Source organism: Trichosurus vulpecula, chromosome 2 (assembly GCF_011100635.1).
Source record: "Trichosurus vulpecula isolate mTriVul1 chromosome 2, mTriVul1.pri, whole genome shotgun sequence".
Lineage (NCBI taxonomy): Eukaryota > Metazoa > Chordata > Mammalia > Diprotodontia > Phalangeridae > Trichosurus > Trichosurus vulpecula.
Window position 1 is genome coordinate 23,132,367 of NC_050574.1, and position 141,742 is coordinate 23,274,108.

At 45.9% G+C, this 141,742-nt stretch overlaps 4 protein-coding genes and 1 long non-coding RNA gene across 5 annotated transcripts in view; 3 read left to right on the forward strand and 2 right to left on the reverse strand.

The window, feature by feature from the left end:
- Nucleotides 1-8,585: 8,585 nt before the first annotated feature.
- On the forward strand, nt 8,586-82,925 carry DNAJC11 (DnaJ heat shock protein family (Hsp40) member C11). Its single transcript, XM_036744357.1, has 16 exons — nt 8,586-8,721; nt 29,642-29,771; nt 32,120-32,193; nt 40,047-40,148; nt 68,285-68,413; nt 70,550-70,672; nt 71,311-71,384; nt 72,801-72,990; nt 77,073-77,158; nt 77,471-77,587; nt 78,386-78,541; nt 79,139-79,208; nt 80,138-80,195; nt 80,311-80,453; nt 80,906-81,035; nt 81,314-82,925. Exons 1-16 carry the CDS (start codon nt 8,650-8,652, stop codon nt 81,337-81,339), a joined length of 1,680 nt encoding a protein of 559 aa, XP_036600252.1. The 5' UTR covers nt 8,586-8,649; the 3' UTR covers nt 81,340-82,925.
- On the reverse strand, nt 81,429-96,469 carry THAP3 (THAP domain containing 3). Its single transcript, XM_036744366.1, has 5 exons — nt 96,334-96,469; nt 88,388-88,580; nt 85,792-85,854; nt 84,610-84,714; nt 81,429-84,209 (listed from the first exon to the last, which is right to left on the reverse strand). The coding sequence occupies exons 1-5, from the start codon at nt 96,405-96,407 to the stop codon at nt 83,919-83,921; spliced, it is 726 nt and encodes a 241-aa protein (XP_036600261.1). The 5' UTR covers nt 96,408-96,469; the 3' UTR covers nt 81,429-83,918.
- A 6,041-nt stretch (nt 96,470-102,510) lies between these two features.
- On the reverse strand, nt 102,511-111,268 carry PHF13 (PHD finger protein 13). The gene is made up of 4 exons (XM_036744364.1): nt 110,878-111,268; nt 107,564-107,665; nt 105,916-106,450; nt 102,511-105,331 (listed from the first exon to the last, which is right to left on the reverse strand). The coding sequence occupies exons 1-4, from the start codon at nt 110,914-110,916 to the stop codon at nt 105,105-105,107; spliced, it is 903 nt and encodes a 300-aa protein (XP_036600259.1). The 5' UTR covers nt 110,917-111,268; the 3' UTR covers nt 102,511-105,104.
- Nucleotides 111,269-112,063: 795 nt separating this feature from the next.
- On the forward strand, nt 112,064-112,967 carry LOC118837471. The gene is made up of 2 exons (XR_005009561.1): nt 112,064-112,151; nt 112,741-112,967. It is a non-coding gene; the product is annotated as an uncharacterized LOC118837471 (long non-coding RNA).
- Nucleotides 112,968-122,400: 9,433 nt separating this feature from the next.
- Nucleotides 122,401-141,742, forward strand: part of KLHL21 (kelch like family member 21) — a 19,888-nt gene continuing 546 nt past the window's right edge. Inside the window, exons 1-4 of the mRNA XM_036744356.1 lie at nt 122,401-123,487; nt 127,945-128,350; nt 138,029-138,101; nt 139,060-141,742. The exon at nt 139,060-141,742 is cut by the window's right edge and continues 546 nt beyond it. Coding sequence (XP_036600251.1) covers nt 122,467-123,487; nt 127,945-128,350; nt 138,029-138,101; nt 139,060-139,365 — 1,806 coding nt within the window. The 5' untranslated portion in view covers nt 122,401-122,466 and the 3' untranslated portion in view covers nt 139,366-141,742. The remainder of the gene's footprint in view (nt 123,488-127,944; nt 128,351-138,028; nt 138,102-139,059) is intronic.

Genomic DNA, 141,742 nt, shown 5'->3' on the forward strand with positions numbered 1-141,742 from the left:
CGAGGGAAGTGAAGACCCAAGGTATTTTCAAATCACTCAAACTTTCATTAGCTGAGCATGCAGAAAGGAAGTAGAAAATTGATCATAGTGTCTTGCACATATGGCATTCTATAAATATTTGTTGAATTGGATGGAACTGAAGTTGGGGGACCATGTGTATACATATGAGTATAGGTATAACCACTGCCATCTGCTCCCCTCCCCCCACCAAAGCCTTCAGTATGGGCAGAACTCCATGGCAGACTATAGTTATAGTATTCTTTTAATTATAAAGTTTACATGCATTTTACGAACTGGCAAGCCTCTCATTTCCATGGAAACCTGCTGCGATGCCACAAGGAGAGAATTTTGACCCAGGTGAGGATGAAGTAGTCCAATGAATATGGAGCAGCGCTCTGACTTTCAGGTAAGCTTCTCTAGGGGTAGAGAAGGATGGGAAGAGACAGCAAAGAGAGCTAGCTTTCTCAGAGAGTTATTGCTAGATGGAGGGGTTCTTGGTGAGACCTATGAAAACTCTGGGCTTTATAAATCAAGTGAAGTGTGTACTGTTACATGCATGAAAAGAGACAACAGGGTCAGGAACCAACTATGAAGCAGCCGGAGTATAAGCCCTTGAGAAAGAAAGAATTAGTATCATAAGCATTTCATGGACAACCCTGTGGGTCCGTGGCTTTGGCCAACTTAAGAGGCATGGCATGACCGTTACTATCACTACAAGACCAGGCATAGTGGGGAATCTGGGGCGTTGCCATGGCGATTGCGAACCTTGAAACTTTCATTCTTTTGTATTTTTTGCAAAGAGCCAGTCGCTCTAATAACACAGGAGAAAAATGAGCGCAATAGGTGGGCTGATTTGGGAGAAAGAGGTTGCTCAGAAGTGAGACCATTCCGCTTCTTCTCCACTGAAGGAATGGAATAAATGTCATTCTTGGAGGTTTTCTCCAACTGCCTCTGCACTAGATACTGTAACTTCTGCTCTAGTGCCTTCCTGTTCAGGGCATGTGAAAGAAGTGGAAGAGGGAAGAATATTTGGAGGGGAAGGAATTCTCTACCATTCCCCTCTTTCTTCTTGTACCAACCCTGATCAAGTCTTTGGAGGGAGGGGGAAGGAACTTTCGTGATATTTTTATTAAAATTAATTTTCCCCCATTTACAACATTTCAGCTACACCGAACCAGATAGAAAGCTGGCCAACGTCTCTTTCTCTGGGTGACTAAATAAATGTAAAGGACTTTTTGCCTTTGTTTTCCTTTCCTAAGATCTCTGCATATGGAAGCTTGTGAAAGTGACAGTTTGTTGTTGTTTAATCTTTCATTCATATCTGATTCTTCGTGAACCCATTTGGGGTTTTCTTGGCAAAGATACTGGAGTGGTTTGCCATTTCCCTCTCCAGCTCATTTTACAGACAAGGAAATGGAGGCAAACAAGGTCAAGTGACTTGCCCAGGGTCATACAACTAGCAAGTGTCTGAAGCTGGATTCAAACTCAGGTCTTCTTGACCCCCAGACCCAGCATTCTGTCCAGTGTGCCACCTATAAATCAGAGTTTCAGCTTGGGACTAGATTTCACTTCGGATGAAAATTTAGTTGGTATTTTTCAATAGCTATGAAAATTTTCTCTCATTAATGAGATTCATTGGCATCTAGATTCAGTATCATGTCTCATGCAACACACTGAGTCTTTTCATTAGTGCCTGGGCATTTTATATGACTTTATAGTTGCTGCATTAAATGTTTATGTGACACCAAAAATCAATTTTAGAAAAAGGATTTAAAAGAACACTACTTTCCTATTGTATACTATGGCAGAGGCCTCCTTCCCCTGATATCACTTATAGATGAGAAGCAGCTTATGGGAAGTGGCATAGAAAAACCAAGCCCACTCAGCATACATATCCTTTCAACTCATGCTTTTTACGGAAGGAAACTATCATGCATGTTACCATACCTCAAATAAACAGTCCAACTAATTCTACCATCTGTAAGGAACCACCTATTGCTGAGTGACTGAGACAGGAACCATATTTATGAAGCTTTTACACCTGTGTATTCTATACCTTGAAGTTTTCTTTGTCCATTTCTCTGTTGGTTGGGACCACATGCCTGCCCTCTGCTGGCTAATGGACAATCTGAATACTGTGTTTGCTGTTTATGGGCCTCAAATATTGTGACCACTTAACCAGCTCACCCCTTCCCTGTGGATGAGGTACTTATCTGTTCTCTACCTCATCAAGATTGTTTCATGCCGTGAAAGCTTTTGGCCAGACAGTATAACATTTTAAGCTCCCACGGGCCCCTGAAATTACCTTTGTAAACCACACATCCGAAAGAAGAAGAAGCTAGGAATATCACACTCAGGTTGTTGGACTGAAAAACCATCATAGATGTAAGTCCAATATCCCAATATTACAAAGGCTCTGTTATCTCACCAATGGCAGTCCTCCTTCCGATGATTGTAAGCAGTCCTCCAATAGAGTAATAAAATAAATTGTTGGCTAACTCAAATGTTGCCATTTGTCATTGATTTATCTAATGCCTTCCATATGCATGGAAGGCACTGTACAAAGCTCTACAAGACCTAATTCCTCTTCTCAAGGAGCTTATAGTCTAAAAGAGGCTGGGCAAGATACATGTAAGATAATTTTATATATATATATATATATATATATGTATATAATATTATATACATATATATATGAGACTGGTAGTGCATGGCGAAAAACATTACTAGCCTGTGATATGGAAAGCAGATGATGGAGGTGGTCCAGTTTGGGGAAGTCAGTGGGAAAGCTCTGTGGCTAGTTGAGGAGTAGAAGAATTCTGGAGGGCCATAGGGTCAGTATTGAAATGACCAGGGAAGGCAAATGAAGGCAGAAGAGACCCTAGGGTCTTGAAAATTGGAGAAGGAACAAGGGATTCAGAGTCAGGAGGAGAGGAAAGTACAGTTTCAGTTGGCGTAGGGGAGAAAATTAGATGGGCAGGAGGTTGTGCTCAGAGAAAGTTCCCCCTAAAACTTGGAGGTGAAGGAGTCCCAAGTGACGAAAAGACTTAAGATGAACCTGTACTTGTGACTGGCTGAAACAAAACAGAGATGAAGGTCATAGGAGTTGAAGATGTTGAAGAACTTTGACTTGGAATTAGCAGACATAAGGAGGAAGCAGAAAGATACGATCAGGCTCGGTGGGATGAGGGATGGCGTTATTGTGGGTTAGTTGTTTCAGTCATGTCTGACTCTTTGTGACCCCATTTGTGATTTTGTTGGCAAAGATAATGGAGTGGTTTGCCATTTCCTTTTCCAGCTCATTTTACAGATGAGGAAACTGAGGCCAACAGGGTTAAGTGACTTGCCCGGGGTCGCATAACTAGTAAGTGACTGAGGCCAGATTTGAATTCAAGTGTTCCTGACTCCAGGCATGACATTCTATCCATACCTAGCTGCCCTGAGGGATGGGGAAGATATTTGGTTTGGGGGAATTTTTTTTTTATTTTGGTTTTTTTGATCCTCCACAAGTTTCAGCAGAGTTGGTTTATTCCCCATGTGACCTGGGGTGGAATAATCATTGCTATTGTTTGTGAATCAGCATCCCATAGCTAGGGAAGTATGGCTGCTCTTAAAAGAAATCCACCCTAGGCTAGGAGCCAATTATCATGGACAGATCCACATATGTCAAAAGCCACTTCTGAAGAGTAAGAGCCGCTTTAGCACTCTACCTGACCCCGAATTGAGTGGAAGTTCTCCATAAATGTGAGGTCACAGAGAATTGCCTCTTCCTCTGAAAAATGAAGCCTTGAGCACCAGTGAATCTTGAGAACTTCTGAAGAAGTCATCAAAAAAACCGAAGGTCTCCCCAAGGAAATCAAGAACAGAGGGAAAGGTCCCATGCTGTTCAAAGGATTTATAGCTCTGTGTGTGTGTGTGTGTGTGTGTGTGTGTGTGTGTGTGTGTGTGTGTGTGCTTGGAAGACGCAGGAAACAGATGTACATTCATTGGGGAATTCCAGAAAAAGCTGTAGTGAATGAGTGTGATGAATTGTTGGGCTACCATGTCCCAGCTGCCTCCTCACTGTGGGCCCATTTTCCCCAGAGCCTCCATTTTGGGGAAGGACCCAGACTAGGGGTGGGGAACTTTCTGCCTTGAGGCCACATGTGACCCTCTAGGTCCTCAAGTGCAGCCCTTTGACTGAATCCAAACTTCACAGAACAAATCCCCTTAATAAAAGGATTTGTTCTGTAAAGCTTGGACTCAATCAAAAGGCCAAGGACCTAGAAGACCACATGTGGCCTCGAGGCTGCAGGTTCCCCACCCCTGGCCCAGACCAACCAGATTTAGCCACTATGCCCCCTAGTAAGTACTTCCTCCCTTTCAGCTCACCCTTTTTGTGTTTTCTTCCCCTATTAGAATATAAGCTCATTGAGGGCAAGGAATGTCTTTCTTTTTCACTTGTGTTTGTATCTCCAGTGCTTTACCCAGTGCCTAAGGAGGTGCTCAGAACCAAGAGAACAGTATGTTTGAGGATCACAATTATATCAAGGAAAATAATGGTAGAAGGCATTAGGTCTCAGAACGATACAATGACCCATTTTGACTTTTGACAGCTGATGGTGAATCTGATCCTTCCCCTCCTGGTGGAGAGACGGTGGACCATGGGGGTGGAATGAAGGATCTGCTGTCAGACGTGATCTGGCTCTCAGTCTGTTTTGCCTGACTCTATTTCTTTGTTACAAGAGAGGGTTCAATCTGTGGAGGCGGGGGTGGGGGTGGGGGGGTATTAGGAAGTGACAGTGATGTAGATAAAAGCATCAATAAAACATTAAAAAAACCACTACAGTCTGAGAAATGCATGGCTGTTTATAAACCACATATATCCTCTGGCTTATTTTCAGTCTGAATCAGCCTTAGATAATGCTGTTGTCATTTGGGTTAAACTTGCTAAAGATATGAAGCAAAAAGCCAAGAGCAACCCAGAAATGCTAAAGGTTCAGATAACTTCAGACAGAATTTAACACCAGGGTACCTATAGCTAAGGATTTCTTTTTCCCCTGAACCTTTCTTTAAAGGGTTATCACAGCTCGCGAGGAGATGGAAGGAGACTAGGCAGTGAATGGCAAGTGTGCACTAAAACCCATTCTGGACAAGAGAATAATAAAGAGATTATAGGTAATTTCTCCTCCTGAATTATAGAGGAAGTGCATGGATTCAGTACTGACATAGAAGGCGCCTGGACAAGCTGCTCACCTCTTCTCTCTGTATTGCTGCTATCACTCAGAAGAGGGGATGAAGTGAACGACCTCCAGTGGACTCACTGAGGGCACCAGAGCTGGGCTGAGCTGTCATTAACTTCTGGCAGCGTCCTGAGCCACTGAACACAGTGGCTGTCCTGGGAGACCAAATGTTTGGGGGTCATTTTGAATATGAACAGTGGAGATAAATTTTGTTATGTATACCATTTAAAGATAAGCAAATTCCATAATAGATTTTTTTTTTAGATTTAGCTTTACTGCTAGGATACAAATGACTTTTGTGACTTCAACCAATGGGAAGACAGAAAATCCTCAAGGCAGGAAGTTAAAATATACTGCTGAGTTCTGTCAGCAACTCTGCTATGAGAGGTTTGTTGGTTGTGTATCTGCGTATGTGCGTGTGTTTAACTTATGTATTGTATTTCTTTTTTATTTTCATTATTTCTCCCAATATAGAATAAAATTCTTAGGAACATAGAACCAAAGAGCAAAGTGCAATAAGAAATATATTTTCAGGACTGTGATGTGTCTGTCATGCTTTCCATTCGTCACAACCAAATTCCAAGTAGCCATGATACAAATCATCATAGGCTCCAAGAGAGGACAAATGTAGAAAACCCTTGAGCTTCTATATACTTTATTCCAGTGATGATAAAAAACAGCCATTCTCAATCACAGAAATTTAGTCCTGGGCTTACTGAAACAGGTTGTTTTATTTAGGCAGTAATACCTTACGTTTGCACGGCACTTTAGTTGAGAAAGTATTTTCACACACATTATTTCATTTGATTCACCCAACCTTCCAATGAGGGAAATGTTATCGCTTCCACTTTACTGATGAATAAACCAAGGTTGTAATTTGACCAAGGTCACAAAGTATAGGTGAGACTAGAATCCAGTCTTTCTGACTCCGTTCAGCAATTCCCAGAGTCAGCTTGGCGAAAATAGAGAAAAGGATCGCAAAGTAGTCCCTTATATGAGCAGGTTGTTGAGTTGTGGCTGAATCTTTACAATCACATGGACCATAGCATACCAATACTGTCCATGGGGTTTCCTCGACAAAGATATTGGAGGAGTTTACCATTTCCTTCTCCAATGGATTGAGGCAAAGAGAGGTTAAGTGACTTGCCCAAGGTCACACAACTAGTAAATATCTAAGGTCACATTTGAACTCAGGTCTTCCTTATTCCAGGCCCAGCGCTTGCTCTACTGAGCCACCTAAGCTCCCTTTATCTGAACATGTACTACAGCCTGATCGATATTCTTAAATCCAAGGAAAAAAAGGAATCCATTTCGAAAATTGTGGATTTTTTGGTATAAATTTTTTTTCACTATATGAGTCACAAAAAAGTAGAAAATTCCTTCATGTAGTTCAGCCCTTGAATCTAATATTGTTTTGAGGAGGAGAAAAGAGAAAAATCTCTGTAAGTTACTGGATAGCTGATGGTAGTTATAAAGGCTAATGGGGAATGTTGAGGGAGGGGTGCTCTTTTATCTAAAGAAACTAGCACTTAATTCATTAGACTAGAATGGTGGTCTGTTCAGAATTGACTTAATACTCCTAGACACCCTATCCCAAATGTACTCAAATGTCTCATGCTAAAGGATCCTAAGAGGGCTGGATTACTGGAAGGGATGTCACATAGGCCCATATGGTGCACATCTGGACAAAAATTAGGAAGTGAAAGAAATCAACTTCTCAAATCTGTAGGCAGGTGGTTGAAGCTTCCCAGGAGGCCTACTTGTGAAGGGCAACCAGGATGGTTGGGAAGTGTTGGTTAGTTAGGAACAACAAACATTCTTGCAAAATGATAAAGGTGCTGGAACAGGTCAGTATGTACCAAATGGGCAGGGCAGCAAGACCTGCCCACCTTTCTCTTGATAACCGGGTAATTTCTAAGATACTTGAATAATTCAGATTATTGTAACCAAGACATTTTTAATAATTCACCAAAACGACAGGCACCAGGTTTAAATTAATTAGGCTCCACAAGCCAAATTATGAGGTAGAAATTTACATGAAAATGACTCTTTGGAATACAAGGCTGTAGGTAGGGAAAGGCTGCCAGGGACAGTTATGCCGGGGAACCAAATGGGCACTACCTCAGCATGCAGGCGGCAAGATAATGACAAAGTGTTCATAAAATCTATGGCAGCAATAAAAAACCAAGGCGACGAGGTCCTTCCTGCCCATCCATGGAGGAAAAGCCTAGATTAAGGAGCCAAGAGACCTAGAGGAAAGGAGAAGCCCGAGTGGCAGGCTGGGGTCAAAGCCTGGAGCATCTCTGGAGCTGTTCAGCAGAGCAGTCAGATGAAAGCAGCAGCCCAGGGAAGTCAGCAGGTAGGGACCACAGAAGCCTCTCGTCGGGGGTGGGGGATAATTTGGGGCTTTGGATGAGTTCCACAAAAGGTGGGGGCGGCTCTGCCTGTTTTGGAAGATCTCCCTGCCTCAGAGGTAAAGGAGACAAGGGGTTCATTTCTCCCCTTGGCTGGTGTATGAATCAGCCAGCTCTGCCCTGGGGGCAAAGCAGGACGGAAAAAGGGAGGCTGGCGAGAGCATTTGCGAGGGTCCATTCTCCAGGAGGGTGCTGGAGAGTTAAAAGCCAGAGCATTGGGTTCAAATGCTGACTCTGTCCCCTATTCCCCGCGGAACCCTGGGCCAGTCCTCTCTAGACCTCGATTTCCTCCTCTGTGAAAGGAAGGGAGTGGGCTGACCTTGGAAGCCCCTTCAGGCTCTAGAGCTGGGGCCATGTGACTTCCCTGGTCTTCACTTTCCCTTCTGTAAAATGGGAGGGGGGGATGACTTTTGAGCTCCCTTCCTTCTCTAGATCTGAGCCTCAGTGTCCTCCACTGTAAAATGGGGAGGGGGCACTGCAGGACCGGGTCAGCTCCAGACCATCCGGGACGCTCGGACTCTGCCCCGGACATCTCGGTCCCTGGGCTGGTGAAAGGCACGTCCAGTCCCAGGTTTGGGGGTTTTGTTTATTAAGTTCCAGGGTGGGGGTGGGGGTGGGGGTAACAGATGATGGCTTAAGAAAGCAGTGACAGCGAGGACTACCAGGCCCCCAAAGCGGGTGGTCGATCAGGCCATGGGTCGCAGGTCACCAGCCAGCCCTCATGCACGCGGCTCCTCCTCCCTTGCCCGGCTTCCAGGCGCGAAGGCAATGACGCATGCGCGCCTCTGGGTTTGGGTTGGCATGTGGGGCGGGGTTTGGAAGGGGAGGCCGAGAAGTCCTCGCGCCTGCGCCTGCGCCGCGGCTCCGAGCCGCCAGGGGCCGCTGTGGCAAGTCTTGTACGGTCCCTCCGAGTAGCCCGGGCCCCTCAGGTTCCGGAGCGGAAGGAAGAGGAGGTGTCACACCTCCCTCTGGTGAGCGGACCTTCCCGTCCGCCGGGGTGAAAGGTCGGGAAGATGGCGACGGCCTTGATAGAGGAGGAGCTGGACAACGAAGATTATTACTCGCTGCTGAACGTGCGCCGGGAGGTGAGGCCCGCGGGCCGCCGAGCCCTCCAGGGGGGCGAGCAGGGGGCGCCGCCCCGGCCGAGGGCTCCGCCGCCGCCTCCGGGCCCCCGGGAGCGGCCAGGACGGGGAGGCCGCGTGCAGGGCCCCCCCCACCCCACGCCGGCCCTGCCCTGAGACTCCGCGCAGGCTGCGGGTGGTCATGCGCCCCTGGCCCGGCCGCCCGAGGAGAGCCTGGGGGAGGGGCCTGAGAGCCCCGAATGTCACACCTGGGGAGCGACCTGAGGGCGTTGAATGTCTCACCTGGGGAGGGGACTGAGAACCTTGAATGTCACACCTGAGGCATTGAATGTCTCACCTGGGGAGTGGCATGAAAGACGTTAATGTCTCACCTGGAGAGGTACCTGAGAGTATTGAATGTCACATGTGGGGAAGGACTTGAAAACCATGAATGTCACACCTGGAGAGCGACCTGAGAGCATTATAAATGTCAGACCTGGAAGGGATCTTAGAACCTGGGATTCCAGAGTCGATAAGAGCCTGAGAATCCAGAACTATCGGAGATGAAGGGGCCTTAGAGACCCTCTAGTCTAACATTGTCATTTTTACAGAGGAGGACACAAAGCCCATAGAGGGAAAGTGATTTGCACAGGATCACACTAATAATGGTAGTAAGTGCCAGAGCCAAGATGAGGCATGAAGCACAAATGTGAAAATCTCTATTTTCCAAATGAGAAAACTGATGTGCTCAAAAATTCCTTACCCAAGGTCACATAAGGAATAAATGTTGGAGGAGGGAAATTGAACCTTGGTCTTATGACATTAAGATCAATTTTTTTTTTTATCTTTCCCCTCTAAAGGCTATTAATAAACATTTCTAAAAAGGATTGGATTGGCAGTCAGAGGACCTTTGTTTGAATCTGGTTGGCTCTCCCATTTGCTTTACCACCTGTTTGACCTTGGACAAGTCACTTCTCTAGGCCTCAGTTTCCTAATCTCAGTCCTAGGGTCTGGACAAGTCTAGATCCAGAAGGGACCTCAAAGGCCATCTAGTCTGACCCCCTTATTTTTCAGATGAGGAAGCTGAGACCCAGGGAGATGAGTCAAGGTCACTCAGATAGTAAGCATCAGGAGAGGACTCTTCATCCAGGTCTGTTGACTCTGGAGCCAGTGTGCTTTCCTCTTTCCTCTGACACTTTGTATAGTCCTCTCAGATCTGCCTCCACAATCCTGTCAATCTTGGTACACTAGGTATCCTTTTGTACTGATTGAGGAAAAACATCCTTGGCTGAGGGTCATGAAGGGGAACAAAAGTCCCGTGACTTCTTGTTCTCACTTTGTCATGCATGGCCTAGCCTTGCTCCTCTGCAGTCATCTTCATTCTGTATCCCGTGTTTTCTGGCAGTGAAACGAAATGTTGCCAATGTTGGGCAGTATGCACATTGTCCCTTAAAGGCACATCTGGGTAGTATTACCCTACCAAACCACAGACTGAAGCCTGTTGCTTCTACATCCTGGTTCTGACATTCAAGCTCTGACCCTGGGCAAGTAATTTTCCATATTTGTAAAAGGAGAACGCTGGACCAGGCTCTAGTCTTTAAGTCGATAGTGTTGATAGTCTGTAGACTCTAAGGCTCTTTCAACTCTGACACTCTGATTCTCATTTATATCAGTACTAAAAATGTCCTCGCCACCAAAACATTTTCTCAGTCACTCTTTCTTTTTGGTAAGCACCTAATTGGTAAAATAAGTAAATTCAGCATCAATTACTCCTCACTGGAGAAAAATCTGTCCTTGTTCAGGACAAGTAGCTAGCTATTCGTAAGGCTGATGGTGGCAAAAACAAGTACCTAAATAATCATGGTTAAACAGTTTACAAATGTTAGGTGCATCAGTTTAGAGTCTAAAGAAACCTTAGGGATCGTCTGGTCCAAATCCACCATGGTACAGTTGAGGAAACTGAGGCCTGAAGAGGTGCATTCAGACCCAGGCCCTCTGGCTACAAATCCATCACTGTACCTGAACAGAACTATTGGCATTTGCTTAAACTCCCATTATCAGGCAAGAAAACGAGAATCACAGTTTCCCTCTTTTTCCATCTTCCTTGGCATCAGTCATTTCTGTATCACACATGTGGTTATAGATGAAATCATCTTCAAGGAGATATCCTGGTTCCAAAGACAGCATCTTTGCAGGGTATCCCCAATGTATTTAAATCCACACAGACTTTTGAGACGCCCCCCCTCTATTTTTCGTTTAACTGAGCTTGTCTTGACGTAGGAGAGAAGTTGGGAAGCCAATGCTTAGATTTTGGGGATCAAGATCTTTTCTAGAGGTCATTTCTGAGGTCAGTCAGTAAACATTTATTAAGCACCTACAATGTAGCAGGTACTGTGCCAAGCACTGGACGTGTTGGTGAGGATCCAGAGCTGACACTGGTTAGGTTTAGTCATTTGGTTGTGATCAGGTTTAGTTTGGAAACCTGGTTTAGTTGACAGAAAAGTGGTATTGACATCTCTGGCTCTCTGGACTGTTGAGTCTTGTGTTCCCCACTTTGGTACTTGGATAGAACTGTGGGAGAAGGGTTTTCTTCACTTCAATGCTGTGCAGTTGTGTAGTTTCAGAGTTCCAGAGCTGTGTTCACCAGCTCGTTTTGAGACATCTCGTGTGGAAGCAGTTTGAGAGATGAAATGTATAGAATCACATTTCATTTTAAGCCACTTTTCACATTTAAGGTGTTCTCTCAAGTTTGTAGTCTGGTGAATGAAGCAGGAGACTCAGACAATCAACCAAATTGTATTTTGAAGATTAGGTGCTTATGCTATAGTCTATAATGAACCTTGGTTTCTTTACCTCTCAGATGAGACTAAGGCCCATAGCCTCTGCCCCGTAGAGTTGTTGTGAGACTCACATGAGAAAATGTGTGGAAAACACTTTGCAAATTCTAAAGCATGACAAGCTTGTCAGTTATTATTAATGACTCACCTTCCCTGTGTATCTTAGACTTCCCCTTTTTGGAGTGGAGCCCTCATCAGCCCATCTTCCATTGGGAACGTGATTTATGACTCCCTGGGCGTTTCTCATTGAGCATATCAGATGCTTAGTGAGAGGTGCTCAAGATCTGAGTGATTCTGTGCCTGTACCTTGGTGAAAGAATTCCTTTATAGTGAATCACTGTTGTTGATCTATATAGTTTTATAGAAATTAAAATAGATTTCAGTCCTAATTCTTTGCTTCTATAAAAATTCCCTAGTATTCTCAATGTCTGAAAATCACTTAGCATAAACTGCAAAGAACAAACTGAATTTCTTGTTTTATGTCATACATCTGTATTACAGATGCTAAATTTTTAAAAAGAAAGTTCAGTAAATCTTAGTTTGGATTTGCCATTAGTTTATCATAGCTTTATTCAATGTAATTCTTTTCTTCTGGGCAAAAAGAAGTTGCCAATAAAAATGAAGGGTGTGATTTTATTTTTCCAAATTAGTATAAGAAGAGAGTATATATTAATAACTACAATATAAGAGGAAGAATGAATGGACAAAGAATCACGATGAAGATTTAGAGTGATATGCATGTAGATGATGGCCCTGTTTAGTACTGGAAGGAGCCTCAGGCCAGCAGTCCAACCCCCGAGTAAATTCAAGCACAAAGAAGGGAAGGAGCTTGCTCTGGGTCATTCAGCTAATAAGTATCCTGAAGCAGGATTAAAAAAACTAGGGTCTTCTGAGCTCCAGTCCAGCATACTATCCACTGTGCCATCAGGCTGCCGCTTGTTAAGACATTTCATGGTGGTTGTTGTGGTTTGCTCATTCAGTCATGTCTCACTTTTCATGACCCATGGATCATAGCATGCATGCCAAGCCCTTCTGTCCTCCACTATCTGCCAATCTGTCCAGGCTCGTGTTCATTACTTCCATGACACTGTCCTGCAATACTCAGTTTTCTTTATAGTCCAACTCTTCAAACCCGTACATTGCTAGTGGAAAAACCATAGCTTTGACTATATGGACCTTTGTTGGCATGGTGATTTCTCTGTTTTTGGTATACTGCCCATATTTGCCAGAACTTTCCTTCCAAGGAATAAGCATCTTCTAATTTCATGGCTTCAGTCAGCATCTGCAATGATCTTTGAGCCCATGAATATATAAAATCTGACACTGCTTCCATTTTTTCTCCCTCTTTTCACCAGGAAGTGATGGGATGGGTTGCCAAAGCCAAACTTGCCTGTTATTTCCAGTTGTGGTGAATGTGACATCTTTTTTGGTGCTATTTCTGGAAGATGTTGTAGGTCTTCATAGAACTGATCAACTTTGGCCTCTTCATTATCTGTGTTTGAAGGATAGACTTGTATTACTGTGGTGTTGAACAGTTTGCTTTGGATTCAAACAGATATTCAGTCATTTTTGAGATTATGCCCCAGGACTGCTTTTCTCCCCCTTTAATTTACTATGAGGGCTACTCCATTTCTTCCAAGGGATTCTTGCCCATTTAAACATTCTTTGGCATTGCCCTTCTTCAGGATTGAATTAAATCCACCCATTCCTATCCATTTAAGTTCACTGACATCCAAGATGCTGATGTTTAATCTTTCCATCTCCTGTTTGACCATGTCTGGCTTGCCTTGGTTCATAGATCTTACATTCCAGGCCCCTATGCAATATTGATCTTTACAGCGTTGGGCTTTCTTTTCATCATCACCAGACACATCCACAGCTGAGCTTCCTTTAGACATTGGCCCAGCCGCTTCATTAATACTAAAGCTGTCCTCTGCTCTTCTCCAGTAGTGTGTTGGACACCTTTTGGCCTGATGGCCCATCTTCTGGTGTCATTTCTTTTGTCATTTTAATACTCCTCATGGGGTTTTCTTGGAAAAGATCTCTGGAGTGGCTTGCCATTTCCTTCTCCCATGGATCACCTTTTGTCAGAACTCTCTATTATGATCTCTATGTCTTGGGTAAACCTACATGGCACAGTTCAGAGTTTCATCGAGCTACACAAGCCCCTCTTCCACGACAAGGCAGTGATCCAAGGGGGGAATTTTAAACAGTTGCAAAGTAAGCTTAATTGTGTTGATGTTCAGTACTATTTATAAGTCATTAAGGGGAAAAAAAGGACAGGAAAAGAATCACCCCTCAGTAAGCCAGAATTTAGAGAAGTCCAGATTACTTTATTCCCTGGGTCATAGGTCTCTGCTCTTTTATTTAAATAGCATATTATTTAAAAAGCTATTTCTGTCAAATTATTAAAATTTAACCTCTGCATTCCCCATATTAGAAAGCTCTTAGAGGGTTCTGTCTTCTATAATTCTCATAGGTGCCCATAAACATCAGTAGGATTTCCCCTCTTGCTGCCCATTTATATAAAAGCTAATTTGTATAATTGTTTTATTTTTCTAGCTTTTGTAATAGTTGATGTGGATAGAGCTCTGGGCCTGGAGTCAGGAAGCCTCAGACACTTCCTAGCTCTGGGACCCTGGGCAAGTCACTTAATCTTTTTTGCCTCAGTTTCTTCACCTGTAAAATGAGTGAGAGAAGGAAATGTCAAACCATTTCAGCGTCTCTGCCAAGAAAACCCCCTGGGGATCACAGAGAGTTGGACACAACCGAAACAACTGAACAACAAAAGAGTGGATTAGTTTGTTCCTGTTTCTCAGACAAGGACAATGCTTAGTCTCTGTGCACTTGGAGAGTTCACAGCTTGGAACAGGATCTCTTCTTTTGTTGATATACCTTGTGTTTTGTTTTCTCTGATGTTCTCCCCCCATTTAACTCTCCCTTGTAACAAAGGAAAATCTTTCAGTGAAAGTGACCAGGCGTCTGACAGTGCGTGACCATTCTGCCTCTGTCATCCTCCACTTCTCCTTAGAGGGACAAGTGTTGGTTCACCATCTGTTCTTGGGGCTGGAACCGGCCGTTGCAGTTCATCTGAGTTCAGCTGAGAAGGATCTTTTCTGATATGACAATATCATTTCTGTGGCTCTTGCTTGACTCATTTGCTGAGTCAAGAAAATTTTTGCATATGAACAGTACACAATGAAATCTCTTTGAAGTTCGGAGCATTTCATTAAGTAATGAGATTCCAGGTCAAACAGGGTTATGTTGTAAGAAGGTCAAGAGAGTAACATAAGATTTGATATGACCAAGGTACCTCTCCCCTTTCCAGTGTGCCCCCTGAACCCCCAGCCTGTTGTTAATAACTTGCCCTTTCTATTAGCCTTTGTCCTCTCGTGCACTGTTTTCTTACAGTTATAAAAACCTGGCTTCCCCCAGAAGACCCTATATCCCTCTCCATCCTCTCCAGTACTGAATATACCTTCCCCCAATCCTCCCTCTCCCACACTGGGCCGGGAGGAGGGGTAGGCCTTGCTTCTTGCTTCTCACTGCCACTTCTGGACTCTCTCCCCACCATTCTTACTCATCAGCTTCTCTTTTGAAATTCACTCCCTCCAAATATGTTACCCTATTTATATCCCAATGTTGTACTCTCTCAACTCCCTGTATAAAGCTTGTTTCTGCATAGTTATTTGTGTGTTATCTCCCCCCTTAGATTGTGCAGTTCTATTTTTTGCCTTTCTTTGTATCCCAGTGTTTAGCTCATAATAGGCTCTTAATAAATGTTTATTGACTGACTGACTGACCTCCCTGGGTCATTCCTTCTCCTTTAGTTCTCACAGAGTTCGCTGAGAGATCACAGTCTTATTTTCTACTCCAATCTTTTCCTTTTCCTCAGGGACTCCAATTTGTATGTTAATGTCCCCTCAGATTCTCTTAATTCTCAGTTCTTCAGCCTCCTTGGCTCCCTCGATCTGTACCTTCCCTCCACCACACCCACACATTGTTGTTGTTCAGTTGCAACTGTTCATGGCTCCATGTCAGGCCCTTCAGTCCTCCACTATCTCTTGAAGTCTGGCCAAGCTCATGTTCATTGCTTCCATGACACTATTTATCCATCTCATCCTCTGCTGTCCCCTTTTCCTTTTCCTTTCAGTCTTTTCCAGCATCAGGGTCTCTTCCAGTGAATCCCAACTTCTCATTATGTGGCCAAAATATTTAAGCTTCAGCTTCAGTATTTGACCTTCCAGTTAATAATATGAAGTAATTTAAGTATTGAATGATTTGATCTCTGTCTGAGGGACTCTCAAAAGTTTTCTCCAGCACCGCAGTTTGAAAGCACTGATTCTGCGATGCTTAGTTTTCCTTAGAGTCTGCCTCTCACCACCATACGTTTCTACTGGAAAAATGGTAGCTTTGACTATATGGACCTTTGTTGGCAAGGTGATGTCTCCGCTTTTTAGCATGCTGGCCAAATTTGCCAGAACTTCCTTCTGAAGAGCAAGCATTGTCTAATTTCATGGCTGCAATCACCATCTGCAGTGACCTCTGAGCCCAAGAATATGAAATCTGACACTGCTTCCGTTTCTTCTCCCTCTATTTACCAGGAAGTGGTGGCACCAGTTGCCAAGATGTTATGTTTTTGGATGTTAAGCTTCAAGCCAGCTTTTGCAGTCTCCTCTTTCACCGTTATCAAGAGGCTTCTTAATTCTTCTTCACTTTCTGCCATCAGAGGCATCCTCCACACAGAGGGATGGTCGTATCTATGATAGCCTCATCATCACCCACAAGTGTCCCACATCCCCTCTGAAATTCCTTTGTCTGACCACATATAACCTGTCCTTCCTTCTTTGCTTCACCTCACACCTCTGAAACAATTCTCTAGCCTTACTGTAACCTCCAGGTAGACAGCCCTCCCTTAGGTTCTCGCCTCTACTTTCCTTTCATTTTCTTCCCTTCAAAATCTTGATCCTGTAGTTAATGCTTTATACTGCCTTCTACTCTTGAATCCCATTGTCTCGTCACCACTTACCCCTCCGCAAACCCAAATCCTGGATTCTTGGTGTCTGTCACTAGAGAAAGTCACAGGACCATATTGGCTGGGTTCTTCTACATTTATGCTGTCTAATCTCAATTAGGCTTACCCTGCTGCACTGCTACCCTTTCTTCTTCCCTGATTAGCTCTATCACATTTCCACAACAGCTATTCCATACTCTCTCCCTCTCAGAAGATGACTTTAACAAATATTTTACTCAAAAAATGTGAAGCCATTTGTCCAGGCTTCCATTTGCTTCCAAAGTCCGCACTTCGGATGGCCTCCGTATCATGCTCCATTATATCTTCTTTTGCTACAGTCTCGAAGATGAAGTGTCCCTTCTCACCAAGACCAGCCCCTCTCCTTGTGCCCTTGATCCTATAGAGTTCATTCCTTCAAGCCCCATTCTCTCTCTAATTTTCAGCTTTTCCTTCCCCAGGCATCTTTCCTTCTGCCCACAAATGTTCCATGCTCTTCATCCTTCCTTAGCTTTCACTTGATGCTTCCATCCCACACAGCCTTCAGACCAACCATAAAGCATAGATCTGGCTACTTCCCTCTCCTGAGGCTACAAGAACTCTCCCTCTGGGCTTTCAAAGCCCCACACAATCCAGCCCTACAGAACCCGTCTTTCCAGTATGCTTATATGTTATTCCATCTCTGGCACTCTGAATTCTAGCCCCACTGGCCTACTCCCTGTCCTTGCACATGATATTCCATCTCCTACCTCCCTGCAAGGGCCCCATGCTTGGAATGTTCTCCTTCCTCTCTGTCTCTTTGAAACCCTAACTCCTTTTAAGGCTAAATGGTTGTCGCCTCCCGGAGTCCTTTCCTATTTATGCCAGTTGTTAGTGCCCTCACCACCACCACCAAAAACAACTTTGTGTTTGCTTTGTATATGTCTCTATTTACTTTCTTGTGAACATGTTGTATCCACCCAACAGAATGTAATTTATTGAGGGGGTTAGATGAGATGGCCCTGAGGTACCTTCCAACTCTACATCGTTGATCCAGTGGCCCAGCATAGAAATTCCAAGTTCTTGTAGGCTTGTTCAGGAAAACATTGGCGTAATGTGCTGAAAATCAAAAGGAAGGGTATTGGAACCAAAAGAGAAAGAGTTCTCATCCTCCTATCTCTAGCCTTGGTTTGTTGTCATGGAAAGATAAAATGTAGCATCCAGGGTCCACCCCCCGTTGGCACCTCTGGCTCAGTAGATACCAAAGGAAAGTGCTTGGGCAGGAAGATAATGATCAGCCTTAAAATTGAGGTACAGCCCAGCTTCTTCAAGTAGTCACCTATAGTCAACCTCTTTGGAGGCCATTTATATATTTTTCCTATACTAAGATCATTGGATTTAGAGGTGGAATGGGATCTCTGGTGCAACCAGAGCCAGATTAAAGTGTAATTGGGCTGTAGTTAACAAAATAAATAAAAATACAGCAGAACATAGATAATGTTAATATGTGATTTTCTGTGGTAATTTCTCTTTGAGTTTGACACTACTGATCTAGTCCAACTCTCATTTGACATATGAGGAAATTGAGACTGAGAGAGTTGAAATGACTTGCCTACCTCTTGAAGGAAATAAAGAGTTTAACAAGTTTTGTTTGTCCAAAGTTTACTGTGCTCCAGCTTTAAAGGATGCCTTTTTGTGTTAGCATTTTGAGATTCTGTTGATTTAGAGCTGGTTTCATCTAGCACACCTCCTCCCCTTTCCTTTTCTAATAAGGAAACTGACCCAGAAAATATAGGACTTGCCAAGGCCACACAGTGACAGAGCCAAGAATCAAACTTAGGTCTCCTGGTTCAAATCCAGTTGTGTGTATTTGTATGACTCTTCAGCTTTCATCTTTCCTGACAGAAGAGTCTTTTAAAAAAAAAAATCTGTCCTTATTCAACAGTCCCTGTTTTCTTCCCCGGGCGGTGTGAACATTGAATTTCTCACCAAATCACAGAACACTTGAACCATGGGGACATCTGATGAAGCAGATTGTTTTAGGAGAAATACTGTAAAAGGAAATATTTCTTACAGTGGATAATGCATTTATTGAAGTTGTTCCCTCGTGTGGTGGTAGAAGACAAAAATACAAATAGAGGTCTGTTCCTCCAAAGTTCAACCCTTACCCTTTTGTTCTCTCTTCATGCCCCTTCCAGTCTCATGGTTTATAGAGTCCTAGAGTTTGAAGGGACTGGGCTATCTAGACAATCTCTCTCCAGTTCTTTCTATTATAGTTCTTGTTTCTTTTCCATTTTTTTCCTCTAGTACTCTCAATTCATTTGTAAAAGCATTTTAAACTCTTGTTCATATCTTCTGGGAATTCTAGATGAATTTGTGCCCATGCTTTATTTTTCTTTGAGATTTTGCTTGAAGCTGTTTTGGAATCATTCTCTTCTGAGTTTGTTTCAAATGTCCTTGCCACCATGATAGCTTTTTATAGTGGGATTCTTTTTGTTTGCTCATTTTTCCAGCCTACTTCCTGACTTTGGATTTGATGTTAGGGTTGGGCTCTGTGCATTTGTGGAGGGAAGGTCTGGTTAGTCCTCTTGCTGCTTTCTTGTAGTATTGAATGTTATATTATTCCTGGCTCTTAGGGGCAGTTTGGGGACCTGCAAGTTTTCAGTGCTTCCAAAGTGATCCGATACAAGGTAAAGTTTGATTGTTGCACCTCTGGTCTGAGCTCTGAAAATTCAGGACCTGCATTTGGGTCTAAACAGGGAAAAGGAAGGAAAAAAACATTTACATAATGCCTACTATGTGCCAGACACTATGCTAAGTGCTTTTTACAATTATTATCTCATTTGATCCTCACAACCCTGAGAGATCAGTGCAGTTATCATCCCTAATTTACAGGTGAGCAGTAGCTGATTGCTGCTGGACTTGACCATTGTCATCTAGCTGGGAAGCACTTTTGGTTCAGAGTGACAAAACTGCAGGCTTCACATTGGTCTTCGATTCCTGCTCTGCTTATCCCTCTGTAGGCTTCAAATTAGGCTAGAAGCTGAAACTTATATTCTCTTCTGTTCTTGGGGGTCCAAGTTACTAGCTGCTGCTGGCTTCTGAACTTGCCCCTTTTCTCATTATACCACCTAGGGTGTGTGACTGCTCCTTATCCTGGAATAACACCCTCTCGAGATAGGTCATCTCCTTAGTTATCGCTAGATCTGTGACCTGAAACTAGGTAGTGAGTGACTGCCAGTTGACACTTGTCCCTGTCACCCATATGAGGTCACAGTGCCCTGGTATGGATCAGAGACTTCATCTTGCTGAGTACATATTCCTCTCAGGGTTAGCACTCCATTGCACTCCTGGCCAAACCCCAGTATCTGCTGACCTCTCTATCTGTTTTCCTGTACTGACCTGGCCAGAAAAATGACTCACTGACTTAGTCTTGGATTTCTCCATCTGGATCTAGTCTGGCACATTTTCAGATCTTTTTGGAGGAGTTTAGGTTGAGGGGAACTCTTCCTGCTATTCTGCCATCTTGGTTCTGCCCTCTATATAGACAGTTTCATTCACAAATTTCTCCAGACCTTTTAAAAATCCATTTGTATTTCCTATTCACACCACCTCTTTGGGTTATGTGTTTGATATATTTCATTTGTCCTATGCTTATGTCAGTCAAATCTCAAAAGTTTATCTTCCTAGTATTTTACCCAATATATGAATGAATTCCTTTTTTAACATCCTTCTCTTTGGCAGGTATAAGATTTGGAACAAGACCAAAGTAGCTTCTTGTCAGGGAAAGATTGGCTCCCCCGAAGTAATTAATGAAAGGACTCCATCCAGTGGGCCTTTTGGTGTATGCAACCACATCAAAATCTAGAAAAATATAGGAATGGTAAAACTTTTTAAAAATAGCTTTCCATATTAGTATGTATTAAGAAATAGTGATTATAAAATAGAAACATGAGAAGCTTTGTATGAACTGATGCAGAAGTAGCCGGTATCCAAAGAACAATTTACAGAGTAACAAACTACAACAATATGAATAAAATACTATTAAAAGAAGGCAAATTCTGAGTAATCCACCAGTACTGTGAGAGAATATGCCCCCAAAATGACAGCAGAAAGGTAGAGGAGTATGTTATATTCCTTGTCAGGAAGGGTCACTATATTGGACTTGGGGTTTTGTTTGGGTTTTTGTTTACTTTTTTTTCCTTTGTTCTAAGGGAGAGTTCAGTATGGAAACGGAATTCCCAGAAATGACTGTGATGTAGAGCTAAAAGCATTCGGTAAAATGTATTTGTAGATATGTAATATTTTACATTTGCAATATAAAGATATTTTATTTGTATCTAAATAAAATAGGGGGGAAATAGTTTTCCGTCAGTGAACCTAGTGTTAGACTTTTGTCTCTTGTCCTGAGATCCAAGCTAGCTAGAAAAAGTTTGTCACCAAGTTGGCCCCAGCTACTCTTGACACCCCTTAGAGAGGGTTGTGCTCTGCACTGGTGGAAAGAGTACCACACCAATGAAATTATGGATCCTTAAAACATTGAAGTTCCCATAAATCAGCAAGACGATAGCCTACAGAAGTATTGGTCATTGAAAATTATAGAGGTCAAATGTTATCTCTCAAATCTGAGCATTAATAGCGATGCAGCTATGTAAATGAACTTGGAGCAGTATCTCCAGTCCCTGTATCTTAGCCCTAGGCCTGCATTTCTAGCAGTCCACTGGACATCTACCTGGATCTGTCATTCTTATTTCATAGCCAACTTACTGGAGACTGAATCTATCACTTACCTCTCAAATCTGACTCTCTCTTCCAGTTTACTTTTCTGTTAGTGGATGTCACTCTTCTCTCTATTATTGAGGCTTGAAAACTTGGAGACATCTTTGATTCATCCTGCAGCAATCAGTATATTAAGTATCTACTGTGTGACTAGCACTGTAGCAAGTGTTGTCTCACATATCCAGTCAGTCACTAAATCCTGTGGTGCCTTCTTTCGAAATATCTCTCATACCTACCTCTTAACATTTCCATTGCTGTTCCTTAGAGCAGGTCCTCACAGAATCATAGGATTTTAGAGTTGGGAGGTATCTCAAAGGCCATCTAGTCCAACCCATGCCCAAAAAGAATAAATACCTCCTACAGTGTAGCCTGCTAGTGGTCACCCAGCCACTGCTTGAAGCCTCCAGATGCCTACCATCTAACACTTGGATTACCTGCCTAGCTTCTTTATTAGTCTTTCTAATAAAAAGGCTCCTCTTTCTCTACATCACTTCACTCAGTCATCCTAAACAAGATATTCCTATCAAGAACCCCTTTAACTTAAAATTTCTAATGGTTTCTCATGGCTTATGATATAAAGTTCAGACCTCTTGGCTTAATTTTCAAGGCCCTCTCTATTCTGTCCTTATCCTGCCCATCTATTCCTATTAGCCACTACTTATCACTTCACCTGATCTGGTTCCTCTGGTCACTAAACAACCATGCTTGTAGCTGCTTTTGTGCTTCCTCTGTTCATGCTGTCACACCCCACCTCACCCCATCCCAGCCCCATCTTCAGTGAAGACTTCTTTTTCTCCCATTATTCAAGTCCTATCCCATCCTTCCAGAGCCAGCTTAAGGCTCAGCCTCTTCCATGAAGCCTTCTCAGACTCTTCTAGGTGCTGGCATTATCACCTGCTGTCATGTTGTTAATTCACTGTTTCATATTCCCGTATATTCCTGTTTCTTCAACAAGATTATACATTTCTCAGTGGCAACTCTCTCATCTTGTATTTATGGAATTTAATGTTTTAATCCAAGTATAAGACTTTGCATTTATCCCTGCTTTTTACTAAGGGATATTAAAGATCATCCTTTTGTAAAACAATTGTAATCATTCCCTCATTTATTTGTTGTATAAATCCAGCTCTTCATAGCCATCTTGGGACCCCAAGATAAATGGACAGTCTTTGTATAGGCTTGACCCAAAGTTCCATTTTCCTTGCTAAAAGGTGAAAAGGGTAGCCTTCGTTTCCTAACTTTGTCCTTATTTCTGTTTGGCAGACATTGATTATCTACCCTGATGTGTTGTTAATTCAAAGTAAGAAGACTTTACTTTCTTGAGTGCTCATACCAGTGGTGGTGTTGGCAGGAATGAATCCATTTTTGTTGTATGAGCCACGGGATCATGATACCTTGGGTAGCTTTCCTGTATATATTTTTAAAATGAAATACAGCCAGATTTTTATCTTTTAAATATAGGCCAACACTTTTTTGAGGCATTTCTGACTCGTCCTTGCCAGAGCAGGTATGACCATCAAATCCTCTGTTAGACCCATCACTGCAGCTTCCTCAGCTCACCTCTACGCCATTGTACTGGTCTGCTGGAAAGTTGGAGACTCTCAGTGCGTCCTGGTGCTTCTTACTATTTGGAGATGAGCTGTTTGTGTAGAGGCTTCGCAAAAGCTGTTCCAGATGATCATGAGAAAAAAACTAGGTTGTGTGTCAACAAGGAAAAAATAGAACTGAAGTAATGAAGGAACCTTGGTACTCTGATGGTGATTGCTGAAGACTTTTAGTCTGCTATGAGATTGGCCCCTCTACAGGAAGGGTGTTACAACTGCTGTATTTCCAGTCCCCCCAAATGACCGAGTGTTTTAGTAGGATCTGTCTCCACAACTGTGTCAAACCATGTAATGATCTTTCCTCATCAGAAATCAGTCCGTACTCAACATGAAAAGCAGCAGTGTTGTGTGGATGTTAACTAGCTATAAAGTCTGCTCCTTTTTCATTACACGTATGAGCCCTGAGCATCACCAAAAAAAAGGGGGGGGAAGATTTTTATTAGCTGATGCAGTTTTTAAAATCAGATTAGCGTCGAGCATATGGGCAGTGATGAATCTGCAATGGCAGTCATTAGGCAAACTTCCCAATATTCAGTAGAATGTGGTTTGCTGGAGCTTGGTTGCTAAAGTACAATAATGGAGATACAGCGTAAGAGTTTGAGTTTGAAATTACATGCCTTAAACACATAAAAGAGGAGGCTGTACTGTGCCTATTAGGAACTCAAGTGTTGAATGTTACGATGATATGGTGTACCGTATCATATGCTATTGAGTCTCGATCGTTCTGAACCAGAGATCGCATGGCTCTGACATGGAGATGCTTGCCACAATAACTTTGTATAACAGTTAATGAAGAGAGAAGCCTAGTGGGACTGTCCACATGTAGGCTTCTCCCTCTCACATTAATTGTAGAGCGAGGCTGTTTCCTCAGCAGATTAAGGGAATCTTAGAATCTTAGAGCTGGAAGAGACCTCAGCATTTGTCTAGTCCAATCCATTCCCATTACCATCTACCTGACCAATGGCCATCCAGCCAGAAGCCTGATGAAGACCTCCAGAAGGGGAAATCCCTTCCTCCTCCTGAGGCAGCTCATTCCACTTTGGATCAGCTCTTTTTGTTAGGAAGTTTTGCCTTAAGTCAGGCAGAAACATGCCTCTGCAGTATACTCCCATTGTTGCTGGTTCTTCTCTCTCATCCCTCTTTCAAGAGATGACCCTTCGAATACTTGAAGGCAGTTGTCACGTTCCGCCTTCCTTCTTCAGGCAGCCAATCCTCATGGCACAGAAACTTAAGGGCCTTCACTTGTTTGGCTGCTTGTCTCTAGAGGCCATCCGGTCTGTCAGTCCCCTTCAGCCATAGTTTTACGTAAAACTAAGTGAAAAGGCAGCAGCTCTGTTGGTGGGTTATTTTCTTTGGGGAAGCAAATGGAACAAAACCACCTTAGGGACCAAACGCAAGATTATCCATGTCTTTAAACTGTATCTTGACCACATTTATGTACTGCTGGAGCCAATACCAGGGACCATGCTTTCCAGATTTCTGCAATGGAAGTGTCTTTTAGCCTTCTGTAGTACCTAACCTAAAAGTTATAGTAGGTTACTAAACTTTACAATCGTGTCACAAAGGACTCATTCTCTGGCAATTTTATAGTGTATAAAGGTTTAATTTATAATAGTTTTATTTTCTAGGGAAAAATGTAACAGAGTGATTGAAGGTGATGGTGAAACTTTTCAATTCTTAAATAGAGAATGATGTACCTCTTAATTTTGTTCCAGAGTTTTAAAAAAATATATAACTTAAAACATCATTATTAGTGACTTATGTATCTCATTACATTTTGAAATGTTGTCAGTATTTTTATGGTACTGAGAGAGGTTATCACTTATGAAATATTGAACCAATGACCTTAGCTATTCAGTTGTGATGAAAGGTTCAATCTAACATTTTATTGAACACGATACTTATGAAAAATGAAACTTCTCATTTCCATTGCTTAATCAATAGCGCATTAAGCCATTTATTAATTTGATTAAAGAAGGTCATTGCAGAACTGAGCATCCCACTCCCTTCTTATCTAGTTTAATTTTAATAACCAAGAAATGGCAGGGTACTCTTGCACTCACTCCATGAAGCTCTGCAGTCCAGCTAATCTTTTGTATGCTGCCTCCATGTGAGAAAGTAAAGAAAAATCACAGTCTGGGAAACAGCAAACCATTTTGAAGAGTTTTTAAGATAGGTTCTTTTTTTGGTTATCAAATTAGTTAGCTGGTGAAGACAACTTGATCGATAATTCACATTTGAAACATTGATTCACAAGAACAAGCAGAATTTACCTGAATTTCAGTAAACCTGTCAATAAGTATATAGTAAACAATTTACAAATTATTACTTAAACCAGTAATTCAAGTTTATGTTAGGAAAATATGGACCCAAGATTAAGAAGGAAAACAGGATGGTTTGAATTTTAGAGAGAAGACTTTTATAACTCACCACCCTAGCAGCACATACGGTATACAGGAATACCCTGGAGATATTGTGGGTTTGGTTCCAGACTACCATAATAAGGCAAGTCACAAATTTCGGGTTTCCCAGTGCATATAAAATTTATGTTTACACTATACTGTAGACTACTAAATGTGCAATAGTATTATGTCTAAAAAATGTATATACCTTAATTAAAAATTACTTCATTGCTAAAAATAGATGCTAACCATCATCTGAGTCTTCAGCAAGTTGTAATCTTTTTGCTGGTGGAGGGTCTTGCCTAGAAGTCAGGGCTTCTTAAATTGTGGGAAAAGTTTAAGATCTAGATGTTGATGGCTACTGACTGATCAGGTGGGGGTGGGGGAGCACCTGTGCACCTGTGGCAGTTTCTTAAAATAAGACAACAATGAAGTTCGCCATATTGACTCTTCCTTTCACTTGAACGCTTAAAGGCCGTTGTAGGGTTTTTAATTGGCCTAATTTCAATATTGTTGTGTCTCAGGGAATAGGGAGGCCCTTGAAGAGGGAGAGAGACAGGGGAAGGTTGGTCAGTGGAGCAGTCAGAACACACACAGCATTAAGTTTGCATTCTTATATGGGCAGTTTGTGGCACCCCAAAACAGTCACAGTAGTAACGTCAAAGATCACTGATCACAGATCACCGTCAGAGATATAATAATAATGAAAGTTTGAAATACTGGGAGTATTACCAAAATGTGAAACAGACACGATGTGAGTACATGCTGTTGGAAAAATGGCACCGATAGACTTACTTGACACAGGAATGCCACAAGCCTTCAGTTTGTAAAAAAAAAACAGCAACAAAAACCAAAACCACAATATCTGTAAAGTACATAATAAAGTGAAACTCAGTAAAACAAGGTATGCCTGCATAGATGGCTGAATGGCAAAAAAGAAATGCACAAGAAGTTAATGACCAAAGGCATCAAAGAATAAATAACATATAGAAGATTGACCCAGAATAGATGATTCCTAAATCTATATCCTATATTCCATACTTTAGGGCATCAGAGAAGTGGAATGGTGCAATAAATGGAGTCAGGAAGATCTGGGTTCAAATCCAATCTGTGACAGACTGGTTTTGTGATCTTGGCTAAGTCATATAACTTTCAGCTGCCCCCAAATGACTTTCTAAAACTAAGTTATTAAGAAGTTGCTTGCCTGTATTTGTGGAAGATGGAAAGTGCTTCTACACCAAGAGTTCCCCACACTGATCAAATAGCAGCTTGACCCCACCACCAGAAAAAAAAAAAGTTCAGACCAGGATGAAGATAGAGGGGAAAATTATGAAATGAGTACATACAGAATCTGGACTAATTCTTGAAGTTAGGAAGACGATCACCCATGACATTTAATGCTTTTGTTTACTGTACAGGGAAAGATCCTTTGAAGATCATGGTTTAAAACAGGGCAAGGTGCAGTGAACATTTATGAAATACCCACTATGTGCTAGGCACTTTGCTATAGACCCTGGGAATGGGTGGGAAGGTACTGCTCTCAAGGAGCTTACATTCTGCTGTAATACAAGTCAACCAATAAGGTATCCCAAGGTACGAAGGGAAAGAAGATGGAATCACTTCTGCTCAAGCTGCACCCTAAATCTTATTGATAATTTCTGATTTAAGAAAGTGATTGACCCTGAAAGTGTCTCTACCCCCTGTCCTTCAGTGGCCTGCTTTGAGATTCTCTATCCAGGGTCCCCATAGACATCTCAAGATTCAGTAAGATTCCTATTTCTCTGGTGTTTAGATTTGCCCCTTTGAAAATATTTAAGAAGTTTCATCCTAGAAACTGTTCTTAGAACATACCAAAATTACTTTAAATTTTCATTTTTTTGGTGGAGGGCACAGGGATGAGGTGAGAAGTAAGGTGGTACCAGTGGAAAGAATGTGGGATTTGGAACAATAATAGTTGACGTTATATGGTCCTTTTAAGACTCACAAAACACTTTATCCAAGTTATCTCATTTCAGTCAACAAAAATGTACGAACTAAATTAAAAATGAATTTTTAAAAATCATCTGAATTGAAGGCCCTAGGTTCATCCTTGAGTTGCTGCTTACTGTCTGTGTCACATCTGAGAAGTCACCTTCTCTAGGCAAGGGTGGGACACGGAGCCTGGTAGACCTGGTTTCAGATTCTGCCTTGACTCTTGCCAGCTGTGTCACTTTGGGCCAGCCATCCTCTCTGGGTCTCAGTTTCTTGATCTGTACAAAGAGAGAATTGGGCTTGATGACTTCTCATCACTTCTAGCTCGAAACCTATAATCTTAAAATTGTTGTCGTTTGGTCGTCTTTCCAGTTATCCCTGACTTTTCATGGCCCCATTTGGGGTTTCTTGGCAAAGATGCTGGACTGGTTTGCCATTTCCTTCTCCAGCTCATTCTACAGATGAGGAAAATGGAGCCAAACAGGGTGAAGTGACTTGCCCAGGGTCACACAGCTAGGGAGTTGTCTGAGGTCAGATTTGAACTCAGGAAGATAAGTCTTCCTGACTCCAGGCCCAGTGCTCTATCCACTGCAGCACCTACCTGTCCACATAATCTTAAGTAGGAACGAAAAAATAGTTAGAAATTATGGCTAAATTCAGTTTTTAGATGGGGGAAGGATCAAGTACAAATTGTATTTTAACTTCCATTGAGAAGTTATTATGTTCACTTGTGTTTGACTCTTTGTGACTCCGTGGACTGAATTGTCCATGGGGTTTTCTTGGCAAAGATGCTGGAGTGGTTTGCTCTTTCCTTCTCCAGTGGATTAAGGCAAACAGCAAACAGAGATTAAGTGATTTGCCCAAGGTCACACAGCTAATGAATGTCTGAGATCACATTTGAACTCAGGTCTTCTGACTCCAGGCCCAGTGCTCTACCCACTGAGCCACCTAGCTGCCCCACGATTGAGAAGTATAGGTATTCAAATGTATAAGTAAGAGAAGAAAATAAAATGAAGAACACTCCACATGAATGAAAAGCCTCCTGGGGATTCTAAAGTGAATATTTCTGATAACCTTTCCTTACATTTATTATCCATCTCCTGAGTTTCGTTTTTTCTTTTGGATCCTTTCTGTAGGACCTACTGGCCTTAAGGTACAGGCTGTGCCCAGAATACTAACAGAATGCCAGGTCCCATCCCTTTGCCCAGACAGCTGACATTCTGTCTTCTCTGGCATGCTGTCAGTGACCCAGAAATCTGCTTCTGCTGTCACGATTGTCGAGCCGCAGTGTGGAGTGAGACTGCTTCTCACCATGAAAATGCCCTTTAAAAATACTGTTGTCAGGGCTCAGGCAGCATCACCTATGACAGGTCTGAATGGTCTCTAGGCTAATACTTAATCATAAGTATCATCACCAAAAGAGGACTGTAAGAAGCCCGATACTGCAGACTTCCCAGGGCCAAAGGTTAGATCATCCAGGTATGTTGCTTATAAGACTTCTTGAGACGGGAAAAGGAGAATTTTGCTTCTTACCTTTCCTCTCTTGCATGGTTTCAGACATTTGACATCCAGCTTGGCCTTTTGGTCAGTTAGACTTACTTGATAGTTTGTTCGATTTTTACCTTCGCTTGGGTGCATGTTATTTAAAATGTCCGCTGCTCCTGTGGAAGTGGGCCTTGGTGAGCAGGGATCTCTCTTTGCCCCAGGGTGGCCTTCAGCTTTCCCACTAGGACTGCTTCGTGCCGTGTATCACAGTGGGTACCTTAGCTTCTGTCTTCCAGCAGCCTTCGATCAGAAGGGGTCTTGTTTGTGGAGTAGAATGAAGGGGGAATCGTACCTGGTGAGTTCTCTTGAGGGGATACTTAGGAACGATGTTAGTTTTATAATTCCCTTCGTTGTAGATGTTTGGGGATTAAAATTCACAGAGGTTCTCAGTGCCAAAACCTTGGATTAAAGCATGGCATTTCTGCCTGAGGACAGACAGTTTTTAGTTTGGGGTTTTTTTTCCCTGCCAGTATAGGGACATAGTGGGGACATAGTGGCTCGCCTTCCTTCTCCGGTCTCTTTGCTGTTTTCCTTTCAGGCTCAGAGCAGATTGAACCAGTGCAGAGACAGGGACTTCTCTCCCTTCTCCCTGATAACCGTGTGTCCCATCAAGATGCAGGCCCCATTGATGTACATGATTGATTGCGTTATTAACCTGTGCAAAAAGCCTTATTACGGTAATCAAGCCCGACTTCATTCTGCGCTGTGTTTAGAAGAGCTAAATGCGCTGGGGAGAGGCCGACAGAGCTGATTCTGATGGTGATAATGTGGACATAGCATTGATCGCCTCTAATTGAATTCCTTTTCTTTCCATAGGCCTCTTCTGAAGAGCTAAAAGCTGCCTACCGGCGGCTGTGCATGCTTTACCATCCAGACAAGCACCGAGACCCAGAACTCAAATTGCAAGCTGAACAACTGTTTAACCTTGTCCACCAGGCTTATGAAGGTCAGTCAGGGTCCTGGTTTTGTGAAAGCTGCCCCAGTAGCAGATATTGGATTTTGATAATACTTGCATTGAAGAGTGTACAAGACAAGGGTCCTTGGTGGTGTTTGAAGATGGTGGTTAGCTTCATGCCTTCTACTGATTGACTGACTTTGAAAAAGCAATATTTTGCTTTGGAAATCAGTATGTGCCCAATAAGTGGAAAATGAATGCACAAGCTGAGCAAAAGGCCAGGTTTTGAATTGTAGGGAGAATCAGCTGCTTTTAAATTGTTTACTCCAGTTTTCTTCCAGAGGGAGACACTCCGATGCAGGGCCAGGAAGCTTTTCCATCTAGGCTGGCAAGTGTGGTGATTTGAGTTTGTCTTCATCTGAAAGAGAATCTAAAGCTGAACTCTGACCTCCTGGGTTCCATGGCCACTGGCGGGGGTGGGGAGTTGAGGAATGCCTCCCAGAACTTGGGGATGTGGGGAAAATTCAATCCTAAGAATGAGAATGGGCACAAGTAGAGGGGTTTTAATATATGATTTATGTCACAAAGTGTTTGTTGTGCTGAGTTTTCTGGATTTAGAATTTATCCCAAGCAAATTGGCAATAACTCATGCCAGGAATACATTTAGTGAATTGTGAGAGCCATTCTCCTGTAATTAGGCTAAAAATGAGAGGACATGTTAGTATATGAAATAAAGACTTCATTGTACAAATAAAAACATATCTTGTATCTCAGTTTATAATTTTGCCTAAAAATTAGATTTTAATGACCAGTGAAACTCAGGCAGTGGCAAGTGATGTATTTGCATAGTCAAGACAGTGTAATCTTATCAGACTTAACTCTCCAGTCAGAGGCAGATGTTTCAAATCCATTTATAGGAAGGGCTTGATTGAAACTGCCTTCCTCTGATTACATTCTGTTATCTGTGTGGCTGAATTAATTTTACAGTTGTCTGAATTATTGATATAGTTTGTGTGCAGCATTTTGGAATTTGGGAGGAGTGGCTGAAACATGAGAGAGTTAACAGCAAAGCCCGGCTGGCTCTTGTCAAACTGCTGCAGCAGCAAGCCTGGCACCCAGTGGTTTAGCCTAAAGGGAGACAAAAGCAAAATTGTGAATAAATGATTCCTTATTAAATCCCAGAGATTAGCTGAAGAAGTTTGGTGCCTTAGATTTTGAGTGGTCAGCATTTCTTTCCTCCATATTAGATTTAAACATGAGCAGAATCATTAGCATCTTCTTCCCTTTTTTTAATTAGGCCTTAAAAAAAAGAAGTCAAGGTCTTATGAAGAGATTGGCAAGGGTTAGAGCTGGGGCGTGGTGGGGAAGAAGGTCACAGGTGTTATGTGTCAGCAGCGAAGCTGGATCTCAATCTGGCTTTATGCAGCTGTGTTCTTCAGGGGCTGCTCACTTGTGGCTTATACGCCATTGGTAGGATCATAAATTTAGAACAAGGAAGGACTTGAGAGATCATCTCGGTCACTTCCCCTCGTTTCACAAATGAGGAAACTGAGGTCCACAAAGAAGTGACTGGCCCAAGTGCCTCTGGCAGTAAGTGGCCAGGGTGGGGTTTGGGCTCAGGCTTTGTGCCTCTGCATCCCTGGCTCACTGTGCTGACCTCCTGACCAGCTCGCATACTTCTGGAGAACAGCCTGTTTTCTCTTGTGTTATTTTCCATAACAGACACAACTGGCACTGTTGTGACAAGTGTTTTGCCTGACTGACAAAATTATTTACAAATAAGTGCCAATGCTACAGAAAGACGTGGGCTGTTTAGGATGCTCCACAGGGCTGTTCAAGGAGAGGATTACCCTAACAATTGCAGGCTGGCTCTAGTGCCTGGTCCCCCCTGGGCTGGGTCCCCTCATGGAGGGAGAGCCTGACACTTGGGAGCTTTGGGACCTGGGCCGGTTGCCTTGAACTCTCTTGCCTCAGCTTCCACATCTCCAAAAATGGTCATCATTAGAGCCGTAGGGCAGTCTCGCAGAGATGCTCTGGCTCTCCAGATTATCAGGGGCTTTGCAGAAGTTAAAGCTCTTTGGCAAGGCCAGCTATCAGCATTATAATTAGGTTTCTTTAGAAGCTGCATTAACTTTTTTTGTACTGTTGGTATAGGCTAAGCAGATATTTGAAAAAAGTAAAACCACTATGTCCTAGTGGTTTGAAAGAACCAATGCATCTTTCTCAGGGGACCTGCCACCCCCAGGAAGCTTCTTGAGCCTTGATAAGGCTGACTCTGTTAGTCCAGAATACCCACTGTCGACATGGGGAGACGACAGGAAGAAAGCTGTGGGATCCCTGGGAATTCACAGAATAACATAAATCTTGTACTTTGTAAACATATGCCTTTTAATTTGCAGTTCTCAGTGACCCCCAAACCAGGGCCATCTATGATATCTATGGGAAAAGAGGACTGGAAATGGAAGGATGGGAGGTAAGAAAAATTGTATGTGTCATATCGCTGCAAAAAAAAAAGAGAGAGAGAATGAATGAATAAAATATCCACACGAATACTATCTTAAGGTAGAATACATTTGAGTCAACAAAAATATGTCCAGCATCCTTCATTAAGTGGCTATCTGGTACCTTCTTTCAGTCATAAATGGAGTTTGGGGGTTTGGGAAAGCCTGAGTAAGAGTCATTGAAAAACAAAAAATATTCAAAAATATGCTGTTAGAGAAACACTTTTTCAACATCATGCAACATTTCACTTGATGGTGTTTTGTTATGTGTTTGCTTAATGTATTTTCCCCCCTCTTTTGGTCTTGGAGCCTAAGCAGCCGCATGTGCCCCATTCTCGGAGAGCATGAGAGCCGTCAGCATACATCCTGACTCTGACAAGGGGGGAGAAGGAGAGAGTAAAGTAAAATTGTCTCTTGTCTCCCTTTCTACCATTGCTTAATGGGAATTAGCAATGCTTTAGGCAGGATTACTTTAGTGCAGGTAGGAGTTAAGTCTTAGTCATTTTAACAGGAAATTTCAGCCACAAATGCTTCCCAAATCCGCACATCTCCTTCATCAGCTACTTGGGAGGAGGAAGAACATAATCGTGTCTTCATTAAATTCTTTATATCTAATATGCCACTACAAGTACAAGTACACATCATAGGTTGACTGCGTCTTTTCATAGCCCCCTTCAGGTCTCAGAGGAAGCCAAGGACCCTGCTTTGTATCTCTAGTTTCATTGTTAGGTTTTTAATTCCGAACAGCATTGCTCCAAACTTCCATTTAGAGTGATTGGGCTAAGGTTTTCCTGGCAAAATATTTCATGGCTTCCCTACTGCCAAAACAAAATGATCTCATTGTAACAAATGCACCCAGTAATGACTGTAAAAATATTGGAGAAGTCACAGGTGGTGAATGCACCTTTGAATAAGCCTTCAAATAAATATTTATTATGAAATCTCTTTAAGGACAAAGCAGAGAGAGCAAGTCAAGTTCTCATCTATCAGAGTTGGCTTGCTTTATGTTTCATATTGATACTATACCATGGGACAGTGCCTGCGTTGCAAGATAAAAATGCCTTCAGCAAAGAGTCCAGGAAGATCCCTCCCCAGGTATTAGCTTGGAGATGGATCAGAGCTTAACATACAATAGGTAAATTGAAGCCATTATTTATACTGTAAAGGAAAAGTCTCACTGAACTCCAGCTCATTTTATGGAGCTGGCATCAACATTCCTTCAAGGAATTCCTACAGCTGGATGAATTGTTTAATATGAGGACTGTCCCACTCCGGTAATAGCTTTCACTCCAGGGAGGCAGCTGCATTCCCTTCATGCTGTTGCCAGTATTTTGAGCACTATTAAACTTTTCCAATTGCTGAGGGGTATTCATTTACTGCATGTTTGTTAAGATAAACATATGGGCTCTGTTAACACCTTAAATGTCGAAATGCCTTTCATCTGAGGATCTCAAAGCACTTCATAGCTGTGATCTGGAAGTAGCTTTCAGCATCTCATAGATCCATAATATCACTTCCATATATTAAAAGTAAGCTATTCATATATGTAGTTTAAGCTTCTCAGGACTACACAACCCCCTGGTCCTTTGCTCCTCTTGGTAAATTCATGCTCTTTTCTTCTTCCAAGAGAATTCCTATTCTCTGGCAGATTGCCATAAGTCTGAAATGTTGCCATTCCCTATTTGTTAAAAACCCCTACTTCCATCTATCTTGTCATGTTGGATCTGAAATTTAATTAGTAGTGTCTTTGTGGGTGCCTTCTCAGAGAATGGAAGCGGTCCTTTTTCCTGAATGACTGAAAACCAGCTTTGAACTGCCAGAAGAATCAAGAGAGTGGTTTGAAAAGCTCAGGCCTCACCTCCAGCAAACATCGTGGTCAGACTGAAGATTAAATTAACATTACTATTTTTTTCCTTCTCTCAGCCCTTCTGCAATCTGACTTTCATCCTGAGGCCCTCCTCCCAGTCTCTGCCCTTTCCTGGTCTTCTTTCTCACAGTTATCAAAAGAATCTTCCTAGAGAAGGGATCCGAGCATGCTACTCCCCTCCTTAGGAACCTTTCTTGACTCTTGATTCCCCCTGAGATAACATACAAACTCCTCACTTTGGCATGTAAAGCCTTTAGTAGTCTGGCTCCATTGAACTTTCTAGACTTATTTCACATCATCCCTCCCATTTCAGCTAGATGGGCCTCCGTGCTGTTCCCCAGCATTCCTCTGCATACCCTGTCAGGCCTCCATGACTGTGTTGGCCCTTATGCCAGGGCCTACCTCCTCGTTTCTGCCTCTTGGAATCCCCAACCTTGGAATTCCTTCAAGGCTCAATCAGGTTACAGTTCCTTGTGGAAAGCCTTTCTTTATCCCCCTAGTTATTAGTCTTCTCTCCCTCTGGAAATTATCTTATGTTTACTAATCTGTTTATATGTTGTATGCCCCTGGTGAATGTAAGCCCCTTAAAATTAGGGCCTCTTTTTTCTTGGGGTGGGGGAGAGGATTGTCTTTGTATCCCCAGGGGTCTAGGAGAATGCTTTGCTTGTTAGATTAATTGAGTTCATCTTATTCATACTTTCTTGCCAGATCTTTGGAAGCAAATCTAACCCAATAGTGCTGAAGTAACTTGTATAAAAGATAGAATAATATGAGGACATATCCCTTCCCCCATTCCATCCATCCCTCCTATCCCCCTCTCTCCCATGGGCTTTCCTGGGGAGTTTATAACAGCAGTTATTGAGTTTGCATTTAGCTTTTCTGCAGCATTTACAATGACCAGTTGCTGTGTATTCGCCCTCAGTCTATCCCAGGCTATCTCCATGTATCTATTAGAATGCTATGTGGAGATTTAAAAGTGGTTCCTATGAAAAAGCCCATTGAGGTTTTCCCTTGAGTTGTGTGTTCTTTTAGAGGATGTAAACAGGCAGAGTCTCTGGATTTTGGGGCTTCCTAGGACCAGGTGGAGCATTCCGAGTGCTTTCACCTTGCAGTGAGCCCTGTATGAGGACTAGGTTTTTGTAGCTTGTGTTAAATAGGATGACCAGATTTGAAGAAACTGACATCTTGAAAACATTTTCCTTCTCAGCATGTCACAGAGTGTGTCAGAGGAAAAGTAACTTACAGCTATTCATTCAAGCCTGCAAAGGTTAAGCAGTTCCAGTACTTGTCAGCAAATCTTGCCCTTCTCTGGCTGCTTGGAGCCTGGCTCTTGCCAGACCCTGGGTTTTCTGACAGGATTCAGATAAGAAACTTTAACCTCCAAAGCCACTTTCAAATCTTCAAAGGTGTCTGTGCATACCTACGCCTGTGTTCCTGGCCTGTGCCGGAGCTGGGGCTGACTGGGAAGCTTTTTTCCCTCTGCATTTTTTCTAGCATTCTGTGGAGCAGGCAGTTGTTTTTTTTTTTTTTTTGCTAGGGAAAAATAGCCTGATAGCTGTAAACCTTACAGAGGATGGGTCCTCATTTGTAAAACAAAACAGTCAGCCTCCTGGGCCTCAAAGGGCCTCTGCAGATGTAGATCCTAAGATCCTAGGAAATGCATGTTCTCCATGCCTGGGGTTCTCTTACTCTCCTGCCTTTGACCAGGAATCCAGACCGGGTCATTGAGAGCAGTCCAGGTGAAGAGGGGCTGCCCTGATTCACCAGGCTAGGAGCTTTACAGGAAATTATTTGGGGTAGTTTTGTTTGCCTTTCAAGAAAACAAGCAGTTTAGTTTTTGTTTCAGCTTCCTTTTCATTTTATTTTTTCCTTTGAAGATCCTAGGATTATAAGGTCATTTAATCCATTCACCTCCTTTTGCCAAGCAGGAAACTATCAAGTCACAAGCTCATATTAAACATCTACTAAGTGCCAGGCCCCCTCCAGAGGTATAGAGAAAAGCAAAACCAATCCTTGTTTTCAGGGAACTCACGAGCTGATGGAGGAGACAGTAGTGCAAATAGCTGTGTGTGAGCCCCGTTCAGAGTAAATGGGAGATCATCTCTGAGGGAAGGCACTAGCGTGAGGGACAGTGGGGAAGGCTTCTGGCAGAATTGAGGATGAGCTATGACTTCCAGGAAGCCAAAGGAGCCAAGAAGGGGAGCCCAGGAGGGAGAGGATGCCAAGCACGGTGATCAGCCGGGGAGCATGCATGCAGTCTGCAGGAAGGTACCAGGCTAGGAGGGGCTTGAGAAGCTAATCAGAAGGTTGTGCTTTTGATCCTGGAGGTAATAGGGAGCCACGATAGGTGGGGGAGGGGAGGTTAGTGACCTGGTCAAACTTGCAGTTCAGGCAGATCAGTTTGACAGAGGAGTGGAGGGTGATGAGGAGAGACTTGTGGCAGGTAGACCCTCCAGCAGCTAGTGCACTAGTCCAGCCTGAGCTAATGAGGGTCTGCACTAGGTGGGGTGGCAATGTCAGAGGAGAGAAGAGAGAATGGAGATGTTATAAAGGTAAACAATAGCTCTTGAAATCTGATTGGATAGAAAGGGTGAGAGAGGTGAGTGACCTGCCCAAGGTCACACAGATAGCAAAGTGACAGAGTCAAGATTAGAACCCAGAGCCTCCGACTCCAAACCAGCACTTTTGCCCCTGCCCTACAGAGAGGAGGGAAATGGAGAGAAAAGGGATTGAGAAGACAATGGTCAGTCTCCAAGGTGGTGCCTGGTTCTCCTTCAGTCCAAGATCAGGCTACTCTGAGAAAGTGAAACAGCTATGAATAGGAACACATATCCTTGGTGTTCCAAAGCTGAGCAGGCTGCAGGATGAGGATTACTTGCGACATCATTTAAATATAATCTAAATAGTGTATTTTGTGAGGTCACAGGGCTGTCGAGACCATCACAGAGGTTCATTTTGCCGTTTTTAATTTGTTCTCTAGGTAACAATTGAACCAGCCCTGTCCTCTCTACCTACGTCCATCTGTCTTTCTGTTAGTGTAGATATGCTTCAGTACTTCAGTGAGGATTTGTGGTTTTTAAAATATATTTTCATTGATGTCTTTTTTTTTGCATTACCATAGTTTCCCCCAGTATCCCTCCTGCCTCCCCAGAAGACAGTCTATAAAATAGATAGTATTTTTTAAAGACAAAGGAAGAAAGAGGGAGAGGGATTAGCATAATTGATCAATACGTGGAAAAAGGCTGAAAATACGTGCTATGGGCACCACTGTGGGCCTCCACCTCTGCAAGGGAGGCTGGGGTCAAGGTGGGAGTGTCTTCACATCTCCTGTGAGCCATGCTTATTCTGGATCATTTTCAAAGAGCATCTGTTAACTCTCTGCTGTGTGTGTGGCACTGTGCTAGGCACTGGAGATACAGAAGGGGAAAATAACCGGTCCCTGCCTTTTGGGAGCTTACAGTCTGCTGTACACAAATGAGTAAATAAGAAGCCTGTACAAAGTGACTACAGCTGAGGGAGTTGGGAACACTAGAGCTGGGGGAGGGCCCTTTCTTTTTTGTGATTTGATCAAGTGCCCACCTTTGGGTACCTCTGACTTCTTTTTTTTTCCTTTTTTTTTTTTAACTTGTGTGACCATGGAGAAGTCATTTGATTTGTTTAACATTCTTTTTTATTTTTGAGTTCCAAATTCTCTTCCTCCCCCCAGTCCTTCTCCTACCCATTGAGAAGGCAAGCAATATGATACCCATTATCCATGTGAAGTCTCACTTCTTTTCCTGAAAAAAGTATTTAAGCTGAGTAGGCCAGAGGTAGTCCACAAGCCTTTGACCTCTTTTGGTTTTTATCCCGAACTGTATTTTCGAATGATTTTGCTGGCCTTGTCTATGACCACATTTGCACTGAAGCATCTGAGTACCAAAAAATAGGTTAATTTAATTTCACAGAAACACAGAATTTTAGAGTAGGAAAGCACCTCAGTGGCCATCCATGTCTGAAGAACAATCCTTCCCACAGTGGTCCTTTGGCCTCTGATGAATATCTCCATTGAGAGAGTCTGCTCTCACCTGAGGCAGCCCGAGATCTTACTAAGCTTCCTTTGTTGGGCTGCTGGGGCACAAGATTCCCTTGCCTCATGGCAGAGACTTGTCTTCCTTCTTGTCATTTTTAGTAGCTATAAGATATGCTTCATCTTAAAATACAAAGGAAACTTCGCCATTCCTCTATTGTGGGAACCTAACTTTAAATTTGCCTTACAGGTAGCCAGCACTACCTTTACCCAGAGCAAATGTCAACATACAGTGGGTCAGTTACAAATCAAGAGTGTCTTTCAGGATTTCCACAGAGCATTTTATGGTGGTGGTGGGTGGGATGGAGGTGAAAAGCTGCTAGAACCTCTGGGGTAGCCCAGTTAGTTTTTATATATTTCTTGTAAACCTGCTCAGTCTCTTTTGTACCCCTCTCAATAAAAGAAGAGGGTCAAATTTTGGTTTCCTAATCTGAGAAACAAACCAGATATTTGTGTGAAGAAGCCAGCCTGGATCTAAAAAGACCAGATCTGTTTTTAAAAGTTGTTAGCTGAGCTGTTGTTCCCACTTTCAGTAGAAATTCACCATCCAGTTGGGCTCAGCCTTTGTTTTTGTCACTTAGTATGAGAAATTTGCAAGCTACTCTGTCATATTTTTTTTTAAACTTGGACTCTGAAGACAGGCCTTTCTTATACCACTTGCCTTCATGATTCTTTTTAGAGATCTTTAGTATTCTGCTGAGCATGAGGACTCTCCACTGGGACTTTTTCATCTTTCCTCATGGCTTTGACGACCACTGATATCCATTTGACCACTTTTCTACCTCCCATTATATCTCTTTACCAGTCTCCTCTTTTCTTTCACTGTTTTTGAAATCTTCACTAAGAGATCTCTCTTTCAACTAGGAACACCTCATTCCACCCCAGGTTCACATCTCTCTTCAGTCACTTACTACTTATGCCTCTATGAGCAAGTGGCTTCATTGGACCCCATTGTAGTATAGACCTCCTAGACAGGGTTGTTCAGAGACTTAGGAAAAAATGTCAGACACTTAGCAAGTTTTACAGTACCATATTTGAGGGTCAGGTATTAGAGTTTTATGTCTATTTGAATGTAAACATCCATTTTTCCCCCAGGTTCTTCTCTGGTTATCCTGAGTTCTTAGATTAACCTAAAACTAATGGGACTTCCACAGAGGCACTCATCTTGCTGTGGGAAGAAGAGTCCATTGATTTGAGAATCCAACCTGGCACCAAAGTTCCCTTCAAAGCCCGAAGTAAAATTCACCTGTCAGTCTCATCGTTGCTCCTAGCATTCCAAGCCAGGCCTCAGCCTCCCTTCTGCGTGCATGTGCCAAGGCATTCTTGGCCTCACTTCAGATTTTTAATATTTGTTGTCTGGGGTTCATTAGGAAATTTTAAACATGATTAGATTTGCTTAAAACTCTTGTGATTTAAGGTGGAAGAGTCTCACAACATAAGAGAGAAGCTAATACAGTGGAACCAAGGAAATAAATCCATTCTGAACTCTCTAGAGGGAGAGGGGAAAATCATCATCTTGGGAATATTTGATGTCCCATGAAGTCGCAGCACAGTTGAGCGTATAGAACCCCAGACTGGAGGTTGGGACGCCCGAGTTCTTTTCCTGACTTCAGGCTTTCCCTTCGCCCAGCATAAGGCAGGCAGGTCACTGAATCTGAATTTGATTTCTGAACTCTAAAATGGTTGGGTTGGTCGATTTTTAACATCTGTTTCACTGAAACTTCCTTGGGATAGTGGTGAACAAGAAGATGCTATCCTTAGTAAGGGCAGGCCCACTCAGGCTTCTTGGAGAAGAGGCAGGCTGTTCCTGCTGCTACAGGGGTCATTATTAGGATGCAGGTGTCTTTAATATCTGCTCTTTAACAGCCTCCTTTCCTCCACTCTGCCCACAGATTGTGGAGAGGAGGCGAACACCTGCTGAAATCAGAGAAGAGTTTGAGCGGCTACAGAGAGAGCGAGAGGAGAGGAGGCTTCAGCAGCGAACCAACCCCAAGGTAAGCCATGCATCAACCGACCACAGACCAGCAGAATACAGGGAGGAACTTTGTTGTCAGAGGGTGGGTCTCCAGTGAGTGAGGGATGGGAATGATGTGCAGATGGGGTGGGACTGAGTCTAGCTTGTATTGTCTTTAAAGCACTCTGATATCTAGAAAGCCATCCCAGAACTGCTGCCATCAGACCTCTAAGGTGGACACGGAGATAAACATTCTTGAGGCACATGGAGCAAAAGCAGAGCCAACCTCTTGGCTTTCCCATCCCATACTAAAGCCCTGGTGGTTCCTGACCAGTTCCAGTCTTTTCTCCTGACCTCCACCAGCCACTTTGCTATGTCTCTGTTGTACTTTGGTCCCAGAGGCTTACCTTTCTATCCATCACCGCCGTGGGGTGGTTGCTTGGGGGTGGGGGGGGAGGGGCGGGGGCAGAATAAACCCTAGGATTCTTGAGCTTCTTTTTTTAATTTTTTTATTCTGAACTTAAACACAAGAAAGAGCATTTCCATACACAGCAGAACACAAAAGAAGATTTCTTTTAAAGCCATAAGTCTCCATTTCATGCCACTTGCTTTTTTAAAGAAGTATATGAATTCTGCATATTACTTTCAGAACTGGTCTGCTTGTCTGTGCTTCCTTTTGAACAGTTCTTCCTGCTGTTCAGTTCTGTCCATTTAAAAAAAAAAATTCAGTGATCCTCTATTTGAGGGGCAACTGTTGTAACTCCCTTCCCTTCTTCCTTCATCTCCTCTGCCTAATTAACTGAAAGGAAGGAAGAGAGGGAGGGAAGTGGGAGGAAGGAAAGGACCCTTGTGACAAATCAGTCTAGTCAGGCAGAACAGATCCACACAGTGTCTGTCAGTCCATCCATCCCGTCTGCCAGGAGGTGGGCAGCATGCTTCATCATCAGGCCTCTACTATGGACCAAGGTTGGTGTTTGCTTTGATCAGAGTTCTTAAATCTTTCAAGGTTGTTATGTTTACAGTGTTGTTGTCCTTGTATAAACTGATCTCCTGGTTCTGCTTGTTTCTGCTTGCCCATTGGCAACTTCCCTTTGAATCATCTTGGGTCCTTTCTCACAACACAGTAACATTCCAGGACATTTGTCTACCACAGCTGATTCAGTCATTCCCCAGTTGTCCAAGATGCCCCCTAAAACACCCCCTTTGATTTTTAGTTCTTTTCTTATTTTTTTTTTTTGGAGGGGAGAAGGGAAGGCAGTTGGGGTTAAGTGACTTGCCCAAAGTCACACAGCTAGTAAGTGTGTCAAGTGTCTGAAGTCATATTTGAACTGATTCCAGGGCCAGTGCTGTACTCACTGTGCCACCTAGCTGCCCCTGTTCTTTTCTTTCCCACCTGCCTGCCCCACCCCACCTTTTCAGTTCTCTCTTCAGGATCACAAAATTTGTTTTGCTTTATTCCTTCCCTTTTCTTATCTTCGCTCCTAACCCCTCTCCCGTAGCCTCACCCACCCCGCCATTGCCACTTGTTTCTCTGTTGGGTTTGATGTATTTCTACACCAAACTGTCCGTCTGTGAGTGTTCTACCCTCCTTTGTCCACTTCAGGTAAACATGAGGTTCAGCTGATTCTCATCCCCTTCCTCCTTGTTCCTATTCCCCATGCACCCCAAGTATGAGAAATATCAAGTTTCCCCCCTCCCTACTTGCTGCACTAATATTGCTCTCCTCCTGCTCTGTCTTTCTCTTCCCCATCTTAAAATGCTCAGAACAGAACCAGTCTACCCTCCTTAGTACACTAGTGTACTTAGATACTAACTCCCTTAGTATCCTTTGAAGACATGAGGGTTCTGAAAGCACGCTTGTTCCTTCTCTCCTTGCTAGAATCTTAGCCTTTCATCTCAGTCCAATCTCAGCCCCATCTAGTTGCACAGATAAGTCTCTATCTTTCTGGGTTTCTCTGGACTCTAATGTTTGTATTTCAAAGCATCCACTCAGCTCTGATCTTTTCAACAGAAATGCTCAAAAGTCTTCTGTTCCATTAAAACGCAATTTTTCCTTCTAGGATTTTCCCCCACTTTGCAGAATAAGTTATTTTTGGTTGTAAGCCTTTCTTCTTTGCCTTTTGGAATATTGCATTCCAAGATCTCATTTTTAGTTAAAGCAGCTGTGTCTTGTGTGAGCCGAACTGTGGGCTCCTTCATGCGTTTAAAAACTGCTTCTTTTTGGACTTGGGCAGTATTTTTTCTTTGATGTGGGAGCTTTGGATTTTGCCTGTGACATTCCTGGAAATTTTCGTTTTGGGGTGCCTTTCAAGAGGTCATCAGTGGATTTTCTGTCTTCACTTTGCCCTCTGGTTTTTAATAGATCTGGACTGTTTTCATTTATTATTTCTGTAGATAGAGTGCCCAGAGTTTAAAAAAAACAAAACACCATGATTTTTTTAGGCCAAAATTAGAGTCAGAGTCAGTAAACATTTATTAGCCACCTACCCTGTGCCAGCCACTGTGCTGAGTGCAGAAGAGACAGACAGGCATAATGGTTCTTCTGGTGGTTCTGAAATTCTCTCTTTGGCCTGTTTTCCAGTCAATTGTTTTTAATATCAGACAGCTTGCATTGCATTTTCTTCTATTATTTCAATCTTTTGATTTTACTGTCTTGTCCTCTCAAGGAATCAGTGGTTTCTTTCTGGTCTGTTCTAGTTTGCAAGGAACCTGTTACTTGGGTAAGATTTACCACTTTCTCTTCTAAACTGCTTATTCTGCTTCTAATTCTTCCCTCAAAAGCTTTTGCTTTTGCTTCATTTCTTGCTTCATTTCTTCTAGGTGTTCATGTAGCCCTTGTGGAAAATCCATTTTTTCCTTTGAGTCGCTCTTTGCAGTTGTTATGGAGTTAGATTTACAATGAATTTTGATACTCGTTGGTGTTTTCTTTGATTTACTCATCTCTCCAGCTTTGGTTCCTGAATTGGGGCTTTGTGCCAAGGCCAGCATCTGCTCCCTCCTGTATTCCTGGGTGGCGTGATTAACCCTGGGGCTCTTGCCCTGGGTCCCATGGGCTCTTGTGCTGATATTTGTTTCCCATTAAGGGTTTCTGAAGTCTCAAGACAGTGGCAGAGACCTCAGTGCCCCTAAGGATCTGAGTGTGCTGCTGCTTGCTGCTTCCTGAGGCTTCGCAAGGCCAGGGCTTTCTGACTACCTGGGCCTTTCACAGGAGAGCCCTCTGCTTTTGCTATCTCTGGACACAGTCTTGTCCCATCTCTAGTCACTCTGGTACTCACTTTTCTTGACGAGGGACCTCCTTTCCTGTTGCCTTTGGGCTTCTGGCTGACTTTTTGTGTAGCTCGGGGGTGGAAGATGCCATTTACTATGGTTTCTCATTGGATTTTGTGATTATCATTTGGTCTGGTATGAACTTAGGGGTTCTATTAGCCAGAATTGGGGGTGGGGGTGGGGTGCATGCTGGTGGGGGAGTAGACTGGGCAGCCTACTATTCAGGAAGTTGTCTTGGCAGGAAGACCAAAACTTCATTTCTATAGTCCATTTAAAGAAAGATTCCCATCTTTCTTGGGACAGCTGGCGTTAAGGGTGCAAATTCCAAAGTTTTTTCATTTGTCATCAACCAGAGCCCACTCCCTTCATTCATCCAAGTCACTAGTGAAGCATAAGTTATTTAAATGCAGTGAATATTACCAAGCAAGCTCAGGATTCTATTTTTTGACACTAAATTTGGTTTTAGTATTTCCCTTGCTGTTTTGGAAAGGATATATGAAGTTTCTTTTCCAACCTGATGATGAGCAATTCCCAATGTTTTGGGAGTGCCAGTAGTACTTAAAGGCTAATTCAAATTGCCCAATTCAGTATCCAGTTGTGGTCAGTAGGAAGGGCACTAGAAATAGCCAGCCAAGGCCTTATCACTGCTTCCAGGACTGCATGTCAGGTGACCCATATTGTTATATTGAGGAGACTTCACTGCCAGAGGCCGCTGTGGCATAATGGAGAGCGTGCTGGGCCTGGATTCAGGAGATCCTCAGACACTTAATAACTGTGTGACCCTGGGTCACTTAATAACCTCTGTTTGCCTCAGTTTCCTCAACTCTAAGATGGAGACAGTAATAGCATTTACCTCCCAGGGCTGTTGGAAGGACCAAATGAAATAATATTTACAAAAAGCACTTAGAATAGTACTTGGCACATAGTAGGTGCTTCCTCTCCTCTATTCTGTTCTCCTCCTTGGCTTTGGAACTCACCGAAGGCTGCCATGATCAGCATTGATTCAGCAATAGGAACTCCTTGAAGGAAACAATTGTGTCTTATCCAAAATTCAGGCAGGTCCTTGATTAATGTTTATTCATTTGATTTAGAAGGAAATAAGAGTTCTCATTAAATCCCACAAAGCAGAACAAAATGGTGCCTTTGATGATGGACAACATTAAAGTCTGATCTTTTGATCATATGACTTCTAGAAAACTGATTTTGTTTTATACCTTAAGGCTCCACAAAGCACCATCTATCAAGGTATCTCTTAGGAGTTCTCTTCTCGGTTTATAAAAGGCATTTCCTTGCATGTTTGTGACAGCAACACCTTATCTTATATCCTTCAGCTAACTTGACCAGTCAGTGTTTAGTTTAGATCCAAGTTTTCCTTTTGGTCAGGTGGAAGGAAAGTTTTAGCATTTGAGAGAAATTGATAGGGGTCTTTAGGGATTGATAGGAGACCTCTGGTCCAGTCGTAGACACCCCCCACCCCCACTGAGTAACTCAGGGTTTCACTCTGAATTCACTCCTGTGGTTTCCCCATCTTGTGTCCAGGGTCAGTGCATATGTAGGAAAACCAGTTGGAATGATCTCTGTTCAGATTGTGCTTATTGGACAGAGAGAGACAGAGACAGAAGCTAGGAAGAGGCCTGCTTTCTGGCTTTAGGATTTTTGCCATTTAGTCTGGAAGCTTTGCTTCTTCAGTTGGAGCAGTGAAAGGGAAAGAGCTGCATTGTAATCCTGAGCCTCTGTGTCCTGTGATAAAATTAGCCATCTGGGTGTTTACAGCAATTGCTTATTGGAATTCTATGGAAATGTGTCTCCAGGCCATGTTCCTGTGGAATGAGGGAGCACAGCTGTGATCATTTCATACAAGAACGCAAGTTATTTTAAAATTTCCAACATTTTACTACTTCCATAAACTGCTTCCAAATAAATAAAACATTTTCTAACCAGAAATGTTGAGTGATAACCAGATGTCGGCTATGAGGCACTTTTTTTTTGATCTGGATCTTTTATTCTGTTTTAGAGTTTTGTTTTGATTTTCAAGATGTGCTGAAACGTTTGGAAAGTTCTGGGCTTGTGGGGAAAGGAATTCACTTTACGTTAAGGGTGGGGGCCCCCAGCCTTTGTCTGCCATAGGGACCATGCCTGTGCAGCTGCCTGAACCTCAGCCTGTGCCTTAGCCCAGTAAGGAAGGCAGACGGAGACCTGGTTGCAGGTGCTGTTGAAAGTCGTGGCTCTGATGTGGTGGTCTTTGCCTCTCTCCCTCATCAGGAGCTCTTGGCATCAGTCAGCCAACAAGCATTTTTTAAGTACCTGTGATGTGCCAGACGTTGTACTAAGTGCTAGGAGTGCAAAGAAATGTCAGAGACAGTCCCTGCCCTCGAGGAGCTTGCAGTCCAATGGGGAGGCAACATGCAAACAAACTGCACATAGGCAAAAAAGATAGAGAAGGGATAAACGAGATAATCCACAGAGGGATGGCCATTGGTAAAGGCCTCACATAGAAGGTGAGACTTTAGCTGAGCCTTGCAGGAAGCCAGAGAGGCTGGGAGGTAGAGGTGAGGTCCAGGCATATGGGACAGCCAGTGAAAATGTCCAGAGTCAGGAGACTTCAAGGAAAAGGAAGGAAGCTAGTGTCACTGGATCACAGAGTGTGTGAAAGGGTGTGGAGGGGAGGGGGGAGTGAAAGGTGTAAAAAGCCTGGAAAAGTAGGAAAGGGCCCAGTTATGGAGGACTTTAAAAGCCAAACAGAATTTTCTGTTTGATTCTGGAGGCAATAGGAGCCACTGGAGTTAACTGGATGGGAGTGAGAATGACATGGTCAGACTTGTTCATTAAGATCAATTTGGCTGCTGAGTGGAGTGTGGACTGGACTGGAGAGACAGCTACTGGAGCCAAGGAGAGGAGGCAGCAGCGTGGGGGCAGTGTCAGACGAGACAAGGGGACATGGGTGAGAGACATCATGGGGGTAGAAGCAACAGGACTGGGCCACTCATTGACTATGAAGAATGAGAATGAGAAGTTGAGGATGACCTAGGTTGTGACCCTGCGGTACTTGGGAGGGTGGTGGTGCCCTCCGCAGTCATACAGAAGTTTGGGTGGGAAGATAAATTCATTTTTTGTACATGTTGAGTTTAAGATGTATATAAGACTTCCAGTTCGAAATGTACAATAACCAGTTTGTGATGTGACACTGGAGATAAGGAGAGAGGTTAGGGCTGGACCGATAGTCTGAGAGTCATCTGTAGAAATGCTAGTTGAATCCGTGGTTAGTTGAATGAGCTCTCCAAAGTGAAATAAATAGTGTGGAGGGAGAAGAAAAGGCCCACTGTTAATAGCTGTGCCCTGGAGAAAGATCCGGCAAAGGTGACTCAGAAGGAAAGGTCAGAGAGGTGAGAAGAGAGCCAACATGTAGAGAGAAGAGGGTGTGAGGGAGGGAGGCAGGAGATGAGAGGAGGAATCCTACAGGAGATACTAAAAGTGCTTTCACAAAGCTCAGAGCACACGTACCAATGTCAAGTCGCATTAGTATTAAATCAGGCCTGGACCATTAATCCCTCTTTGCTGGGGCTTGAGGAAAGGATCCCTCAGTACTTTCACCTGCTTCTTTTACCCCAGTAGGGACTGTCTAGGATCAGAATTTTAGCCTCCGTCCTTCACCTCTTCAGCATGTTCTTTTAGTTTGAACCTACAGCCAAATCCCAGCCCCTGCTAGTAACCCCATCAGCAGATATTTATCTGAGTGACCATCACACCAATCCTGTGTACCCAGCTCTTCAGCCGTCGCTGTGGGGTCAAGAAAAAAGGGCTGTGTTAGAGGAATGACAGCCAAAGAGCTGCAACAGAGACAACTAAATTTATTTAATAAAGATGACAAGAGAAGTCAATGACAGGTGACTGGAGGATGAAGGAAGATGACCTTTTCGGTTTAAAATGGAAGTTTTCCCATGGGATGGGTTCTCTCATCTAGCACCCACCTAATGTAATGGCTCTTTAGATGCTCACCACCTACTTAGTCATGACTGATAAGAGTTCTGTAAACATTCAGATGGATTTTGAAATTAACAAACACACACCCACACACCTTGGTTGGTATTGGGGACCATTAACCAAATGTTCCTGATGAACAGTGCCTTTGCGTCCGTAATTTAATCAACTCAGCTAAAAGTGCTTTCTTAATAAACTGGCAGGTACAGAAGAGCCTTGTTCTGCACCTCCCTTGGTTCTAAAATCACTGGCATCCAGGGGCCTCTTCTCCATCTCACTAAAGAAAGATGGAAGGCCAAAGGAAAGTCTTTTTTTTTTTTAAACTGGATTGAGGTTTGCCTAACACAGCTGTGTGAGGCAGGATGTAATTACTTTAATCTTCAGACATCAGGTTTCTAAACATTGATCCATTGATTGCTTCTGTTCTCTCTCTTTGTTGGGTCATGTGGGAATAAAACCCTAACCCTGAATTTCTTGCTAGAGGGAGCCTACAAGCTTCTGCAGGGTAAAAACAAAGAGTAAAAACAATGGGGTTGTCTTCTATTCTTTAGCTGGGGTTGAGGGGAGGAAATTTACAGCCAGATATGAAGTATGATTCATTGAGGTAGAGGGTACATAAGACTGTTGGTTCCAATTTGACAGGTATGACTATTCCTCTAGACCTCAGAATACAGAAATAAAATCTATATTTAATTTGCATAATCTATGAGCATTTCTTGCTCTTTGGAGATTAAGATCGTGCCACAGGGTTGTTTTGCAACATTTTCATTTCATATTGATTATTTTCACTCATTTCTTTTGTTAATACCCATAAATATCACGTCCCTAAGGATAATAGCCACTTAACAATTTCATAGAACATATTCAGACCCAAAGACAATCCCTGACTTTACTACTCCCTTATATAGAATAGAATATTCATGTCAGAGGATATCTGCTGTTTTATTTTGCTGACCCCATGATATGATGCCTTGTTCCTAGACATTGATTTCCTGGGTTATTTTTTTTCTGCTGCTCTCCAAATGTTTGTGCATAAATTGTATTCACCCCTCTGCTGCTTTCTCCTTTTAAAATGGGTACATTTCTAGTGTGTGTTCTGTGGTTTCCTTTTAAAAAATCCAATTTCTTTGAAATGCTTTTCAAAATAATATATCTAGGCACATGTTCCATATAAATGCTAAATAATCAAAAAAAGTTTACATAAGGATTTATAATTTTTTTTTATTCAACAATCTGAAGGATCGGGGCATTTGTATGGGGCAGGGTGGGGTGAATAGTTGTTTTGCTGTTGTGGCTAATTGGTGCACTTCTCAGAGGGAGCTCATGTTGATGACTTCAGTCTGGTTCTGTGGGAATGATTCTGAGGTCATAAAACTGCCTTTGTGAGTTGGCTGACAGGATAATTTTGCAAAAGAAGAAAAGCCGTTTAAGCCCATATGTTTGGCAGTTCTCAAAGGCAGCAAGGGGCAATTTACCGTATGCAGAAATGGAAGTCTATTGGAATTGGAGAAAGTAGAAAGTTTTCATATAAGTGAGAAGGGAAAAAAAAACGTGGTTAATCAAATGTCTGGGAAATTGCTACTACAGAGAGCCAATTCTGAGGAAAATGAAAAGAAGGGGACTCCTTTACTCATAAAACACAAAAGACCAAAAATAGAGAGTTAGTTTGCCCTTAAAGGGTTATTCATTGAAGACCTATCTCTGACTGCCATGTTAGCTTCATTGTACTAGATTTAAACACATGGGCCTCTTGACTCCCATGACCTGTCCTGTACCTCAGCCACCCATGAGAGTTGGGAGGAGGTCATACCTAAAATTTAATCATCACCCATTATTGTGATAACTCCATGACTCCAACCCTGAAATTCCCTCTGTGATCATAATCCCACTGTCTTATGTCTCTCCATCTAATTTCTCCTGAATCTTTATCCTCACTGAGACCTTTGGTCTCCTACCACCCCTGCTGTGGCCTTTCTCTCTTTACAGTTTTAACTCTGTGGTCAGTGAGTTCAGGTGTACCTGTCTCTGCCTGGAACCCTCTTCCCACCTTGTCTTACCACCATTCCAGTTCTACCAGTCCTTAATCTTGACTCACCCCTGTACCTTCACCTTCCTCTGCCCTATTCCCATGCTGCTGAATAAAGTCATGGTACTATGCAGCATTTTATTCTTCCTCGATTTTATTCGAACAGTTACACAGCTGTCCACAAATGAAATGGGTCATGTTAAAGTCGAGAGCTTTCCTGTCCTGAAAGTAGTCATGGGCAGGCTGGGTGACCCCCTGGTGGAAATAGGCATAGAGACTCTGACTTTCGGTGACAAGTGGAACAAAGTGAATTCCAAGTGCCTTCCCACCTTTAATATTTCTTTGGCCTTATTAATTTTTTGTTCATTTTCCAGAGTCCTTTAAGTAAACTACCATATTATCTGCAAATAGAAGTAATTTTGCCTTCTTCATCTCTGCTTATTCCTTAACTTCTTTTTTGTCTTATTGCTTGTTGAGGGGCGTCACGGCACAGTGGGTTGAGTGCCGGACCTGGAGTCAGGAAGACATCCAAGGCCAGCTTCCGATCTCGGTTAGCCCCGTGATCGTGGACAAGTCCCTTACCTTCTTAGCTCCTCAGACAGCTTCCCAGTACTTACCTTCGAGCCCTGGCTGAGTGAACAGAGTTCCCAAGGTCACGTCCGCTAGTGTTTCTAATAATAGCGGAGATAGCGGGCATCCTCACTTCACCCTCATCTTACTGGAGACTCATCCAGCCTTTCTCTGTTACATAGGATGCTGCTTTTAGTCATGTCCTTGTGATTTTTAGCATTTTTAACATAAATGACTTTTTTATGGAAGGCTCTTTCTGCATCTGTTGTTATACATGTTATTGATATGATTGTATGGTAGTTTTTATTGACGTGATTGTGTACATAATCATTCCTAATTTTGGACCATCCACACAGTGCTGGTATAAATCCAGCCTGGTCATAATGAATAGATTTTTAGTATATTTTTGCTGTAGTCACCTCTACTATAATACTTATTTCAAAAATGCAAATTCATTCCAATGAGAACATTTTGAGCATAACATGAATTTCAAGTTTGCTCCTGTATGATTTCTTCCTTGAGAAACAGTGGGAGAGCTCAGAAAACTGCCCCACTTCACAGTAATGCCCAAGCTGCCACCCTTCATGTCCACTGCCAAGAGCACACTTCAGGCTTTGGCCAAAGTGAAGTATGTTCACATCTTCTGGGGCAGAGAAGGGTTAGTCCTTGTCATCCCTGCCCCCTCCCCTCCCTTTCTCCATAGCCTTTGCCCCAAGACTCAGAGGGCAGTGCCTTACCCATTCAGAGGCAGCTACCGATTGTAAAGTGGTTCTTATTTCTTAACCACTTAATGCTAAAAAATAAACCTCTGCTATCACTGACAACTTTTGAGGGTTGTGTCCTTAGCCTCATTTTCTCCATAAGTTCCATGGCTTTTAATTGCATAATTTTGCAATGCTTTTGATAACACATCTGTCACATTATAGCAGAACTGACTATGTTTTATTTAATATTCTGCATCAGCGTGTTTGTGTTGAGGAGCAGAGTAGTTGGTGCCTAGAGCAGTGCTTCTTAAACTTTTCACCCTTGACCCCTTCACATGTTCTTGACATCAAATGGCCTGAGGGCATGCACAGTACAAAGTGCGCATGCTTTGTGTTCAGAAGCAAGGCTGCTGCGAAGTCAAAAGTGTTGTGAGCCTCAGATTCGTTACTCATTTGATTCTTAATTACTGGTCCCCACGAGTTCAGAAACCTTTTGTTGTTGCCAAATTTTTTGCTGCCCCATAAGGGGTTGTGACCTACAGTTTAAGAAGCTCTGTCCCAGAAGACCAGTCTTGGAATTAGGGAGACCTAAGTCCTGTATCTGTCACATGCTTGCCGTTTGACCAAGAACAAGTCACATAATTGTTCAGTGTCCCCAGGAACTCCTTAAATTACAGATGAGTTGAGGGAGTTTCTATGCCAGTAGTTGCCCATGCCAATAAAATCAGGGGTCCTGATCCACCCCACTCAAAAAAAATGTTAGTGTATTGGTCTGTAGTTTTATTCCTCTGTTTTAACTCTTCTTTTTGGGGTTAGCAAGATTACTTTTATTTCATAGAAAGACTTTTGTAAAATGCTCTCTTTCTCTATTTTAGCAAATAGTTTATGTAGCATAGGAATGATTTTTTCTTTAAGTGTTTGACATAGTTCACTTATAGATCCATTTGGATGAGGAATGGGGTTTTTTTCCTGCAGTTCAGTTAAAACTTTTCAACTAATCTTTCTGGGATTGGGTTGTTTATATTCTTTACTGCTTTGTAAATTTGAGTGTTTTACATTTTTGTGAAGTTTATCCATTTCTTTTAAATTGTCAATTTTGTTGACAAAAATGAATAAAGGCATTACCTTCAGTAAAGTGGAAGAATACAAAAATAGATCTATAAAAATCATTGGCTTTTTTAAAATATATATTACCAACAAGACTTATGAAGAAGAGAAAGGGAAAAGAATTCCATTTCAAATAAAATGGATAAATATCTGGGGCTTAACCTACCACGATACACTCAAGATTTACAAATGTAACCACAAAATATTTTTATAGGAAAAAAAAGGCTTAAATATTTTGAAAGATATTCAGTATTCATGACTGGGCCAGTGCCAGCACAGTAAAAAGGACACTGCTACCTAAATTTACTCTACAGAATTAGCAATCAGTAAGTATTTCTTAAGGACTTTCTGTGTTCCAGGAACCATGCCATATGCTGGGGATACAAAGACAAAATCAAAACAGTCCTTGCCCTCAAGAAACTTGCCATCCCAATGGAAGTGGAAACATGTCCACATATAAGTACAGACTAGACAAGCCCAAAGGAAACACCAGGTAGCTCTAAATGCAAAGGAACTAATAGGTGGGGCAGCCAGGAAAGGCCTCCTGAAGGAATATCAAAGGGATAATTTATGAAATTGGATAAAACAATAACAAAAGAAATAAAAGGACGCCATGGGAAGAGTTTGTCTAGGGGCTGGCACTATCAGATCTCACACCATGTTATAAAACTATTGGGTTAGTACTAGATAAAAAGTTAGGGAAGACCATCAGCGGGAAGAAACAGTAAGCAGGACTAAGAAACAAGCACACACAACAGCATTCCGTAATCAGTGACTTGATTCATTGACTGATGCCGCGATAAATTGCAAATGGATAAACCATATAGTTGCAAAAAGTCACAGCATTTTTTTTAATTAGAGGATGAAAGGTTATACCCTGCACAAATATGAATAGGAAAAAAAATTATAGCCGGACACTGAATGGAAAAGTTCAAAAGGGATTATCTTAATGACATAAAAATAAAAGCTTTTTCATAATCATAATAACTAATGTTTATGTAGCAATTTAAGGTTTGTGAAGTGATTTGCTCATACTATCTCATTTGATCTCAAATGAAAATCAAAGCATCTGTAACCAGAAGCAAAGATTTTGGGGAAAATCTTTTGATTATCTCTAATAAAAATCTGACATCCAAAGTCAGACTTGACAAAGTCAGAATTCACATAGCTCTCTGGACAGCCATTCTAGTGTTGTAGACAAGTGGTCATATGATAGCAACAGTTTTCAAGAGAAGAAATATAAAATCAATAACAACATGAAAATTTGTTTAAAATCACTAATAAACAGGGAAATACACATTGAAACAACCCAAAGGTATCTGCATCACCCACATCACAGCAAAGATGGTAAAAGATGACAAAACTCATTAACTGTACTAATTCACTGCTGCTAGAGCTGTGAACTCATTCACCCATTCTGGTAAATAGTTTGAAATTATGTAAGAAGAATTACTAAATTAACCCAGAGATTCCATTAATAGCACTATCTATTTAGCTCTGGTCTTTTTTCAAGAATGCATTAAATTCTCTACCCCCTGAATGTAGATTTTTTTTTTCCTTCATGGATCACACTCAGTTTTGCTGGGTAATCCTAGCTTGGTTGTAAATCCTAGCTCCTTTGCCCTCTGGAATATCATATTCCAAGTCCTCTGATCCCTTAATGTAGAAGCTGCTAAATCTTGTGTTATCCTGATTGTGGTTCTGCAATAGTTGAATTGTTTCTTTCTGGCTGCTTGCAATAGTTTCTCCTTGACCTGGGAACCCTGGAATATGGCTATAATATTCCTGGCAGTTTTCATTTTAGTATCTCTTTTAGGAGCTGATTGGTGGGGTCTTTCAATTTCTCTTTTCTCCGCAGATTCTAGAATATCAGGGTGGTTTTCCTTGATAACTTTTTGAAAGGTGATGTCCTTTTTTTTTTAATCATGGCTTTCTGGTAGTCCAATAATTTTTAAATTATCTCTCCTGGATCTATTTTCCAGGTCAGTTGTTTTTCCAATGAGATATTTCACATTGTCTTCTATTTTCTCATTCTTTTGGTTTTGCTTTATAATTTCGTGATTTCTCATGGAGTCATTAGCTTCCATTTGTTCCATTCTAATTTTTAAGGAATTATTTTCTTCAGTGAGCTTTTGGACCTCATTTTCCATTTGGCCAATCTGCTTCTTAAGGCTTTCTTCTCCTCATTGGCTTTTTGGACCTCTTTTGCCATTTGGTCTAGTCTCATTTTTAGGGTGTTATTTTCTTCAGTATTTTTTTAGGTCTGCTTTAACAAACTGTTGACTCATTTTTCATGATTTTCTTGCATCCCTCTCATTTCTCTTCCCAATTTTTCCTCTACTTCTCTTACTTGATTTTCAAAATTGTTTTTGGGCTCTTCCATGGCCTGAGACCAATTCATATTTTTCTTAGAGGCTTTGGATATAGGAGCTTTGACTTTCTTGTCTTCTTCTGAGTGTGTTTTGATCTCCCTTGTCACCAAAGTAAGTTTCTGTAGTCTGAGTTTTTTTCCCTTGTTTGCTCATTTTCCCAGCCTATTACTTGTCTTTTTAACTCTTTGTTAAGGTAGGGCTCTGCTTACAGTGTGGAGGGTATACACTGTCCCAAGCTTCAGGGGTTTTGTGCATCTGTTTTCAGAGATACTTCTAGGGACCTGTAAGTTTTCAGTTCTTCTGAGGTGGTATGATCCAAGGAGAGGTGTTTACTCCTCTCCTGGCCTGTGCTCTGGTCTATGTGTGACCACAAGCACAAAAGAGTGCCCTGGAACTGTGAGGAGGGTTCACTCTTCACTGCTGCCATAAGCTCTACCGTGCTCCTTCTCACCCCAGGACTGGGACCCAGATCCATGTGTGGGCAAAGCAACAGAATCCTGCCTCAGCACCGGCAAAGAGACCCCTACAGCCTCCTTGTGATCAGTTGTTGGATTCCCTTACCTACTCTGGGCTGAGAGCTCTGGAAGCAGCCACCGCTGCTGCTGCCACCACCACCATCACCACCACTGCTGTTTCAGTCACTCCCCCAAGGCCTGCTCCTGGTTTGCTGGGGCCCAGTCTCTGCTGTCATGGCCTGTGCTGGACTTTGCTCCTCTCTCAGCCTGGTACGACAGACCTTTTCTGTCAACTTTCCAGATTGTCTTGGGCTGGAAATTGTTTCAGTCTGTCTTTTTGTGCATTCTCCTGCTCTAGAATTTGTTTAGAGTCTTTTTTACAGGTATTTGGAGGGGTTTGGGGGAGAACTCAGGTGAGTCCCTGCCTTTACTCTGCTATCTTGGCTCCACTGGAACTCTCCAAGGAGATTATTGACAACAAGCAAAATGTACCTGATTTGGTGCAGAGTAGAGAAATTAGAGCAAAAAAAAAAAGTACACGTTTACAACAACATAAATAAAGTCAGCACCAAGAGGCAACAGAAATACAGTGGTTATTGTTAGTACTTACTATCAGAGTTAAAGGACCCATGCCCTCCTTGGGCCAGCCTGTGAACTGGGACTAGGTAGGCCTGTAGCTTCTCAGTGTTCTTCCCAGATTGTGGTGCCCTGAACTGAACGTAGAGTCGAGATGTAGCTCCGACAAGGTGGAGACAGCAGGCCTGTCACCTCTCCAGTCCAGGCCACTAGTCCTTTCTTAACGCAGCCTAAGATTGTGTTAAATTTTCTTGGCAGCCGTATCACAATGTTGACTCATTGAGCTTATAGTACACCAAAAGGCCTGGATCTTTTTCAAATGGACTACTGCCTAATTCCTCCTACCCATGTTGTTCTTGGGGAGTTGACTTTTTGAACCCAAGTATAGATATTTAAATTTTTCCTTATTTAATTACTTCTTCCCTGAAGCCCATTGTTCAAGCCTATTGGTCTTTTCTTGATTCCAGTCCTCTCCAGAGTGTTGCCTGTTCCTCTCCACTTCGGGTCATCTGCAGATTCGGTAGTTGTGCTTTCCGTGTCTTTATTCAAGTCTTTGATAAAAACACCAGTTCCTGTGGCTCTATATTAGAGACTTTCCAAGATAAATTCAGACTGATAAGTGGCAGCATTCTGAATCTACCTAATAGTGCTATTGTTTAACTCATATCTCTTTGTCTTTTCCACAAAAATAACATGATGGACTTGGTCAAATGGCTTTGCTAAGTTCTAGGTGAAATGTATCTTCAATATCCCCCAGTCCAGCAGTCTAGTAACTCTGTCCAATTATGTCTGACATGTTCAAAACAATTCATAATCTTTCTTCCCCTCTTTCAGATTTCCCTGTTATCTTTTCAGTCATCACCATTCCTCCAGTCACCCAGGACCACAACCTCAATGTCCTCCTCAGCTCCTCACTCTTATTCATCCTACACATCCAGCCTCCTGTCAGGTCTTGTCATTTCTACCTTTGGCATCTCTCAGATACATTCCCTTCTCTTCACTCGCCCACCAGCCTAGTGCAGGCTCTCATCAGCTCTCACCTGGACTACTGCAGTAGCCCTCTGCTTGATCTCCCTGCCTCAAGTCTCTCCCCACCCTAGACCATCCTCCTCTCAGCCATCAAAGTGGTCTTGCTAAAGGGCAGCCAAAGAAGATAATGTGATCCATCTTGAGCTGCATTTATACAAACAAGATGGCTGGAATGAGGAAGCTTACGGTCCTGCTGTCGTCTGCCTGCCTGCCTCAGTATATGGAATAATGTGTTCCATTCCCGGGTCCCACTTTGCCAAGTGCATCCAAAGGCAACTCACAGGATCCCAGGAACACTTGGGACCATCTAGTTCCACCTGTGGGACTTGTCATGACCAACATAATGAGAAGACTAGAGACTAACCTGTATGATAATCAGTTGAAGGAACTGGGGATGTTTAGCTGAGATACAAGGAGATTTAGGAGGAACATGGTCGCTTTATTCAAGTGTCCTAATGGCTCACAAATGGAAGATTTATTCTGTTTGGCCCCAGAGAGCAGAACTAGGGACAGTGGGTGGAAATTGCCAAGGCAGATTTCAGCTTAATATAAGGGTTCGGAAGAACCCTAATAGCTTTTCAAAACAGGAATGGGCAGCTTAGGGAGATCCTGGATTCTCTATAAGTGGAGATCTTCCAATGAAAGCTGAATAACCTCTTGTCAGGATTTTATAGAATGTATTACTCTTCAGGTACAAGGAGAGTTAGATAACTTCTGAGGTCCTTTAGCTGAAAAAATGAGATTTTTCATTCTTTCTCCTAGGTTTTTATTTTAGTGTATTTTGCAGTGTGCTCACTTTAAGGGTGGTGAGTTAATTGGTGGCTTCACCAGGTTACTTTGATTTTAAGCCTTGCCTTCTCCACTCACCAGAAAGTAGTCATGGGCTATACAACTCTGGACTCAAGAAATCAACATGAGAGGTCACCAAATAATAGAGGGTGACATGTTTTAAAACATAATTCGAATTCTTTGGATGCAGTCAGTATAGCTACATGCATTCATCCTTGTGGGACCTGAAGAAGGGACAAAGCCCTTATCTCTTGTTGTGACTTGGTAGAAAATGTGCCCCTACACCCCACTCTCATCACACTCTGCTTTATAGAAAGAGGTATTTTCTACGTCTTTGAGATTTTCACCAGTAGGGGGTGGAAGTATAATTCAACTGATTCCCACAGCTTGGATGAAATGGAAAGTCTCAAGTAGAGGACTCCTGCAGAGCCAATAGAAAAGCGAGTGCCTGGCAAGCCACCAGAGCTTCCAGGCTTTGGACTCCAGTTCTTTGAAGTAAAAAGTTTCTAGTACGTAGGAGGACCTGAGACTTCTGGCCAGGAGGGAGTTATCTTTCAGGGTCTGTAGGGGCTGGTTGTAGATTAATCTAGAGACCTTAAGTGATAACAGAAATATCCTATGTGAGACTTTCAGACAAAAAGGAGTCTATTAATTTTAAAAGCTTTTTTCAACCTTTAAATGAAATAGACCTTTTGAGGTGATTATGTGGCTGTAGTGGCTTAACTGGGAGCTCTTCTTGGTAGAGAAAATTATTTTGTGCTGATCTTGAAGGCTCATTATCTCCAAATGCACAGTGGAGAGCTTCCAGACTGCTCGATTAACAAGGAAATAATCAGCAGCAAATGGTATTCCTATTTCCCTGTGTTTTGTAAACCTGTTTCATAAAGATAACAGAATCTCAGAGTTTGGAAGGACCTCACAGAGATGCCCGAGTCATATATTTGTTAGACATGTGACCTTAAACAGGTCACTTCATATGTCTACACCTGAATTCCCTCACTTATAAAAATGGGAGAATAATGCTTATGCATCTTACAGGGTTGTTGTATGGGGAAAGTCCTTGGAAACCTTCAAGCCCTTTGTAAATGTGAGTTGGAGATGTTGCTATGTAGTCTTACCCATATCTGAATAGGAATGCTTTCTACAACATACCTGACAGTTGGTCATCTATTCTGATTGAAAAACCCCAGTAAGGGTGAACTTACTACTTTCTGAAGTATCTTCTTCCACTCTTGGCCAGCTCTGATTATAAAGAAGGTTTTCCTTATATCAAACCTAAATCAGCAGCTTTCCTCTTTGATCAAGAACTTTGTGTCTCAAAGTCCCCTCTGACCACAGTCCTCCCATTCCTCTGCCTTCCTCCTCCCCTTCTTCCTCTCTCTTTTTCTTCCTCCTCCCCCTCCTCCTCTTCTGTTCCTTCTACACTGGTGGCCTCAAGGCTGTAGCTTGACCTGCCTTCCAATTCCATCCCATTGCTCCTGCCCTCTTCTCTTCACAGTTTTCACTCTCTAGTTCACCACTTCAGCCATTACCCCTCCACCTTTGAATGTCTTTTATCTTGTTCTTCTGCCATTTATACCCTTTCAGTTCTCAACCCCAGATAGCCTCACCATCTGCCTTCTCATCTTCTGAGCTCCTGAACAATGCCGAGGGAAGCCAGGGTCCTGAGTAGACCGGCCTACTACATTCGTGTTTTCTAATCTCAACTGTGCCCTTACTGCTGCACCTCTGTACTTTTATTGATCTCATATTGATTCTCTATCACATGCACCACGGTGACCCTTCCAAACTTTCTCTTTTCTTGAAGCCCTGATGCCAACCCAACCCCACTGTCTCTCAGAGGATGACCTTGCCTCCTGTGCTTTACTGAGAAAATTAAGGCTATCTGTAGTGAGTTCCATCATCATCACCATCCTATCACACACACACACACACACACACACTCACACACACACACACTCATACACTCATACACTCTTATACTCTGTACCTCAAAACCTTGCTGTAGCCTCACCTCCAAAGAGCTGGTGGTTCCATAGCTGTTGAACATTGCAGATATTGTCAGATTTTCTTTTGTGTATTAGTCGGTTTTATTAATATTTTTTCCTTTTTCTTAAAAAAAATATTTGTTATATGGGATGGCCTTCTGGGAGGGTATCATTAAAAATATATTTTAAAAATATATGTATATTCCAGAATTTTTACGTGAATTAAAGTCAAGCTCACTGGCCTATAGCTTGCAGAGTGAAATGCTTCCTTTTTTGAAAATGAAGAGACATTTGCCTTTTTCCGGTCCTGTAGTAACTGTCCCATTTTCCAGATTTTTCAGAGATCAGAGGCTAAACGTACCACATAAGTAATCAGAAACACATCTATCTGCTCCTTCTTTTAGACCCTTAGATGTGTTCATCCGGGCCTGGTGATTTCTTACTGTCTCATCATTTATCTTGAGTACCTGCTCTTGCCCTTTCTAGTTCTAGCTCCAGGTCTGGAGACTGAAGTGGCTTTCCTGCTTGCCAGGACTAACCCCTGTTTTTGTCCTTGATCCCATTCCCACCTGTCTTCACCAGGAAACTTTCTCCTTCTTCAATCTATTCCTAGCTACTGGCTCTTTTCCCAGTGCCTGCAAACATCCAGGACTCTGCAGTCCTTAAAAAAATCGTTAAATCTGATGAACTTTTCCTTGGTCCTCATCCTTCTCGACTTTTCTTAAAGTTTTTGACACCGTTGACTGCTCTCTCCTCTCTTGCCTTCCATGACACTGTGTTTGCCTGGTTTTCTCCACCTACCCGAGTGCCTGGCAGAACGCCCTCTGCATTGCTGCCCACCATGCTCCCTTGCTTCCTTCCGGGCTCAGCTTAGGGGCCTCTTTATCCGGGTCTCCTTTGCCCCCATTACTCTCCATCTAATGTTAATCTTGTTGCCCCAATGCCTCTCTCTCTATAGTAGAATATAAACTCTAGGGCAAATACTATTGCCTTTTTTGTTACTGTAGTACCTTACATGCAGCATATACTTACTAAATGTTTGTTCTAGTTTAATTCAATTACTTGAAGACATCTATTATATCACTTCCTGATCCTTTTCTCCTTCAAGCTCAATCTTTTCTACTTCCTTCAGCTATTTTCCTGTAGCCTAATCTCTGGTCTTCTTGCCATTTAGGGTCCCCTTGCTCTCTACATTCCCCCATTTGTCAATGGGATGGTCCAAACAGGTGCCTCTTCCTTTAGGATGTTTTGCCTCTCAGGGCAACCTCAAGTTGCCTCAGCAGCTTTTATTTTTGGCTCCCAACTCACCCGTTGACTCATCAGGTTTTCAGGGCTCTGAGACTTTAAAGCTCTTCTTAGGAGCTGCTGTCTAGCCCATACCCCACCTCCCCATCCTGTACCTCCTCATCTGATTTTTTAAGCTGAGTATTGCGCTCGACATTAATCCCTACTCAGTTAAGACAACCCTGCTGTTCCCCACTCCTTTGCAGAAATGTGAAAGGTGCGTGTGTTTTTTTCTATTTGTCAGTTTTGCTAAATTCTTTTCTCTACTTCCTCTTTTTTTTCTTAATTCTTTGTTATAATTGTTATAAGGGAGAAATTTATGCAAATGAAGATAAAAGATATCAATAAAAATATTTTTTTAATTTTATCTGATTAGTTTTGATCCATCATTCCATCACTTCAGTATCTTTGGTTCATGACCATGTTATACATTAACTCTCCCTGCCCCACCCCACAACTACGTCACATCTACAGAGTCAGAAGCATCCCATCTGGATCTTGTCATTGATACATACAAGGACAGAGTCTTGGAGCCTCCCTGAGAGGACTCCCCCCCCACCCCCACATACACACTGACATCATTTCTGGTCACTACTTTTTGAACATAGTCATTCAGAATGGACCCTCCTTTATGTCAGGAACTGCTTTGTTTTTAATCTTTGTATCCCTAAGCACCTAGGAGGTGCTTAAGAAATGCTGATTCTTAGTGATCACCACTGAATTTCAGTTTCAAGTGCATCTGATCATTTAGGCCAGATTTTTCTGTCTCCCACAGAGATAGCATGAGGGCCTGTCAGATGCTTTACTGAAACTCAAGTATATTTTGGTTATGGAATTCCCCTGATATATCAGTCTAGTAATCCCATCAAGAAAAGGAAATGAGTTGGGTCTGCCATAACTTGTTTTTGGTGAAGTCATGTTAAATGTTGCTGTTGGTTATTTTTTGTTCACAACCTGGCTCCAGTCAACCTTTCAGGTACACATCACTCCTTACATGCTCTACAATTTGGCCAGATAGGCCTTCTTACCATTCCTCATATACATCCCATCTCCCATCTGCATGGCTTTGTGCTGGCTGTGCCTTGTTCCTTTGATGCCTGCCTTCTTCCCCTTTGCCTCTTAGAATCCTTAGTCTCCTTCACATTTCACCTTATGTGCCAGCTTCTACATGAAGCATATCCTGATCAGTACCCCCCCCCATTTTATTGCCTTCCCCTCCCCCACCCCATGTTAGCTCTCCTTGTTGTCAGGGACTGCTTTCTTATCTTTGTATCCTAGCGCCTAGCAAAGTGCCTGGCATATAGTAGGCCAAAGAGTGTATTGAAGGGACAGTCAATTGACGTTGGCTCTTAGTAGTCACCACTTCACTTTCTAAGAGCTCTCATGCCATCCCTTTAATAACATAGTGTAAGATTTTACCAGAAATTGAAGTTAGGATCAGTGAACCTTAGGTTTTTTCACTAAATCTTATTTTATTTTTAGATCTGCATTTTCTCTTTCCCACCCCCAGTTGAGAAAGCAAGAAAAACAAAACCCTTGTTATGAACATGTATAGTCAACCCAAATTCCCTTATTAGCCATGTTGGAAATAAAAATATACATACATACATACATATGTGTGTGTGTCTCTATATACATATAGAGACACACACAGAGACTTTTAGTATGAAGATGACATCCTCTGCTGCTTTTCAAAATTAGGCCATTTTTTCCATCTTCAATGTTGAAGCCATTTCACCCTTCTCTACACTTTTTCAGAGACCACAGATCTCTGAAATTTCAGCAGTCATACCCACCTGTTATTTAAGAGCTTTCTCATGTACTTAGTGACTCAAATTCGCTGAGGGCAGCCAGGTTTCTTCTCTCTCCATTTCTTCACAGTTTGAGAGTTGGAAGGTACCTCAGTAGGCTCAGTAGTCATCGGGTCCAACCCATACTTGAAAGGAATCCTAACAATAATGTACCTGACAAGTGGTTCTCTCTCCGAATACCTCCATTGACAGAGAACCCACTACCTCTGGAAGCCTCCCCTTCCACTTTAGGAGAGCTGTCCTTGGTAGGAAGTTTTGCCATGTCCAGCCTAGTTTGGTCTCTTTACAATGGCTCTGCCTTCTGGCACCAAGCGGAGACAGTCCAGTCTTTCCTCCAAATGATAACTCTTCAAATGGAAAAGTTGTCATGTTCCTCCCGAGCTTCCTCAGCCTTTTCTCTTACTTAATTCTAACATTAACCATTTTCATTCTGTCATTTTCAAGTCGAAGATCATTTTTTGGGCAAAGAAAACAGACAGAAAACAAGACTTCAGTCATTCTGCTTTCCTCCTGCTATCTTTGTCCTGTCTGCTCCACGCCACAGTTCTGTCCCTTTTTTGATGTTCCTCTCGACCCCAACATGGATTTTAAGTCTTTTTTATTGTCAGTTGCATTAAGCCATTTTTTTGTTGTCATTGCAGTCCTTTGCATTCATCAATAGTTTCAGCTCATTTCGACTTTTAACCTGAAGTCTGAGTTGGTCAGAGTTCTGTCTACGTCCACATTGTCTCTTTAGCTACCTCTCGCCTTTCTTCCTCACCAGACTTGTTTCTCTTGGTGATTTTAAAATGTCGTTCTTGAGAGCATTCTGCCCCTCTCAGAGTGATTTCCCTTAAAAATTTTAGATCGTGGGATCCTGTCTGTCCTTTCTTTATACTCTAAATAGTGCTTTTTCTCAACTAAAGATAATAATATTTTAAAATGACCATGGAAAGCATAAAAATTTCTACCTTCCATTCTCTTTTGCCTTAAGTGAAAAAGTGACCAAAGAATAGAATAGGCAAGTTCTCTCCTATGGGATATAGGGGAGGATAAAGTATAGGCTAAAGAATATCTCTTTCGTGTAATGATTTTTTTTAATGACTCAAGAAAGGTGGGATGCAAAATAGACTAAGAGTAATGCAGAGACAAGGTATGTTCGTTAAAAGCACTTTGTAAGGTCAACATATTTATCGAGGGCTTACTCCATACAAGGTATGCTTTTCATTGGCACTGTGAATGCCCCTCTCCTCTTCCCCAGCCAGCGAGCCATCCCTAGAGTGGCTCAGCCAAACCTGGCACTTTCCCAGCTGGAGAGAGAATGCCCCTGCCCCATCTTTACAAAGTTAGAGAGAGCACCCTGCATTTGGAGGATAGAGGAAAAACTAAAGAAGTTGTGGCGCTTGTGTGAAAAGCACCAGGCCAGTGTCATAAGAAATGATGACTGTAGAATTCCAAGAAGCACTAGAAGAATTTGTTGAATTGTTGCAGAGCAGAGGAAGCAGAATCATGGAAACAGGAGCAGCCCAGTGCAATTAGAATAACCACACCTGGCCCAGGAGGAGGAAGGAGAATGCTCTCTCTTCTTTGCAGAGGTGGTTGTGGCTAGTGCTTCACAGAGGCTGACAGATGTGGTGAAAGTGTGGACCAGTTTTGATGAATGGTTTGGGGTTTGTTTTTTTTTTAATATTTGTTACAAGAGGGCATGGGTAAGGTACATATTTGGCAATGAATTAGATGTAAAGCCAAAGGCATCAGTTTTTAAAATTACTTTTTCTCTGGGTAGCTTTTCAGTAGTTTCACCCCACTACTACTGACTTCAGGAATTAGAGAATCCTTTTGGATACCCAGTCCTGCTGAAGCACACTGCAATCCCACTATAATTCAGGCACTGTTTTTGAGAAGCCACTCTAAAGCCAGTATGCTAGACTAGCCTCTCCAGACTTAGGCAGAGGCCGGTCCTCAGACAGCAGACAGTCCATTCTTGGGTTGGTAGCTTGTTAGGACTGTCCAGAGCTTGAGCTCCACTGTCCTAATCCTTTGAGACCCCAGGGTTGCTCCCTCCCACCCCCACCCCCATAGCCACAGGGAGGCCTCACAGTTTTACTGGAATGGAATGACTTAATTGTGTGGGTATGAAAAGAGGAGTGAAAACACATCACTACCACGATTGCATGCCAGTAGCCAAAACTAAGGGTGTCATCAAGGACTGTTCCAGGTGGGACGGTGTCAGGAGGAGTTAACCCAGTGCCTCGCATCCTTCTTGCTTTGGGCTTGCCAAACTTGCCAGTGTGCCATAGTATTTGGAAAGAGAAAAGTGATTGTCTTACAAACTCTTTCTACTTGAAAAATGATTTCTGAGAGATTTCAGAGAAGACTAGCATAGGGCTTTCATGATAGCAAGAATCTGAGCCTGAATATCAATCAGATTAAAAACTGTGGAAGCAAATGTGATCCAGAGGGTAAAAAACAGGTTTAAGGGGCAGCTAGGTGGCGCAGTGATTAGAGTACCAGTCCTGGAGTCAGGAGGACCTGAGTTCAAATCTGCCCTCAGACACTTGACACGCTTACTAGCTGTGTGACCTTGATCAAGTCACTTAACCCCAATTGCCCTGCCTGCAGGTTCAAGTCCAGTTTTTGTTTACAAAAGTCCTTGGTCTCATGCTCCCTGTTGCTTTAGCACTCAATTCTGATGCTTCCTTCCAAACTTTTTGGCTACGTATCATCTCGAAGGTAGAAGGTGAGTTACAGCAATCACTAAAATCCTCTTTGAGAGAGGGAAGAGAAGGGAGTGAGCATTTGTTAAGTGCTGACTGCATGCCAGACACTGTGCTAAGCACTTTATCATCATCATTATCTCGTTTGGTCTTCACAAGGACCCTGAAAAGGAGATGCCGTAAAAATCCCCTTTTTAAAATGGAGAAAACTGAGACAGCCAGAGGGGAAGTAACTTACCCAGGGTCACACAGCTAGTAAATGTGAGGTAGGATTTGAAATCAGCTGCTACTGATTCCAGGCCCAGTGCTCTGCCCACTGCATCACCTTGATGCCCCGAAGTCAAAATTCATCTAGTTCTGTTACTGCGATCTATTCAGTTTCAAAAAGTGATTCCCTTGGGCTGGCTAAAGAGACATCAGATGCTGCCCGGATCATTAAAAGAAACCTTCTTGTACATTTACTCACTTGATTTGTCATTTTCTTAAGCAGATTTATTTGAATTCATTTTATTTGAATTTCAGCATACTTGGCCCTTGAGTCTTAAACCTCACCCTAGCTTCCCCCAGTGTTTCTGTTTCAGTTATTTTCCATAGACTTGGAGTAGCATCAGAGTGTTGCAGTCGCTGGAGCTGCTGGAGCCACTGGTGCCGCTGGTGGAGTTTTCAGTTATTTGGGCCTTGATTTTAGGAGTGAGACTTGAGAAATGGTTTAAATTCTTGAAAGCTAATGGGCCTTCTGGTGGCATGGGTGATGGTCTGCAAGGTCAGTGTAAGTCTTTGTCCTGGACACAGTTTAGAGGCTTTTGTCTCTGACCCATGGAAAAGGAAATAAAGCCCACTTTAATGCTGAATCCTTCAACTTATTTTTGTCTTCCTAAACCATTTGCCCCATTAAGTAAAATCAAACCATTTGAACTGAAATTACATGAAAACTTCACTTCATGATGATGTTTCTTTGAAAGTTCTAAACTGAGAAGAAAAAAGAAGACAATTCACTCAGCAGGCCTTTCTTGTGCACCTACTGTGTGCTGGGTCCCAAGGATGGGGGAAGGGAACAAGCATTTATATAGCACCTGCTGTGTTTCAGGCTCTGTGATAAGCGCTTTATAAATATCTCATTTGGTCCTCACAACACCCCTGGGAGCTAGTCACTATTAGGATCCCCATTTTACAGCTGAAGAAGCTGAGGTAGACAGAGAAGACCTACTCAGGGTTGCACAGCTACTAAGTGTCTGGGGCCACACTTGAACCCAGATCTTCCTGCCCCCATGGCCCCAGGGCTCTGTGCACTGTGGTGCCCCCAGCACCTCAAAGGCAAAAATGAAACCGTCCTTGCTCCTCTGCTGAGGGGAACAAGAACATGTACATTGATAAGGAAATTGGCTGGTTTCTTCTCAAAGAGGACCAAACTGACATCACCGTGTTAGAGTCAACTTACCGTGTGTCCAGCTCTGGCTGATCAGACCAACATGAGCTTGGAAGGCTCTGCCGGAGGTCAGGCACAAATAGTCCGTGTGAACATTCGGAGCGGAGATGGCTTGAAGTTTGTGCATCTCACGTTTCTTTTGAGCTACTGCAGTTCTGCTTTGTTCATAGAGCACAGCGCCTTGTTGGGCGGTCTTGTGCCAATGTCTCCCATGTCGCACAATCAGTTCCAAAGTTGATAAGAAAATACAAAACATATAAATACTACATGTATGTGTAGAAATATAGGGACATGTAAAATAAATGCAGAGTAATTTGAAGAGTCCCTAAGAACTGGGGAGATCAGAAAAGACCTGTCGGAAGGTGGTGTTGGAGTCGAGTCTTCACGATAGCTAGAGATTCTGAGAGGTGGGAGTGTAGGGTAGTGCGTCCCAGACATGGATGACAAAGATACAGGGGGCATGTGTGTCAAGGGAATAGCAAATGCGTGTACAGGTCAGTGAGGAAGAGCCAGTGGGGTTACTTACTTCCCAGCAGGCCGGGCTAGCTGTATAATAGAGATGCAAATTCAGACATTCATAACAGCAAAAAGCAGACTAGAAAAAATTTGGAACAAGTTTATAATATGTGGAGGGGTTAGGAATATTTTTGTCTTTTTAAATTTCGAGTTTCAAATTCACTTCTTCCCTCCCATCCCTCCCCTCTCCCTGAGAAGACAAGCAATTTCATTTTGATTATATGTGTGAGGTCATGGAAAACATATTTCCATATTAGTCATGTTGCAAAAGAAAACACAAACAAAATAAAACAATAAAAATAAAGTTTTAAAAAGTATGCTTTAATCTACATTCAGACTCCATTCTCTCTCTGAAGATGGATAGCATTTTTCATTATGGGTCCTTTGGAATTGTCTTGATCAGAGTAGCCAAATCTTTCACAGTTGATCATCCTTATAATATGGCTATTACTGTGCACAGTGGTCTCCTGGTTCTTCTTGCTTCACTCTGCATCAGTTTGTATAAGTCTTCCCAGGTTTTTCTGAAGCCATCCTGCTTGTTTATTTTATGGTTTTGTGATCTGCATACAGGAACGGTCTATTTAAACCTATCGTGTCTGTTTCCCTAAGTAACCCACTCTCCCAACCCTGCCAAAATTCAAATTGCATCTATGAGTATGTTTTATTTCTTTAGGCAATTATACTGTCTTTGAAATTAGAATAGTGAATTTTGGAAGTCTTGGGATTCCAAAGGACTTGGGATGAAATCTATTACCCACCTCCAGGGGTGGGAGACATGATGGGCTCAGAGGGCACATTGAGGCATGGGTTTTTTTTTTCTTTTGGACAAAAGCTAGTTCAGGAATTCATTTTAACTTTTTAAAAAAAAATTATATAGACATGTATATTTTTTATAATAACTATACCTGTTTGTAATGAGTTTTGTTTTTATGCTTTCTCAATGAGGGATAAGAGAGTATGGACCTGAAAATTGAATAAAATTTTAATTTTATTTTTAAAATAAGCTAGCGTTTTGGAGTGGAAAGGACCCAGGCCTTGGAGTTAGCCCTGTCTTTGAATCAATCTCTGATGTTGACCCTTGTGCGGGCAAAGGCTCTTCACCTTTCTGAGCCTTAGTTTGCTCATCTTTGAGATGGGAGTGATACAACTTAAGGTTGTTGTGGAAAAAAAACCTTCAGGCTCTAAATGTGATGTATTCTCAAGTTAGCTAACATGTTCCTCATCTGTGAAATGAGGTAGGTGATCCTAGGCTTCTGGATCTAGAATAGGAAGGGGCCTGAGGAGAGTGAGGCCAGGAGTGTCACCCAGGTGACAACTCAGTGCATTCTCAGGCTATAGTTCAAACTCAGCTCCTCTGGCTCCAGATCAGCTTCGAGGTATCATTTCAGCTTTAGTGTCTGTGATACTTGATGGCTGTGGTCTCCTTTTCTTGAACTGTGATCTCCATGCTCATGAGAAGCACTCCCTGCTGGGTCCCCAAGTAATTGTGAAATATTGTGGGACACTGAGAGAGCTGCTGTTTTCTGGCTGTGCACAGAAGGCACAGTCGTCTGATCTCACCACTTGTCTTTCCTGTCTCCAGGGAACCATCAGCATCGGAGTAGATGCCACTGACCTCTTTGACCGCTATGATGAGGATTATGAAGATGGCCCTGGGCATGGCTTTCCTCGGATTGAAATTAACAAAATGCACATTTCCCAGTCCATCGAGGTAAGGTCTAGCATCACCTGGCCCAATGCAGGGAAGGCCCCTGGCACTGAGCAGCTGGAAGTGGGGGCTGTCTCAGCTTTGTTAGGAAGAAAGAGCTGGACTTATCAACCTTGGTCTTAATAATGATGGAGGATGGCAGCTGACATTGATATAATACCTGCTGTTTGCCAAGCACTGTGCTGAGTGCTTTTTACAAATATTTTCTCATTTGATCCTCACAGCAGCCTAATGAATATATCATAAGTACTCAGTCAAACCTGCAAATGACTCCCAGATCAGCAGCGCATGGCAGTGTGCGCTCCCTGAACTGCTCTCTTCTTTTCTCAGGTTTTCTCACTTGGCTGACTGGACTGCCTGGGACCCCTGAGTTAACACGGCCACGGGAAGCCTTGGGCTCTTACTGTGCCAAACTGTAATGACCGTTTCACTTCACTGCCCTGGGGGCACCGTCTGTCCCCTCCCACCCCACCCCGACCGTTCTGAGTGCCCAGCATCTGGCCCCGCAAGGGCTTCTAGACGGCTCTAGGAGGACCAAGGCTCTAGGGCCTTCCTCGATCAGTACCAGGGAATCCAGGGAGCTGTGCCTGATGGCCCTGGGAAGTAGATGCTATTATCATCCCCGTTTGAACTTGAGGAAACTAAGGCAGACTGGAATGAAGGGACTCGCCCCAAATCATACAGCCAATAGGTGTTGGAGGCCAGGTTTGAATCCGTGAAAGTGAGTCTCTGGACTCCAGGGTCAGTGCTCTGTCTGCTGCACTCTGTAGTTACATATTGTTTTTATGCCTAAATATTTAAATATTACATATTATTTATAATTTTATATTTAAAATGTATAAAAAACAAAAACTCTCTGGTCACAGCTGAACCTTGTTTGTGATGGTGTTGTTTCAGACATTTTAATAGGTACAAATATTGGACTGAATCCTTCAACAAAGACCTGCCAGGTGCTGAGCACTGTGCTAGGCAACCAGGTTACAAAGACAAGAATGAATCCCATTCTTCTGAGGGAAAATGCCATGTTTGTTCATGACAAGCCAGTACAAACATATGCTAGGTAAAATGGCAGAAGGCCTTGGGACTGCTTGGTCAGTCATCTCTGGTGGTGGTCAGCTTGAAAGCTGTAAGGGCCCTCCTCCACCAGGGCAGAGGGGGAAGCCAGAGGGACCGAGTGACTGATCTCCATCACACAGGTGCTTTGTACCCCATTACCACTCACTCTTCAAATCCGAGTCCACGGTGGATGCCCAAATGCCATAAGGGCCCTGAGAGGAGATTTTCAGATGCAGTCTGGTGTCCCTTGGATATCCACCAGTCTCCTCTGTTTCTCTCTACGTAGACTTCTGTCCTGAGGTTACTGTATTTCAGTCTCCTGGGCTGTAATTTGGCTAGGCGAAGAGATAGCATGTCTTAGTGGATAGAGGCTTGGCTTGTGAATCAGAAAGACCAGGACTCAAGTCTTCCTTCCCATCCATACTGGCTGTATAATTGGCAAGTCACTGAACCCCTCTCAGTGCCCCAGGCAGCTTTCCAAAACCTTGGGTGAACACAAGCTGCTGATCTGCCATAGTGTAAGAGATTGTGATGCTAGGAATTTCCCACCCCAGCAAAATCACAGTGCTAGACTGAAAACAAATGGAATCACCGTTCTGCAGGAGGTCCATCCAGAAGACAGCAGGCCATCAGGCACAGCTCCCCCGGATACCCTGGTACTGATCTAGGAAGCTCATGGTCCTCCTAAAATTGTCCAGAAGCCCTTGGGGAGGCCAGATGCTGGGCATTCAGGACAGTCTCGAGGAGTCACAAGATAGTGCTCCCAGGGCAGTAAAGTGAAAGTGTCACTACAGATTGGCACAGTAGGAGCCCAGCTCTTCCTGGAGGCTTCCCATGCATGGCCTTGTGAAGTTGGGTTATGAAAGGTACTCGGAGCATGTTAACTCAAGGGTCCCAGGCAGTCCAGTTAGCCAGGTGAGAAAACCTGAGAAAAGTGAGCAGTTTAAGTGATCACACATTGCCATACGCTGCTGATCCGGGAGTCATCTGCAGGTTTGACTGTGTATTTATGATATATTCATTAGGCTGCTCTAATTGGAACTGCTTATAGCTTTGGTTCATCCAGCAAATGTTGTTTCCCAGGCACCCTTGACAGCAACAGACACAGCCATCCTCTCTGGAAGCCTCTCGACCCAGAATGGGAATGGAGGAGGTTCCATTAACTTTGCCCTCCGGCGAGTGACCTCTGCAAAGGGATGGGGAGAGGTAAGAGTAGTTCATTGGCCAGGCCTTTTTTCTGCCCATCACTGACTGTTTGCTGGGCATTGCCCAGGCTCTGTTCAGTAGAGACCATTTTGTTCAGTAAAATGTTAGCCCCCAAATGGTCTGAGGGTAGCCAGATCATGGCATACAGCAGATTCTAAGCTCCAGGCAAAGACTACAAACATAGCTCAGGCCTGTTGGCCATGCTGAACTGATTTCTTAATTATAGAAGAATTTTCTCTACCACTCTAAGATAATACCAAGGTTGCAGTTTTAAAAAAAAGAAAAAACTAACCTCCAGAAACTGAGCTATGCAATAATGCACTCTTTTTTTTAAGCAGACACCTAGACACTGATCTTTTTTCCTTATGAAATCTACCTAGTCCTTCCTGCTGACCGCAGTGGGCAGCTGCACCTTGAAAGTCACCCAGGCTAGGTTCTGGCTGTGCTATTGCTGAACTGACCTGCCACTGGGCTTTCACCCTCAGCCCCTGCAGTGCAGAGCCCCGGTTGAGGGAAGAGGGGCTGTCTAATGGCTGTGAGAGTTGAAGCCCCTGAGGGGGAGGGTGGTCTGTATGAGACCTTGGTAGCAGCTGCAGGATGAAAATGTCTCTGACTTTTCTTCCTTTCTCTTTAAACAGTTTGAATTTGGAGCGGGAGACCTTCAAGGCCCTTTATTTGGCCTAAAGCTGTTTCGTAACCTTACACCAAGATGGTAAATTTAATATCATGCAATCGTCTGTTTTGTTGCTCCTTGTAGATTTAGAATGGATTGAGTTCTTATTCCTGTTGCCTCACATGGTGCCAGGCACATAGTAGGTGCAATAGACATTTGTTGAATTGAGTTGATTGCAGTGATTCAGGGCCCTGTGTTTCATTTGAGATGATTCTGTTAACCAGGAGAATGTGGTTCTCTATTTTTTGGCCTAAGAAAAGGTTTGTTCCATTGTAGGGGAACTTTGTGGTTTTTCTAGCCATGCTCAATTGTCAGATATATTTATACCAAGGCCTTAATAGAGAGGATTGGGCCATTAAAAAAGTGATGATGGTCTTGGAATTGGAAGCCCTCACTTTGAATCCTCCCTTCTCGGCCCCCCCCCCCCCACTTTTTTCATCAGTAAAATGAGGGCGTCAGGCTGGCCTTCTAAGGTCCCTCCCAGCTTTACGGTCTATCTGTGACCCTCTGAACTGCCTCCCAAGTCCCCCCTCTTTGTCCTCACTCTTTGTTACCGTTACTGACTCCAGAACCACAGGTGTGAGGTCGTAAAGTGTCCCCATTTTGAAGGTGCCTGTGCAAACTCCGTTTGAAGAACAAGGTCAAAAATAATACAAAATACCTGTACTTTGTACGGAAATAACATAGAGGAAAATTGGCATGGGTTCTCTTTCAGGCACAAATGTGTTGTTTTTATTTATTCCCAAAGAAAATTCCCCAAATGTAGTATTCTTACTCCTTTTTTCAAATGAGATACCTTCAAAGCTTGGGGGGTAGGGGAGGAAAGAGGAAGGAAGGGACAGAGAAAAAGAGGGAGAAGAGAAAGGGGAAGAAAGAGGGGAGAGAAAGGGAAGAAGGTGAAAGAAAAAGAGAGAAGGGCAGAGAGACAGGAGAGAGATGGACAGAGAAAGAGACAGGAGAGAGACGCAGAGGAAGAGATAGAGGACAGGGGAGAGAGAGAGCGTGGAGAGAGACAGAAGAGGCATCCAGAGAGAGAGGGAGGGGGAGAATGTGGAGAGATAAGAGTGAGCTTTGTGTGCCTGTTTTAATGGCATGAAATACCCCTCTGTAGCCAGAAGGTGGCATAGGCGTCCTCTTAAAAATCTCACTTGCAAAGAAATGCCAAAAGAAATCATAGACTTGGCTGGGGATTCATATTGGAAATTGGAGTGAATGGGTGCCCCTTGTCAGTGTCTGAGCAGCGTAGCCTGAGGCAGCACCCACGAGCCCTAGTGTCTGGGCTGTGTTAGCTGCTGATCGGATGGAGGATTGACTAAGAACCCACCCTGCAGTCATTGCCTCCTCCTCCCACCCGGGGGGCCTATAATGAATGAAGGGCTGGTCAGTCCTGGAATCACTGGGAAGAGAGCGTGGGTGATAGATACTGTAGCTGATCTCCTGTCACTTCTTCTCCAGCTTTATTACGACCAATTGTGCTCTGCAGTTTTCGTCCCGGGGAATCCGGCCTGGCCTGACCACTGTATTGGCAAGGAACCTGGATAAGAACACCATGGGCTATTTGCAGTGGCGATGGGGCATCCAGTCAGCCATGAACACGAGCATCGTCCGGGACACAAAGACCAGCCACTTCACCATGGCCTTTCAGGTAAGATTCAGGGGACAAAGTGACTGCAAGGGCCACCTTGTCCCAGGCTTCAGTGTGAGGCCGTGGTCACTCTTCCTTTTCTTGTCCCCTCGTGTCCCTTTTTTTTTTTTTTTTTTTTTAATGCAATTTATTTATTTAACATATTTGGTTTTCAGCATTGATTTTCACAACAGTTTGGATTACAAATTTTCTCCCCATTTCTGCCCTCCCCCCCCACTCCAAGATGGCGTATATTCTGGTTGCCCTGTTCCCCAGTCAGCCCTCCCCTCTATCACCCCCCTCCCCTCTCATCCCCTTTTCCCTTCCTTTCTTGTAGGGCAAGATAAATTTCTACGCCCCATTGCCTGTGTATCTTATTTTTTAGTTGCATACAAAAAGTTTTTTTTGTTTTTGAACATCTGATTTTAAAACTTTGAGTTCCAAATTCCCTTCCCTCTTCCCTTCCCACCCACCCTCCCTAAGAAGTTGAGCAATTCAACCTAGGCCACACATGTATTATTATGTATAACCCTTCCACAATATTCATGTTGTGAAAGGCTAACTACATTTTGCTCCTTCCCAACCCATCCCGCTTTATTGAATTTTCTTCCTTGACCCTGTCCCCTTTCCAAAGTGTTTGTTTTGATTACCTCCACCCCCATCTGCCCTCCACTCCATCATCCCCCTGCCTTTTATTTTTTTTTTTATCTTCCTCCCTCTTCTTTCCTGTGGGGTAAGATACCCAACTGAGTATGTATGGTATTCCCCCTCAGGCCAAATCTGATGAGAGCAAGGTTCACTCATTCCCCCCTCACCTGCCCACTCCCCTCCTCTCCTAGAACTGCTTCCTCTTGCCACCTTTATGGGAGATAATCCACCCCATTCTATCTCTCCCTATCTCCCTCTCTCAGTAAGTTACTCTCTCATCCCTTAATTTCATTTATTTCTTTTAGCTATCTTCCCTTCATCCTCAACTCACCCTGTGTCTGCTCTCTCTCTTTTACATATATATATATATACACATACATACACATACATACATATACACATAGATACATGCATACATACACATTCACTTATATATATACATAAACATATATATATGCATATATATATGCATATTCTCTTCAACTACCCTAATACTGAGGTCTCATGAATCATACTCATCATCTTTCCATGTAGGAATGTAAACAAAACAGTTCAACTTTAGTAAGTCCCTTGCAATTTCCGTTTCTTGATTACCTTTTCATGCTTCTCTTGATTCTTGTGTTTGAAAGTCAAATTTTCTATTCAGTTCTGGTCTTTTCACTGAGAAAGCTTGAAAGTCCTCCATTTTATTGAAAGTCCATATTTTGCCTTGGAACATGATACTTAGTTTTGCTGGGTAGGTGATTCTAGGTTTTAATCCTAGCTCCATTGACCTCCGGAATATCGCATTCCAAGCCCTTCAATCTCTTAATGTAGAAGCTGCCAGATCTTGGGTTATTCTGATTGGGTTTCCACAATATTCAAATTGTTTCTTTCTGGCTGCTTGCAGTATTTTCTCCTTGATTTGGGAGCTCTGGAATTTGGCAACAATATTCCTAGGAGATTTCTTTTTGGGATCTATTTGCGGAGGCGATCGATGGATTCTTTCAATTTCTATTTTGCCCTGTGGCTCTAGAATATCAGGGCAGTTCTCCTTGATAATTTCCTGAAAGATGGTATCTAGGCTCTTTTTTTGATCATGGCTTTCAGGTAGTCCAATAATTTTTAAATTATCTCTCCTGGATCTATTTTCCAGGTCAGTGGTTTTTCCAAGGAGATATTTCACATTGTCTTCCATTTTTTCATTCCTCTGGTTCTGTTTTATAATATCCTGATTTCTCATAAAGTCACTAGCTTCCACTTGCTCCAATCTAATTTTTAAAGTAGTATTTTCTTCAGTGGTCTTTTGGACCTCCTTTTCCATTTGGCTAATTCTGCCTTTCAAGGAATTCTTCTCCTCATTGGCTTTTTGGAGCTCTTTTGCCATTTGAGTTAGTCTATTTTGTAAGGTGTTGTTTTCTTCAGTGTATTTTTCAGTATTTTTTTGGGTCTCCTTTAGCAAGTCATTGACTTGTTTTTCATGGCTTTCTCGCATCCTTCTTATTTCTCTTCCCAATTTTTCCTCTACTTCTCTAACTTGCTTTTCCAAATCCTTTTTGAGTTCTTCTATGGTCTGGGGCCAGTTCATGTTTTTCTTGGAGGCTTTGGTTGTAGGCTCTATGACTTTGCTGTCTTCTTTAGGCTGTATGTTTTGGTCTTCTTTGTCACCAAAGAAAGAATCCAAAGTCTGAGACTGAATCTGGGCGCGTTTTCGCTGCCTGGCCATATTCCCAACCAACTAACTTGACACTTGAGTTTTTCAGTGGGGTATGACTGCTTGTAGATTACAGAGTTCTATGTTCTACGTTTGGGGGGGAGGTGCCAGCTCTGTCAGAGCTGCACTCCTCCTTCCCCAAGGACCCCCAGTCCAGACTGGGCTCAGATCTTCGGCAGGCTGTGCACCCCTGCTGTGATCCGCCACTTAATTCCCCCCACCAGGTGGGCCTGGAGCCGGAAGTAACAACAGCTGTAGCTGCCCCACCTCCGCTGCCCCCGGGGCTGGAAGCCGAACCTTGAACTCCTTCCACTCCCGCAGCTTTTCCCACTAACCTTCTCCGCAGTCTTTGGTGTTTGTGGGTCGAGGGGTCTGGTAACTGCTCACGTATTCAGGGCGCTAGGGCCCCCTCCGCCCGGCCTCTGGTCTGGATCGTCCACGCCGCTCAGGCTGGGCTCTGCTCCACTCCGTTCCCAGCTCCCAGCTCCCAGCTCCCAGCTCCGTGTGGAATGTAGCTCACCCAGAGACTATCCGGGCTGTCCTGGGCTGGAGCCCTGCTTCCCTCTGCTGTTCTGTGGGTTCTGCCGTTCTAGAATTGGTTCAGAGCCATTTTTATAGGTTTTTGGAGGGACTCGGGTACGGAGCTCACTCTAGTCCGTGCTTACCAGCCGCCATCTTGGCTCCGCCCCCCCCCTCGTGTCCCTTTTTAAGCCTGGCAGCTGTGCCTGGTGGGGAGGATGTAACCAGCTGGGCAGGTCCTGTCTGGTCAACCCAGGTCACACTGTCCTTCTAGAACACCTTGTTTGGAAGCCGTGAGGTCCTCACTCAATGTCTAATGCTGAATGCGATGCTACTTAATGCCCTGGGAGAGCCCATATTCTGATAGAAGAATTCATGGTTTGCAAAGCTTGGAGGGCTTTTCAGCAGCCCAAAGTTGGGGCTGCAGGCCAGACTGGAGGCACGTTGCTGAGGGGCCCAGAGCAGCTCAGGGGAGCTCGCACAGGATGCTGATGATTCACTTCTCTGTAGCGCTCTCCACACAGCAGCCCAGCGAGAAGGGGGCCAGAAGCGTTACCTCCATTTTACAGATGAGGGGCTTAAGGCTCCAAGAAGGAAGGTGACTTAGTTGTGGTCACATTACCTTGTAAATGCTGGAGCTGGGATTTGAACCAGGTCTCTTGTCTCCACTTCCAGAGCTCATTTTCCTAGAGTGCATTGCTAGAATTTTTATCCTCAGTGCATTAGTCCTGGCAGCTGTCACAGCTTCAATACCCGGAGACCCCAGAATACCTGGATTCGACACATTTTGAACTGCCCATTGTGTGCAAAGGCCCGCAAAGATAGGCCAGAGCTTGTGTCACCTGGGGGGCTCACACACCAATAAGATTAACATCATATTTACAGTATTACATGACCAATGCACCAGAGGAGGTTCAAAGGCTCTGTGCTATCTAACAGGAAAGATAATTCATCGCCACTTGTCAGGGTTGGTTGGCTTCACGGGGGAGGTGATATATGAGTGAGGTTTGATCCGTAGAAATTCAGTGGGAAAAGAGGGAAAGGGAAAAAACTGTTTAGGCATGAGGTGAGTGAGCAAAGGTGTGGGGCAGACAGTGGTCCAGTTTGATTGGAACATAGAGTGCCTCAGGGGGCATTTTATGAGGCGAGGCTGGAAAGATGAAGTGGTGCCAGACATCTGGTGTTGCCAAGGAACGGTCTATATGTCCTAACCTGTGTCCTTTCCCACCCTCTCTTTTCAAAGCTTGGAATCCCCCACTCATTTGCATCAATCAGCTATCAGTACAAATTCCAAGATGATGATCAGACACGTGTGAAGGGTTCTCTCAAGTAAGTCCTGGCTGGGTCATCGTCGCTTCCAACAAAGAAGCGTGTTGGTTTAGCAAGGTATTTTCTGATCAGGTTGGGGGCAGATGGTATAAGGTGTGTTGCTACAAGATTTGTCCGATGGTGCCAGCTGTAGTTGGCTCTGCTGGTTAAATGAAGTGGGAAAATGACAATTCTAACCGTACCTGTGGGTGGGAGGGACGTGTCATTGAGAGGGAAGGTCATTCATTGTCTCCTTTCCCCCTTCTCCATAACGAATAAAGAGAACACTGACAATCTCTGCTGGTCTTACCCTCTCTGGTTTGGTCCTTCTAGGGCAGGTTTCTTTGGGACGGTGGTAGAATATGGAGCAGAGAGGAAGATTTCTAGGCACAGTATTTTGGGAGCTACTGTCAGCGTGGGAGTCCCACAGGGTGTCTCTCTCAAAATCAAGTAAGTTAAATCCTGGTGTCTGGGAGCAGTCCCCGTGGTCTAGCCTTTGATGGGTCAGTAACTAAATGAGAGCCTGGACCCTGACCATTGCTCCTGCTGAAGTTCCAAGGCCTTGTGACTGGAGTCCATTCAGACATCCACAAAACAGCCCTTCCACACCACGAAAGAAACCTTTGTCATGCCTAGAACTAGTTGTACCACATGGTGCTGTTGGTGTGTAAACAGCGTTTTTCTGCTGTCTCCCTTTAATGTTGTTCATACACCACAGAAATCTTTCACATGAATCGGTTTTAGCTAATTGTGCGTCCCTTCCTGACTCCCCCCATCCCAAGGCTCTGATCGCCAAACTCACGTTCGTCCAGCAGGTGGCACCAGAGCCCCAAAAGTGAACTCTGCTCCCTTTCAGCTCTTGGCAAACCGAGATTAAAACGTTCATCTTTTCCACCTCATCCTTCCTTGAGCACTCTCCCTCCCCGACACTGTGAATGACACCAATTGAATTTCTGTTTGTTAGAACAGAATCCATACCCCACAGTTCCAAGCCCGGCCTGCCATGGTTCTTGCCATCCCATTGAGAACACCCTCAGTTGCTTTACTCTTGAAACCAGCTAGTGCTGATGTCCTTGTGGCCATCCAGATCTCCAATAGAGGTTCCCACATTTGTGGAGCAGGAGGCTTGACGAAGGGTCAGTCAGAGGAGAGTTTGGCCCCAAAGCAAACTTATCCCATGTGACTGAGTTGTACTGCTTATCCAGACCCCTTCCTGGGAAACTGAGACTTCTCCTTCTTATTTTGTAGGCTGAACAGAGCCAGCCAGACTTATTTCTTCCCTATTCACTTGACGGATCAGCTTCTTCCCAGCGCTGTATTCTATGCCACCGTGGGACCTCTGGTGGTCTACTTTGCCATGCACCGACTAGTCATCAAACCATACCTCAGGGCTCAGAAAGAGAAGTGAGTTTGTCCTTTCTCCCTGGGCCTGCTTTTGCCAGGAATGTGCTGCATCTATGGGACTGTGTGAGCTCTACCTTGAAGGCCTGAGGAACGTGATGAAGAATGGGGAATGGGAATCATTTGGTTGGAGTCCCTTTGGCCCAAAGTCACTGCAGAAGTGCTAGAGTGCCACCACATTTGATGGGAATGAAGGGGATCCCCAAGAGGGAAGGGATGGTGATGAAGACAGAGTGACTTTGCGATAAGAAAATTACAACAGTACGTCCATGTTAGTATGCGTGACCTTTAGCAAAAACTACAGTCCTATGATTCTCCTCCTTTACCGTGATTTAGTCTTTCTGCACTGGTAAGGTTTTGCTGGGTCGGGTCTGCTTCCAGAGTAGAGTTAGGTGTCCCCCACACTCCAGTGGAGTAGCTGGGGGGCAGCATCACCAGGTCAAATGGGTGGGCTGTCCAGATGTGCCTCACCGAACGGGGACAATGCTACCTTGACTAGCCCAGGAAATGCCCCAGACCTAGAGTCTGACAGGGAGGCTGACTTGTTACTGCTGTGGAATACCAAATGACTCATGTGTGGCTTGTGTTTTCTTTTGTAAGAGAACTGGAGAAGCAGAGAGAGAGCACAGCCACCGACATTCTGCAGAAGAAACAGGAGGCAGAATCTGCTGTGAGTGCCCCAGGGCATCGTGCGCTTGGTCACGGAGAGCACTTCCTTCCCATGCCTTGCTGTCATCACAGGCAGGGGGGAGTCGACTCTGACTCTTCATATGATTGTTTTCTATGCCCCACCTCCCACCATCGACAGTGACCCCTTCTGACTCCTTCCTCATGACAGTTAAAACTTGTCTGACCAAGTGACTGTATCTGACTGCAGCCCATAGTCTTCCCCTGTCCTGAGAAGGAAGATGTACACTTCTTTTTTAGAACTCTTCTCAGGGACCAAGACTGACCTTGCAGTTAGTCCATTTGGCTGACTTTTAGTACCATGTTCATCTACAGTTTTACAGTACAGTTCGTCTACGTTTTTTCTGGCTCTGCTTTCTTCATCCTGCATCAGTCCACATGTCTCCTCAGGCTTCTCTGAATTCTTCACATTCATCATGTCTTCTCTGTGCCCTTTTACATTAGGAATACCACTGTTGTGTGGCTGATGAACTTCAGATGGTAGTCTCCACCACCAAGAGTTTATGGCAGCAGGGACGATATTTAAAAGCCAGGCACACTGTTCCTTTCTCCCCTCAGGAGCACTGTGTGAATCTTTCATTAACGGGAGGATGGCAGTCCTCTAGAGGCGTTCTAGGCTTCTCCACACTCAGCCCTCAGGAGCTCTATAGAAGGCCACTTCACTTTCCCTTGGCCTAAACCTGAGTTGACCCTAAGGTTGCCACATAGGTGGGGAAGCTCTCCTTGTTCAGGGCAGTCCCATTGCTGGAGCTCTGCACTGAGGTTCCCAGCTTGGACTTGTTTGTGGCTGGCTCTTCCACCCCCTGCCTTCCCCCCACCCCCACCACATTTTCATTGCTCCTTATTTTGGTTTCCTCTCTGTTGCGGGACCCAGTGAAAGCTCTGACTTCCAACATCTTGGTTCATTGGCAGGTTCGGTTGATGCAGGAATCCGTACGAAGAATAATTGAGGCTGAAGAGTCTAGAATGGGTAAAAGCACTGTTGGCTTCCTTGGGTCAGGGGGGCTCTGGGTACTGGAGGGGAGCATCAGAGCATAAAGGGAGAGGGCAGGGGGGCGAGGGCACCAACTCGGTATGCTCCTCAGGACTGATCATCCTGAACGCCTGGTATGGCAAGTTTGTCAATGACAAGAGTAGGAAGAATGAGAAGGTGAAGGTGATCGATGTGACTGTGCCCCTGCAGTGCCTGGTGAAGGACTCCAAACTCATCCTCACAGAAGCCTCCAAGGTACCTGCCTTGCCATGCCCACAGAATGGGGGGAGGAAGACAAGGCAGTTCCCTCCAGGAGCCCGTGTCAGGATTTCTCCATGCCCTTCAGTCACAGAACCTAGACAGTAAAGTAGTTTATAACCTTCCAGAACTCAGAGCTTCCTTGAGGAAGGACTTGAGTCTCTGGTTTTTTGTTTCATTTTTCCACTTGGCAGAGATGCTGCTGTGAAGACACATCCTTGTAGAATAAGAAGGGAAAGACCTTGGATTGGATTGGAAGCTAGGGCTGAAGATGGAACTTTTAGACCCAATGGTTGTGTTTGCTGGAGGCCAGTCTTCTAGGGATAACTTTTGATCCTGCCTAAATGCTGATGCTGTGTCCTGTCATGGGTACCCTGGTCGTCTTCCCGGCCACACCTTGGGGGCATTGACAGGGCTGACTCATGGTATTTCCATGTCTTTCATCACAGGCTGGGCTTCCTGGGTTTTATGACCCATGTGTGGGTGAAGAGAAGAGCCTAAAGGTGCTTTACCAGTTTCGAGGCGTGCTACACCAAGTGATGGCATCGGACAAAGAAGCCCTTCGGATACCAAAGCAATGTAAGTTGTCCTGCCCCATCCTGCCCCTGATCCTCCAGTGGTGGCTGCTTTGGGATGGTAAGCCACAGTCTGTCCTCTAGGCACCCCACATGTAGTTAGGAAGCTATGTTCTTGCCTTTGGATGACGACTGGGCTAAACCCATCATCTGGCAGCAAGAGGCTATGGGAACCCCTACTGTAATGACCCCATGGTCTCTGTCTTGTTATGCCACCCCTCAGCATGTAACATGAGTACAAACAATTCCATCTCAGCCCTGAGCCAGTCTTTTCTCCTCCAGCTCACAGAATCGATACAGATGGATAAACCTCATGGGAAAACAAGGGGTCAGTACCTGAGTCAAGAAGCAGCTGCAAAACCTCTTTTCCTGGGAGTCTGAAAGTTTGGAAACACATGAAACAGAAACCTACAGATGTTTTTATTTTGTATTATTCCTGTAGAAGGTCATTTACCAATTATGTGAAGGGACACATGAACACCCCAGCTTTCATGGGTACTGTAGTACTAAGGCAGTGCTGCCCTTGGTTGGAACCACAAAGCTGACAAGATGTCTGTTTCCTCGAGGAGCCTGTGGACACAGAGTGTGGCCCTAGTGGGAAGAGGGCCCCGGGGCACAGAGCCCTGTGTCCTTCTAGCAGGTCCTCCAGCATCTGAGCTGACAGTGGCCCACCAACCCCAAATTTCAGGGTTCTTTCCTGAGGTGCGTATGGGACATTGCACCCTCCCCTTACTTCTGGGGGCTTCCTGCAAACCAAATGGAGAACAGAGGCCATGGTGTGCTCCTGACGATCAACTGAGTGAAAGTCCATACAAGATTCCTCCCGACAATCTCCACGTCTTGTGATGGCTGAAAAGGGGATTTGGAGACAGATGGGTCTGAATTTACTGAATGCTTGTTACCTGAGAACAACTAATGTATCTGGAAGACATCTCTGCCTTTCCCACTACATTTGTCTTTAGAATTACCACTAAAATTGTGATCCCTAGGCCCAGGATTTGGCTTTCTCCCAGTGTAACTAGCTTTACCCTCCTCCCCCAAACATTGCATGGAAAACACGGGTCCTTCCCATGTTTTCACCACTCTGGCTGAGAACTGGGACCACTGCCCACTTAATGGACAAGGAGAAGGCCACAGAGAGATGAGGGAGAAACATTAGCTTGATTGGGGAGAAAACTGGCCAGAGTTGTAGAGAGGTGCCAAATGGAGTGACCATGGCTTCCCAGAGGAGTGAGCAGGGTGGGGCTTCCTCCAGGACTCTCCCAGGGCACACCCAGTGGGCACATTCTCCTCGCTTGAGATAAATGGGGATGACTCCTTCCCTTAGGTGGTGTGATTCTGCTCTAGAAGGTCCTTTTTTTTTACCTGCCTGTTCTGTGGAGGCAGGTGTTAGGGACTAGGATCCACTTGAATGGTCTTCCAAGTTACCTGTAGTAGTCAGCCAATGAGCAGACAGGCCTGTGGTCTTGGTTGTGGGATCAGCCTGGTTCCTGTACTCCTTGGAGGGTCATGTGGCTCTTTCCCAAGTGCAGTTTCATGAGCAGGTGTTTGATTTGCAACAGGGGCCCAGCCTTCTGTCCCCCCACTAGAATCAAGCTCTCTCTCTGTGCCTGGGCTTTGGCATCAGAATAATCAGTAATGATCCCTCCCCCAGATTTTTACAAAACAGTCTAGATTGTCTAATTCTGTGACATCCATGCCCACTTTTACAATGTTTCCCAGAATACAAATTGTGCAATAAACTTTGCCGAATAGTGACTCTTTGACCTAAAGCAGCCCATTGTCCCCTTTGCTGCAGATGGTTCTTGCAGGTACCGATTTTCTTCATTTTGTTTGAAGCTGGTTGTACAGAAGGCACTGTATTGTCAATAATAAACCCTTTCTGAAAGCTGGAGCTGGGACTGTTTTTCAAAAGCACGACCATGGAAAGGGCCAGTGGTTTCATTGAAGGCTCCTTCCCAGTTTATTTCAGCCCTCTAATTGAACCACATTGTCCCCACATGCTTGGTGGCAGATTTTTGCTTCCTCCAGCCTCCCACAAGGCCATATTGCAGAGAGGGCACTGATGTTAACACAAAGCACAGCATGCACAGACAGAAGGAAGAGGCTGTCACAGCATCGAACATCACCCTGGTCCAAGGATCGTGAAGTCTCAGTGGGCAATCAACTGTGCTGGGGGTTTTTAATAAAATATTTTTGTCAGAGGTATCTGCCCCATCCACCACTTTATAAGGTATAAAGTGAAACAGTTTTGAGACTTCCCATGTCCACAATAGCCTGGATTGAGCAAGGAGGGGAACTCAAGCTCATGATTCCTATTTAGCAAAGGGTGGAAACCTGCAAAGTCCTTGCGGGAGGCGCAGGAATATGAGTCCAATCTATGCCACTTTGCAATGGCAGGCCGGCAAACCCAACCCAGACAGACCTCTGTGTGCCTGCTGAGGCAGGAGACTCCATGGTGGGTTGGGAGTAGCCTCAGAAAATACTACTCTCGGGATCTCTCCATGCTTTCCAAAAGAGATCCACCTGGTTTTCCCTTCCACCATCATGTCTAGCTAATCCCCTTGAATTAAAGCATCCTTCTTCCAGCCTAGGTCACACTGGTATCTCCTCATACACTCACTAATCCTAAGGGAAGGTTTACCTCAAGAAAACAGTGGGATGGAATCATACTCAATCTGTTTGAGACTCTTCCTCATTCTGACCCAACACGGCAGGGAGGTTTTTTCCCTCTGCTTACTTTACTGCCCCAACACTCCTTCCTCTGCCACATCCTGGGTTGCTAGTCTTTCTTCCCAAAGTACTGAAAGCACCTTGCTGGTGGCAGTGGGGCCCTGGAAGAAGCTACGGGCCGCTGTCCATCTTCTGAGGAGGGAGCTCTGTGGGCTCAGGCTACGGGTCGCTCTTCTTCTCTCTGTACGGCTTTCTGTCGCCTCTTCTCCTCCTGGAGAGCCTGAAGGCGGCTGGACATCCTTCTCATCGCCACCCTCTGTATCTTTAGCCTCCTGCGGAGCCGTTCATTTTCCTTCAGTGTGAGCACGAGTTTTTTTTTTAAAGCGTCTAAGTCCAGTAGGGCATAGCTATGATCTGATGCTGGGAGGGGAAATGAACCTTTCTGCCTCGGAGGACTGGTGGGCAAGAGGCGGGACGAGACTTCTTCTGTCCTGTAAGAGGAGACCTAGGGAAAAACGTAGAGGATGGATGAGGTATAAAGCAGGGAATTCCCATCCTGGCTTCCCTGGCAGAGATCTGCCCTTTCTTGGGTTTAGGGAGTGGGTGTTGCTTGTGGGATTCCCTGGCAGGTGTTTGGCAGCCTCACAAACTCGGCTGAGAGTGCCTAGAAATCAACTGCATCTGCTATTTATGCTGAAAATAATAAACATGGTATAGTCACAGGTAAACCCATTCAAATCTTGGCTCTCCTAGAGAGGGCATTTTGGGGAGACTTGTACTTTGTTCTTTCTGGCTTCCATGTTAGCAAGAAACATTTCTTCCATACCATCATTTTATAAATAGAATGAAAAGCCAAGTATTTCCTTTCTATTTTCAACCAGAGGAGCCACAACCCAACACCCTACCTCTTTCTCAGAAGCCTCAGCATCTGGGGATAGCTGGTGCTTGTCAAGTGGAAGTTCCATCTTTCTTCCTGGGGTGTATTCCCCAGCCCCTGCATCTGAGAAGTCCTAAAAAGTAGCAATGGAGAATTAGAACCGAAGTCCTTCTGGGTCCCCCATTAGGCAGCTCCCTACAGCCCCTACACCTCCGTACCATCCCAAAATTAACCCTTTTTATACTGGTCTTTTCTTAGGGGGAGGAGGGGTAATGAAAATCAATCAGGTAACCTGCCTGAATCAGGGTTTGAACAACCCACTTTCCACACAAAATAGAAATGCACAAGTTAGAAGCAACTAAAATTCGTAACCAGTTTAGAATGATGGACGAGAAGTGAAAAAATACAATTGTGATGTCACAGGGTTTGTGGTAAAGCAGACCACCCCATCCTGGCAGAGAGGTGGTGAGAAGACAGGTACAGAATGAGGAATCCACCTGTTGTATGGGCCAAGTGTTGGCTGGTTTTGCTTTACTCTTGTTATAAGGGTCAGACCTATCATTGTGAGAGGGAAGGGGATGTCAGTGAAAAGTGACAGATGTGAAAAAAAAAAGCATCGATAAAATATATACATATATATATTTTTAAAGAAATAGGTATGAAAAACCTCTGTCTTCTGCTGTCTTTTATGATTTCTTTAAATTAGTCATTTGGAAGTTCTTACTTCATAAAAGTAGCCCTTAAGGAAATTTCCAAGGCTGCAGACATGCTGCCCAGCCTGACCCACCCTACTACCACCTCAGGAGCCAGCTGGCATTTGTTACAAGCATTCATTACTCAGGGCCAGGAAGGGGGGCACAAAGGAGAAAATCAATCTCTGCCCTCAAAGTGCATATTCCACCTTTAGAACACAACAAGCAAACAAGCACACATGAGATATATGCAGGGGAGGTGGAAGGTCACCTCCGAGGGAGAAGTCTCCTTCACAAGGTGAGATTTGATCTAAGTCTTGTAGGAGGCCAGGAAATCTAAGAGGTGGGGAGGAAGAAAGGGCCTTCTGGCATGGGGGACGGCCAAGGGCAGAAGGAGGAGGTTGGGAGTGTCGTCAGAGACACCACCAGGAGGCTGGGGTGGCCAGTGTTTTCAAAGGTGATTAGGCCAGCTCAGACATCACACAACAAGCCACACTCCATACAGCTTTGAGATTTACCTGCCCCGGCGGTGCCTGTGCATCACTCCTCTGACCAGCAGGGTCTGTGTTCTCCCTAACCAGCTGCAGGAGGACAAAAACACAAGACGGTGTTTTTAACAGGACCTGCCTTTCACTCCAGGCACAATGCACTATGAAAAGTCCAAGCCGTGGCCTCAACCCTGGTCCCAGAGGGAGCTTCTCTATTTAGTGAGATGTTCCTAAACTAACCCACCAATCTGACCAGTGCTTGTCCTCAAACACTATTCACACCGAGTTTGGTGGAAGAGATGGCAGCAGCTACATTACCTGACACCATCCTCAGAAATAGGATATTCAGATATATCATCTAACACAGACCAACTAATATTTACCTGGTTTGTCTTTATTAATTTTATCGGGCAAAAGATGGAGCAATGGGAGGAACTAATATTTTGGTTCTGAGGCTCACCAGCACAGGGCACTTGTTACTAACGTAGAAATGACAGGAGCTCTGATGGGCCTGAAGGGGACTTGTGGGGAGGGGAGGTAAATGACCACTCCAGAATTTGAATTTGTGATGAAGAGGAAATGCAAGGAGGGCATGCATTGTGTCGAATTGAGAATCCGAGGACCTATATTCTAACCCCGCTCGCTGTCTGTGTGACTTTGAGAAAGTCCCCTTAGGGGGCTTCAGTCCCCCATCTGTAAAATGAGAGGGTTGGACTAAATGCCCTCTGGGGTTCCTTTCCTATATCTATGATCAGGGAAAATCTGACAGACTAGATATGGGGAGAACAGATTTCAACAAAAGTATGGATGAGACCCAACAGACTGGGAGAGGTCCGTCAAAAAGAGAGGGCAATCGTGACTAATGTGAAAATATGTTTAATATGAGTGTATACGTACAGCCTGGACCACACTGCATGCTGTCTTGGGGAGGGGGGAGGGAAGCGGGGGGGGGGGGGGAGATTTGAAACTTGAAATCTTATAGAAGTGAATGGTGAAAACTTCAAATAAATTAATTGAACAAAAACCAAAAAGAGATGGGAAATGCTCAGAAATGAAATTCTAGAAACACAAATACAATCCCAATGATCCATCTGTGAATTTGTGGAAAAGCTTCTGGAGGCAGTTGGTGTTTTTTGGGGTACCAATTCTATATGTCGAATCCACGGTGTGCAGGGAAATACAATAAAGGTCTTGGCCATCCGAACTCCACTCACTTGAAACTGACAAAGACCTAGAGATGCCGGCTGGAATGGGCTTTTGCATCAGGTGTAGCAAACAGGTGGATTGAGTGGAAAGTGAATTATTCAGCCTAGAAGCTCACATTTAATAGCATCAGCTCACATCGGCAGGCACTTTTAAGGCTTATAATGGTTAAGGAACAGTTCAAGTGGGGCCTAACTGCAAATAATTCTAATTTCCTTGTTTAGAAAAGACTTTAAAATCTGACTTACAACCTGATGCCGTATTTCCCATCAGCAGTGTCGCTATACACACCAGCAAGCGAAAAAACTGCCTTTCTTTAAAATTTTTCACAGCCTTTTTTCCCCGGTGACGTTGTTCTTCCTGACTCCCATCTCTCCACACAAACACCCCCCACCCCAACTGCTCAAGGAAGGCAAATTAACCAAGTTTTATTATGATCTCTTGATTAAGAATAGCTAACGTTTGTATAGCACTTCAAGGTTAGCAAAGTGCTTTACAAGTATCGTCTCATCTGATCCTCACAACAATCCTGGGAGCTAGGTACTATTAATAACCCCACTTTACAGAAGGAGAAACTGAGGCAGACAGGAAGTGACTTGCCCAGGGTGTCTGAGGCCAGATTGGCACCGAGGTCTTCCTGACTGCTCTGCCGACGGCACCACCCGGCTAGCTGCCTCTAAGTTCATTACTCTTTTGACCTTCAGGTAGCTAGTATTCTGGGATTTCACAACCAAGTCTGCATCCGCCCTATCTCTTCTCTTTCATTATGTGACGGGTCTCAGTGGTTTCCTTTCAAAGCCTTCCGATCTTCAGGCTGACGACTCCTCCTTGGTCATACGGGTTGTTTTTCCCTGGGTGAGGGGGCTGCAGCCACAACAGGGGGGAGTAGCCGGGGGCTGGTCTTGGGGTCAGGAAGGCTTGGATTCCAATCCCCCACCCCTGACTCTCCCTGCAGCCCCGGACACGTGCCCTCATCACTAGGCGCCTTCATATGTTCACGGGACCCCTCAGTCTTTCTGAGACCAGGGTGGGCAGAGCCGGTCCCTCCTCAGTCCCTCTTAGTAAAGGGGGCCTGAGGCCAGACTCTGTAGAGCTTGGTGCTTATCACACAGAAAGGTCAGAGGACAAGGGTCAGAGGCCAGGGAGAAGCTGGGCCTCTGAGTCATTCACTGCAGAGTTTCTCTGATAGCATCTTGCTGCAAGGTATGAATTACTTCTGAAGTGACCCCTACCTAATTACAGGTTCTCATCGAGCAAAGGTCCTTCATTTACTTCATGGCCACATTGCTCATTGTGCCTCTGGCCTGACGGTCAAATGACCATCCTGGGCCCAAGTCTGCCTCTCTGAGAGCCCTCCTCGCATGAGCAGGGCATCCCTTGGAATTCCCACTCTCAGTGAGAGGCTATGAGACGAAGTCACTACCTGTGCCGTGTCCTGGAAGGCAAACACCGTGGGCACCGCGTTCTGCTTCAGGTTCTTGCGGTTGCCGAAGGCGCTGAAACAGTCGGGCTTGAAATGCTCCGAACAAATGACCGTGTGCTGCTTGGGCTTGAAGTTGCCTCGGCCGATGTTCAGCACCCATTCCTTCAGCAGTTCGGGGCGGCTGAATGGGAACCTGAGCAAGGCAGAGAAGAAAAATCAAGAGAAGCTGGGCTTAGAAAACAAGGCTTCAGTGTTCTCTGTAGATCTGTGCATTGGATAGGTCTGAAAGCTTAAGCCACATCCAATTTTTTCAAGCCAACACTCTGGAGTCATCCTAAATAATGGACCCAAAACACTAGGGGCAGCCTAAGAACCCAAGTGAACAGTGTTTCTGAATCTACACGTGTTGTAAAAGTCTCCAAGAATCCAAGAAAGCCTAAAAAGACACATTCCCCAAATCTCCAACAGTCCCTTACACTTCTCAAACTAATTTTGTCATTAACACTTGAAATATATTGAGAGAATCCTTAAATACAGGGGCAGGCCGAGGAGGCTCTGGGTCATAGGATCCTTGGATCATGGCATCACAGATCTATAGCTGGAAGGGTCCTTGGGTCCATCTAACCCAACCCCCTCATCTTACAGATGATGATAATTCAGAGTAGAACAGATATAAGGGCATTTTTTTCACAAGTAACAGATTCAATTCATCAACAAACAAATATTATGTATAAGAAACACATGGCTTGATGCCAGACATAGAGTCAAAAATTAAACAGTCCCTGCCTGCCTTCATGAGCTTACAATCTACTCAAAGGATGCACCTTGTACATAAGAAAGTGAATACAAAGTCTACGGAGTAATGCCAGGAGGGAGAATATGCTGGTAACTGGGGGGAAGGGGAACAGGGGGGAGTGAGAGGTCAGAAAGGGTCTCGGGTAAGTGGAGACACCTGAGCTGTGCTGGGGGGAAGGGAGGGCATTCTAGACACTTGTGAATTTGAGTGGAAGCAGGAGATGGAATAACAGACTCAGAGAATACAGGCAGTCCAGTGTGACTGGAACGGATCCTGCATTAAGGGAAGTAACAGGAAATAAACGTGGAAAAGTAAGACAGAGACAGATTTTGGAGGGCCTTAGATACCAGGCTGAGGACTGTTTATGTTCTCCTAGAAGAAACAGGAAGCCACCAAAGATTGTTTTTAGCAGGGAAGGTGACATGGTCAAATCTGTTTGGGGAATATTAATTTAGATGCAGGATGGATAAGAGAGGAGAAATTGTATGCAGAGACAAGAAACAATAAGGGCCTGAAGTATGGCAGAGGCTGTGTGAGTGGAAAACAGGGGAGAGACAAGAGAAATGTTGGCAACTGGATGTGGGGCATGGCTGTGGTGAATCGGAGGGTCTTGGAGGGTCTTTGAAGCTTCTGGAAAACAGAAACGGAGAAGTTTGGAGGAGGAACGGGTTGGGGAAGAAATAAGATGTTTTCCAACTTGGACACACCAAATTTGAGGTGCCTACAGGTCATCCAGATGGAAAGCTGTAAGTCGGTGTTACTGACAGACTAGAGTTCAAGAGAGGATTGGATAGATACTTGTGGGAATCACCACAAAAAGATGATCCTTGAACTCATAGGAACTGTGGCTTTTGTGAAGGAAGAGAATACAGAGAATGAATGAGTAAAGGGCCCGGGCCAGAGCCTGGGGGCATGCCCCTACAGTGGGTGGGAGAAGGATAACAATCCAGATCAGAGGGTGGAGACCCACTGGTAGAAGAACCCAGAGAAAGCAGTCACAGAAGCCAAGAACGCAAAGTCTTCAAGAGGAGGGTCCATGGGGTCAAAGGCTATAGGGAGGTCAAGGAGAATGAGGACTGAGGAAGGACTTTAGCAGTGAAGACATCATCTATCCCCCTACTTTTTATATCACACTGATCAGTCTTACTGGGTTTTTGCCTCTTCTTCCTTTTTTTTTCTTTTTAAAAACATACTTTCGGATAAAGGATGGCTCTTGGGGTAGCAGAAAAGGGAAGGACACAGAGAGAAATTTATTAACTATAAAAACAAAAGATATCAACAAAATTTATCTTAAAAACAGATCACTGGGCTCAATCTCTGAAGGTCAGACTCATTTTCTTTTTTACACCAAGACTTTGGAGAGACTGGAGATGAGTTGGAAACACAATCCAAGGAGCTATGAGTATCGCTGGGAGACTTGAGGCTCTGAAAGCCCATATGGGCAATCATACCAGGCATCAGACCCTAACACTGTGTATGTCAAGGGTGCCTGCAAAAATAATGGAAGAGAAGGAGCGCAAGGAGGTATTGGTGTCTTCTGGGGACCCAACCATGGTCTAAACATAAGTAGTACACATTCTGGATGACAGACAAACCAAAGAGCATCATTGGAAGCAGCTACCAAAGTGATCGAGCAAGCAAAGGCCCAAAATAAGGACAGACTCACTGTGTACACAGATAATCATCTTGTCACCAAAGGCATGAATGAATGGATTCACAATTGGAAAGAAAATGACTGGAAAACAAGTAAAAATAAAGAAGTAGTCCACAAAGACCAATTCACTAAGCTGGATACTATGACTCAGGACATGAAGGTTGAGTGGAAGTATGTACCTGCCGGTTCGAAAGTTGAAGGCAATACTGAAGCTAAAAGATTAGCCAGAGAAGCAACTAGAAAGAAGTGAGAAGACTCAATTAATACTTTGCAGAGGGTGAAATTTAAAGTGTTACTCTCTTTAGTCCTGCAATATAATCTCCAAATCAATCTCTTTACCCTTCTCCCCGTCTTGTGTTGTAGCTGTCTTCCATGACTATCTGTTTAGCTATGTGCTATTTTAATTTTTCTTCAATAATATGAACAAAATACTATATTTTATACTATAAACATGCTATAAACAATTATAGAAATTGTTCACATGTACTACTAATTAGAGTAGAAATTATTATAAACATACTCTAAACAATTATAGAAATTATTCACATGTACTACTAATAAAAGAAAGGCAGATTCCTCATCTCTGTCAGATCCAACTGAACTCTGATGTGCTCAGCTCTTACCCTAAACTACCTATAAGCTAATCCAGACTGCTATCTAAAGATGCCTGTCTGGGCCATGCAATCTGACCCTCTGGTGCATTCTTACGACTTTTAGGAATTAGAACTTTTAAAAGTCTTTTCATTTACCCAGCAATTGAACTCTCTAATAATATGTTGTCTCCTCCCCCACCCCCTGCCAAACTGTGAACTTGACCATAGACTGTCTTTCCATGGTTGTCATCCATCCCCAATACTGAGCTTAGTAGGAATTCAATAAATGTTTTTTCATTAAAAAAAAAAAAAACAGATCACTGGTAACCTGAGAGCTGTTTTGGTGATGTGATGGGGTTTGGGAGCCAGGATCCACGGGACTGGGAAGTGAGCGAGACGTCAAGAAGTGAAGGTAGTGAGAGTGGATAGCTTTTTCCAGGATTTTTGCTGTGAAAGGGAAAAAAAAAAGTAGATGATTGCTTAAGAGGTCGGCAGGGTCAAGGGAAGGTTTCTCAAGGATGAGAAAGACCTGGGTATATCTGTAAGCAGCAGAAGAGAGCAGATAAGGAGGGAGAGAAGGTGAGAGGAAAGGCACAGACTGGGGAGGCCAGCCTGGGGGGGACCAACCACGTTCCTAAGTGCCCACTTCTCCCATGAAGCCTTGACCCTCTCTGATTACTCCAGGATCCACACACACACACACACACACACCCAACCCCAGCCAGAGACCCTGCTCCTGCTTTAGGGTCTGTGCAAACAATGCTATGTTTGCAAACACAGAAACAAAAAAACACAGATACAGACCCAGAGAGAGTGCACATTTTTCCAAGAGGCAACTGTAGAAAGAACGCAGGGCTTGCAAAACAAAGCCACAGGGTCCCTAGTGTTGGGCCTTCCATTTCTGTCTTTCTGAGACTTATTTGCCTCGTTTGAAAAACCAAACAGCTGGACTAAATGAGCTCCAAGATTCCCTCCAGACCCAAAGTCTATGGTCTAAGCCAAGGAGTCTTAACCCTTATTTGGATCACTGATCCCCTCTGATAGTCTGGTGAAACCAAAATAATGTCTTCTCAGAATATTTTGATTTTCCTTTAAATTCACAGTTTAAGAAAATGCTAAATTTCGTTTGGAGATTAGTAAAAATGAAGGTGCATTTTTTTTCTCCCATCCAAGTTTTCAGATTCTCTGTCATCTAGGTGAAGAGATTTTGGCATTTCTGATCCAGGGTTCCAGTAGTAGAGGTCTGAGAGTTTAAACTGCTCTTGGAATCTATGTTTTTCTAATTCTTTAACTCTTCTAGATCAGGGGGTGTGTGCCTGTGTGTGACTGCTCTTGGATCTATGCTTTTCTAGTTCTTAATCTTCTGGATCAGAGTTGTAACCTTTTTTGGTGTCGTATCCTCTGGCAGTACTAGAATAATATCTTTGAAAGCATAAAATAACCTGATCTAACCACAGTTCTGGAGGACTCATGACGAAACATGCTACCCACCTCCACATTGATGGTACATATACACATAAACATACAGACATACGGACATATATGCATACATACACATGTATGTGTGTGTACATTTTTTAAAGATGATTTTCGATTTTCCTATATGGGAATTTGTTTTGCCTGACCATACATGTTTGTAACAGGTTTTCTTTTCCTTGCTTTCTCAAAAGGGTTCTGGCATCAAGGTGGGAGGAAGAAAATGTGGACTTGAATATTAAAAAAATAAATAAGCTGAATTTTTAAAAAATATCTGTTCTAAGCTCTCTCTGTAGGATTAGAATTTGCAGAGCCTGAAACCACATGACTTGGCACTTAATTATATTCCTGCGGTGTTATTATTCTCTAATTATTTTAATACATATTATGTGTGATGCCCCTCTTATCTCCTCAGCCAGATTGTAAACCCCTAGAAGGCACCTGCCAACTTCTTTCACAGCCCTAATAAGACTTAGCTGGGCACACTGCCCGGCCTGGGGCTGAGAACGATGGCTCCAAATAAATAATTAGAGGATTTAGGGCTGGGTCATCATATGGTACAATCCTCCCATTTCACAAGTGAGGAAAATGTGTCCCAGAGACATGAAGGGCTTTACCCAAGTTGAGAGAGACAGTAAGCAGCAAGAATTCAGACCCGGGTCTTCCGATGCACCCAACTCTGTACCCTTGTTGGTTGACCAAGGACGGTCAATCTTCTCCTCCATTATGTGTGTATGATTTTATGCAGGCTAATTAGCACTGTCCAGACAGAGCTCTCTGTTGTAGGGCAACGGGCATATGTCTGTACAGACGTACCAGCCCGGGTCAGGTGTGGCACGTCAGGAGACCCTGCTATATCCTCTGCAAATGGCATGTTTGTGAACACAGATGGAGAACCAAAACCAGAATAATACAGACAGAAGAACACAAAGATATAATGAGAGGCCCAGGCAAAGAGTAAAAGATAGACAGAGAGAGAGAGAGAGAGAGAGAGAGAGAGAAAGAGAGAGAGACAGACAGAGACAGAGAGAGAGAGAAGACAGAGAAGAGACAGAGAGAGACAGAGAGAGAAGAGAGAAAAAGTCAGAGAGAGAGAGAAGAGAGAAGATGCCAAAGCAGATGCAGAAAAGGATAGACACATATGGAGGGATGGACAGACTTACACACACACACACACACACACACACACACACACAGACGGGGATGCATCCACACAGCCAGAGGCGGGGAGAAACAAGTCTACAGTCACAAGGATGTAAGAAGTTATTCTTAAGCTTCTCCTTTGTGCCAGGTAATCAAACAGGTCCTGCCCTCAGGAAGATTACAATCTTGTGGGGGAAACGGACAAGTAGATACACAGTAAGCACACACGGTAAAACCTACAAAAGTAAACACAAAGTGATCTGGAGGCGTGGAAAAGAAACAGCAGGGGCCACTAGGTGGCACAGAGGCTACAGCACCAGCCCTGTAATCAGGAGGACCTGAGTGCAAAATCAACCCCAAACACTTGACTGTGTGACCCTTGGCAAGTCGCTTAAACCTGATTGCCTTGGGGGGAACAAAAGGAAAAAAGAAAAGAAGTAGCAACTCAGGCCTCCTGGTCTGAGGACAGTGGTTGGGCTAAAGGGGATTAGGGATTCTCAAGGGAAGGGGGACATCCTGGGAAAAGACATAAAGACATGAGATGTAATATCCCGTGTGAAGGAAAGCAAGAAGGGCAGTCTGGCTGGACCGTAAAGGGCATAAATGAGAGTTATCCAAAATAAGTCTGGAAAGGTCGGCTGTGGCCATATCGTAAATGAACACGCCCACCTTGACGTATCTGCTTCCCAGTTACATTGGGATCTGTGTTTGATCCTAAGAGGAATGGGGGGGTCACTGGAGCAACGTGGTCAAACCCATGCTTTAGGAATACCACTTTGACGTCTGGGTAAATCAATGAGTTAAAGAGGGAAGAGACCAGAGAACGGATGGCTAATTTGGGAGCCTGCTGAAATAGTACGCGAAAGAGGGACTGAACAAAGATGGTGGCCCTGTAACTGGAGATAAGGGGATGGAGGCAAACCCTGAATTCTCCAGTACAGCTGGGAATTGGTACAACCAACTGGTAGAAAGGAATTTGGGAGCAGCTAGGTGGTGCAGCAAATAGGAGACCAGCCCTGGAGTAAGGAGGACCTGAGCTCAAATCTGCACTCAGACCCTTGACACTTACTAGCTGTGTGACCTTGGGTAAGTCACTTGTCACTTAACCCCAACTGCCTTGCCTTCCCCCTCAAAAAAAAAAATTAATTTGGAATTATACAAAAGTAACTACAAGGGGTACAAAGGGTACGGACCCTTTAACCCACGCACACCAAAATATTTATAGCAGCCCTTCTTGTGGTAGCAAAAAACTGAAAACAAGGTAGATGCGCATCAACTGGAGACCGGCCAAAAACACGATGTATACGGATGAGGTGGAACAGGACTGTGTGCAAGACATGATGGATGTCACTAATAAACAGAAGCACCCAGGGATTTATGTGAACATATGAAGAGGCAAGAAAATAATATGCACAAAGCCTATGACAATGGAAATGGAAAGAACCACCACCATGAAACACTCAAAACTGAACATTATGAAATTACAAAGAACAAGCTTGGGGCTAAAGAAGAGTTGTCAAAGAAAGGAAGGAAGGAAGGAAGGAAGGAAGGAAGGAAGGAAGGAAGGAAGGAAGGAAGACAAACAGCTGTCATCCTTCTCCCTCCTTTGCAGAGGTCAGGTCTACACGTTTGGAACACTGCATATAATATTAGATTTTTTTTGATGTATCAATCAATTTTGCTGAATTTTTTCTCTTCTTTTTAAAAAAATATTCTGTTAACAGTGGCTTTCTAGGAGAAAGAAAAGACTCAGAGGGGAATGTTGGTGCTGTAAAAACCAAAAGGATTAACAATTATTTATTTTTAAAAAGACGTTACGGAGGTAAAATCAACAAGAATCAGGCAGCTGAATGGATATGAGAGGTTGGGGGGGAAAGAGGAGGCACAGAAACAAGGCGATTAGACAGAGACAGACGGAGAGACCCAGAGACAGACACACACACAGACCGGAGTCGGGCGGCCGGCCCCAGACGCCGACACTAACAGAGGCTCGGCTCGGCTCGGCTGGGCTCCGCCCCGCCCCGCCTTCGCTTTAGAACGCTTGGTGGGCGGGGCCTCAGGCCGGGGAGGAGGTGCCCGGGCACGCGCCCCCGGGAGTCTGCAAGTTCAAACACGCGCATGCGTGTGTGTGGCTGGACGCCTCCGTGTATGTGCAGCTCTGTGTGTGTGCGTGTGCGTGTGCGTCTGTCAGGTCGGCCCGGCCCGGCTCCCGAGAAGGGTCCTGGGCGGGGGCTGTCCAAGGCCCCCGCCCCCTCCCCCGCGGCCCACCCCGCCCCTGCCTCACCGGTGGAAGGTGAGCTGCTTCCTGCGGCTGCTGTAGCGGTTGCAGCACTGCCGGGCCGCACACGACTTGGGCATCTCCTGCTGCCGCCGCCTCTTCCCTCCCACGGCTGCCGACTGCCCTCAACAAAGATGGCGGCGGCGGGGACGGTGGGGGGCGGGGAGCGCGCGACCTCGGCGGGGGGGAGGGGGAAAGAATGGAGAGCGCGCAGCCTGGGGGAGGGAGGGGGAGGCGGGGGAGAGGGAGCCCTGGGGCGGTCTCAGCCGGCGCTCCAGCTGCAGGCGCGGCGGCGGCGGCGGGACCCCTCTCCAACCGGGCTGCGTTCACCGGCTGCCCTTACCAGACCCCGAGCACCGACCCTGGTGGGGGGGGGGGGGGAGGCCGAGTTCGGGAAAAGTCTGGGCCATGGTCCCCCTTTGCTTGGTCTTCAGTGTCCCTTTTCCTGGGCTAGCCACTTTTTTATGGGGAAATCATCTTTCTCCTGTGCGCCCCCGTTTCTCCTCCTTCCCATACCCCCTTCCTAGTACACCTCTTGTCTTCCTCGTTTTCCCCCTCTCCTTTCTCCTCCCCTCCTCTCCTCCTCTCCTTCCGCCTCTCTTCCTCCTCCTCATCGTCCTCATTTTCCTCCTCTCTTCCTTCACTTCCTCCTCCTCTCATTCCTCTCCCCTCGTCCTTCTTCTTCCTCCTCTCCTCACCTCTCTTCCTCCCTTCCCCCTCTCCTCTCTTCCTCCTCCCCCTCCTCTTCTCATTTTCCTCCTCTTTTCCTTCACTTCTCCCTCCTCTCCTTCCTTCTCTCCATCTCTCTTCCTCCTCCTTTCCTCATGCTTCTCTCCCTTTCCCTCCTCCTTTTCTTACTCTTTTCCTCCCCTTCTCCTCCTCTCACCTACCCCTTCTCGGAATCTGTTTGAACAAATGCTAATTCCCGCCCCCAGACCAACCTGAGTGCAAACTCACCTGTTTGCAAGGACCCAGTGCTTTTTTAGTATTTGCAAACCAAGACCACTTGCATGCAGGAACGTTTTCTTTGTGGTTCCCTAGAAGGAACCCTGGATTGGAGTCTGCAGTCCTGAGTTCAAGCCCCATCTCAACTGCTTATGACCTGGGAGGTGCCTTGGGCAGGTGGCTTCTCTCTGGGCCTTGGTTTCCCTGCCTGTAAAATAAGAAGATTGGATTCTGGGGTCTCTAAGACCCCTTCCAGTTCAGAATCTGTGACCCTAGGAATTCAGCTCCACGCACTTTGACTAAGCAGCTTCCCTGAAAGATGGCAGGATGTACTTAGAGCTGCACAAAGTAGTGAAGGGTAGGAGAGAGGCAAAAGAGATGGAGAGGAGCTGGCTAGCAGCAAAGGCTGAAAAAGGAGAAATGGGGACCTAGGTCACTTAACCCTGAATGGAGGAAGAGGAGCCAGACTCGGGACCTGCATGGCCTTTTCTCTTTTCTGCACTAAATGCATCGGAAACAGTGACCAAATCCAGTGACTTTTCTTCTGTCCTCCTTCCCCTTGACCTTCCTGCAGCCTTTGACATTATCACCCTCCCTTCCTTGATACTCTCTCCTCTCTGGGTTTTCACATCACTCTCCTGCTACCCAGCTGACTGTTCCTTCTCTGTCTCCTTTGCTGTGCCCCCTCTCCAGATCATGTCCTCTAGGGCCCACAGGGCTCTGTCCTGGGCCCCCTTCTCTTCTCCCTCTATATTACTTGATGATTTCATCAGCACCCTTGAATTTAATTGCAAGATTCCTCCTCTGTGGACATGTTCTCAACTCTGCCTCTCCTACCCCAGTCTTTCTGCTGGCCTCCAATCTTGCATCTCCAGCCGCCTTTCAGGAGTCTTGAACTAGATGTCCAGTAGACATCTTAAATTCAAACGTCTCCAAAGCAGAACGCGTTAGCTTTCCTCCTAAACTCTCCGTCTCCCTCCTAATTTCTCTATTACTGTAGAAGGCAACACATCCTCCCAGTCCCCCAGGCTCCCAATCTGGGAGTCAGCCTGGATTCCTCACTATCTCTCACTGCCCCGCCATATCCAAGCTGTTGCCAAGGCCTGTCGATTTCACCTGTGCAATACCTCCCCTCAGTTTCACCTTTGCTGCATCTCTCCAAGGCGTCCCCTTCTCCCCTGACACCTCCACCACCCTGGTGCACACCCTCATCACCTTATACCTGGATTATTGCAGCAGTTGCCGGGGGTCTGCCTGCCTCAAGGCTCTCCCCACGCCTGTCCATCACCCCTGAGGCCACTAAATCATGGGTCCAACCATGTCATCTCCATACTAAACTCCAGTGGCTCCCTGCCGCCTCCAGGAGCTCTTTTTGGCATTCAAAGCCCTTCCCAACCCAGCCCCCCACCTCCACCTTTCCAGTCTTCTTAGCCCTTACTCCCCAACATGATTTCTTTGATCCAGTGGTCTCTTGGTTGTTCCATCTCTGACTCCAGGCATTTTCTCCAGCCTTCCCCTAAACCTGGAATGCTCTCCCTCCTCATCTCACCTGCTGGCCTCCCTGGCTTTTGAGGAGTAAGCTGGGGCCCAAAGAGACCCTGTCACTGTCCGCTGTGGTCCTCTGCGGTTAACCAGCTCCTCTGTGTTCTCAATTATGAAATCTGGGGTCGTCGATCCACTTTCTTGGGGGGAGGAGGGAGCATGCTACCACCTGTTAGATGAGATTTTTAATTCAAATCCAAGAGAGGGTCAAAGCTGCCTCAATCCCTTGGCTAAAGGAATTCAGAAGCTTCTCAGTTGTATGTAGTTTGGGGCCACAATCATAATAAAACCAAGGAGCGCCTATCTGAGATGGGCAAAACGCTGTGATACAGAGACCAAAAAAAAAAAAACAAACAAACAAACCCAAAACTCCTTAAATCAGGCCCTGCCCTCGGTTCCCTCTGTTTTTGTAACCTTAATGCCCGTCCCAAGGAAAGGAGAGACTTTCCCTCTAGGGTCCTGCACAAGTGAACTAGGGCTTGCTTTGACCGGTAATGAGTGACTTTTAAAAGTACTAGTCCCCTCACTAGATTCCCCAGGGCTGTTCTCAAGATCCACCTTCCTCCTGAAGCCTTTCGAGATTCCCTTCGCTGCTGGGGCTCTGCCCTCCCACTCCCACCCAATTACCTGTATATGTTTTGTAAATACTTACTCTGTCTCCCATAATGAATGCAAGCTCCTTAAGGGCAGGGAATGTTTCATTTCTATCTTTGCACAGTACAATAGGCCCCTTGATTGATTGACAGGTGCTTAGTAATTCTTTGTTCAATTGCATTCTTGAACTTGATTGACCCCTTAGTATGGGGGAGGGGAAGGTCCACCAGCTAAGGCTCTTGGCTCCGGGCAGCAGCTGTACGCAGAAGAGCACATTCCTGTCCCGAGTAGGATGGGCTCAATTCCTAGTGCACCCCTTAGCCACACAGCCCTTCTCTTGTTGACCTGAGGAAGCTTCTAAAATGCCAGGCGGGGTGGTCTGCCATTTGAGAGGGAGAGAAATTCTCCAGCCCCAGCCTTCAGTCCATGGTAGGAGGACAGCCAGATTTTGAAATTGCCCTTAAAAGGCTAACCCCTAGTGATATTCTCTACCTTCAGTACCAGAACCTCCCATCAAGATCCCCACCTGCCCCCCCTTTCCAGCCACGCACATCAAGTCCTGTGGACAATGATAACTTCCCTAAATTTATTCCTCAATGATTAATGTATTTTCACGCCATCCCTGTGATTCTGAATCCCCCAGCTGCCATTGTTCAAACCCTGTTCTTCATCCCCCACTGACTGCTCCCTTATTCCCATCCCCCTAAACCCAACCACCCCTCCCCCTCAGGTCCCACTCTGAGCTCTCTATAAGCTCCCTGAGTAACAAACTTGTTTTCAGCCTGGGTCTCTCTCTACCTTTCTCGCTCCCATGATCCCTCCCTCCTCCCTCTCTCCTGAGTACACAGATTCCCAGACTACCTTTCCAGCGCTGGCTGCCCATCCACTCATTTCCCCAGCTCACTGATCATGGTAGGGGAGTTGGATTATCCCCGTGGCCACTTTAAGGATCTGCCTGTACCACCATGCTCAATTAACCTCCCCTCCTTTGAGGATCACTCAATGCCTATCTACCCCCCAAATCCAGATTCTGGAAGCTGGTGTCTAGACCTCCAGGACCCTCTCAATAGGGTCAGTGATTAGTTCACTATCTTTTCCCTCCTTTCTTCATACTAGGGTACGTCAACATATCAGTTGCTATTCCCATCACTCTAACCTCCCAATTCCTATTTACCCATTTGCCCACCGTGGCTACACGGCATAATTGTGATCTTGCCATCACCCACAAATGTTCACCAACTCTGAAATGCCTTGGTGTGATCAGAATCTGTTGTGATTTCACCTCTCCATCTTCAGGGCCATCTCCATCACCATGACCTCCAGTCCCCCTCCCAACCCTCAGTTCTTCCCCAGGCCATCAGCCTACACTGGGTACACCCCTTTCCCTGCTGATTCTTGTCCCTTTGGTGAACCAGTTCAACTCTACCCTGCCATCTTCTCTCAGATCCCTTGCCCCTTTCCCCTTTAATGGCCAATCTTACCCTTCCAAACCCCAGCCCTGGATTACTCCCACAATTCACCGCCATTAGCTTCTACTCAGGCTTTACAGATCAAAACTAGAAAAAAGTTAATGAAATCACGTTGAATAGGTCTGCTTCAAGTTTACGTTACAGAAATTGAATTGGGCCCTCACCATGGCTAGGCAATCCTTTTACTCCTCCCTGAGTCACCATCTGACTCGCCGCAGTGGCTTTTCCAAATCTTTTCATCCCTCCTCAAACCTCCTGCAGCTTCCCCTGCCCTGATGCTCTCACCTGAGAGTCTGGAGTCTCCTAGTCCACTGAAAAAAAAACAGGGGCTGTTTGCAGAGTCCCCATCTTCTCTGTTCCTCATCTCACATTATTCAGAGGCCTCCTCTTTCACACGAAAAGGCCAAAATCTCTCCCCTTCCCAGTACTGACCTCAAGACTCATCAGTGCAGGAGCCAAAGAGAACTTTGGACTCTTTCTATTTTTGTCTCATGGCCAAGTGGACCAATCTGGTGAGGATGATGATCTTTTCTATACTTGTCTAGGCTGGTCCTCATAAAGCAGTATGTTGGCCTTTCCAGCTGGGCCGGGGTGGGGAACCTGTGGCCTCAAGGCCAGATGGGGACCTCTAATAGGTCCTCAAGTGCAACCCTTTGAATCCAAACTCTGTCAAAGGGCTACACTTGAGGACCCAGAGGGCCACATATGGCTTGAGGCTGCAGGTTCCCCACCCCTGGCTTATGGTCTTTGGGCAAATGCCTCCAAGAACCCAGGGTCATCTCCACACAAGATTTATTAGAGAAGGACCTTGGGAAGGCTGGATTGACTAGAGTGAGATTTTTACCATAACAGGAAGAAAAAACACCTGAAAACTATCTAATTCTCTTAGGTTTGTTTCTGAGAATTGCAAGGGTGCTGTGGGCACTTTGCAGCCTATCTAAAATGGAGCCAGGGTTCAGCTTCCCATCAAAATACAGTGAGGATTTAAATGTTTATTATGTACCAGGCACTGTGCTAGGCACTGAGGGCATAGACACAAAGCTTAAGGTCTGCTGGATGAACTCGAACACAAATAAATTACATCCTAGATCAGAAATTCTTAACCTTTTTTGTGTTACAGATCTCTTTGGCAGTCTGGTAGAACCTTTGGAAAATCTGCTCAAAGTAAGGTTTTAAAATAATTTAAGGAAATGTTAGATTTCAGTTAGTAGTGAAAATAAATGTGATTGTTTTCCTATAAAAGTTCATGGAACCCACTAGTTCTAGGACAGAGTGAAGCCCTTGGGGTTAGGAAGACCAGTTTTGTGACTATGGCTAAGTCATTTTACAGCTTTCCATGGTTGTAAATTGAAATAGTTGGGTTCAGATGACCTCTAATGTTCCTTTCCAGTCAAAATGAACCTTTTTAGGGAAGGAGGAAGCACTAACAACTGAGTGGGGGGAGGGAAGAATCAAAAAAGCCATCCCAGAGGAGGCAGCACCTACATTGGGCCCTAAAGCAGACGGCAGGGGATAGCCTGCACCAAGACACAGCCGTAAGTGGAACTTCAGGTATGCAGACCGTTTCATTGTCCTAGAATCCTGAACCCAGCTGCAAACTTTTCTTCTGTAGGAAACACACCCGAGACATAACTTGAACTTCAAAGTATCAATATATTTATTTACAAAATATACAGTTTCACAGAAACAGCTTCTCTATACACATAAACTTTATAATTACACAGAACCATGTAAACGATGTTAAGTGTCTGGCCTGGCCAAAGCCCAAGAGGGACCCCTAACTTCTGGAGACATCCTCCCCCTCCCCCCCAACTCTATCGGCCACATGCCAGGAGCCCCTGGATGGGACACACCTCATTTGCATAAAATAAGCCGACTGCAGCTACCCCAGCTCAATCTAACGCAGAAACGCACTTGCCTGGCTTTTCAGACACCACCCTGGTATAGGTCTGTTGAAGGAACAGACCAGGAACCCACTTGATAAAAACCACCAGATGAACATTGTAGGCCTTCCCAAGAGTCACTTCCGGACAAGAAACCCCCATGAAGCCTAGTCCCTACACTGACAATGGCCATGGCTCTCTAACCGTGTGACTAACGTGGATCGCTGACTAGGGACCCCAACTTCAACTGCCCGAGGTTTTGCTTTCGAGCACTCTTTAACACTTTGTGGAATAAAAATGTCTAACAAACAAACAAAAAGGATTTTGAAACTTTGGTTATTTCTCTTGGTGCAGAAACTAGACAGGTGGTCGAAGGGGGCAGATCTTTGGCTGCGAATGCCTCTTGAGCGTATGGTAGATGCCCTCGTGGAAGCTGGGCGGTTTCAGAGTGCACTTTTAAAATTCTGTAACCTATGATTTAACTTCGCCCTTGGGATTCTTCGTGTTGGACCAGGTTTCAAGGAACTCAGTTTCTTCTTTTTTCTGCTCAAATGGTAAATGAACTTAAAAAAAGCCAGCTGGGCAAGGGTGTGAAAGACACCAGACCTAAAAAGGGGCTTGGATTCAACAAAATAGGACAGCTTTTCCTTGAGGAGAGAAGCTTAGTAGTCTCATGCCCCTACTGAAGAAAAAAAAAAAAAAGCAACTTTATAAGCCCATAGCACCTCTGTGGGGGAGGCTGGCTGAGCCCTTTTTGTTTGGAAATAAAACTTCTAACTTCAATTCCACTTACCCTTTCCACACTTTCTAAAGAACAACATTCATTCATTTACAAGGGATGGATTTTTTTTTTTTAATTTTTTATTTTTTTAAAACAAGGCCTTGAACAGCGGCTACATACAGTTATTTGTCAACTTAGTCATTAAGGAGAAAAAAGCTCAGGTCATTCTCTTGTTAACCAAGTAGCAGAATCAGCCAGTGGTTCTGCAACGGGGATGGCCCTGCAGCAGAGCTCAGCTAGGGTCACACACACACCTCAAAATCCCCTAGACTTCCCATAGCCAAACACAATCAGGATCTTCCTGCTGTGGACCACATCAGGAGTTTTAAAGTTACAGAGGCCGGGGAGCGGTTAACAGGACCTAACACAAATGCCACAAACACCTGAGTGCCAGTATTGGGACAACACTCAACAACTTAAGTATGCAAGGGCTTTTAAGTTCTACCCTTGCTCTGCAGATGCCCAAAGGCAATCCACCCTGTGTAAGAGGCAGACTCCTCAATCTGCCTTAGGAAACATAGATCCCTGGCTTTGCTCAGGACATTTCTTACTTGAATAAGACCACTACTCATCTCCAGTGATAACTGCCTGTATCATGATGCAGGCAGGGTCAGTGCACTGGGGGAAGAAATGAGGAGGGAACCATTCTGCTCCCACTCACTCTGAAGAGAGCACCTCTACTCTGCATCCCAACATGTCCCAAAGACAAGGGGGGAACCAGGCAGGGAATCCGCCAAACTCAGTTTGGCTGGATCGTGCAAAAACAAAAAAACAAACAAAAAAAGGAAACAAAAAGGGAAAAAAGGAAAAAAAAATTTATATCGTGCAAAATGGAAACTTGTATCAACGACTCAGGCCCCTTTCATCTAAGAGACCATCCTGGCTCTGCCCCAACAGAAGCAGCCCTGTGCGATTCCTCTAAATACACCAGGAGAGCATCTGAAAACCACTGGAGGGGGAATCACTGGCCCAGACTCTCCCCACAGCAAGACCAGAGGACGCCACTTGCGACTGACCTAGGATGCCCCCTCTCAGGCCAAGGCAGCAGGCTAGGGAACTGATGGCTGAGGAAAGGGCAATGTTAGGCTAGCTATACAGACACTTACGGTAAAAGACTTATACTCGGGAAGCTTAACACATATGGCTGTTCGCTTGTTGAATCCTTGGAAACCAGAGATGTCTTCCTCCCTCTGGGGAGGACTGTCCCTGTCCCCACCCTCACCCCCCCAGCCCCACCCCAGCAGTCCAAAGTGGGGGAAAAGACTCACAACCATCACATACCCTCATTTTGAGCTCAACACCACGGTGTCGAGCCTGCTCTGGCTGCGGAGCACGGGGCCCCAGCAGCGGCTTTGGCCAACAAAGATTCTACGTCGTCACCAACTATGTACAGTTTTTATGTACCTTGGACAACCTGTCCTGCTTAGGCACCTCGATGTCAGAAGGGCGAGGATGGCCACACCACTCTCGCTAACAGTTCTGTGCTCAGATTCAGAAAAAGTGACCCCAAAGAACACCCACCGGCCCTTCTAATTCTTCCTTTGAAGTCATGCCCCACCCCAGTCAATCCAGAAAGAGCTTCCGGGAACCCATTCGGGAGCGGTTGGAGCGGCGGATGTCAAACTTGGAGTCCCGGCACTTTTGGCAAACAAACACTTCAGGAACATTGGATTTCCGGATTTTTGCACAGGACAGGTGGATCCAGGTGTGACACTCATTACATTCAATCATCGGTCGTCCAGCGAAAGGTTTCATGCAGAAACAGGTGACGAGGTCCCAGGAATCGTCATCTAGGTAAAATAAAAATTGGTAAGTAAGGATGTGGGGGTGGATTCCTCTGCTAACACATCTGAAATCTGCCCCTTCAAGGGGCCCAGACAACCTAACCTCCCTCACCCTTCATATGGTTCTCTCTCAGTGTAGACAGGGCTGGCTGAGGTTCACGTTGTTTTTCCCATTAGCTGCCCTTTTTTTAAATATTTCAGATGAAAGCTCTCTAATTCTCACTCACCAAGTCTTGCCTCTTGCTTGGTTTATTCTCTTCCTTAAAGGGTCTTTACTCATCAGGAAAAAGAGGAGAAAGACCTCAGGCTTCAACAGTAATAATATATAGCATTTGGATGGCACTTTGAGGTTAAGGTTCACCAGGCATTTCACCCTCACAACCACCCTGGAGGGTTGTACTATTATGGTAGGGCACTGGGGTGGGGCTCCTCTGAGTCCCATTTTATAGTTGAGGAAACTGAGTCAGACATCAGTGACAGGACTCCCCCAGCTTGTGTGAGTGTCTGAGGAAGGATATCAACTGGGGTTTGACACCAGGCCCAGCACTCTCTGCCCTCTCAGCTTGGCCACAGTTGGGAGGGACACCTACCCGAGTCCACCATGATGTCCTCATCGTTCCCAGTGCTATCTTCGTCCCGGAACACCACCTGTTTGCCCTGCCGTATGACAGTCCGTTTGCCTTCTGTCTGAATCTCCTTGACTTCCTCGGGGGTGGCCACTGCACAGGAGCCGCTCGAGCGGGTGTCAGAATCCCAGCCCGAGCACGGGTCGCTGCTGGCCGCAGGGATGTCCTGCAGGTCAGGGCTGGCCGTTCTCTGGGCAAAAGTGTCAGCCGGCTCCAGCTTCAGCAGGCCCCCCATGTACTCCTCCTCCATTGGCATGTCTGCATCCCTCCGCTTACGCTTCTTCTTCTTCTTCAGCTTGTCTGTCTTCTTTCTGTCCATGAGGAAGTTGCTGGGTTTGGCTCGCTGCAGAAGGGAGGGCTGCAAGTGGCCAAAGCACCGGTCAGCAACAGGCAGGGACACTGATGGGGGCAGGTCAGCAAAGCTGGCATCCCAGCTATCACTATCGATGGTCCCGGCTGTGCTGTTGGCAGGGCTGGGGCTGCTCCTCAAAGGAGGCTCCTGAGAGACAAGAAACAAGGCCTTGCTGAGCAGGGGTGAACACCCTGACAGGGCCTGTGCCCCCAGGGGCATGGCTGCTGAAACAGATGACTCCCCAAGCCCATTTTCCCCTAGGGACTCATTTCTCTTAAAAGTCAGGAAATGCCTCCCAATTTCTGAACCAACTAAACCATCACGTACCTCCTTGAGTGCATCTGTGTTATGACTCTAATTTATTATCATCTCAGATATAAAAGGACCCTCTGTAGCTCTAGTCCAACCTAATCACAAGCAAGAGTCCTCCCTACAACATGCTCAAGTGCCCTTTGGCCTTGGCCTGAAGGTCTCTGGGAAGAGGACCCCATCCACATCCACAAATATACTATAGGACTTCAGAGCTTATCAAAGTGTTCTGTCTTAAGATGGATTTCCTGAAGACCTTCTGGTATTTGATTTTTAAGGCACCCAGGTCTCCTTATCTTTTTTTCACCTAATATATATTAAACCTTTTTTTTTGAATTAAAGATAATTTTAATTAATTCTGTTTTGAGACTTTGTTGAGAGCCCCTGAGAGAACTGGAGATATCCTGGAATTTGTCAGAACCAGAGCTATTTCTATAGACTGACTATAGGTGGCACAGTGGATAGTGTGCTCACATGTCTGGGCCTCAGTGTCCGCCTCTGTAAAATGAGGCTGGACTAGACATCCACAAGGTGCCTCATGGCCCTAAATGTATGGTACTGGGATTGCCTCTGCCATATTTAAAATTTATTAGAAACATACAATACTACATGTGTATGTACACACACAGGTATCTATACATGTGTACGTATGTACATATGCATATCTACATACAAAAGCATCTTAAATGTTATCATTATGTCCTGAAATCCTTTACAATTTAAATAAATTCCCTTTGATAGAAAGGCTTGTCTTTTATATGGGGTACAGTCTTGCTTTACAAAAGAATTTCTTTAGGTCTTTGGGTCCAGGGTGCTTGAACCCCAGTTCTTTAAAGGCTAGGATGCCTGGTGAGGCACTTAAAAGAGAAATACTGGAAACTTCTCAAATGGCTCAAAAGCCCAAGCGAAATTTTAGGGAGACTTGCTGTGAAGGAAGGGGCTGGAAATTACCTCTGTTGGATAAGGGATGTAACCAGCATATGCCAAGACAAAGGTACAAAACTTGTTGAAATCTTCCACAGTTCGCCGCCTCTTGTAACTGGGGGAGTATTCCTGTTTAAGATAAGAACAAAACACATTTAGAAACTGAAAACTTGAATTTGGAATAGCAGCAACCAAACCCTCCAATCATCAGAGAGTTGGAGAAAAGCCTTCATTTCCAAGCAGGCAATCTTTTACTATTTTGTCACTTAACCCTTCTGACTCTGATTCCTCTTCTACAAAACCTGGATCACAGAGCTTAGTGGGGAGAAAGCTACCTGGGTTCAAGCCCTGCCTGACACACACTGACCGTATGACCCTGGACAGGCCACTTTCTCTATCCTGGACTGGTGAAGGAGTTTCCCTCACCTGAGAGTTCCCTAACCTGAATTAGTCAATCTATCTTTATTAAGCATTTGTTCATATGCTCTAAGGGCTATTTGGTTCTTATTCCTAGCCTATATTGCACTGTAAAGATCAAATGATAATATAAAGTAAATTGCACACCTTAGAGGTATTAACAAACACACATATGTACATTGAAATACACTTTATACACACACACACACAGAGCCCCTAATTACTGCTATATTCTGAAATCCTTCATAGAGTCAGGAGAAACCATGTCTAGGACAAGACAAAATAGTGTTTTCAGATAAAAAGATCCAATTGAAAGGGAACCCGTTTCTCCAGCATACTAGGAAACCAGTCAAGCTATATTACAGTACTTGCTGTCTGCAATGCTACCTAGAGCATTCAAAACTGGGCTCGTACCCCTGCTTTGGCCATTTTCCACCTTAAATTCCTTTTTCTCACTCACTGCTGCAGCAGCTAATACTCACATAGCTCTTTAGGAACTGAAAAAAAAAAGGCAATTTTCTTATTCTCTTGGTTTGGGGCCACTTCCCAGAGTCACCCCAACTTCTCCTAGTCTCCCTGAATATTTTAAACCAGTGCAGTAGAAACATGAGCATGTAACAGCCGCCCCTCAAAGATTTCAGTGTTGACTCAACCCTCTCCCACCTGGGAAAAGGGGCTTTTTTTCTACCAGGCAAAATGTGCATCAGAAATGGCTCATTCTGGCTACAAATTGCCCTGAGAGGTTTGCCCTACACCAGTCCTTCTAATATCCCTCTGATTCGGGAAGGAGTCAATTGCTCTTCCAGTGAAAAGAGCCAGAGGAAGCAGTGGCTCCTCAAGGGCAATTGATTATGGGGTGAAATGCAGCTGCTTCAGGTATGGGGCCCATTTCTTATCCTGCCTGAAGTCTCTATCATGTCCTCCTCCCCAGGACATAAAGCTACCAGTGCAAGCAGCAGGAACACAGTGGCATGGGCATTCAGCAGGTTTCCCTACAAGCCTCAAAATTTATGTCTTGCATTGGTTCTTTCACAACTACCATCCAATCCCCTCACTTCTTAGGCATTCCTAACCACTGGGGCAACCCAGCTCATCACCTTTAGAGGGATCTGGGGTGCCTGCACTGCCAGGGGAAATCACCCCGGACCCGGCCCTCAGAACTTTAAGGCTATGCAAAAATACTCACAGTCCAGCTAAAATGTAAGAAAGTAGGTCAATAACCAAGAAAAAGTGAGAAGTGCAGAGCCCAAAGAGAACTCAGGCAAAGGTTAGGCTGAATTCCTGCCCTGCCCAGTAGTCAGTCTGGGGCTCCAGCCTAGCCCAAGCAGAAGGGGGCTCCCCCAAAAGAAGAGTCCTCCGGTCCAGGTCAGACTCTCCATCTGCCCACAGTCTCCCGCCTGAGCTGAAGTCGCCCCTCCACAGTATTTCCCCCGTCTACCTGACTCTGTGCTTCCCCAAAATAAGATGCAAAACCCACCTCCCCCCTACGCCCCCCAACCTTGACCGGGGCAAATTTCTCTCTTTTTCGCAACCCCTCCCCCCCATCCCCGCAGGCCAAAGCCTGGGAAAAGAAAGGGGGGAGGGGGAGCGAGGAGGAAAGGAGCCTCCAGGCTGGGCTGACTGACTCTGGGCAGCTGTGCTCTCAACCACCAGCGAGCGTGAGCACAGGGGCTCAGGGAGCTTCTTTGCGGGAGAGGGGGCCACTGAAGCGGGGCGCCAAGCAGCCCCAAAGGGGCGATCCCGGCGCGGCCTCGTTCCCCTCCCCCACCACCCCGGCTGGCCCTGGGATCCCGGGACCCGCCCCCGGGGACAGAGGGGCGGGGAGCCGGAGGAGGGGGTGCAGCGAGTACGGGCTGGGGGGGGAAAAGGGATTCCCGGGACTGGGGGAGGGGGGGTTCCGAGCGGCCAAACCCGCTGATAGGGGGAAGGCTAGACGCTGGAAGGACCCGAGAAGCAGCGGGCGGGAGGGAGGGCGGGAGAGAAAAGGAATAGAGTGCAGGGAGGGGAGGAGATGGAGCCCCGGAGGCACGGGGGAGCTGGGGCTGGGGGGAGGACGCAGGTGATCGAACCTCCCGAAAGGGGGGAGGGGAGTCGAAAGGCAAAAAGAGATTCAATCTCACCAGTGGGGGGGGGGGCGGAGAGTAGCGGGAGGGGATCGAGGCTCCCCTCCCTCCTTCGGGAGAGGGCCACGAAGGGGAACGGGGTGGGGGGGAGAGGGCGGGGAGTCGCCACGAGAAGCAGGAGGGGATCGAGCGGAGACGGGAAGGGGCCACGAGAGGCCAGACGGGATGGGGGGGAAGGGACCACGAGGGGGAGGGAAGGGGCCACGAGAGGCAGGAAGGGATCGAATCAGGGGGAGGGGGACGCCACGACAAGCAGGAGGGAATCGAGCGGAGAGGGGGGATGGCTCGAGAGACTGGAAGGGATCGAGCCCCCACTGTGGGAGGCTCGAGAAGCAAGAGGGGATCGAGCCCTGGGAGTGGGTGGGGGGCCCACGAGTGGGAGGCGACGCTGGAGCCTCCGGAGTGCGGGGCGGGGACGCGATGGAAGGAGGCGATCGACTGGGGGTGGGGGAGGGGGGGTGGATCCAGACTCCAAGGGGAGCCCTCGGGTGGGGACCAGCGCGGGAGGCGGTCGCGGGGGATTAGGGAGGGACAGGAATGGTAGCGGACGGATCCCCCCATAAAAGATGCCGAGCCCCCAAAGGGGGCGGAGGACACCGAAGAGGGGAAGAAAAGAGGAAGGGGGTGGGGACGCTGAGGGCCGAGGTGGGGGGTCCCCCGCAGGCAGGCCCCCCGGAGCGGGGACGCGGGTCAAGAGGGGCCGAGCAGAGAGGAAAGGCCGAAGGAAGGGGCCGCGGCCCCGCGGGGGCACCGGGCGGGCGGGCTGGGGGGCCCATTGCAGCCGGCGGCAGCTGCACTCACCTCAGGGTGGAAGGCGGAGGCGCACGAGTCGGCGTCCATATTCCTCGGAAGCCGGGGGCGGCCGAGGTCCTCGACGCGGCGGCGGGGGCGGGGGTCTCCGGCTCGGGCCCCGGGGCTCCGGGGTAGGGCTGGGGGGGGAATCGGGGGTCCCGCCCTCGGCTGCCAGCGCCTGGCTCCGCTGGGTGGGCTCTAGAGGCCGGCGAGGGCGGCGGTGCAGCCCCAGCCGAGGCTCAGGGTCTGCGCGGCTCGGTGGGTAGGGGCGCTGCGGGAGGGAGGCAGCGGCGGAGAGCGGGGAGCGGGAACCGGACCGGCTCCCGACCTGACGCCCAGTTCGGCTCGTGTCTCGGGAGGGCGGGCGGGAGCGCCGCTAGACCTGTCGGGAAATGTAGTCTCGGGGGCGGTGGAGCGACCGGGGACGGGGGGGAGGGGGGCGAAAAAGAGGCCGCGAAGCCCTCTGGGAAACGTAGTTCCCGGTCGCGCGGAACCGGCGCACAAAGGTCCGTCGGGAGACTCCAGCCCCCATGAAGCTGTGCGGCGACCGGCGGCGGCGGAGGTGGAGGTGGAGGCGGAGGGTCTTGACGAAGGCAGGCGTCTGCAGCTGGGGGAGGGGCACTCGGGAGCGGGGGAGGGGCGGGGGCTCGCGCCGCCGACTCTGCCTGTGGGGGGAGGGGTGGCGCGCCGCGAGACCCCTCCTCAGAAGCGGGAGTCGGGGCACACTTCACCCCCGAGCGGCTGCGTGGCGCCGGGCTACCCGCCTGGGCCTCGGTGGCCAGGATGGAGGCGGGATCCCCCTTTCCTTTTTTTCCTTCTCGAGGGCCACCTTTCCTCTCCTAGTGGGGGGACTGGGTCGCCGAAGGGGGCGTGGGGGGGTGACGGGGTTGTTTGTTCTGCACCTTCGATTTGGGGGTGGGAGAAGCTTTTGGGGGGGCACGTTCTTAACTCTCTGCTCCTCCTGCCAACCTGCACCCCTCCACACACCCCCTTTTAGAGGGGAAAAAGAGGCGGGTTACCCGCTCCTCCCCCCCTCCCTCGTTCTCTCTCACCCATCCCCCCTTTTTGAGGGGCACTGAAACTGTCCTCCCTCTCTATTTCCCCCCCCCCGCCTCCCCAGGGTGTGGGTGGGGCTCCGTGTCTCCGCCCCCCCTGGGGGACAGGGGCGGGGGGGGGGGGGAAGTGCTGGGTGTTGAGCTCCCCGTGGCCTCGCCCTGCATTTGGGCTCACTCCTCTGCTGTGTGCAGTCTGCAGGTTGCCTCGTTCTATCCCCGCATTTCCTGGTGAAGTTGTCTTGTTGTTCATTCCTTTGATTGGCTCTGCTCCTCCTCCTTCCCCCCCCCCTCCTCCTCCCCTCCCCCTCCTCTCCTTCTATCTGCGTCTCTCTGTCCCATCCCCCCTCCTCTCCTCGTCCCTCCCGTCTCTCCCTCCCCTCTCTTAATCTTTTTTCTTTCTCACTCTTTCCTTCTCTCCTTTCGTCACTCCCTTCTTTCACTTCTCTACTTTCTATCTCCCTCTCCTTTATTTTTCTCCTTTTTCTTTTTCTCACTCTTTCCTTTTCTCCCCCTCCTTCCATCACTTCCTCCTCTCCGTTCTTTCTCCCTCTCTTCTCTTTACCTCCTCTCTTTTTCTCTGTCTCGTCCTTTTCTCCTCTCTTTTCTATATTTTTCTCCTTTTTCTGTCTTTCCTACTCTACCTCTGTCGCTCCCTTCTATCTCTTCTCTCCACTTTCTCTTTACACCTTCCCTTTCTTTCTCCTTTCTTCTCTCCTCCCCCCCTCCCCCCTGTAAACTGTTTTTTTTTTAAAGACTACACTTTTATGTAATAGTAGTTGCACAAAGTTAAGAGCACTTTTTTCTTTCTTTTTTACAGAGATGTCGCTAGCAATCACTTCAGGTGAAATGCTTATTGTGTGTTTTCAGTCCTCTTCCAGGAAGATTTTTACCCAATTTATATGTGGGGCTTTCTTTACTTCATGCATTTCATTATTTTTAACTTGTGCTTTGCCTGTTCTGCTTGTTGAAGCGATGATTTTCTGAAAATGTTTAAAAATTGTGAAAATTGAGGGTTGAAAGTATTGAACGGTATGTTGTGCTTATTGTTTTAGTGGTTTAACTTGATTTTGTTCCCTCTGGTTGGATTCCACTGTGTACTGTGGAGTATCTCAGGACATCTTACTTAATTTAAAACTGGCTGCCGTGTTAGAAATTACTGCTTTTGGGCCATAGGCTTTAGAGCTGAAAGGAACCTTAAGCATGGAGGCCCAGAAAAATCAAATACCTTGCCTACAGAATGTAAGCAAGTAAGGCCTGCCCTCTTAATATTTTTAGTGACCACTTGATGGAAGAAATACAGAACCTGTTTACACAGTTTACAGAGGGCAAATGTGTTTAAATGACTTCGTAACCTCCTCCTTTGGAGAAATAACGTAAAAGAAGCCAGAAGTATCAGTGTAAATGGAATCCATGTTAACAAGAAGGGCCTAGAACAAGACATTAAAATCAGCACACAAAGCAGCCTTTTGGAAATAATAAAAAAAAAAAACCTAACTGAAGGGTACAGATGTTTTGAAATGGGAGCGAGTGGTGGGGTCCTAAATTGGGTATCTGCAATTGTGAGACAGCGACAGAAAAGGTCAATGTTATTTTGGGGGTGATGGTTTTTTCTCAGAAACCTGCAGTCTTCCTGTTATGGACAGTGCCTGGTGCTTAGTGGGCACCAGGTGGTGGACTTAGACTCCCACAAGTTGGTAACAAGTGGATAGCCCCTTTCCCTTCTCCAGCCCTGGAGTCACTATGGGGAGGGAGGCCGGCCATGGGCCACATGCTCAGTACAAGAAGTGAACAGACTTGGGCATATCTGATTTGTTCATTTCAGCTGTTGAAACAATGTGTCCAGAAACATTGTGATTCCACTCCGTGGTCAGGTTCACCAGCTGCGTTCATGGGAAAAAAGGGGTTGCAGTAAGTCAGAGCTAAGAGGCATGGATGAGATTGGGTTCTGCCGCTGTCTGAAAGGAGTAAACAGTTTGTTGTTGCTTCTGAGGTCCCTCACAGGTCTGAACTCATGTCTGATGGGGGAGCTGCATGAAATTATTTCTCTGACAGGGTTATTATGAGCAAAGAAACTTTAAATGGAGCTGTTAAGCACCTGCTATGCGCCCGATCATGCTAAGTGCTGGGCTATAAACAAAGTCTCTAACTTCAAGCATCTTTTACATTTTGCTAGGGAAGATACAGCATGGTCACACAAGTAAACACAGGATATATAAAAAGAATTTCAGTTATTGAGGAGGGGGAGACTAAGGCCTCTTGAAGGAGGTGGCCCCAGAGGGGACCCTTGAAGGGGGAGGTAGGAATTCCAAGAGGCAAGGAAGGCTTTCCAGGCATGGGAGGACAAGAAGGAAAGGGAAACCTCAATCGGGGTGGGGGAGAGGGGGGAACCAGTAAACTGCCCACTTTGGACAGAGAAGGGGATCATAGAAATACTGGAGCCTCCAGTATTCTAATGGAGAGGTCCTTTTTTTGTTTCATGGACCCTTCTCAGAGTAATGTTTATGAATACATAAAGTGCATATGATTACAAAGGAAAAATTATGTTGAAATGCTGCAGTTATGAAAATACTTTTTTAAAACGAGTTTCTGGACCCCAATTAAGACCTGCTCCAACTGTGATCTTCTGGAGGTAAGGGATTTGGATCCCGATCTATTCATGCCAGCACAGAGGATCACAGTTTTAGTTCTAGAAGTGATCTCTGAGGTCACCTATTCATTTTAGGTATGAAATGGAGCTTACACAAGTACTAAATAGAGAAGCTGTGATTTGAACCCAGGGCCTCTTGACTTTCAATATCCTATTCAGTTCTCATTCTTGTCTTCTGTAAATGTACCCCTGGGAGTCATAGAACCCCAGAATTCGAGCTGGCAGTGCAAGCCTGTGTCCTTATTTTAAAGATAAAGAAACTGAGGCTGAGACAGGCTAAGTTTTGAAACCAAATCCGCAGATTCTGAATCTGGTGGTGTTCTCATCACTCCTTTAGAATCTCACAGGTTAGTTGTAGGTTAGAAAAATAAATATGGGTTAGAAAACTTACCAGAATGAATAGGGAATTACTTGTATATCAGAATCGTCATGGTTCATGTTTTTATAGTCTTAGCATTTTTTTCACAACGCCCCTGTCAAGTAAGTATAGCAAGTATTTTAGGTACCATTTTTCAAATTAGGAAACCAGTGTTTACAGATAATTAGTGTAGGCACACTCTACAGTCATAAAATCTCAGCTTTGGAAAGGCTGTCAGCCTCATGTCAGATTGAGCTGATGAACTCTGAGGGCAGATTGAGATATAGTTGGTCTGGACACATGGTTGTTGAGAGCCATTTCTTTTGCTTGACTATCCACTTTTATAGTAGGTTTAGTTTTTTTCCTTTACCTTCATAATGGGGTGGGGACACACAGAGTTGGCTCTTCATTTGAAAAAAGTAATTTTTAGTTTAAAAAAAATCAACCTGTGAGCAAGTAGGAATAGCAGTCTCTCCCCTCCCATGAACAAAGGTTCCCCAGACCAAATCTGCTCATACCTGAACAGACATTCTGTCTACAATCTGCCTGATACTTGGTTATCCAGCCCCTGCCTGAAGAGCTCCAAAGATGGGGAGCTCACCACTATTCTAAAATAGCATTCATCACCAGAAGCACCTCCCTTCACTGGCACTTGAAATCTATTTCCCGCCAATCCTAGTAGGATTCAAATCCAAGTGGCCGATTCCCAGCCTGCTCTCTGTGCCTGTCCTTTCCCCCTTATTAGATTATGAGCCCTGAGAGCAGAGCATGTATGTCTTTTCCACTTGTGTCCACAGTGCTTTGCACATAGCAAACATCCAGTGGATGCTTTATCCTTTATTTCACTCTCCACAACAAAGGGCTGCAGCTGCTTTTTGTACATTGAGTATTCTAGTGCTAATTTTACAAATTAAGAAGCTGACACCCTGGAGGTAAAGTCTGGGGCTCAGGAGACTGCCCCATTTCTTCCAACATTTATTATTTAAAGTACAAGCAGTCATAATAGTTGGCATTTCGTGAAGCACTTTAAGAACAGACCGCTCTCCCCCAGCAACCTGTGAAGTAGGTAATGCCACTGCTGTTTGCATTTAAAAGATGGGAAATTGGAGGCTCATCAAGATACAGTGCATCTCCTGACTCCAAGCTTGGGAGCTGTTTGTTAGAGCAGCAAAAGGTTTGGACTGCTCATGACTGTCAGGGGAAATGAAAATTCTGAACTTGGTTCCTATCCCCAGACAACCTGACAAGTCATTTTAAGAATGTTTATTACTGGAGACTAGAATCTTGAGGTTTTTAACATAGTTGAGACCAGATAGTAGAGGCTTCGTGGTTGTTATCATCCTGTCTCTCCCTACCTCCACCCCACCCCAATTCCTCTCTCTCCCCAAAAAATAATTGATACATTGGGACTTTGGCCTTTCCTTTCTGTGATCACCCTCTGAAATTTGTAGAGGTTTAGGACTCTGATTGAACCAAACTATCTTTGCACAGACACCAGGAATTTTAAAATTAGAATGCACAGTTTCCTTCGAATTTTATTTCTGCCTTTTTCATCACAGACAGCCTGGTTTATATTTTTCATTACCCACATTTTTTGTTTTTTCGTTCTGCAGGCACTTTCTCTGATTTGTTCCTCAAGTGTAGCACATTGCCCCTAGACACAAGGGATGAATGACCCTACCACTATTCTGTTCTTAACTGAATAGCTTCTGCTGTATCCCCAGATAATCTTTTTTGGAGTTTGTTTCTTTGCTATTTTCATTTTTTAAAATTTTTTGTACTTTATAGTATATATTTTTTTCCAATTACACATAAAGATAGTTTTCAACATTCATTTTTATAAGATTTTGAGTTCCAAATGTTTTTCCCTCCCTCCCTGCAATCCCCCCTCTCCCAAGACAGCTGATATAGGTTATACATGTACAATTGTGTTAAACATATGGAAACTTAATTCCCCTTCCTTCAGTGCTAATTTTCTTATAGTATGGTGATATGTGCAGGTGGTAGGGGAATGATTGTTGCTCAGTTGTTTCAGTAATGTTCTATCTACTCTTTGTGACCCCATGTGGGGTTGTCTTGGCAAAGATATTGGGGTGGTTTGCCATTTCCTCCTCCAGCTCATTTTACAGATAAGGAAACTGAGACAGGGTGAAGTGACTTGCTCAGGATCACACAGCTAGCGTCTGAGGGCAGATTTGAGCTCGGGTCTTCCTGACTCCAGGCCCTTCCCTGTATCCACTGTGACATCCAGCTGCCAGGGGGAATGATAAAAGCAAAGAAATGCATTATGATTGTAAAAGAATTAGGAATACCACAGTTTCATAATTATACAAGTTAAGAAAGTAGTTGTTTAAATTTGATTATATATTAAATCATTTTATATCCCTGAATCTTCACTGTCTTAGTGTAATCTGGTTGAACATTTCAGCTACATTCCATTCAGTTCATTAAAGTGCTCTTTAAGGGCCTCCTTTGTTCTTGGCATTGGGAACAGGCCCTGCCCTCTAGAAACTTCCAATCTAGTGGAGTAAGGAAGTGACTCCTGTACAAGTAAGTATCAAACCAGGACCATTTTCATGGGGCAAAAGATAGGTATGTGCCAAGAGTTCTAAGAAAATGTAAGGAGGGAGGGGATAGTTTCACCTGAAAGAAGGTGGCAGGCATCACAAAGAAGGGGATAGACAGCTGGGCAGGTGGAGAATAAAGCAGATATAAGGGAATGTTCCCTAAATGGAGGAGGGCCCAAATACAAGCAGAGAGACTGGAGGAATCCCATGTGGCTGGAATATAAAGGGGAATAATGTGAAGCGAGGCTGGGAAGACAGGCTGGACACACAGAAAGTTCTGAAGGGGACAAAGTACAATTTTGTTCCTGCCTTGTTAAAAATTACATACTTTTTAAAAACCATCTTACAGAAGTTCACTTTTTCATATACAATTCTCCCCTTTTTTGGTCCTTCCTTGTGTATGCGAAATGTTTGTGTTAATTGTTTAATATTGTCAAGTTCATAATCAAAAATAAAATTTAAAATAGTTTGGGGTCATATTTTGGCAGGCTTCAAATGCCAGGCAAGGGTTTTGTTTTTAATTTTATCCAGGAAATAATAGAGAGCCATGGACAGTTGTTGAGCAGAGGAGAGACAGTGACAGCACTCCAGTGAATGGGGAGAGGACAGACAGGATAGAGTCTTCCATCAGTAGGTCTGGCCACCCCTTGGATATGGAGGGTGGAAGAGAGGGAGGAAGTGAAGATGACTTCCAGGTTTGGAGCCTGGGAACAGAAAGTGAGTGTGGAAGGCTTTAGTGATTATTTTCTTAGGATAATTTCAAAGTCATTAATAAACTGGTTTTGACTGCGAGTGCTGTCGTATCAGGGGGCAGCAGGATTCCAAAGTAGATAGAGCCGGCCTCCGAGGCAGAAAGCCCTGAATTAAAGTTAGTGCAGTACCTCCATGGCTTGGCCCGCTGCCCCTAGCCCACCTGACCTGCCTGGCAGTATGACCCTGGGCCAGTCACCTAAACTCTGGGTGCTCCAGGCGACTCTCTACGTTTAGCTTCAGAGAAGGGACTAAGGTGAGTAGATAGAGGGAATTTCCTGTGCCAATGAAATCACAAGTCTGGTCTGGTTCCCATCTCCCCACCTCACCCCCCACCCCCAAACACTAGCCTAAGACATGTATGCCGTTCAGGTGTTCTCATTACAACAAGGTGGTCAGAGGTATAGAGCATGTTATGTAACTGCTGAGACAAATCAAAACTTCACATCTAGTAGAAATGGAGCGGTTTCCTAGGCATGCCCAAACAGGGAAAGCCCATGTGGATTGTAGGAGAGAACCCTACACCTGAAAGTTGGAAAGAGCCGTGTTCAAATCCAGCTTCATACATAATCTTACTAGCTGTGTGACTCTAGGCAAGTCACTTTACCACTCTCTGCCTCAGGTTCTTCATCTGCCTTCCTGGGGAGCTGTGAGGATCAGACGAGTTCCTCATTGTTAAAGCACTTTGCAAATCTTACAACTCGATGTGAAGGCTACTACTGTTACTACTACTACTACCACCCCCACCACCACCACCTCTACCACTACTGTTCATCTCTGAGGCCATGTTGCTAACATACACAACTCTGTTTTTAAAGTAGCGTCCTGAACCATACACATTTATCATACTTGTTATTCTTCCAGGCATGTTGTTGTAAACAAGTTAGTCATTCCCTATTTTAAACAATTACTTTAGGGGAGGTGATTTTTTTTTATCATTTTGTTTTGTTTCTTAGCTGAATTACTTTCCTCAAATCCAAACATCTTGCCCATAAATAATCGGCAGTTTGGCAGAGCGCACTTCTGTAACTTAACCCTTTTCTCACCAGAATGAATGTAATTGACTTGAGTCAGGGCAAGGGACAGGATAATATATGACAAGTTTCCAGGGTTTAATGGAAGGAGGAATTGCTCCACTCCCTTGTAACTTTGTGAGAACAGTACTAGGCTCCAAGAGATGCCAGTGGTCTGTATTTTTTCTAAAAGGAGTTTATTCATTTTTGTTAGTTTTCTTGTTACTTTAATTTTCATACTGCTATGCCAGTTGTCTCTGGCCTTTGGAGGACCTTAAGTCCCCTTCCCTTGATCACTTAGTAACTGAAGTGCTGGGATATCTGGGAGGGGAAAGAGTGGACTGGCATTCACATTCTGTGCTTATCAAATGGACAGGCCAAAGAGATAGCGTTCACATGAGCTGCCATAGCACACGTGAATTCGAATACGTATTTGAAATTCCAGACTGACAGGGCTGATCGGGTTAGAGTCAGACCTTCACACTCAGCTCCCGTTTAACATGTTTTGGTTTCAGTGCCCAGCCTGTTAATGATGCGGACTGTTAGTCATTAAGATTACTCAAGGAAGATGAGCTGTCATCCCATGCAGTTCTAATCTAGCATGACTGTAGTGCTTTCCCCCTAAAAATATCCTACATCCTGGCTTTCCCCAACTGTCTCTGCAAGTTCTTGGACAGCACTGCCCCGAGCTGCTCCTGTGAATAGCTTTGTGAGTAGTCCATCTATGGGCAACTACAGATTGCTTTACAGTGTACCTGGCTGCTTTCTTGGTGGCTGTGCTTGGGCAGAATTCAAACAGGATCTAATGGCAAAACAGTCTCAGGGGAAGAGATGAAAAAAGCTCGTTAGGTAAAATGAGGCTTGTTGTGCACTTGTAAGCATTGACGGATGGCCACAACTCTCCTCTCCAAATGCCAGTTACACAGTTCAGGAGGAGCTGAGTAATGACAAACTCTTGAATGTGCCAGGCCCATCCCATATTTATAAAATGATATGAGAATGTAAGCTTTTCCAGGGCTGGGTTCCCTGCCCCTAGGCCAACTGGGTACTTAGCTAGGAAACACTTCAAAATTGTTTGTTGGCTGACAGATGATGTAAAAATCAAGGGACTTGACTAAGTGATTTCTGAAAGTTCAGAGAAAGGGTTTCTTTGTATCTCCAGCTCCTATCACAGTCTTAACTAAGAGTAGTGCAATATAAAAATAAAAAGAAATAGTGAATGATTTGTCATTTGTATATATGGATGACAGGACAGTCTAGGCCCCCTGTGGGCTGATGGGGTAAATCGGCTAAGTGCAGATAGCTTTCTCCTGGCCAGTGTGAAAGGGTCAGCCGTATAGTACCCATACATAGGCCTTGCATGGAAAAACTGACCTTTAGGTGCCCTGATTCACCTCTGTGAAATAGGGATGCTAAATTATTTCACAGTAGCAAAGTAGGAATTACTTTATCTCAGAGAGGTCGTCTGAGTACTAAGAGTTTGAGAATACGGCAACCGTGTTTCAGGGGGAGCTGAAACCCTAGAACTCTATTTCTAGTCTGACATTACAGCAAGAGACCAATGCGGCAGTTTAGCTTGGGACTCTTTAGTGGGGGAGTTTGACAGGAGACACTTCATTAATGCCTGTATATACATATAATGAAGCCAGAGGCCCTGAGTTCAAATGTCACCTCAGATATTATCCGTGACCTTAACTGGACCTCAGTTTCTTCATCTGTAAAATGGGGGAGACTGTAGTAGATGGAAACGATGGTCTCCTCCAGCTGTGGCTTTATGATTTTAGGAATAAGTATGGATGGGGGGAGGGGGAGCTATGCTTTCATCGACAGAGAACCCCTAGAACTACCACAGCAGGTCTGAACCTTTTTGTATCTTAGACTTAGGGTTATTGAGAGGATCAATGCAGATATTTCTAAAGTGCTTGGAGAAGCACATAGCAGGCTCTATATACATGCCTGTTCCCTTCTTCCTCTTCCTCCCTCCCCGGATGGCCCAGGGTCACGTAGTCAGTAGACAGAGTTGATTCTAAGGTGTAGTATACTGTTTACAAAAATTCTCCCACCTACATTCATTTACCTCCCCAGATAGCACACAACACCTGGTAGCCCTGGGAAGAAAGGAATGCACGGCTCTGATTGGCTCCCAAAAGAGCCGGCCTGCGGTAAAGTACTGGCCCGGCAGCCAGAGGACCCTGCACTAAACTCGACTGGTTCCCTACCCCTCTCTGCCACCTTGGGAAACTCTGGGCCTCAGTGTCTCTGTGAAGCGAGGGGGAGGGCGGTGGGAGATTTCGGAGACGACTCCTCTAGCTCTATCTAGAATCCTATGACTAAAGCTACCCAGTCACCCAGGCCAAAGTTACTGAAGCTCCAGGAAGTTGAGTGGCTGGGGCGGCCCCTAAGAGTACATCAGGGAAAAGCTTGTGGCCTGAGCCCGGGGAAGCCTCGCCCGGCCGTGGTCCCTCCAGGTGCTTAGCACGTAATTGTTTGTGTTTACGGAGTTGTGATGGGCCTGGGGGGGGGGGCGGGCTAGGAGTGGGGGAAGTACCCCCTGCCGAGGCTGGCAAATGAGGCGTTTAATTCCCCACCGCGTTTGCTCAGGCTGGTGGTTCACCGGGTTTCGCTCCCCGCGATACAGTTGCTTACCCCCTCCCGGCGGGCGGCTAATTTCTCGGGGGATGGCCCACTGCCCTTGGCACTGTCAGCCCCAGTAGGGGTGGAGGGTGGGGACGCGTGGGGCGGCCTCAGGGAGGCGTCGGCGGATGAGCCAGCAGAGGGGAGGGCCAGTGACTCAGGCCGCTTGGCGCGCCAGACGGGGACAGGCCGGCCCCGCCGCACACAACTCCCGTCTCCTCCGTAAGCCGGGGAGGAAGAGGGAGCTTGCATCATGCGTCTCGAGTTACAGCTCGGGACCGGGACGGGGGGGGGGGGGGTCTCGCGTCCAGCCCGGGAAGGCGGCGGGAGAATCCCGAAGCTGCCGCGGCCCAGCGGGGAGAGGGTTAAGTGGGCGGGGGCCGCAGGCTGGGAGAGGGACTCTCCGCGGGGCCCTGGCGGCCACGTGGGCTGGGCCGCTCGGCCGGGGGAGGGAAAGGAAGCAGGGAAGGTATTTATAGACGCGGCGGCGCCGGGGCCGAGCCGAGCTAAGCCGAGCGTCTCTCCCTCAGGCACGGGCACCGGCACGGGCCAGCAGACGATTCCCCACGGAGGTATGGAGAGGCCGGCGCCCCTGGCCGTGCTGCCCTTCTCGGACCCGGCGCACGCCCTGAGCCTGCTCCGGGGGCTGAGCCAGCTGCGTGCCGAGCGCAAGTTCCTGGACGTGACCCTGGAGGCGGCGGGCGGGCGCGACTTCCCGGCGCATCGGGCGGTGCTGGCGGCGGCCAGCCCCTACTTCCGCGCCATGTTCGCGGGCCAGCTGCGGGAGAGCCGCGCCGAGCGGGTGCGGCTGCACGGCGTGCCTCCCGACATGCTGCAGCTGCTGCTGGACTTCAGCTACACGGGCCGGGTGGCGGTGAGCGGCGACAACGCCGAGCCGCTGCTGCGCGCCGCCGACCTGCTGCAGTTCCCGGCCGTGAAGGAGGCGTGCGGGGCCTTCCTGCAGCAGCAGCTCGACCTCACCAACTGCCTGGACATGCAGGACTTCGCCGAGGCCTTCAGCTGCGCGGGGCTGGCGGGCGCGGCGCAGCGCTTCATCCTGCGCCACGTGGGCGAGCTGGGCGCCGAGCAGCTGGAGCGCCTGCCCCTGGCGCGCCTGCTGCGCTACCTGCGCGACGACGGGCTCTGCGTGCCCAAGGAGGAGGCCGCCTACCAGCTGGCGCTGCGCTGGGTGCGGGCCGACCTGCCGCGCCGCGCCGCGCACTGGCCGCAGCTGCTGGAGGCCGTGCGCCTGCCCTTCGTGCGCCGCTTCTACCTGCTGGCGCACGTGGAGGCCGAGCCGCTGGTGGCGCGCTGCCCGCCCTGCCTGCGCCTGCTGCGCGAGGCCCGCGACTTCCAGGCGGCGCGCTACGACCGCCACGACCGCGGGCCGTGCCCCCGCATGCGCCCGCGCCCCTCCACCGGCCTCGCCGAGATCCTCGTGCTGGTGGGCGGCTGCGACCAGGACTGCGACGAGCTGGTCACGGTGGACTGCTACAATCCGCAGACGGGCCAGTGGCGCTACCTGGCCGAGTTTCCCGACCACCTGGGCGGGGGCTACAGCATCGTGGCGCTGGGCAACGACATCTATGTCACGGGTGAGGATCCTGGGGGAGGGGGAAGGGCCACTTCCCCGCCCTGTCCAGCGCCCTTCGGGCAGACGCACAGGATCACAGCCTGCAGGGTCCCTTACAGACCTAATTGCAAACCTCCCATTTTGACTGAGATGAACCTGAGACCGGATTTATGCCCAGTCCAGGCATTTGTCTCTGTTGGGGAATGTGGGTGTGGCCACTTGACCCCAGAGCGACCGAGGGCTTGTGCACGCCCCCAACCCTCCCCAAGGGGGAAGCAGGCAGTGACCAAGTCAAAGCCGCCCTGGATCTGGAGAGGAACACCATCCTTCCCCTCGGGGTAGTTTTTTTCTAGTACCAGTCTGAGCCTTGTTTCACTGAATCTGGCAGTCTGATCAGATTCTAAATTTCTCCTTCTGAGGATAGTTCCCCCAAGTTTTAATCTCTAAGTTGGACGGACACAGCTGGGCCAGTCCCGATTCTCCCTCCTCCCACACCCTGAAAGAACCTCTATTGTTTCCCTAATTAACTTAATCGCTAGACTGAGTTTGACACCCTGTGGGACTCTCTCCACTGGCTCGCCCTGCCCAGCCTGGCCTCTCCTGTTTGGGGGACTAACTGGTGCCTGATACTGGTTCCCTCCCCCGGGGCTTTCAGCAGGAAATATTTTTGCGAGTGGGTTTGAGTCAGTCACCTTTTATGCATTTGATATATGCTTCTAGTCACATGGTGTTTAGGCTGAAATACCCCTGTGATTGTAAACATGGTCACATGAAAACTAATTTTCTTCCAGTGAACTTGGCTGAGAACCCAAGGCAGTGCCGAGTCACTCTGGGTGGGTCCCGGCCAGCCTAGGTCTCTTGGTTCCATTTCTTTGTCTTAATAAATCCTATTTTTTAAAAGGTCCACAAGCACACCCCTCCTTTTTATGGGTCCTGTTCTCTGGACAGCTTTATTAGGCCAGGATAGGATGGGTTGGGTTTATTGGGTGGTTTTTTTTTTTTTTAAGTCCCAAGTCGAAGAGATCTTTCCCAGTAACTTAGCTAAAAGTTAAATCTTCAGCCTACATACTTGGCATCTTGGGGACCCAGATTATCAAATTAAAATATTTGGACTTCCAAACCTGTAGTCTCTAAGGGACCTGGGTTTAACTTGGAAATGAGGGGCTATGGGAAGTTTGATCTCTGGGACAGTTGGATGCCTTTAACTTTGCAAAATGCAGTTTACTTACTGCAAGTCTAGAATTCCCTTTCTGCTGACCATGCCTGTCAACCCGATAGGTTGTCGGTGAGAGAGTGGAGTAGTTTGACTTTCCAGAGCTCCCTGAATGCTTGGGAGCTCCATCTTGTCTATGAGAACTTAGCCCGGTACCAGTTGTTTCAGTAGGTCCTTACTAACTGTTGCTGGGCTGAAAGACTCCTTAACGAAAAGGTGAAGTCATCCTCACGTGTAAAAGAGCAGACGGTGGGGTAGAAAAGAGGCTGCACCCAGTTTCTAATCCGGGCTTTGCCACTCGCTTGACTGTGTGACTTTGGAAAACCCTCTGTTTAAAAAAATGAGGAGAGAGGGGGGTTGAATCAGAAAGTGTCTTGGATTCTTTCCCTTTCTGGCAGCCAGTGCATTTTCTAAGATTGGCTTGGGAGCTCTAGGAAAAGAACTTGGTGTTCTAAGCAAGGCCTCTGTGTATACTGGTGGGATGTGTGTGTGGGGGGTTGCAGCTGCACTCCAGAGCTGTTGAGATGAATGCCGTTGACCCGTACACGTACAGGTCACGTGCAAGGTCAGCCACCCTGTTGACCCTAGGCACCACTCCTTCACTCTATCCTGGGCTGATGGTTTGGGGGCAGAGAGATCTCCTCCCAGAGAGATCCAAACAGACCCCGTTCCTGCAGACTCTTTTCCTAATATAACAGCTGAGCCATCTAATCCTCTTTGTTTAGACAACTGGCCCCGGCCTCTCTTAAGTACAGCTGCCTGGCCGGGGATTCCGGGGGAGGAAGAATTCGGACTTGCAGAATGTCTTTTGGAAACTATTCCCATTCAGTGAACATTGGGAGAGTGTCTGAAAGCGTAACAACTGTTGAGACTTGAAGTGGGGGACTGGGCAGCAGCAGCAGCATTCCATAGAAAGATGAGGGGGTTCCCCCCCATCAGCCTCCGGGCCCTCCCAGACAAAGAGGCTTTCTGTGACACTGTTACCCAAGTAACCCTGCTTGGGGAGAATAGTTTTACTATCAGGTGAGCAGCTTGTCTCCATAAATGTTAGACAGTTGAGACTTGGTCCTTGGTGACTCTTTCTAGTCTTATTTTTATTTTTTTACATTTTTTTTTGCAGGGGGGAAGGCAGGGCAATTGGGGTTAAGTGATTTGCCCAAGGTCACACAGCTAGTAGGTGTGTCAAGTGTCTGAGGTCGGATTTGAACTCAGGTCCTTCTGACTCCAGGGCCGGTGCCTACTCACTGTGCCGCCTAGCTGCCGCTATAGTCCTATTTTTAAAAATTCTTTTCGGTTTATACCGCCTCTTAAGGTAACAGGACTGTAGAAGTATGTTCCCTGCCCATTCCACATGGGACTGTCTGGCCTGCCTCCTGAATGTTGCTCTTTAAGCTTTGAGAGGGAGGGAACCCCTGGAAGAATCACCAGCATTTTTGTAGCACTTGGGAAATGTTGTATGTGGATTTCCCACCTAATTCCCACAACCCCCGAGGTAGGTGCTACAGGTGGGGTGCGGGGCAGGAATCAGATCCGAGAGCTCACTCTGGATGGAGGACTCCTAGTGAGAACCTGCCCCTTCAGCCAATGCAGCCCTTAGTCTTAATTACCTGGGGCACAGAGGTAGGTGCCTTGCCCAGGGTCCTGCAAGCCAAGGTACCCCAGGTCTCTGGCACTATTATGTCAAAATACAGGTAAAGAAAGTCTGTGAGAGGTTAGGTTACCTAATACTTACTCTATTTCCCAGCTGCTAAGTTTTAGAGTTGAGAATTGACCCCCGGGTATCCTTTTAAGCCTCATTCCCCATTGCACTACACTGCCTTGAGCTTCCCGGAATTTGGTGAGCAAAGGTGATTTTCGCTGTCTCTGGGACATTATCCTTGGCTCCTTACTAGGGACAGAGCAGATAGTATCTTGAGCTGGGAAGGGGGAGCGGTTAGCTTCCTGCCCCAAAGCTTTGAACTGTTAGGGAGGAGGGAATGATAGAAGAGAGAAGTCACAAACAGACTTTGGTTATTTGTCCACTTAGGATGGAGGGCTGGCTTGAAGGCCAAGGAGGCTTCCTTTATTTAGGAAAACCAGTCCAATGCCTTTTCTGAGTATGGTTTTCTTGGGAAAATCCCATTGTGGAATCTGGGTCCATTGAATGGCTGGGAATCCCTCCCTCCAAGGCCTGAGACCTTCAGGAATGGCAGATGTAAGTGGACAGAGGATTGTACTTTGAGTCAGGAAGAGCTGAGTTCGATCCCTATCTCCACTTACTATGTTTTCAGGGCCTCATCTGTCAAATGGAAGGTTGGGGCTCGGGGACCTCTGAGTGACTTTCTAGCTTTGAGTCTAGGAGCCAAGGGAGGGAGAAGTTCTTCTGGCCCCTTCCCCAGGGCCCACAGCTGTCACTGCACCAAGCTTTCTGCTCATAGAACGCCCCCAGCCTCAGAGTGTGGGATAGCAGAAAGGGCACAGGATTTGGTATCAGGTGACAGGTTCAAATGCAGGTGCTTCCCCTGCCATCTCAGTGACCTTGGGCAATCATTCCACTCTGTGAGCCTCAGATGACCTCCTTTGTAAAATTCGGGCCTTGGACTAGATGGCCTCTGAGATCCCTCTCAGGTCTAGGATCCTCTGACTTGCCTGGGACTTGGTGTCCTTGTCTGTAAAATGAAGGTGTTGCCTCCGAGGTCTCTCCAGTCAGTCAGTGAATGAACATTTATTATGCACCTACTGTGTGTAAGACACTGTGCTCTAGCTTTAGGATCCTCCGTTCTTCCCAAGCAGAGCAGTGAATGGAGAAGTGGAAAGAGCCCTTGGTTTTGGGTCAGGGGACTTGGATTTTTATTCTCAGCTCTGCCTTTAACTCATTGTGTAACTCTAGGCAAGTTCCTTTCCCTTGTTGGCTCTCTCAGAGGATTTCTAAGGTCCCTGACATACATAGAGTCATGGAAGTAGAGGGCACCTTGGTCCAGCTCCCCTCATTTACAGGTGAGGAAACCGAGGCCCAGAGTATTGTTCCCTAAGGTCAGACTGCCAGGAGGTGTGTGTGTGCCACCTCCTTGGTTCTGGCACATTTGGGGAGCTGAAATGGTCCCCTGGATCTTGGCAGGAAGGGGATTAAGGCTGGAGAGCCTTGGAGAATGAAGACTCCACTCAGGTTTTGACTCTGTAAGGTCAAAATAGATTCCCAAGCCTAGAGGCCCCCAGGCACTGAGGGCTGGCTGGAATCTTCTCCCAGCGTGGGCTGGCCTCACTGTCTCCTTTGTTCTATCTCCTAGGAGGCTCTGACGGCTCCCGGCTCTATGACTGCGTCTGGAGGTACAACTCGAGTGTGAACGAGTGGACAGAGGTGTCACCCATGCTGAAGGCTCGAGAGTACCACAGCTCCACAGTCCTGGATGGGCTGCTCTATGTTATTGCCTCGGACAGCACTGAGCGCTATGACCACACCACAGACACCTGGGAGGCCCTGCAGCCCATGCCCTACCCTATGGACAACTGCTCCACCACTGCCTGCCGCGGCAAGCTCTATGCCATCGGCTCGCTGGCGGGCAAGGAGACCATGGTGATTCAGTGCTACGACCCAGACACCGACCTGTGGTCCCTGGTCAACTGTGGCCAGCTGCCTCCCTGGTCTTTTGCACCCAAGACGGTGACCCTGAACGGACTCATGTACTTTGTGAGGTGAGTCATGCCTAAAGCCACCCTGGACCATTTGGGGAAAGCTGTAGGATTCTCTGCCCTGTCTGCTGTCTGGTTCCTCCAGGGAAGTTTCAGAGCCGGGTCACCACCCCGGCTGGTCAGCTCTTATGTGGAGCACTTGAGGTTGGTTAGGGTTCGGCTTCCAACTGCGTGACTTTGGGGAAGGCATTCAGCTACCCTGTCACGTAGGAGACCAACCTGTTCTATAGGGAGTTACTCCTCTTTGTAGGGGCCCTTCCAGTGCTGAAAGAGAAAATGGGAGTCCATTTTAGTGATGAGCTTGGCGCTGTAGGTTTGGGTTTATGTACTGTTTGCCTCACAACCCATGTTACGTCTGAGGGCAGAATAGTGTTTTAACGAGGTTTTAATCTCGTACTGATCTGAACCTAGGCTGTTCTCTCCCAACCCCTGATATAAAAGCTAAGCCTTGGAGCTTCCAACATAGGAAGTCATGAGCCTTTTCTTTAAAAAAAAAAAAAAGTCAATTACCTTTTTGTGTTTATGTCAACTTAATTTCGTTACCCAGTGAACCATCCCTTGACTTAGGCGGTATGATGGATCAGAAGACCACGTGGGTAGATGAGGTGTAAATTAAGCACCTGCTGTGTGCCAGGCACTGTGTTGAGTGCCTTTACAAATATTATTTCATTTGATCCTTGTCACAACCCTAGGAAGTAGGAGCTATTAAAATCCCTATTTTACAGTCGAGGAAACCAAGGCAGACAGTGGTTATGTGGCTTGGCCAAAGTTTCATAACTAGTGAGCCGCTGAGGCCAGATTTGAACACTGTGGAGTCGGCAGTCCTGGGTTCAAATTCCATCTCTGCTGCTTAGTTTGTGGGTGACCTTGAACAAGTCACCTTATGCTCTCTAGGTCTCGGTTTCATCATTGGTAAAATTCGGCAATTAGGGTGGATGGCCTCTAGTGTCTCTTCCAGCTCTGGACATAAAGAGCGAGCATTTATTAAGCACTTAGTGTGTTCGAGGTACCGTGCTAAGCACTTGGGATAGAATGGGAGTTGAAGGAGCCCCCTTTGAATGGGGAAGACGACAAATTGGCGAATGTATGCAAACAGGAGAAATACAGGGTGGATAGAAGGGAACCCGGAAGGAGAAAGGCAGAAAGGGGGAAACTGCTTTGAGAGCAGGAGATTAAAAAAAGAGGAAAAGAGGCGAGCCAGCCAAACCAGCCACCCATTGGCTGTTGACCAAGCCTAAGAGGAGATGCCGTATTCTGTGTCCAGAGGACATTTTATTCTGTTCTTTTCTAGGGCCAAGCTCAATAATTATAGTAACCAAGCATTCTGTTTGGGCCTTTTCTTTTTTAAAATCAGAGAGGCATCTATTAAGCACCTACTGTGTATGAGATGAGAGGCAGCATTATGCCATGGGACTGTCCAGAGAGTCGGGAAGCTTCCCCTGACAACACCTCTGTCACTTGGTGTCCCCAAGGCATCTTTCTAAATGGAGCTGTTGGCCATTGGCTAACCATGTCAGCCTGCTCTGGGAGATGAGCTGTCGGCCACCAGCATAGGTGGAGGCGTTTCGTTTCCTTATCTGAAATATCCCATACCAAAGAAATTGTGGATCAGGAGGAAAAGGAGGTGCCCTCCTGGAGTCTCCATCCTCCTGCCTTTGATAGAGGTTGTGTCTGCTTTTTGTCCTTGGAGGGGTCTTGTTTCACGTTGTTGCTTTAGAGTTTTATAAATAACTGATTGAGGAAGAGCCTTGGGAGAGAAGAGGTGGAATGTCCTGGGGTTTGCAGCTAGGGGACAGTTCCGTAGCCCAGGGTGAAGAAAAGATGGGGAAGTGTAGGTAGGCTGGGAGCCAGCTCTGGGCCTGGGGCTTCAAGGAAAGCCTCCAGAGGCCTGGCCCATCCAGGTCATTCCTCCTAAGACTGTGGATTCAGGAGCTTTCCCCGAAGCCTTTTTCTAGCAGATCCCAGTTTTAGGCTTCTAAGTAGATTCCACGCCTAGTGTCTGTCTTGTCTTCCACTTAAATTTGCAGTCCTGTGACCCCAGTACTGGGCAGAGGGTTTCCAGCAGGGTGACTGGAGATCAATTCCCCCCAGCCTCCAAAGCCAGCTACCACAGTGGGCATCCCCAGAGAGGAGGGCGGGCAGTGGGGCATCCTCCCCATATCTTCTCCCTCTGTGTGCCTCGTGTGGGCAGAGGACCATGTGTGGAAATGGTGTCCCTTCCTGCGGTGACATCTTAGTGGCCTGGTGGATAGAGCTGGGCTTGGAATTGGGGACACTTGAGTTTAAATCCTGATTCAGTCATTTACTAGCCGTGTGACCTAGACAAGGGATATCATCTATCTATCTCTTTCTCTGGCAGTATTGGGAAGATCCAATGGGATGCCGTGTGAAGCATTTTGCAAATCTTAAAGCGCCATACAAATGCTAGCTACTGTTATTCCTGGCTATTTATTGTTAACAATCAGCAAGTGTGTGTTCAGCTTCTGCTGTATATGCCAGACACTGTTCTAGATGCTCGGAAATCAGAGATGAAAAATAAGTTAATCCAGGCCTTCCAGGAGTGAAATAATAGAAGCTGGCATTTTTATAGCACGTCAAGATTTGAAAAATGCCTTATGAAGGTCTTGTTTTATCCCCACAGTGATCCTGAGAAGTACGTGCTGTTAGGATCCCTGTTTTACGGTTGAGGAAACTGAGGCAGGCAGGTTCAGTGACTTACCCAGGGCCACACAGCTAGTGAGTGTCTGAGGCTGGATTTGAATTCTGGTCTTCCTGACTCTTGGCCCGGAGCTCTCTCCACTGCACCACCAGCTGCGTCTGAAATAATACAGATGTGTAGAGTGAATACCAAGTACTATGTGGAGGAGGTGGGGAGCCCTAGAAATGGATGAGCAGGAAAGGTCCACTGTAGGAGGAAGTGCCTGAAATGGGGTTTGAAGAAAGCTAGGGATTCCAGAAGGCCAAGTGAGGCGAGAGAGAGAGCATGTTTCAGGCATCAGGAACAGCCTGTGCAAAGATCTGGAGGTGGGAGATAAGGAGTATCAGGTTTGGGGAAACTGAAGGTAGACAGACCCCTTTGACTGAACTAGAGAATGCATGAGGGAGGAGTGACGTACACTCATTATTCAGGGGAGAGTTTGGAGCCCGATTGTGAGGGACCACAAGTTCGGCTTTGCAGAGGATGGATTGGAGCCAAGGCTCAGGCAGTCTGGGCCCCACCCCCTCCATCCATGAACCTCGGAGAGGAAGGCGTGGGACCTGCAGGAGAGGAGGATGATCCTCCCTGAGGGGCCAGAGGGAAAAAAAAAGATTGTTGCCTTTCTGGTTTTTACACATCATTTCCCCCTGACCCCACTTCACGTGGAGCCCTTCCTTGTAACAAAACAAAACAAAACGTTAAGCAAAGCCCACCAGTGGGTTGGCTGAATGCGACAGGCTCTTCCCTTCCCCCCTCCTCGCCTCTGCTGTGGAGGCCTCCTTATCAGCTCTCCCCCACTGATTACCTGATTACAATTCCAGTTTCCTTTTTTATCTGTTGAAGAGATTTAGGTTTTTTTGTTTGTTTTTGTTGGGGTGGGGGGGAGGGTTGGTCAGAGTCTAGTTATCAGCACCTTCTTTGGTCTCTTCTTGCCCCCAGTCTTGGTATTTGGTTACGTGGAGTCCAGAACATGGGGTGCCCCATGTCCTTGCCAAGGTCACTCTGTACCTTTCATTGGCACTGCAAAGCCTCCTCTGCTTCAGTGCCACCCTGGAGCCACCTGAGGAATGCCCTAGGCCCTGCCCCCAGCAGCCCTCCCCATCCCCTGTTCTTAAGAAATACCGGGGTGATACTTTGCTGGCCCCCTCCCCTCTCCCCCAAGCCCAGCTTCAAGAGGTCTCCTCAAATAGAAAGCCAGAGGAGCTATAAATAGGGCTTCTCAGAAAGCTCTCTGCTTCAGTTACAGCCCCTTGCTTGCTGGGTGTGGGGCACCGGCATGACGGCACCTGCGAGAATGTTCTGTCCTTTCCTGTCGACCTGAGGGCAAGATGTCTTCCCAGGGGCCAGGCTCCAGCTCAGGACAGTGAACATCAAGTCTCCGCCTGCCTGGCCTGCAGCCTTTGCCAGCTGGGCTGCCCAGGCCACTCTCAGAGACTTCCCTCTTACCTCCCCCTGCCCAGTGTTTGTTGAACACATAGCTTTCCTAAACAGAAACTGCCCCCTGGAACGGCCTCTCACCTCTCCTGAGGGAAATGATGCCCGAGACCAGCGTGTTTTGTGACTTAGGGCAGGTTTCTTTTCTCCCGAGATAATACGTGTTCCTGTCCAGCTTCAGTGAGGAGTGGGAAAATCATTCATACTCTTGTGCTATAGCTGGTTGGGGGGTCAGAAGACCCAGATTTCAGTCCTGCCTCGGGAGCTTACAAGCTGTGTGATCCTGGGCAAGGCCCCTAGGCCCTCCAAGCCTCTGTTTCCTCATCTGTCCAGTTGGGGATAACAAAAAGCACTTGGCAGACCTTAAATAAAGTGCTGTGTAAACTGACCCGCAAGATGTACGTTGCATATAGAGGATATTTGAGGCAGCTACTCGGTGCAGCAGATAGAGTGCGTGGCCTGGAGTCAGGAAGGCCTGAGTTCAAACCCTGCTTCAGACACCCGACTGTGTGAGTAATTAAGCGTTGAATCGATTTGGCACTGTCTGCCTCAGTTTCCACATCTGTAAAATAGGGTTAATAATCACACCTGTCTTCCAGAGTTGTTGTGAGGATATGTAAATATTAGCTATTCTATTTGGGGTGTGTGTCTCTCTGTCTCCAAATTTATATTCTACGAACTAGGGGAGAGAAAGGTCCAGTCTAAAGGAAAGGACATTTTATTTCGTGTTTGTTCAGTTCAGAATAAGAATACAAGAGGGGGGAATCAGCTGGCTTCTTAGAGGGGGCCTTCCCCTCTCTCTCCTTACAGAAGGCCCTCTCAGATGTGGGATGAGAGAGGAAGCGGGTTCCACAGCAGGCACTGGGTCTCCTTGGCTGCCCGAGAAGTGGTTTTCTTCTTGACCTTTGCTTGTGTTCGTCAGACTGGTCCGAATATGACATGCCCACTTGCTTTCTCTCCCCATTTTCTCCATCTGCATATACAACAGCAGGGTGGGGCTAGGTGACCTCTTTAAAAATGTGTGTCTGTATTTATTTATATGTGTACTTATGTTTGCACACACATACATGTACATATAAATACGCATTTTTATTATGTATTTTTTACGTCTTTAGTAGTAGTGGTAGTTATCGTAATCAAGCATGAACAGGAACATTTTGTGAAGAAAGAACAAAAATGAGGATTGCATACGAACCCATGAATTTCTGTGACGTTAGAAGTTTTTTAAAATAAATTTAATGGGGGGAAAATGAAGGAAAGAAGTGCTGTCCCCTTGTGTCTCTCCTTCCTGTGTCCCTAATGAAGTGGGAGCGAGGTCTCTTGTCCTTGTCAGAGAGTGGTGGCAGATGCCACCTGCTCCCCTCACCTGTCGTCCTCATGACTGGAAAGAAGGCAGGAATGTGCTGTGGGCAGGGGGCCAGCCTTGGCTCCTCCCACCCAGATGAAATCAGGCCCTAGTAGGAGGGCCCTGGAGAAGGAATTCATGAATGGAGCCAGATCGGCCTCCTCCTGGTCCCCATCAGGTCTCTCAGGCTTCTTGGTCACTTGGAATAGCGCAAAGTTTTGCTGTTTTTTAGTTGTGCCCAACTCTTCATCATCCTGTTTGGGGTTTTCTTGGCAAAGATACTGGGGTAATTTGCCATTTCCTTCTTCAGCTCATTTTACAGATAAGGAAACTGAGGCAGACAGGGTTAAATGACTTGCCCAGAGTCACACAGCTCCTGTCTAAGGCCACCTTTGAAGCTTCCTGATTCCAAGCCTAGTGCTTTATTCCCTGCTCCACCTATCTGCCCCAGGACAAAGGTTAGTTCTGGAAAAAGAATAATAGAATGAGCTGTAAGAGGGCAGGGGAAGGGCAAACATTTGTTAAGTATGTACTATGTGCCTAGCCTAAATGTTATCTCACTTGAAAGGAGCCCCCAAAATGTAGTCCAGCCAGAACAGGCAGCCCCTCTACAGTATCCCTGGCAAGTGGTTGCTTTTCTTTAGCCCCCACTTGAAGACCCCTGAGAGGGTCATAGATTTAAGCTGGAAGGACCTTGGAGGTGATCCAAGGTAGTCCAACCCACCCACTTTAGGTTCAGGGAGCGTGGAGAGGGTTGCCCAAGGTCACCAGGGAGTACGTGCCAGAGGGTGGACTTGCATTCAGGTCCGGTGACTTCCCAGTGTAGTATTCTTCCCACTGCCATGCTTCCTGTCAAGAAGAACCACTGTTTTTGGACAGTTTGAGTCATGAGGAGCTTTTTCTCCGTGGAAATAAAATCTACCTATCTAGAGCCTCAGTTCCCCCATTTGTAAAATGAGGGGCTTGTGCTAGAGGGCTTCTGAGATCTGTTCTAGCTCTGGATAGAGGCTTTTCTCAGGCTCAGTTTTTCCATCTGTAAAATAGGAGTGATAATAATAGCATTTCCTACACAAGTTGTGGTCAGCAGTCAAAGGAAAGAACATTCGAGGCCCTTTGCTAATCTGGAAGATGCCTCTTTGTTCCTCCATTGTTTACATTGATGCTTTGTTTTCTTTTACACTGTTATCCCTTCCTAATACCCACCTGCCTTACAACAAAGAGAAACAGTTAAGCAAAACAGAAACTGACTTGGGCTTCTTGGATCCAGAGAGGAAGGATCCCCTCATCTGGTGTGATTTGGTCACAGCCCTCCTTGAGGGGGAGGGTTGTTTCATTTGTGTTTCTCTCTCTCCCCCTTTCTCTCTGCGCCCCCCCCCCCCCATTTAACAATGGGTCTTGATTCTTAATAGGTACTTAAGTGCTGGACTGATTGGTGAATGCATGGATAAAGCATTTATTAAGCACTCACTGTAGGTAAAGCACTGCCCTTTGGGACAGTTGTGTTCATTAGGAGCTGTGGCCCCCATGAAGGGGAAACCTGTCCCCTGGAAACCTCCGTTTCTTCATCTGTAAAATGAAAGGGTTGTCCTGGGGGACCTCTGAGAATCTCTCTTGGCTTTAGGTAGAGGCCGTTCCTGGATAGAACTCTGGACTGGGGAGACGAGGAAGAATCTGAATTCTAATGTTTTTGTGTTTCCCTTTACATTCCTGTGTTCCGTATGCTTCAGCGTCTTTGCCTCTGTCTCAATTTAGACAGGTCTTCCTGTTTTCTCATTTTCTCCCTATTTCTTCCTGATTTCTTCATACATCGTATCTCATAGCGCCATATTCCACTACATTCATCTGATGGTTTATTCAGTCATTCTCCAGTTAATGGTACCTACTTCGCTACCACAAAAAGTACCCTCTGTGCATATTTTAGGGACAGCTAGGTAGTAGAGTGGTACAGTGCCAGCCCTGGAGTCAGGAAGACCCGAGTTCAAATGTGGCCTCAGACACTGACTAGCTGTGCTACCCTGGGCAGGTCACTTAACCTCGTTTGCCTCAGTTCCTCGTCTGTAAAATGACTGGAGAAGGAAGTGGCAAATTACTCCAGTACCTTTGCCAAGAAAACCCCAAATGTGGGGTCAGGAAGAGTCAGGACGTGACTGAACAGCAATGGACATGTTGGGATACGTAGAATCTCTTCCCTGTCTTGGAATCTCCTTGGTGGGATAGCCTGGATCAGGGTGAAGGGGAGGGGTTATATAGTCAGTAGTGGTATACACACACACACATATAATACATTGTTATCCATAAGTGCAGATAGATAATGTGTGTGTGTGTGTGTGTGTGTGTGTGTGTGTGTGTGTGTGTGTGTGTAAAGAGAAGAGGACAGTGATGACAGCTATCTTCAAGTATTCAAAGAACTGTCCTGGGTCCTTCTCGCCATTTATTAGCAGCGGTGTGGTACAGTGGGGTGGAAAGAGCCTCGATTCTGGAACCAAAGGACCTGGGCTCAAATCCTGCCACTTGCCATTCCTTTGTGTTTGGCCATGGGTTAACTGAACCCTCCTGGGCCTCAGCTCACCTGTGAAATAAGTGGGCCGCCCCACAAGGAGGCTTGTTCTCTTTGACCCTAGAGGTCAGAAGCAGGAGCAGGCACCAGGGGGTGAGTTGTAAAGAGGATAATTCAGGCTTGATATCAGGAAAAACTCCCTGCCAGTGGCAGATCTCCAAAAATAGAACAGGGGTGGTGGGACCTGGTACATCAGCCCTCTGGGGGTCTCCAGGCAGAGGTTGGACAGCCCCTTGTTACGTATGTTCTAATGGAGGTCCTTTTTGGGGATAGTTTGGACCAGATGCAGTGGGAGGCTGGAGCCAGCTCGTGTTGGCTTATTAGAGCCAGTTGTTAAATTTTCAGTGTGAGCAGCTGTACCGCAGAAATGCTGGGTGCTACAGATCAGGGCTAGATTTATTCTATTCATTGTCTGGACTTTGTAAGAAAACAAGGTAAAGATGTTAATAAGGCAGAACAGACATCAAAGGGGTGTCGCGGGTACCTGTTGGCTTACGATTACACATTTACCAGCCCAGCCCTTAGTGGATGGCTACTGAGGTCTTTTCCAACTCCCAGGTTCCAAAATACTTTGGATAGTAGACCTATGAGATAATGGGGGGGTGTGGGAGAGGATTCCTTGCTTCCCTATTAGTAGTGTTTTTTAATTCTAGTCGCATTGATTTTGTTTGTGCAGACGCTAAATTATCAAAATTGTCTAAATTATAAAAATTTAAGTATTATCAAAATTGCCTATTTTTTCCTAGTATCGATCTATCCCCTATTTGGTTGTGAATGCATGGCACCGTGGGGCCGGTTTGGTTTCTCAGGATCCCTACCTTCCTGAGGTGAAGGGATCTCGAATTTTGCTGAATAGTATCAAAGGTGCACAGAGTAGGAAAAGATCTCAGGGCCCATCTGGTCAGCCCATGTCATATCTGAGCAGGAATCCCTCCTTTAACCTCCCTGACAAGTAAGTGGTCAGTCCCCCACTCTCCCCTTCAGGACAGCAGGTGATGCCCCTGCCTCTCATAGTAAGTAACCCACTCTAGTTTCAGATGGCTCTAAGGAGCGGGCAACATCGAGCCAGAGTTTGGCTCTCTGCCTCCTCGTGCCTCCCTGATTCAGCCCTCCAGAGCCAAATGGAACCAGTCTGTGTCTTGTCTGCTGTCACACACCTCTTTGTATACTTGAAGACAGCTCCAAGGCCCCCCCAAAACATCCTGTTCTCCAGCTCTGTCAGCTGATCCCCAGGTGACATGGCCCTGAGACCCTTTGTTGTGCCGCTCACCCCTCACTGGATGCCCCTCCACTGGGCGGCCAGAACTGACTGCACAGGGCCGCCCAAGGCGATCTGATGAGGGCCGAGCACAGCAGAGCCCGGCATGGATCCCTGCTTCTCGGTGTGGCTTTGAGTCGCATTAGCTTTGTTGGTTGCCATGGAAACAGAGCTGCATCCAGCTGTTCATTGGGAGGCTGGAGCATGGGGGTTGTCATTGTCACACACAGGGATCAGTCCGGAACTGTGCCCTGCAAAGGGAAGCAGTGTGTCCGAGACCGCACTGCTAGTAAAGATAGAGAGGGGGTTCCAGGTAGGGCCAGGAGGGTCTCACCCTAGGTCCAGAGCCATCTTTCCACTAATTGGCCCTCTCTGTCTGTCTCTCCCAGAGATGATTCTGCCGAAGTCGATGTGTATAACCCCGTGAAGAATGAATGGGATAAGATCCCTTCGATGAACCAGGTAAACTTGGGAAGGGGGATATTTTTCTCTGTCCCTTTAAGAGGATGGATGCACTGGGCACAAAGCCTTGTATCCTCTTGGATGTCCATCCTGGCAGGGGTGAGCCTGTGGGCAGCTTTTCTGCTTCATCGGCCCAAAGGCATGGGGAGACCAGGCTTTGGCAAGGTGGGCATCATGGGACAGGGAGATGGGGGGGAAGGGAACATGCCGAGCTTGCGAAGCCTTCTCCAGCTACCTCTGCTTAAAAAAAAGTTGTCTTGAATTTTTATTTTTTAAAAAGCTTTATCCTCTTTTCTAATGAGTGTCATTTATTTCTGGAAGTGACCTTCCCTAACCCCCAGAAAAAGGGCCGTCCCTCATCAGTCCTGTGACCGTAGCTGACAGCGTAGACACAACATTCTGCCCTGCTCCTCTTCCTCGGCCCCGTTATGTTTGATTCTGGATTTTACTTACACATGTACGGATATCTGGGACCGTAAATTAAGGGCTAGAGAGGACTTCAGGAGCCAGCAAGTCTAATATCTTCTTTTTACAGATGAGGAAACTGAGGCCCACAGAGGTGACACTGCTGGGATTTGAACCCAGGGCCTCAGGCTCCAAGTTGACTTTCCATTACACCAGAGTGCCTTATGTTGTATCTCCCTAGTAGGATGTAAACTCCTTGAGGAAAGGGGACTGTTTTGTGTTACGTGTCTTTGTATCTGCCTTGAGTTTTTTGAGGACTAGTTTTTCCGGGCCTGACTATACTGGGTAGAAACTTCCTTCATCAGGGCAGTTGAGAACTTTGTGATCAGGAGGCTCAGGAACTTGGTCGAGATGCTACAGCCAGTGGGTCTGACCTCAGGACTTCTACCTCCAATGAGTGATTCTTGGGTGGATGGCTGTTGCTTTCAGGCCTGTGGCTCACCTAGCTCCTGGCTGGTGGGCTCCCCCTCACCCCTTCTCTTCTGATTTGTAGGTCCATGTGGGAGGCAGCCTGGCTGTCTTGGGCGGGAAACTTTACGTGTCTGGTGGCTACGACAATACATTTGAACTCTCGGACGTGGTGGAGGCTTTTGATCCAGAGGCTCGGGCATGGAGTGTGGTGGGCCGCCTCCCAGAGCCCACCTTCTGGCATGGCAGCGTCAGCATCTTCCGCCAGTTTATGCCTCAGACCACGTCAAACGGGCATGGCTTCGACCTCGACAATGCCAATGACTCGAACTTGAACCGGCCCCGGCAGCGCCTGCAGAATCAGAACCAGAATCTGAATGAGCTCCGTTAGCCTTGGCTTCCCCTGCACCTCCCTTGAGGATGCAGCTCAGCACAGCACATGGATCCATTGACATTTGGGGGGGAGGGGAGGGAGCACCCCAGTGACTGGTTGGCGTGGGTTGTCCGCATGCGTGACAAGGCGTTGGGTCTTCGGGAACCTGAGAGCTCTTCGGCTGCGGAGCCCTTGGAACTACTGGTCAGGGTGCCAGCTTCGCTTTCAACACAGAGGGAGAGGCTTCCAAAGCATCCCTCCTTTTCACTTGTGGGAGAGCCCCCATGGGCATCCACCCCTGGCTCCCCGACACCTGCATTACCCGCTGTTCACTTCCGCCTCCTGATGAGCCACCGTTCCCATCTTCATTCTAGGGTGGCTCGTGGTTGGTAGGACTGAGCCCTAGGTGCCAGGTTGTGAAAATATGTGGGCATGGTATGTACAGAGAGGCTGGCTAGAATGCCCTGGGGTCCTGCTCTGAAAAGAACTCCCAGGTGCACTTCTGTAGACCCCCTCTGCTCCCTACCCCCAATCCCCTTTCAGTGGTATATAAGCACCCACCCTACAGTTCACTGTTACAGTTAACTCGCCCAAATGTGTTTGCTGGGTGCTTGGAACTAGCAGGCTTCAAAGAGGGGGTGATTTCTCCACAGACTGACCCAGATAGCCAAACGTCCTGTGGTGTGTGGTCTCTTCATTCCTTCCCTGCCTAACCTTTGGGACCAGCGGGACAGCAAAGCCAGGTGGGTTTTCAGGAGCTGGTGCTGGTGTAGACCCATTGCCCTCCTTGTCTCCTCCCCACTCCTGGGATGGCCTGGTTACTCTTTGCTGTATTGCTGCCTGGCTGATTCAGCTCCCTGGGAGTCCAGCCAAAGCCGTGGGGCTGACTCTCCCACACAGCCCACTGTGGACACCGTTAGTGAAGCGGACAGTGAGCCCTTGAGATTAAAAGCATCTTTCAAAGATGTGGCACACCTGCCTGTCCGGTCTTCCGTGTGCTCACCTTGAGAGGGTAGAATGGAGGGAGATGTCTTGGGTGAGCACCCTGGGCAGGGATGTTGACTGCCGGAGGCCCGTGCTGGCCCCTGGATGTGCTTGCTCTTTCACCTGTTAGGAGCCCATTTCAGGCCCAGATCCTGCCTTTGACTGGCCCAAGCTGCCCTCTGGCAGACACCATCTCCCCTAAACGCTTGGTGGCTGTGTGACCCTGGGCAAGTTACTGTAGGCTCTGTGTCATGGGCAGTCTGCGTGAGTAGAGGAGGGTGTCCTCACCGGGAGCTTTAATGAAATCCAGTCTGGATTTGTTTTTTTAATCACATTTTTAAATCCTAACGTTTCAAGTAACATTTTTGCCTTTGTCAGGACACCATCTCTCCCCAAACTACCCCCTGCAGGGAATATGTCAAATGGACAATCAGACCTTGAGATTAAAAGTATTTTTTAAAAGTTAAGCTATATCACACCCTTACATCCTGCTGAGCCCCCTTGAAGGGGCTCAGTTAAACACTCACACTTGTTTGGAAGAGATCGAGAGCAATGTGCTTTGTGTGGCATCTTGCAGTAGATGACTGGCTGGCACCCTTCTGAGCACAGTTCACAGGATAGAGAGGGCCTGATTTAAAACTTCCCAGTGGAGAATGGGGCATCTAGAGGGAAGAGCTGCCATCTGCAGAGAATTCAGAGAAAGGATGGAGGCTTGTGGGTTGGGGGGAGGTGGGGAGCCGGGACAGGCTTCTGGGCTTAGAACCCAGCCCATTTGGCCCTGGGTTCCAATCCTGCCCGAGCTGGGAAAGTTACTTAAACCCTCTATGCCTCCACTTTACTTACCTATAAAATGAGGGGTCTCTAAAGCCCTTTCCGGCTCTAAACCTATGAGCTTAAGGTGAGAGCAAGAAAGTGCTTCTCCTTCAGAACCAGTGACGTCTTGGAGAAGAGGCTCCTTCTCCACCTCTGTTGGGCTCTGAGGCCAAAATCAGGACACATTTGTTGGTATTTCCCGATCTGAGAACCATCTCTTTGGGGGCCGTGCCAAGTCAGCTCAGTTGTAAGAAGTGTCACAGGTACAAACAATCCTGGGCAAGAAAATGCAGGATAAAGTGAAAGACAAGGGGCAGATGAATTTGGAACAGAGGGCTGTGTTCTCCATCCGGCTTTGTGTTCCCAAATCCGCTGCCCCCTCGGCCTCAGTTCCCCACGTTGGGAGGATCAGATGAGATAGTCTATGCATGTGCTTGGCAAATCTTCCAATACTCCAGTAGTTGACTGTTACTATTATCACTTAGGGGGGCTCTTGGTGGGCATTCACCAGGTCCATTTGCAGAGGAGATTTATGTGAAGGAGGAATGCCTCTACTGCTCACAGCCCCGCCCCAGCTAGGTGGGCAGCTGGCCCCGCA

What these genes read in the sequence shown, in the direction of transcription:
- DNAJC11 (XM_036744357.1), top strand. Translation starts at nt 8,650, where the DNA reads ATGGCGACGGCCTTGATAGAGGAGGAGCTGGACAACGAAGATTATTAC. An exon ending in CTGCAAAGGGATGGGGAGAG is followed by an intron (nt 70,673 to 71,310) that starts GTAAGAGTAGTT and finishes CTCTTTAAACAG; the next exon opens with TTTGAATTTGGAGCGGGAGA. An exon ending in CTCAGGGCTCAGAAAGAGAA is followed by an intron (nt 78,542 to 79,138) that starts GTGAGTTTGTCC and finishes TTCTTTTGTAAG; the next exon opens with AGAACTGGAGAAGCAGAGAG.
- THAP3 (XM_036744366.1), bottom strand. Translation starts at nt 96,407, where the DNA reads ATGCCCAAGTCGTGTGCGGCCCGGCAGTGCTGCAACCGCTACAGCAGC. An exon ending in AAGCAGCTCACCTTCCACCG is followed by an intron (nt 88,581 to 96,333) that starts GTGAGGCAGGGG and finishes TGCCTTGCTCAG; the next exon opens with GTTCCCATTCAGCCGCCCCG. An exon ending in CCTTCCAGGACACGGCACAG is followed by an intron (nt 85,855 to 88,387) that starts GTAGTGACTTCG and finishes GTCCTCCTGCAG; the next exon opens with CTGGTTAGGGAGAACACAGA.
- PHF13 (XM_036744364.1), bottom strand. Translation starts at nt 110,916, where the DNA reads ATGGACGCCGACTCGTGCGCCTCCGCCTTCCACCCTGAG. An exon ending in ACATCCCTTATCCAACAGAG is followed by an intron (nt 106,451 to 107,563) that starts GTAATTTCCAGC and finishes CTTGTCTCTCAG; the next exon opens with GAGCCTCCTTTGAGGAGCAG. An exon ending in GGACATCATGGTGGACTCGG is followed by an intron (nt 105,332 to 105,915) that starts GTAGGTGTCCCT and finishes TATTTTACCTAG; the next exon opens with ATGACGATTCCTGGGACCTC.